This window comes from Buteo buteo, chromosome 1 (genome assembly GCF_964188355.1).
Source record: "Buteo buteo chromosome 1, bButBut1.hap1.1, whole genome shotgun sequence".
Taxonomy (NCBI): domain Eukaryota; kingdom Metazoa; phylum Chordata; class Aves; order Accipitriformes; family Accipitridae; genus Buteo; species Buteo buteo.
The window spans coordinates 10475076-10617464 of NC_134171.1; the positions used below are offsets into that span (position 1 = coordinate 10475076).

Consider the following 142389-nt stretch of genomic DNA (forward strand, 5'->3'; position numbering starts at 1 on the left):
TATATTCAGGGAACAAATGACCAAAGAAGATAGAAGTAGGGTAGTGCTGCTGTTTACATGTGTCCGAAATATCAGAGCAAGATGGCTCTGAAAGGTGCAGGATGTAAGGAAATACATGGGATTATTGTTGTGCCCCTACTTCACCGTATCTTCCTTCCCGCTATGGGAGTATAAACTGAGGCACATGATCAGCTAAAAAGGAGCTTTAGTGTCAAGTAAGTAGAATTGCTTTATATTTGTCACTGAATCTTTGTGCAATTAGGCTTACTCCCCAGGTGCATTTCACTATACTTTTGTGACTCTTAGGAGCTGTTCTAGCACCAAATTCCAGAGACCAGTTTGACAGTTGGACAGCTAGAATGGATTGAATGGAAGTCCAGAACAGCGGAGCTAAATATCCTGAAGTGAATGTAAAACAGAGCCTTTAGTGAGAATTGCACAGTGGGGAGACCACCGAGAATTGTGGATGTACACTTAATGGTTACAACTTCTGTACACATTTTTAATCCTTAAAAGCTTAGCTAATGAGTAGCAGAATCTTTGGCAGCACAAGGAGAAAAAAATCTTAAGCATGACTGTAAGGCAGGCGTAACTTTTCTCCACAGACATCATTTTTCAGGTGAAATTGTCACTGAGAAGTAGCTGTGTTTTACACTAACTGAAAACTTTAAATTGCTTTGAAATATGCAACCTATAATGTTATGTGGATTGCAACACTTCTGTGAATTATTGAAGACTGTCATAGTTGAGATAATCTGATGTAAGGGATGATTTCACAATTTACTTTTTTTTATTTTTTAACTTCCAAAAAATCATGATGAAGAAGTATTCTTGGGAATCACTGAAACAGAAGTCTCCTAAGAGCTAAAATAATCTCTAATCCGTGGCTCTCATGATCTGAAAGCTAGCATGCTGTCTTGATCAAGGAAGTGGGATAAAATACCTACTATCTCTTACAGATGGTTCCTGACTTAGTCTGATTCCCTTTTCTGGTCTGGACTTCAGCAAGCTTGTTCAAGCTTTTTTTTGGAGGGAGGCAGGGTGGGGAGTGGGGTTGAGGGTCTTTTTGTTGGTTTTGTTTGTAAGGCAGTAATGCGAAGGGAGAGGCTAAGGTTGTGGGGATTTTACCTTAGGTTTTGCCAATTTTTAATTTTTTTTTATTTTAAATCAATTTTAGACTTAATCTTTCTGAAAATAAACTTTCTGGCATAAAATGGCATAGTCTTAAGAGCCTTGCATCTCTATTAAAAGAGTTTTCTGACTTTCCTCTATGGAGCAATGCAATTTCAGCAATGTGATTATTTCAGGAGGCCAAAATGGCAAAACCAAGGTAGTACAACCCTAGGTTGTCGACCTGTACTGAATACTAAGACTGGTAAGCTTTAACTCTTGAGAATGTGTGACCTTAAAGTATGGCATCAGCTTGGCTTTACAGAAAGAAGAATTATGAAATAATTGAATAAAAGTGACAGAAATTGAAGTGAGGAATTACAGTTATCCAATCATCTAGTGACTCATTTCACTAGCTGGGGACAAGGTTACTCAAGTATGAAAATGAATGGGTGACAGCTCAAACTTCCCTCTTAAGCTCTGTGAGTAACACAAATTAGTTGACAAGGCTGTCTCTTAAACTTCCTTTTCAATTACAGTATCTGCTTAAAACTGTATGCCTAACTGTTTGTATTAAATTAGTGACTACTTTGGCATAACTGAAAATGTTAGAGGTGATAAGTGCACTGCTGTCGTTGATTAACTTTTCAGACCTGCTCAGGTTGTTTGGTAGTTGCAGAAGAATTCCTTACCATTAGACTGATTGTTGTGGAATTAAAGTAGCAAAAACAATGGCTTGCAATTGTTAATGGATTTGAGTACTGTGCTGAAGTGGTTGATACCATAATGTCTCAGCAGAAAAAGATGTTGATGACTTAGTAGTGACTCAGTGTGGGTTAGTTGCAATTGATTGCAGAACTGGAGTTCAGGAATTCTGTTATTTCCAGTATTGTGTGTGTGTTGGGTTCTTGAACTGTCATTTTTCAGTGTGCTAGTTTTCTTTATAAAGGTACATAACTTCTCTTCTGATTAGATCAATCACTTGGAATTTCCTATGAGGTTCTTAATGATTATTGTCCCAATACGCCAGACTGTTGTTTTGTATGATACAGTCCTCCATTCTGGAGGTCTGCCGTATATTCTTTGTTCCTAGGTGCATGCATTTACATTCTGAGATATGAAATAAGCTTTGATTGAGTTGGCCCAGCTTACGAAGTAAATACTGGTTGCTATTTGAGATAACTCTTTTCTAATTCAACTTTCCCCAGATTCTGTGTTATCTTTTAAATGTTGTAACTTCTGATGTCTGCTTTTAGATTACTGCTTGAAATTATTAATAGTAAGTAGTCCTTGGAGTTTTTCCAATACTAGTATCTGTTTGATGGTTTGGTTTCTTTTTTCCGTAAATAGCTACCTCTGGAGCTCTACTAAGCTGCCGGTTGTTTATCTGCAAAAAAGCACTGTATTGCACAATGGTCTTTTTTCTGCATCACAGTACCGTATATTACTAAGTCAAAAACCATGAAATTTTTCATGTACTCAGTTTTACTTTCTTAAAGAATGAAGTAGGGTTTGGTTTAGATCTCACTTATTTCCAGTTAACATGACCTTGTAGAAAGTAGTGGGTTTATCCCTTGTAGTAAGTAGAAAAAAAGTAGTTTTACCCAAGACTGTAGTAAAGAAAAATACATGAAAAAAATAATACAGTGAAAAAAGGCTGATTATTGTACTCTTAATTATTTCCCATCTGGATCATTCTGTCCTACAATACTACATAAATACTATTTCATTGTAATTGATCTAATTTAACCTCTAGGATGCAGTTTCTGTAATTGCATTTAGACTAACTGTTAGTTTTCATATGTTTTCCAAAAGTTAAATACCATGTGGGTTTTTTTCTGAAGACTGTTCTTCATACATGTTTCACTGTGTAGCCTGAAAATCTTTAAATAGATTTTAAACAGTGAGAGCCTGCAGTTCCTTTTATATTAGGAGTATTGTGTTATTCATGATAAAATTTACCTAGCATCATGTAAAAAAACTGTGGTGCCAAATTGCTCTGAACATAATATAATTTTCAATTCCATTCCTCTAGGCAGAATATGAGGTATCTTCAGATGAAAAGCGTATAGACTGTGGCCTGAAAGTTTTAGAGACGTACTTCACTAATGGGGTAAATATATTATATTGCAAAATATTGTCTCAAGTGTTTTGTAAATGTCAGATAAATAGATATCTAAGTGGTTGCATTTTTTTAGTAAATTGACTTTCAAACTTCATTAGTCCCATTTTTGTCTTTCTGGAAGGTATACTGCCTCTAAAATTGTGAAGCTCTTATCAACTTGAGTAGAAACCTTGACTAATCTCTGCTTTTAAGACTACTACTATTACAATTTATTCTCCTATGTTTTCTAATTAAAATACTGGTCTCAAGTAAAGATATATTTTTAAACAAACTCATTTATCATCTAAAGAGAACTTATTAACAAATTAACTCAGAGTTTTTTTAGTCTGAAGACATGAGAATGAGGAATTCTTTAAATTTTCAGGCTTCTTTCAGACTCCTATGTGGCCTTGGTTGGTTTGCTGTAAGTTTGCAGAATTGCTGCAGGTTTTCACAAACTGAAATGCTGTTTTGGTTTGGTTTGTTCTAGAGCATTCTGTTTCTCTGTATTTTGCATGGTCATCATTAATAGCTGATCTTTTGCATATATTAGACGTCACTGATTGACTTTTAAGAGTCTGTTCTTTGGTATCCAGTAGAAGCTTTTCTGTGGATATATAATTAGACGTTTGCTTTCTATGAATAGATGCTCCTTCTGCTTCTCTTACTTTGGTCATCCTAGAAGACTTTACTCCAAATGAAGGTCTTGCAGATGCCTAAAAAGCAGATAGACTCCAAGTTTGCCACATGTTTTCTGATAATTTGGGACTACCATAAGTCACATGCGGTTTTTGCAAAAAACGGATTTCTTTGGGCTGGTTTGAAACAGTTCCCCAGCTTTTGTATGTGTTTCTTTCCCTGTCCTTCCATCCTACTAAGCCAAATAGAGAACTTGCTTTTGTGGTGATAGACTTCTGGAGAGAAAAAGAAATTTTACTTACTGCCAAGTTTGTTTCCTCAGATACTGCAACAGTAAATAACTATAATAGCTTTCAATGCATTTGTATGTAATAGGGAACAAATAAAAATTTTGCCTGAATATGACTTTCTTGGTTTTCTCTTCAGCCAAACCATTCCTTTCCTTTTCCTGTATTAGAAGATTTTATTTTACTTTGAATACAGAACTCTTACTCATTCTATCAATTTACAAAATTGCTTTCATTGTTGCCTTTTTGTTTAATTATGTAAAGTCTGCAGCACACCTGCCAGAAATACCTCAGGAAACAGTAAATGAATGTAAAGCAAGACTCGAAAAGAACCCTTCTAAGGATCTTTTTATAGACTGTACTAGGTAAGTTAAAAATGCACAGTGCGAAGTTTGAGGATCACAAGGGAAATTTGTGTGTTTCTGAGAGAAGTGAAAGGTGAAGCTATTACACCCAGGAGTATTTGGTCTCTCAAATAAGTGTAGGTAAGAAATTTGGAACAGATTTATTAAAGGACTAGGTTTCCTTCAGATGTGATTTACATGTTTGACTTTTGCAGAGCTTTTTCTTTAATGCTAATTTTGCATAAAATCACACTATTATCTCCTGCCAAGTATTCTGTAAGTTAGAATAGTATTTCTCTTTATTATATTCTTACCTTTTGAGTGACTTCTCTTCCATGATGAATGTACTCAGAAAAATATGAAGTTATAAACTGGAGCTTGAAAGGTTTCTGAACAATGTTACACAATTTATGGTTCTTGAAAATGGCCTGAACAGAGGCCAACAGTTATATTCCATTAAGATGGCTAATTAGATGATTGATTAACACAGCGATAGTTAGCACAACCAAATACAACTTGGTTTTGCTCTGAAGTCATGAAGTGATACTTCACACAGCAGCAGCAGGAAGGCTTTTCTTGGAGGGACGGTACATGTTTACCAGTGTTGCATGTCTTTCTAAAGCCTTCATGTTTCTAATATTACTGGTTCTTCAAGACATGCTTGATCCTGTCTGAAGGATTACAACACGTTTTGTCACTGCTTGGGTCATCTCCCTGGCAACAAAAATAAGCATACTTTATAACAACCTGAGATTATAAGATTGAAAGGGATATTTGAGAACACCTAGTAAAACATGTCTCAAATGGAGGATCTGTCATGTAGGTCATCCCCTTTCCTCTGTCCAATAAATATATGAATACAGTTTGAATGACTTGTTCCCCCCCCCCCCCTTGGTGTGTTTAGTTTAAGGGGAATGATAAGGTACCTGATGTTCAGGTTTGCATATGGAATTTAATATTTCAGTTTCAAATCCTAGAATAAAATTTTACTTAGCAGTCTCCAAAGAATGTATGAAAACTTGTAGATACTTTCCTGTAAATATCTTTCACAGGTCATGTATGTGGGGTCATACATGCATTGCATAGCTCCTGAGAAGCTGATATTTAGGTGGGCTTGAAGACACTTGATGAGAATGCAGAGGTCAAGCTTTATAGTTAGTGTAAGTAAAAGCAGTTTGACATTCACTAGTGTTTTGACAGGAACAGTTTTCTGTGACAGGCACTTACTGTGAGGCATTTAGGTTAAAACCATTCTAGAGCACAGTGACAATGTTTTTCTGCCTACAGCTTCATTGATATGTTTAAGTGTATTTTAATAGATTGATAACACCTGCTTCATCAGTTTTTTCCATATAAGATTGATTTTATTTTCCTGTTGCTAGAATTGTCCATGAATACCTAAGCAGAAGACCTTTTGAAGCTTACCAAGAAAGTGTGTATTTTTCCCGGTTTTTACAGTGGAAATGGCTGGAAAAGTAAGTTTATTTATAATGCTTGCATTATGATTTTGCTTTGTGGCCATTCCGCTTCCTGTGCTAGAAATGTTGTAGAGCCCTAATGAGTGACACTGCCTGTCTAAGAAATTATGATCTGAAAGACAGGATGTAAAGGATGATGTTGATGGGACAGTGAGAGTGGCAATACTCCCAATGGAAGTCCAGTAGTCTTTAAGTGATAAATTTGTATTAGGTAAATACAAATTTATTATCATATGGATATATGTGTGGCTGTCAAGTGTGCAGTGGGATACCAGTCTTCCTTGAGAGAAAGTTTCAAACTTGGTCTGATTAGTGGTTAATAAGCAGATTAATCTAGTTTTACAACCCAGTGGGTGATTGGATAACTAATCAGTTTTTCAGGGTGGTACAGACACAGATTTAGTAATTACAAGACAGCAAGATTTGTATATATCAGAATCTAGTTTGGGCTTTTAAATCAATACTGAGTGTCCAGACTTTTTTCAGAAGGCTGAAATTGGTACAAATTTATTCTAATTCAGCACTGCTGGGTATCATGATCACATATTGAAACATTAAGGTGCTTGACCATTAATTTTATGGTAAATTCCAATTATCCAGTGTCTTTATTTGACTGAATTAGTAGCAAAAGCCAGGAAGAGAACTAGGGAAGTTACTCAAACAATTAAACCAAAGGAACCTCCATTTGTTGTCCTGAGAACAAAGCTGCATTAACAATGAATGCACTTTTAAAACAAAACCAAAAAAAACCCCACCACCATGAAACAGCTCTGCTCTGATAAACGTTTAGGATTGTTTTAGCATAGAATGGCTGACACCTTTACTGCCTCCAGTTATTCGTTCTTCTTCCACTACATCAATACCTTAACAATTCGGCTCTTGAACTGCTGTTGCATACTGCAACTCTTTCTTTTTTGGAAAACCTAAAGAGCAAAGCAAAATCAGAAATGGTTTACCTTTTAAATGCTGCATAGTGAGCATGATCTCATTCAAACGCAGCCTACATGTCAGCATACTGCAACTAAGGGAGACAACTGGAGGTGATAAATTGACTGTTGATGAGAACAGATAAAGCTCTAACCATAAACGGCATAAGGCCTAATTGATCAGCTTTTCTTCCAGCTATTGTGAATGTCTGATGACCACATGAGGGAGCCAATGATTCTAATCAGAGCACCCCTTTCAGCTTATTATAATACTGTCTTCATGAAGTCAAGGCAACTGTTGTTCAGTAAGATGTCATAGAACAGGAAGGAGAAAATTAAGACAGACCTCAGCGTGGGGAGGGGTTTACTAACTCTTGTAATTCCTGTTGCAGTAATTGTTTCTTTCTGTTAATCAGGCAACCAGTAACCAAACACACATTTAGGCATTACCGAGTACTAGGCAAAGGTGGATTTGGAGAGGTGAGTACAGAATTATCTTTCTGCAAGGCAGTCCTTGAGAGAAAAAAACAAAAAAAGGTTAATACAGAGGGGAAGCAGTTTTTCAACTCTTGACTCTAACAATCTACATTTGACACATCACCTGGCAAACTGTCATTAGTCCAAACTGTTTTCCTTTGATGTGTTAGTTTCAGTATTGTAGGTCATGCACAAAGTTGGAGAAAACTTCTACTGACTGATAACAGTTGCTTCTGTTTAGAAATTTCATTTGGCAATGAGAATGTAGTTTCTACTTAATAATTATGTAGAATATTCATGAACCTAATAGGAAAATCTATAGATTTTATTAATTCTGTTTATAATTCAGTGGGGTTTTTTTCCCCCCTACATGTTTTAACCAGAGCCCTATATTGAAGGGGAAGGAGGGTTACTAAATTGTCATTATCTTTTTCCTGCTTGATTATGGCATGGATATTTGTCCTCTGTCCTGCTTGCCTAGACTGTTACCACAGTCAGGTGTTTTGCCAACACAAGATCCAGTTTTACTGAACGATTCAACCCCAACAAAAATGTGTTTGCTCCTGTATAATTGCTTTTTTTACTTGTTACAGCTTTTGTGACCCTTCAGAGTTGTTTCATGGGTGAAATATCTGTATTGATTCTTACAAACCTTCATTTTCTGAGAGCATTCAAGAGTTCAAGAAAAGAAAATAAAATTTTATCTTCTTTTAAAAAAAAAATTATTCTAAAAAAACCCTAGCATCTTTGACACACCTTCCTTCTTTTTTAGGTGTGTGCCTGTCAAGTACGGGCAACAGGAAAAATGTATGCTTGTAAAAAGCTAGAAAAAAAGAGAATAAAGAAGAGGAAAGGAGAATCAATGGCTCTAAATGAGAAAAGAATTCTAGAAAAAGTGAATAGTAGGTTTGTAGTAAGTATCTACTTCTGATCTTATTCTCAGAAGGTTGTCTTGCTTTGCTTCATTTCAGTCTCTTTCAGGAACTTGTGTGCACAAGACTTTTTAATTGATTTAGAGAATGCATGACTGCTGAGAGAAATGATTGATATAATAAGAAGCATGTTTTGGTTTTGTGTGTGATTGTGAGTAGCTCTGTGCAGAGGACTTTTTTATCCAGTATTAAATTGATTTTAGTCTGCCTGCTTTATTTCTCACTTAAAACCACAACATTAGGTTGTGTTTCAACATGCTGATGCCACTGAATCTTTGTCCTCTGTTTAAAGGTGACTAGATTATTCTGTAGTCCTCTGACTTGAATAATCACTTAAATTCTATTTCTGCTGCAGCCTTTGACTGAGTATGTTTGTCTGTGTTTAATAAAGAGGATAATTCCATATACTTTATTCCATCCTATTTTTTCCTTCTCTCTTTCTCTTCTCTGTCTCTTCTTCCAGTGCACTGCTCTCTGTTTTCTTCTCTTACCCCCTTCTTCCTTCCCATACACCTATTTTCTTATAATTAATGCTGATTTCTAATTTCATTTTTGGAGGTCATTCATAAAGGCACTTACAAAGGGGTGACTTCATGAGAGTCTCCCATTTAATTGCCATTAGAAGTTGCATATCCTGCATTTGTGTGACTTTTAATAGTAGAGGTTTTATATCCTTAGGTATTTTCATGGTATTCATTACTCTGTTGCTTATACATTTCAAGATAAACATGAAATTTGACTAGTATATCTATTCAGGTTAATTATATTGCTTTTCTGTGTACTAAGGCTTAAAGAGGTATCTTGGATGTGAAACAATTAACATAACTTTTTAATAGAAATTCCACAGAATGAAAATCTTAGTCTTAATACTTTAACCTGATGCTATCACATAAATTATGGTCTGTTAGTAGCTCTAATTACTAAGCAGTGAAATAACTTAGAATGATCAAACTTATACCAAGTAAACTTTCCCCCAGGTAATGTTTATTTTTTCATTGAATTGTTGTCACTTAAGTGTTAATTTTAAATGCATTTTGCCTTGCTTTTAAATCCATTTACTGATAAATTTTGTATTGCAGTTCAGAGAGGATTTTAAAGTACCTATGTTAGAGGATAGTAGAAGTTATTTATAAATAAATATATATATGTATAAAATATGTATGCATGTATTTTCTGATAAGCTTTATGTATTAAAAACCCCTGTAGAGTACTGCCAGCTAAAAGAAAAATTAAGAACCTGCCGGCCAGATACTTTAATGTATTTTAAACGATTATAAAGAATGTTTTTGTATAAATATGCTAATGTTGTTTTCTCACAAGGCTCATGGTCTTGAATTGATTGAAATTGAATCCAGAAATTACCTGAATTGATCCAGAAATTACTAGTTGTGGAGATACATGAGATAAGAGTGAAACTTATATTTTTGAGTAATATTTTTTCAACATATGTAAATACTATAAATCAATAATTGATCGAAGTTGAATTTGAAAACACTTTATAGGATTGAGTATAAGCTATTTTCTTCTTGCCAGCCAAAGCTTTTTTGAGGCAATAGAGAAGATCTAGACCTTGGATCTGCAGTAATACTGGGTTGGAAGTGGGTAGATAATTTGTCATGCCTGTGTCACAAGTAAAGTCATTAATAGCTGGACATGTCAGTTTAAAACCACCAAATAGTAACCCTTGCCCTGAGTAGCTGATTTATATATTTATTTCATTTTATTATTTACTATTGGATTTATGCTTCTGAAGGAAGAGTTTGGGCTTATTACCGAATTATGACCTTTATGTATTTGTACTGCCTTTAAAAATACATTTATTGAGTCAAAAAAATCCTCCTGATTTTTACTTAGCTTACTTACCTAATGTAAGCTAAGTATATGTTTAAATCCCATTGCTTTTAACACAAGTTAGTTAATCTCTGTAGTTAATTTTGAAGATCCTGCCAGATGATCATCAGCATAGCATAGCTTTTTCTATTGAAACTGAGGTTGTAATTTAAACAACATAAGTTGAAATTTGCAGTATACTACATTGTTTTAAAATTGGGTTTTTATGAATTTACAAGTCTACTTTAAATGCTCTTTAAAAACATTTACCTAAAACCTGAAGAAAAAAAAAAGTGGTTTTCTTCCATCCCTATCAGTGCTGCATTCCACATACAGTGAGAAGAAGAAAGACTGTAAAGAGCTATACTAAGTCTTTACTGTTGGCAAGTTCTAAGCCAGGGAAATATGCAGTTATTTGGGGGGGGGTGGGGGAGGAAGGAATAGAAACTACACATTTGATCTTAAATAACTTTTTTAGTTTCTCTAATGTAGGGCAACTTTGAGTTTTGTAGAAGTTCAGGAAGGTGGTTTGACAATGCATAATTCCTGAATGAAATAAAGTATATGCGCATGTTATCTTTACAAAGAGTAATACAGATAATGTGCAGCTGAGGGCCATCATCAATAAATGTATCTTCTGGATGGAGCTCTATGGTATCTAAACAGATATGTCACTAAACTTTTGTATGGTGATGTAGGGTTTGTGTATGCATACAAATTGGAATACCTTTGTGTCTTCAAGTACTCAACAGGAGTGATTCTCTACTTGACTGTTGTGTTCTTTTTTGTTTTAAAAAAGGATTCATATGTTGCTTGTATTGGAAAAAAGAGCTGTGAATTGTATTGGGGTTTATGAATGAATAATGGTTGTCTTCTCTTCCTGCCCCATTTTTAGGTTAGTTTATCCTACACGTATGAGACGAAAGATGCCCTGTGTTTAGTATTAACCATAATGAATGGAGGAGATTTGAAGTTTCACATATATAACATGGGAAATCCTGGCTTTGATGAAGAAAGGGCTATTTTCTATGCTGCAGAACTGTGCTGTGGCCTAGAGGATTTGCAGAAGGAGAGAATTGTTTACAGGTGAGTGTCACCTACAGTCACCCGTACCTTGAATTTTCCATGTCTGTTCAGCATTGAATGTATTAATTGTTTTCTACTAAAACAAGTTTATACTTCATAGTAAAAGAAGCAAAAAATTGTTTAGTTGTCCTTTTCACAGCATGTCCTTCAGAATAACTGATCTTATTTGTGTTCGTTCTTACTATTTATTTAGTTTTAGATACTTGCTACATTCGAAAACATTATAAAGTTCATTCAAGGTTTGTTTGTAAAATGAAAGTAAATTATGATTTACAAAGCAAATTCATTAGTAATTCAAATAAATAAAATAAGTTTTAGGAACATGGGGTTTGTATTTCTGCCCACTCTAAAGCAGGAGTTCACAGAAGTCCCTTGCTGCATTGCTTGTTACGCCCAAGTGGGTAAGAAGTCAGTTATAATCCGTATGACCCTCCTTCTTCTGTTTTTATTTCAGGTTCCTCCAATAAACACTTTATTGCTTTTGAATTAATGAAACTATCAGAAGCCTCATGCATTATTGTAATTGAGATTGTATGGTCTTACTGCTCTTTTCTGTCTCTGTACGTACATGATTTAATCCCTGGCATTCATTAATATCACAGAACAAGCAAAACAAACTCAGTGGTGGACCAAAACCACTTTCTTTATATTACTGGTGTATAACACCAAGTACCACTTGTTTTCAAAGAAGATTTAAAGTATAATCCTGCATAACTTCAATACGATGAGTCTTAGTCTTTTCCCTCCCCAATACAGAAGACTAACATACACACAAAAGAAAGTGACAGAACTACAGAGTAAATCAGTCTTATGCTGGTTGTTGTATGTGGTTCCCTAAAGAATTTGGCTAATCTTGCAATGTTATGCAGTGTGTTTTGGCATGCATGTAGGAGGAAAGCAAGGATGAATGTTTTGATCAGCTACAAGTAGGCCGTTTCACATTGTCCAAGTGAAAACAAAACTGATTGTTTAAAAAAACAAAACAACAACAAAAAAACCCAAACAAAACAAAAACAACAAAAAAACCCACAGCCCTTGTGTTTAAGCCCAACTTGTTAGCTATTTGCTTGTAAGAAGACCTTCAAACACATATGTCAAATCCTAGTGTTCTCTGTCTGCAATTCCACATCTTGGAGTGGTCGTGGTTTCTTCTGTAGCAGTCTTGGTGTCTAGATCTCTGCCCTGTTTTGTGCTATTACATAATCAGTTTCCAATTATTAAGAATTTGTATGGCCTTATATTTATGAGCAAGGAAAAAAGTAGTTTCACAACCAAGTCTGAGTAAAATTGCCTGTTAATTAAAAGAATGGGAATTATTTTCAGTCTTCTATTCATAGCAAGATGAAGGACCAAGAGACAGTTACCTGTACATGTGTTAGTAACTGAATATTTGCATGCTTGGGAAAAAAAGAAGGGCTTAAATTTAATCATAATACCTGAAGGTGTTATTTAAACAATTCAGTATAGGACATGCTAAGGTAGTTCCTGCTCAGTATGTAAACAGATGAAAAAAGACTCTAATTATACCATGTCAGCTCAAGTATGCTTTAGCACTAAAACTAGAAAATGTTTGGATAATTTTACGCTCTTTGTAGAATTACTTTCAGCCATGCACTTTTTAATATTGAATGACTAACTTTTTGTAAAACAAAGTCTTGTGTCTTCTCTTTTGCTAATGGTAGTATTTTTCCTGATGGTCTTGATTTGTTTTCTCCATATGTATTTCTTTTTGTATCATGCATTTAGGAGCGTAACTGTAAATTTTACAGTTTTAAAGTCTAGAAGCCAAAACAGGTGGTCATGGAAGTCTTCAGAATGTCACCAATTATGATAGGTTACATGATCAAAATTCTCTATCAGGCATCTTAATGGAAATGCATTTAAGCAGCAATACAGTGATTGTATATGATTAGTGAAACAGAAAGCTTGGGAAAATTTGCCATAATTATTTTATTCTCACCAAAGAAGTTATGCTGGCAACCTCCAGTCTTAATGTTGGCAGTGGGGAGGGGAGAATATAATGAAGCACGTTTTAATTGATTCAATAATTTATTTTTCCGAATTATGGTAACTAGTATTTTTCATTCTCCAGGGCAAGAAAATACAGAAGGAATGTTTTTCTTATTTTGCTGTCATTTTGAAAGCATTTAATACTGGTAGGACCACTGAATTTCTGAAATTGGAGCTAGTTCTTTTTCTTGTTGCCATATTTTAACATCTATTAGTGCATTTGTTTTCCAGCTTTAAAGGAGGAGTTTTAAACTGTCTTTTTAGACAAATACCTTAAATTGTTAAAGTGGACTTTAATTCTGTAACTTACTGTTATAAAATATTTTCTTGAGAACGTGTTTTTGTGGCTATCCATCTGTATATTCACAGTAAAGTGTACTGCAAAGGCAGTGGAAGAAGGGAAATTCAGAACTTCTGAAAATAGAAATTCTCGGTGCAGAGGGGTGTCAGTAGATAGCAGTAAAATCAGTTCATCTTCGCAGTTTGTTCAGTTCTAGTTCTACAGTTTTAATGTAAGTCAGTCATGTTAAAATTTATTATAAATTTATTACATTTGGGACATGTTGCCATCAGTAGCAAAATGCCTCATAAAGTGGAAAAACTAGGCCTCACTTTCCTCTCCATTAACACCAATTTTTCTTGTGTGTTTCATGTGTATTTATACCAATTATTACTGAATTTCAAGCAGTGGCATTGGTGCTGTCTGTAGGACCCTGGAGTCAGTTGTGCCATTTTGTTAGTGGGGTTCCCACTGGCTTAAGAGAACAGGTGCAGAGCTGGAAGGAGGGCCCCGCGCTGCCCTGTGATAGCGACTGAGCCAGTGTGCTTGTTCAATGGGAGCTTGTGAAACTAGCTGTAACTTGCCATATGTTGCTGACGTTAGAAAAATAAGCAGACAGGAACAGGCAGCCGAGGAGCTATTCATCCATCTGCTACATAAAAAGTCTGATAATACTTAAGAGCAAAGTCAGGATTTGCATAAGACAGAGTGGGGAACAAGTGCCTGCTTTCCAAAAGGGACTTAGTTGCTGGAGTTTTCCTGCAGGAGTTACCAGACTTCTCAAGGATGGTAGTGTTTTTTATCAGATACGCCGCTTGAATACCTAGTTTTCCTCACAAACTCATGTAGGTGCCCATAGAATGTGCCTGGAAGGTCAAAGATCAGACTTAAAGACCTGTTGAAGCTGTAGTGGATAAACCCAAGTAGCTCCTTGCCTGCCTTGTGCCTATGCTGAGAGTAGACATCTTTACAGTGAAATCCCCTAAGGATTTTTATCCAGAAATTTTCTCTGAAGGAAGGCTGGTATAAGCTATAGAACAAATAGACTTGGAGATGGAACTCTTTAAACTTGTTTACTTGAGTTAACCTGAGCATATAAATATGTACTTTAAAGTAGATTTGTTTCTACCTAAAGTTTGAGCTGAATTTTCTTTTGCTTTTTTGATACTGATGTGGGGGGTTTTGCGTTTTGTTTTTTTTTACTTTAATCTCTTCTGATTTCTCTGGTATTGTAATCTCATATCTAACATCAAATGTTTAACATTATGGGGACTATCTAGACTTAAAATTATTAGAAGCAAAGTGTCTTGCTGACTTCCTTATACAGTTAATATCATGAAATAATGAAACTTTAACATGAATACACATACTTCAGAGCACCAATTTATCAATATTTGGGAAAAAAAGCATGCAGATTTCTTGGTGAACAAATGTCTGTGTGTATATTTCTCTCTCATTTTGAATGTAAATTCTAAAGTCGTTCTTCCTAAAATTGCTTCTTTTACGTTATTCAGTCTTTTCTGCTTGTATATGAATAACTGTTCTTGTCACAACTGTACATATACCCATATATGTATATATTGTTTTTAATAATCTGTTCCAGTAATAACTGAATCTTTGGCCAAGTACTGATTTTTGCTTGTCTACTTCTGGCTTTACAATATTTATGGTGGAATAAATCTAAGAGACTGTATTGCAATCCACATGTTTCTGATGCATATCACAATTATATATATATATATAAATAAAAATATACATGGAATCTTTTATACATATAGTCCATGCATATATATATTTTATATATATATAAAAAAATATGTATGTTCTCAGTAGAATCTGCTAGAGGATAAATCCTAGAAGTAACCTCTGAACAGCTTCTGGTTCAGCTTCAGTGACTCCCCAACTTTTCCTGGGTGGTGGGAAACCCAAATATCCCATTGAGTTTCTTCTTTTGTTCTTAAAGTAAAAATGTACAAGAAGATGCCTATAAAATGCAGAACTGCAACACTGAATTAATTGCCTTTTTACTATTTCCTGAGTCTTGCTAGCATTTAATAGCCAAAAAATGTTTCATGTGAAACTTTGATGTTTACAGAAAAGTAGTAGAGACTCTTAGAAAGTTGATTTCAAAGAATCCTAACTACATATGAAGTGTCTAGTAAGCTTTAGAAGCTGAATGTCTAAATTAAAGGAAAGGAGTTTGAATGGATGATATTAAGCCTGTAGTTAGTCTTGGGAATATTACTCTCTGTTGTCTTATTACTGTCTGTTGATTTTCTGACACCCTGGGGTGGAATATAGCAAGGAGTCAGCATCAAACTGCAGCAAGCACTGGTGTATTTTACATGCAGTTGTATTCTCAGGGGAAATGTCTTTCACTTATGAGCACAAATTTGGGTCTAATTTGGTGGTTCTTCATATCTGGATTTTAGTGTTGTGTAGAGAAAGATCCTCAACCGTGAAATATGAATTGCTGTTGTTAATATAAATGAATTAGAGAGTTGGGAAAAAATGGATCTTGAGTTCTATGGTTAAACTATATGTAATATAGGTCCTCAACATCAACTTTTTTTTGTATATAGGTGGAAACTGGAAAAATTGCTTTAGTCGGAAACCAAGAAACAGTGCTTCTGTTGCACTTGGTGATGGCTAATAATTTTGCCTTTGTATAATTCACATTTCTATTCTGTTTAATTTGTAGAGACCTGAAGCCTGAGAATATACTCCTTGATGACTGTGGTAAGTAAAAATAAATTTAATTTTGAAATCAGGAATTACAAATCTAATTGATACTGTGCCAGAAACCAAAGGGACTTCTTCATGATAAAAGGGACCTGGCTGACAAATGTTAGCTTTAATTAGTAAAGAAAAAAACTGCCCTTGCTGTTTAGAAAGTAGGGGAAAATACTGGGTCTCTGGGGGATGACAATGATGATGTTTGAGGGGTCAATTTCCCACCTTAAAATGGCTACTTTTCCCCTTTTGCTCCCCCTTCTCCCCACTACCCTTGATTTAAGATGGCTAAAACTTTTATATGGCTTTGTTCTCTGTTTGTCTTTTCTTCGACTGTGGAAACATGATTTGTTAGAAGTGGGGCCAGAATTTTACTTGGCAAACTATAATGTTTAAGCAGTAAAGGAGAAAAGAAATCTGAAGCATCTCTGTTTGTTTTAACATTTCAACTAAAACAGGTCTGATGGTCACTGATGCGTATGTGGCTGGAAGGAGTCAAGGAAGTACAAACAATATGAAGAAATGTTTGTAGTTTTTTGTTTTTCAAAAGCTAACTTAATTTTCTTTGATGACTTTGTATGAAATTTATCAGAATCTTTTGAATTCACTGTAGAACATGTGCAGCAATTACCTTCTAAGCTGTGGATGAATATTACCCGTTTGTTCTTGTAATTGCTGAGTATTTTAGTTAAGCAAAAACTGTTTTTGAAGTCATTAGCACAGTATTTTTTTTAAAAAGTCAACATGTTCTGACTGAAAATTTCTAAAAAGGTGATGCTTGGGAGAAGTCACTTTCCAAGAGCTAAAGCTAGACATCAAATGCATTCTTTAATTTTTCTCTCCAGCAATGCCTTGCAAAAGCTGAAGCCTTCTTTGAGGAAAAATATAGCCTTGCAGGACTGCACTAGAATGCATTCTCTCTGCCAGGGATATTCTGATCATGTTCCAGAGAGCAGAGGGGACTAATTAGAAAATCACTTCAGGAGCTCAGATCCTGCACTTAAAAAAGGGTTCATCAGATGTCAGGGAAAAGAAGAGCATCTGAATGTATTTAAAATAGCATTTGCTGCTCAAGAGCATTTAGTTATTTCCACCCAGTATATAGAATGTCACTTGACTTTCTCTAGTCTCTCTTCCCACCCCTTGATTATCTATCACATGTAAACAAGAAATTAATATGCTATTAACTAACGTTGACACTGTAGAGCTTTTTGAATGACAGAGGGCACAAAGGGCACTCGGGCATTGGAATGGGCTACCCACAGGTGATGCAGTGTTCCCTCTTGGAGGCTTTCTAGACAAGAATTTAAAAAACCTTGAACACTTTGGGAAAGTAGGGTACTTGGTTCGAGGAAAACCTGGTGTCTCAGTACAGGCAACAGTTTCCCCATATTTGGAATAAATGGCGTAAATTCTCATGTTTTGTTAGGAAGTCAGAAAGTGAAGTGTTTGTGGCAGGAATACAGAATGGAAAAATGCAAGTGTCTGATGCATAGATACAGAATTTTAAATGAGCAGTCATCATTTGTATTTGTCCTACAGTAGCAGCCTATGCCAAAGCTAGGAATTAGAGTACTTAACAGCAAATTTTTTTGTATGACCTTCAGGAAATCAGTTAGATCTGTGCCTCTCTTCCTTTAAGTATTTAAGGAAGAGTTGAATAATGATCAGTCACTCCCTTCTAGCTAAGTTAAATAAACTTAGTACTATGAGTATATGAATGTTTTGATGTTTTGGGGTGTTTTTTTGATGAGGTATGCTACAGAAGTTGTTTGTTTTAAAAGTGATGATACTTCATTATTTGCTGACTATGCATAATTTATTTTAACATAAATAGGACATATCAGAATTTCAGATCTTGGATTAGCTGTGCAGATTCCAGAAGGAGAAACAGTCCGAGGACGGGTTGGAACTGTTGGTTACATGGGTATGTAAAGTATCCTTTGCTAGTTACGGTTTACCAGAAAACTTGCTTCTGTGAATATATGAATGACTTGTCCAAAGAACTATATTGGGCCTGGATTAGTTAGTTACTAGACATTTTATGGGAAGAAAGTTACAAGATGTGGTGGTAGATGTTAGTAGTCAATTATAAGCCTACTGATAAACTTGAAAACTTAACTCAGGATATTCTACCTTTAGGTAGAACTTTAAGAAAGCACCTAATTTTTTTTCTGAGGTTCAAAGAGATTTAAGGTCACAGGTGAGCAGATGAATTACTATGACAACACATTTCTTTCCTTGCTTTGGAAAACCTTCATTCTTAGTTTGTAAACAGTACTGCTCTTAAGTGTTAAAGAACTTAAGTGCTTCTCTTGGATATAAACAGAATCCTCGCTGTAGAAATGAAGGTTTCTTCAAGGCACAAAGGAGTTACGCAAAGATCTCTGCACAGAGCCAAAAGAGTACCTGAGAGTTTTTCCAATATTTAATTAGTCAATTTATAGTGAATTGTCATGGGGGTTTCTTTGCTTTTGTTTCGCAGCTCCAGAAGTGCTCAAAAACGAAAAGTATACATTCAGCCCGGATTGGTGGGGTCTTGGGTGCTTGATTTATGAAATGATTGAAGGACAATCTCCATTCAGGAAGCATAAGGAAAGGGTCAAACGGGATGAGATTGACCGGAGAGTAAAGGAAGACCAGGAAACGTATTCAGACAAGTTCTCAGAGGAGGCAAAATCCATCTGCAGGATGGTGGGTGAAGAGACATAGAGGTTTGAAAATTAAATTTCTAATCTTTTTTAAGAGATCAACTACTTTATTTTAACATCTTCTGTTGAAAATTTTTCAAAGCTGGAGTTTTTAAATCCTGCTTTGGTTCAATTGAAAGTTTGTGATTGTCCATGAATTGTTCAATTACAAACTTTGAGAACTCAGAACTTTTTTTCAAGACAAAGGAAGGCTGCATAAATTGATTTTTTCATCATGTGAATGAAAAGGTCCAGCACTCCTTGGACCACATGTAATCGTAGATGGAGTAGAATAGCATGCTCAACTTTAATACTGCGTGGGGAGAAATGGCAGAGCAGTATACTAGTTTCCTTGCCTAAAAGAGTCTGTATGAGACAGCAGCTTTTTTTTTATCTTGCATGTTCTTAAATTTAATAAGAGGCACATCTATACAGAAAGGTTCAAAAGTTTTCTTTACTACTTTATGCAATACATGTGCATTACTTAAGCCCACTGGAAAAAAATGTAAGTCTGTATTTCCTGAAAGTAAAGTCTACTGCAAAGTCTGTACTGTAAAATCTATTCAGCATGGCATCAATTAAAATATTTTCATATAAATTTGGGTATAATCTTCAAATTGTCTGCTTTGAGGGATTCTTTTGTCTACTGAAAATCATCTTGCTCCCAGAATGTTGTAGTTTGGACTTCCAGTTCATTTTGATACCATGATAAATTTCATCTAATAAAAGGCCAAGTAACAAAATAAACTTATTGAAAGACTTTGTATATAGGTTTTTTTTTTATTTAAACTGTGGGATTATATCACTGGATCAGCCTTTTTTTTCCACGTCTTTGCAGTTACTTGCTAAAAATCCAGGGGAACGACTGGGTTGCACTGAAGATGGAGCTGCTATTGTAAAGCAACATCCTATTTTCAAGAATATTAACTTCAAGAGGCTGGAAGCTAACATGTTAGAACCTCCATTCTTGCCAGATGTAAGTAGGTGAGACAGATTTGATTAGTATCTAAAAAGGCAAGAACTGTCATAATTCTATGTCAGCAATCATAGCAACCAAAAGCAGCACACATGTGAACTCCACAGAATCCTTGAAAGTTAGTTAAATTGGCAGGAGAATGCCATTGTAGCTATCGATAGCTAGTTGTTTTATGGCATTTCATCTGAGATTGCAAATCAATTTACAATAGTGGTATTGCTCTAGGGACCTTTGTAGCTGATTTCTTAGCCCTAAAACTCTACTTCCATAGCTCAGATGCTGAACAAATGAAGATTAACTTTGAAGAAATTACTCTGGAGTTGAAAGGAGAGTGACAGAAGATAAGTGAATTCTGACAACCATTAAGAAATCCAGAGAAGTTGCATGCTGTTTCTGGTTTTGATATTTCTTTTCTGTTACTTGCAGGATGGATGGAATGGCTTAGGTTCCTTATGAAGACAGCCTTTTAAGTGTTTGCATTTCTGTTTTGTAGTATAGAGTAATTTGGTGATCAGCAATGTGAAATAAATATCGCAGACATTTCACTCCCTCTTTGCTCATCTAGGAAGGAGAGGAAAACAAAACAAAACAAAACAAAAACCCCATGAAAAACCAAAACCGAAAACCTTAATGAAGCAATCTTGTATTTGTACTGCAGCCACGCGCCGTATATTGTAAAGATGTCCTGGACATAGAGCAGTTCTCAACAGTAAAAGGAGTGAACCTGGATACTACAGATGATGACTTCTATTCCAAATTTGTTACAGGTTGTGTCTCAATCCCTTGGCAAAACGAGGTATTGTATATTTCATAAAAGATTATTTTCTTTAGCACAGCAATATAGAAGATTTAATAAGGGATATAATTTATAGTATTAACTTTCTCTGTGAGAAGTAAAGAAGTTTCTGCTTTAGACTTCTTTGCTGAAAGACTTCAGAAAAAAAGGTTTTCCCAAAACATAAACACCTTGCTAAAAATTGGGATCTATGGTAGATTTGCATAAATAGAATCTGGTATCTTTCTGTCATAGATACAGCATACAGAACAGTATTTAGCATCAGCATGACCACGTTTTCCTTGTTCTTCTATCACATTCAATATTGCTGTTCATAGGAGAGGGATAGAATGCTATTCAAAGTATACAAAGGCAAATAGGCGCAATGCAAGCTGTTTGTGTATCATGCTTTTATATCAATAGAGTATCCAAGTGACATAGTAATACAGAACTGCAGACTCACCTTTTCTAAGGTTTCAAAACAAATGGTTCAATATTGGTTGAGTCAGACTTTCTCTTAAAGCTTTTTCATCTGCCTAGTGAATGTGTATTCTAGTATTCTGCATAGAATACTAGAATTTTGCTACTTCTGCGTGCAGTTCTGTCTATATTTAGGAAATTCAAATCTTCTTTATTATTTCGGGAAGAGCACTCAGTAACAATTATTTAAAGTTGTAGTTCTTGTAATGAATGCCTTCCCCCTATTATAAGATGTTCATAACTTTCTGAAATTAGTATTGTCTTAAATTCTACTAGTGTAGTTTCTTTCCCAGTATGAGTTTTTTTATTTTATTTCGAGCTTGAACACAAAAGATGAGCAATTTCTGAACAACTCAAAGAAAAAAAGTACATTCCCTTTTGTTTCCTTTTTGCTTTTTTGGTGGGTTTTTTTTTTTGCATTACATTAAGAAGGAGATTTGGAAGGTGTCATTTGACATAGGAAGTCTTCACTAAGAAGCAATGAACCTTAGGCTGTTGGAGAAATAAATATTACCTATGCTATGTTGTAATTCTGAACTTCAGAATATGATCTAGTCATTAAGAAATGCACTGCAGCTTAGTAACTCTAACCCCACATATAGGGATGAAGTTGAAAGTAGTTGTGGAATTCTGGTGATGGTAATTCCTTCTGTTCAATGAATAACTATACAGACTTCATTTTACATTTGTGCTTTTATTTTCTTTTAATTCATGTTACTGAGCTTTCCCTCAAACCTTTGCTCTCAGTCTCTTAAGAATTCCTCTTCCCCTCCCATAATTTACCTTACATCATGGTTTATAACAAAAGCAGGCCACATTTCTTCTTATTCCTCTTTATGTCCTCTCTCCCTCTACAAGGTGTACTCATTTGGTTGCATGCCCATTGTGATAGAGGTGTATCAGTGGCACTCGCCAATAAATGCCAGCTACACGTGGGCATTAGCCACTCACCCCCTTCTGATCAGGCCTGTTTGTTACATTTTGGCATTTACTCTTTCTGCTGTCCTTTCTGCACCCAGTAATTGTGGTTTTAATTCTTTTGTTTTCTGTGTACACAAACACAGATTATTTCAAAATCCCTTGCTTCTCTCCAGAGATCAGTCTTCATTATATCTTTTTTTTTCCATGAGGTATTACCTTCTCTGTCTCATTGCCTTATTGCTAATTATGGTATATGTTAGTTCTGTTTTGATAGACAGTTGCCGAAAACACCAAAATTATGTTTAAATCACTGTGGTCCGACATCAGCTGCTTTTTCCCCAAGAATGCAATTTGTCCACTTTGTAAAAAGTATCCCCCCAATGCTATGCAGGTACTAGTATTCTGCATAGAATAATAATTTCTCCTACTCAATATCATGTTTATTAATTAAGTTCAGTACAGGGTATAGAGATACTACATTTGTTAGGCTGGACTGCTCTGAAATGAGCAGAATAGATGAAAGGAAAATCAATTTCTGGTTCTAAAAACTTCCTCTTATTGCTTCATGGGCAGAAGAAATGCCTTACCAAAGCAAGGGAGCATTTGAGAACTTACCTGCATGATAGTGCTCCCATTGCCATTCGTCAGTTCACTGGGTGCACAAGGACAGTTAATGTAGAATCCCTTCCTTCATGGAGCTCTCTGAGTGGTGTAGTTTGGCTGATGAATTTATAAGTTGTTAGGAGTACCCAGCCAGAGTAAATAGACAGATAATAAATGGAACTTGTTTCAGAGGCTTGTATGGATATTTCATTTATATTTCATATGTTTCAAAGATGATTGAAACGGGATGCTTTGAAGATATCAATGCCTATGAAACTGATGGTACTGTGTCACCAGACAGAGAGAGGTCTCCTAAACCAAAGAGAGGCTTCTTTCACAGACTTTTTAGTGGAGAGGTAAGGGTATTTCTTTTCTTTCATAAGAATATTACCAGTAAGACCTTAACATCTATTCAATTTTTTATATTATTTTGTGATAGGAAAAACAAGTTGTTCGCTGAATACTGAAACTAATGAAATCTGGTTTATTATGGCTTTGCTGCTGCTCTGCATTTCAGAAACTGTGGCAATCCCTATAATTCCAGGAGTTTTTCCTCCCTCAGCATTCTGTGTTCCTCTAGTGTCTGCTAGCTGTTACCTGGGGAAAACGTAGTGTGTGCTGTTAATAGCTGTGCTATAGATCTTTCTTTCCTAAAGATATTAATTTGGGTCTTGCTCCTCCTGTATTTTGCCAGTTTTTAATCAAAACTTCTGGGGAGACAATTTCAGGGATAATTAAGGCCCTCTCTGTAAAAACTTAAATAAAATTGACTAATGAACTCAGAAGTGATTGTGGTGGAGCAATGGAACTCCTAGGACTCTCTCCTTTAGAAAGTTGGGCTCCCAATGATTCTTTCTAGTGTATTAAGCAAATAAGTAAAACTATCCCCTAAATGAATGAGTGTGAAGAAGTGTCACTAAACAAATGTTAAAATATCGTATGTAGTTTAATGTCTTTACCAAAACAACAACAGAATATGTGTTTACACAGCTGACAATGCACAGCCTTTTCTTACACACATAACTTCTACTCTTGAGTAAACATTTAGAGGTATATGAATTGAGTATTTACCACCTAAAAGACATGTGGCATATTGTGCTTGTTTATAGGTTGTGAGAAGTAGGCTATTTGTAAAGGTTTCCAGTTGAAGATGTTGTACACAATTCTGCTGGCTCAGTATGCCTGCACTTAGAATGGAATTACCTTGAGAAGCATGAGTATATTCCAGTAGAGAACACTTCTGTAGAAATTACTTTTGCTTTCAAGCAGAAATGGAATTTTAAAATTGCTAGGAGCATATCATTAAGTAGCCACAACAGGGCCATGTATTAAAATTGCATGATGATTTTTTTGTCATTAGCTGGTAATTCACCTCTCTAAAATGGTACAATGCTAATGGAATGTATAATAGTACTGTCATTTTTGGTTCACCTTTTCAAATTCACTTTTCCCCCACTTACAGTAATAGAATAGAAGGAATGGTTAAGTGTACTAATAATGTCACATAGCTAAAGTTAAAGCTTCTGTCTTACTGTAGTCTCTTCCAGCTGAATCAGCAGGGTTCATACTGTCCCAATGTATGGTTCTATGTATTGAGAAAGAGTCCTAAAAATATCAACAGCGCTTGAGAGCCTTCATTTGGTTTTGAAGTAATAAGACTGCAGTTAATTGTCCTGTGAAGTTAAAAGAAGGAAAGAACTTAAGGTTAAATGAAACTTTAATGACTTGAGATTTTGGGTTGGGTTGTGGTTTCCCTTGATATTCCCAAAGCATGTAGTTAGTATGGAGTAAAAAGTGCTGGAAAAAGAGCCATCCCCCACCCCCCTAGCCTTTCTGTGCCCCATAAAACACACAAACCAACAATAGTGTCAGTTCTGCAGCTGAATTGTCTCTTTGTCTTGCAGGTCTGCTTTAAATCTGATTGCAGTGATGATGAGCAGGAGTCCTCCAGACTTTAAATCATTTTACTCTCATCAGAAAGGATGAGCAAACTTTAAATGTTTTATATCTCTGTAGCAAAGTGTATTATATATATTTTTTATCTGAGTTCAAGGATTTTTGTACATTTGTACTTCATTTGTTTTAAGATGTATATTTTCACTAAAGCTTAATTGTACAAAAAAGCAATGAGTGCCATTTGAGTGAGTGTGTTTCTGTATGTATTTGATTTCTCTTGATTATTTTTTTTTCTAGTGGGAATCTAGAAATACTAAAAGGATTTTAAAGAACAGAGATAATATCTATGGCATCAATGTAACTTGACTTTGTATGCTCCTGGTAAAACTCTTCTTGTTCATTAGGATCTTTATTAGCAGTTTTCTTAACAGTAAAATTGCTGTACTGATAAATTTCATAATTCCGGTATTATCCGGCAGCATGGCAGTGCTATTACCTAATGTATCTCTCAAGCAACTGCTAAGGAAAAAAAGGAATTCAGTGCACTGTGGCCAGCTATTATGAATTGCTCTTTACTCCCTGGCTCTGTAGAATGTCCTTCTGTATTTCTATATATAGAGAATAATTCTGAACATTTAGATTAATCCTGTAACAAACTGTATTACTGCATTCTTCTCTTTTCTACCCATCTCACACATCCTCTCCAGACAGTTTCTTGGCATGGACCATGCAAGTAGACCTATGCCAAAATTTTATAACTATATTTTGAGTACTTTGTTGTCTTTACCAAAAGGATTTCTTTTTACCTGTGGGGACACCTTTTTATTTTTTTCTGTAAATGAAATTGTTTACAACTCCATGTAGGATGTTGCAGTTTTATAATAGGTTAAAAAACAAGGCATGAGCTCTTCTTACCTCCTCTCTGCTTATTATGTTGTAATACACAATGTTGTAGGGTTGACAGCGATCACTGCCACTGAGGGAAGGACAAGGTAGTATTAAGTATCAAATTTAATTATGTAAATAATGTTTCCTTATAGCCTTTAAAAGCTTCAACATTAAAAGCTGCCTTTAAAGATTGCTTAATGCAGATGTGGAACTGGTATTGAAGTTTTAGTTACAATTACCTGACGTTCATTAGTAAAACCGTATCCAGCTGCTTGAAAGCTTGTCAAACTTTCATTCTTCTGGACTCAGAGTATGCCAGACTTTCTTTTTATTTTGTAAAGTTTCCAGTAAAACTATTAATCTGTGTATGAGAATGCATTTAGGGAACACATTTCATTAAGAGCCTCTTCTGTTCTCAAAATTTGAGTTAGGGACTTGAAATGTGATGGAACTCTCTTGGAGACATGACTTTTGTTACATATTTTCTTCTGTTTTCTGAAGATTTGTCTCCACTGAGCATGCATTTTTTTTTCCTCTCAAACCCCTAGGGCACCAACCAGACCACACATGTATTATACACACAGAGCAACTGAATATCCCTCTGCTTCAAATAGGTTTCTGCTTGTGATCTGCAGACTCACTGGAAGAAACTTAAGCTGCTTCTGAGAAACTCAAAAGATACATTTGATACTCAAGCCTAATGTCAGGTTTTAATTCACAGTATTTTGTCTCTAGTGACAAACGATTTAATGGGTTAGAATTTGAAAAAAAGTTGAAAAACTAGTGTGTTACAGAAACCCATTGGGGCTGAGCTGATGACTCTCTGAAATTGTTCCTCTTGGCTACTGTGCCACAGAAATGAGGAATGAGACTCTTTTCCTGCGTTTTCATTGCATTTTTCCTCATGTCTAAAAGAGCATAGAGGACAGCAAAATGACTGCCGTAGAAAGTAAAAAGGGAGAAATTGGCAGAGGGAGAGTTTGAATGAATTACTGGAAGACAGTCTGATGCAACATTGAAGGGATGGGAGGCTTGACAAAAAGAAAAATATCTGAAGTAAGGGTGTTGGCTGGAACCATTACGTGTGAGACAATGAGCTGGCATAGTCTGGCCTGACCCTCTTTATTATGTACCACAATAACAGAAGGACTCTAAAAAGATGGGAATGGAGAAATAAGGAAGTAACAAAAGTGTTTCATAAATACCTACCTGGTTGGAGAAGTTGTCATGTTTCTCTGATAAAGGAGTTTCATTTTTTAAGGTCTTAGGTTTGCTGTTCTGAGGCAAAGGTGACTGTAATAACACTACACATATGGGGTGACAGTCTGGATTTAATGCCTGCTTAGAGAAACTTGAAATTTGGGCAAGAATACCACGGACACAAGCGGAGTAATTTTTATGAAGAAAATACAGGGATTGGCTTTAACAAATAAAAAAAAATCTGAAATTCTATTTATCATGTATTTCAAATTTTCTTTCCATATTGGAGGGGGAGGGATCTTAACTTAAAAAAAAAAATAATAAAGAAACCAACTCCTCTAGGAATGCTGAAACTTAACACTTACTCTCCAGGGATCTGTGAAGAAAAAAAGGCTCGATGAAGAGAAAAGGGAAGTTGTTCCTAAGAAGTGGTTATTTATAAGTCTGCTTCTTTGAAAAAGGAACTCCCACCATGCAAAAAAGTGGAGGATTTGTTTGGTTTTTTTGAAGCTTTATTTAGTTTCATTTCACAAGTTTTTTCTTATGTTCTGAATAATACTATTAAATTGTTTTTGAGTAACTACATGTTTGCAGGATTAGGATCTAAATTCTGTTGCTTTTGGTGGTTTTTTTGTTTGTTTGTTTTTTCCCCAGTAGGCTCAAGATGGCATTTTTCTACTATAAATTTGTCCCTTTTGGCTAGAAATAGAACCACATCATAATGACTAGATACTACCTAATGTGAATCCCCTAATGAATTAGAAAATGCAAGAAACTGGAAGGATCAGCATGACTCTCCTTATACGGTACATGGAGATGAAGATCTTATGCTGTTTAATCTAAGGAGACTAACATTGGTTAAATGTCTTTACTGGAGTATTAGTAGCTTGGAGATGCATTTTGAAAGCGGGAAAGGGTAAAGAGAAGGGAGAACACCTGAAAGCAAAATATTGTGGTGTGATAAATTTAATATGAACTTTGCTCTTGGATTTTGTAGGACATAACTGAGACAAAGAAGGGGGAAGGCAACAGGTTGTGTTTACTGATTATGTAGCCTTTTATTTCCATGAAGTTCTTAAAAAAAAAAAAAAAAGCCAAGGTAAATTCTTGTCATTTCAGTATGACTTCATTATACCTCCATGAATTCAGATTCTAGGTCCATGTGTTAGAAGGCTTTAATAGCAGTGAGACAATCCAACAGCCCAACTGCTTTGTTCTACTGGTGCAAGATATGGAAAGATCTATTGAATTCCGTGGAGTCACTTGCATGAGATCAACCCTCCTTTTCTGTGGCTTGTGTTTCCAAGCATTTGTGTATGTAAGTCTTAATGTCTGCTTGTGCATACCTCATGAATCTATATATTTAGCTCAAAATTCAGAAACTGTGAAACAATGTACCAGTATCTTATTGGTTTACTTAATGCTTTTGAATGTTGTGACTAACAGAATAGAATCTTCATGCCTCAGGGTTGTTATCTTTCTATAAAAAAAATTGTCAGCTTTTTTTTTTTTCCAGAGTTGTAGTGTTCATAATAGAGATGGTGTTATGTTTCTGGATTATAACAACAAAACAGTCTCACTTGAAAAAATGAGCACTTAAAAATAAATACTGTATAGTAATAAACAGGAAAAAAAACTGTGGTATTTCTGTAACAAAGACAGTGCTATTGACAAATCTTAGCCTTCAATAGAAGATGTTGTATGTCTTTTTTTTCCCAAATCATTCTTAAAACAATAGATCTGAAGGTTTTTGATTATGAAAGAGAATTATCTCCATCTCAGAATAGAATTATGTCTAATTTGAGAAATCAATGATAAGAGCTTTCTAAAAACAACTAAAAATCCATTTTTAGAATGCATTTCAATTATTTTTCAAACAACACTGATGCAAGAAATTTCTCATTGCCATTTGTACAAACGCAGAATACTTGTTTACAAGTTACTAAAATAAGTCAACAGAAGTAATATTATTTTTCTTTGGTTTACAATTTAGTATTATGCTAATTTAACATTGGAATTATCACCTTCACTTTAGTATAGATTTTCAGAAAATACTTCTCTTTAGGAAGTACGTAAAAAATCAGATTAAAATTAAAAAAATAATGGAAAGCATCTTTAAGCTAAATTTATGTTTACTTTGATTTGAATTACCTGCCTGGCTCATTTTGGTGATGATGATGTCTCTTCTGCTGAATGTACAATTCTTTTTTTATTTCATAATTGTTCTTATGGTGTAACTTAAGTTTTGCACATGAGATGTAGGTAACTTTTCTGATGTCCCACATGTATCCAAACCACCAGGATTCTTTCCAAGTATAGTGAAGCTGACTGTTAAATGTGATGTGTTAGTTCCGGTATCTCCAAACCACTGAACTGTTCTTGTATGAGCTGTTTTCCTGGATGTTCTAGCATTGTTACTCCTGAAATAAAAGCAAAACACTGCCGCATATCTCAACCACATGTATTACTGTCTAATGTGATTTATTTACCATGTCTATCATGGTAGCTGGGATAGAGAAAAGAAAAATTGTAATTTGAAAAAAAAAATTGCAATTTGTTGAAGCACAAAATGTGTATTACATGCTGTGAGTTCTTTACCAATGTAAGATTGTCAGATCCAGGAAAAAGTGCCCCAGCTCTGTTGTATTTGCTCAATGGATACCTTATCTCATGGTCTGAATCTTGATTTCTACATAAATTTCTATGTGAAAAGACAGAATTATTGGAATGGGCTGTTTAACACATTTATTGTGCTAACACTATGAATGTGAGTGCAAGATTGATCAATAGTAGCTGTAGCTCTACTTGTCATTAGCTTTATCACGCATATTGAATTTTATACTATCACCAAAGGAGACTAACCAGACTTCACTCTCCTTGAGAGAATTTATACCTTGATATTAGTTGGATTTGTGGTTTTTTTTACATCAAATGCTTTTCAACAGTAGGCTGCTTGTATCTTCAACATTTTGCCCTGTTTATGCAAAAGCTTTCACTGTAATTTTATGACATGAGTTGAAGGGCTAAGCACTCAATTACTATACAAAACAGCTTCAAATTAAGTGACTTAACAATGATAAAACCATGCTATGGCATATTGCAGATTATCTGTGCATATGTTGAACTACATGGGCCAGCAGTCTCATGAAGTCTATTGGATAATTTGAGTAGTACCAACTACTTGCTGAATTGTTTGTAGAAATGCAGAATTGCTGACCTAAGTGTGACTTTCAGGACAGAGCGAAAAATATTCTTGATGTGCTTGTCCAACCTGTTCTTAAAAACATTAAATCAAGAGGTAACATGCCTAGGTAGCCTGTGTTTAAGAAACCTTTCCACGTTCATGATGTTCATGTCTGTGTTATAGACAAGGCAAAAGCATGTTTCTTCTTTTTTTTCTCCTGGAGGTTGAGATGAATTCATCGTGATTCACTAAATTACATATGACTTTTTAGGTATTTGCTGTTACTCCCTTGAGATTGTGACTTTATTTTTCTTTGTGGTAATGATGGCTTTACAAAAATGCCTGTTCTCTAACCCTGCCTGCTTATTCTTGCCCCTTGCCAGTTTCACATTACTTTATTTTTGCCAGTGCAGCTGTTTGTGGGGCTGCTATTTGAACAGGTGAGTGGCATGATATGTGCAAAACCATGCATCGGTAAATTTTAATTGGGAGAACCTACTGATAAGGTACTTGCCAAAGAAAAACCTGACACCCCTGAGTTCTCTTCCAGTTCCCCCAACTCCTGGTTTATGAGCCAGAGGGCTCGCACTGCCGATACAGTTGGAAAAGACAAGGAGAACAAAGAGGAGTGTGCTTGTAGGCAGGCATTGCCTTGTCCTTCCTGCCGGTGAGTCAGCAACCCTTAGGGGCCTGGCATGCATTTGGTCTGAAGCTTCAAAACAGGTTTGCAAAGACTGACTTGGGTGGTGGCTTGTTTAATCTTTGATAAGAGCTTATGCTCTTTTTAACGTGCTTAAATCTATTTCAAAGTGTGGAGTGGCACATGTAACTATCACATAGCTGGACTGCTGCATACACTATGCTGTCATCCTTTTTCATGTATCGTTTGCTAAATAAAAAATTCATGATTGTCCCTATGTTCCAGAGAAAACTGTCTGCAAGCTTTATCATAAAATAATCAGGAAAAATATTCTTTTTACCTTAAAAGCTCACATTTTGTTACACATTTATAATGAAATAGGGGTTTTGCTAGAAGTTGAGTTGCTTTCAGTGCTGTAGATAGGTTTACTTTCAGAGTAATGTTTCAAATGGTTCATCTTTTATTAACATGCTAACAGAGCACTGTTTTACTGAATATTTGGCAAGAATGTGATCAGTGAGGTGGTTCTGTTGTGACTTATGTTGGCCTGAATATCCAAAGACATAAGCTTTGCTGCTTTCGTCCATCCCTACTAGCAATAACTAAGTTGCATATTAAGTTATTACTGGGACTTTCTTTTCTTAAAAGTTTCGAGAGCTGTTCTCCATTTCCATTGCTGGAACCAATTTCATGTGTTTGAGATCCAAGTTAACTTGCCAGTTCTTATCAGCTGTCATTTAAAATGTGTATCGGCAACTAGGTGTATTCAAATCAGTGGCTGTAATTGGAAAGTTCACAATACTGTTGGTTGTTTTTAATTAAGTGCTGAGTAATAGAATCAACAATTTAAATACTGTATACTGTATGTTTAATATGTGCTTTAAGAGTGCAAAAGCTATTCTCTGATAACGCAAGCCCAGACGCACGAGAGGAGCGCTGAAAGGCTCACGGGTGCGTTGCCAAGGTTTAAATGTCCTGTTCCTGTAAGTGTTCCCTCTTTACACGCAGCCTCAAATGAAGGCCCAATGCCGGCAGCGCCTTTGGCAACCACCTGTGTGCTAAGGGGGCTTGCTGGAACTGGGAGTGGGCGAGCCGTGGGGGCTACCTGTGACGCGTACTGGCGCCACGGTGCTGCCGGTCGGGCCGGCGGGCTCTAGGACCCAGCGCCCCCTCCCTGCTCAGCCCCCCCCCCCCCCGGGGAGCAAGGGCCCTGGGTCTTCCGCACGCGCTGCCGTCTGCCTGATCCATATTCGGGAAGGGGTGGAGCCCTCTTTCTGATTGGACAGATTGTCGCTCCCCCTGGTGCCCCGCCCCGTACCTAGCCCGCGTGCTTGTGTGTGTACGTACGTAAGGGTGCGCGTGACCCCGGGCCGGGCGCTGCGGTCTGCGCATGCGCGCCCGGCGCGGCCGAGGCCAGGGCTGGGACCTTGCTCCGGGGTGGGCGGGGCAGCCCGGGAAAGGGGGCGGGGGCGGGGTAGCGGCGTGGGGACTGATGGGACGGATTCAAGATGGCGGCGGGGCAGCTGGGGAGTGCTCGCGGCCCCCTGCGGCGTCTCCCTCATTCATTGCGGCAGTGATGGGCGGCGCGGCGTGAGCTGGCGGCGGCGCCTCCTCGGCTGGCCTGAGCTTGCCGGGCGAGCGGGAGAGAGCGAGTCCGGGAGGAGGAGGAGGAGGAGAGTCGGGCGAGAGTCGGGCCCGCCAGGAGGAAGGCGGGCGCCGCCGGGCGCCTGTGAGAGGGCGGGGAGGAGCGGCGGGTCGGTGCCGCTGGCGCGGGCGGAGCGGCCATGGCCACCATGGAGAAGCTGATGAAGGCCTTCGAGTCGTTGCGCTCCTTCCAGCAGCAGCAGGGTCCGGCTGCCGTCCCCGAGGAGCCGCTCCAGAGACCGTGAGTGACCCGCACCCGGGGACTGGGAGGGCTCCCGAAACGCTTCGGCGACACCCTCCCCTGCCCCCTGGGGGGAGGCCGCCCCGCCGAGCCGCTGCCGCTCGGGAGCTGCTGACAGCCTGAGGGGGCAGCTGGCAGTCCCCGGAGGAGTTAGTCCCGGGGTGCTTCCCTGTCCTTGGCGGGAGGATCTTCCTGCGGACGTGTCTGGGAGTGCTGCCTGCTCGCTACTTAAGTTTAAGCTAGGAGTAACTTTCTGGGCAAGCACACTCGAAAATGCAGCGGTATGGGTAATGAACGGGAGTTACAAGAATGCTACATGGGTTTCACAGGCTGGTTCTATGAAGGAAAACCTTAGTTTCAGCTAATAAACTGCTGGAAAAAAGGCGAAACCCCCTAAGCATAACTTAAAGCACTAAGCCTCATAAAGCTGCAGTCTGAGCTCTGATGTATCTGGGGGGAGGTGGTGTGGATGTCTGTTTATGAGAAACTTCACTTAAATGCTTGTGCTGTGACTTGCTGTGCAGAGACCTGAGAGGAATTAGTTTAAATATTCCTGATACCTTTTTGCTTTCTTAAACGTTAGGGACAAATGCATTATGTCCATGAGATATTCAGGTTTCCCATGGGGAGGCGTTACTGGAGGACAAGGACAAGGAGCTGTTCAGTACCACAGTGCTGCCCCTTACATTTGCATCCTCTAAAAATAACTTCTATTGAGCAGATGAAAAGACACGAAGATTTTTACAGGGTAAATACATGAGTCACGCTGTTGCTTTTTCTCCAGCTGTTAGGGAGACAGGAGAAGCAGAAGGGTTGAGGAGCAGGTAACTTCTAAATTGGCAGTTTCGTAGTGTTTTGGCAGAGGATACTAAGCACTGGAGCTGGGCTCTTGGCCACCTGCTCCTACAGTACTTTCTGATATGGATGCCAACTAAACTGTCATGGTTGATACTGCTTGGAGAGTGTTGTCTCAAACAATCTCAATGCATTTTCATACTTTTGGGGCATAATAGATGAAAATACTCGTCTTCTTCATGAGCTAATTGGTTTTAGATGCCTTACTGGTCTGCAGGGACTAATTGCTGTGTTACGTGCATTACGTGCTAGTACTTTGTGTGACAAGGAGGATAGGTGGCCATCTATTTCCAATCTTTCCTATATGTAGTTGAAAAAAAAAATCTCTCTAAAAAGTTACTGACAAGATAGATCATGGTATTTCAAGAGGAAATTCTGAAAATTATTTGTGATGCTTGCTGAGGGATGTTATGCTTGGTTTGGGGGTGTGAATTTAGGCATACACTACTCAAAACATGATAAAATTAGGATTGTAGTTGTCCTTGTTGACTTTGCTTTGTGTTTAAAAATAGGCTATATGTTTTCAGGAAGCTGATGATATTGCATGCCCCCAGGAGCTCTACAAATTCAGTAACAGCATTAAGCCTCATAAAAGCCTGTGAAAGGATATTGTGACAGTCTTTACTGAAGTTTCCCAAACTTCTAGTGAAATACCAGCTGACATCTCAAATGTAATTCGCAATACTGTCTGTGTGTGTTTGTTTTTGTAATGGACTGGAAAGGAAAATTCCCTCTGTGTTTTCCTTGTGTTTGGGTAGAGGTGTTCATCTTCATTGTGGTTCTGTACAAATAGCACTTAAATATTTTGTAGTTCTATGTGGTAAATTCCTATTGTTCTATCTGTTTATTGTTGTGAAAGGATGTGAGCTTACTTATGGGTAATGAAAGAATAAATTAATTGGTGAATATCATAGCATAAATGCTACTGACTTGCTCTTTGTTTCATTAGATATGTTTGGCATTGTCCATTAGATCAAAGTTGTCCTGTTACATAAATTAGATGAGTGAGAAACTGTCGTTCCTCAAGTTATAATCTTATTGCTACAGGTGGTGTTAGACATTTTTTTGTTAGGCTTTGTTGCTACAGTAAAACAATCCACCTCTACCTTTTTTTTTTTTCCCCCAAATAAGCTACCTTAATTTACAACAGAACAATGTTATCTCTACATGATTAAAAATAATAATTAAAAAATCTTTCCTGTTGGAGTGGGCAAAAATGGCCTTTTAAATATTTTTTCATAGAAACTGAGCATTCCACATCTGGTTAGTGAATGAGTCCTGCTAAGGACTGTCTGTCTCCTGCTACGAAATGTTTTCAGATCATAGAGATTGGGGTAGAGAAGACTTAATTGTTTACACAACATGTATTGAAGTTTTTCTTCAGTTTATTGTAAGGCAATGACTTCTGAACTCTTGATAAAACTGATTTCCTGGCTTTACTTTTTTTTATTAGAATATTAATTTAATTCAAGCTTTTACCAAGAAGGTAAGAGCTTTTTCTGTTTTAAGAGATTTTAATCAGCAATAATAATGTGTTCTGCTTTTATTATGTGTTACATTAGTCAGACATCAGTTTCTGGCTCCCTCTCTTATCTATCTCTTGCTGGTTTTTTTGTTCTATGAAGACTTAGGTTGAGCTCTCTGTTGTCATATTGCTTCTATACACTTCTGCTGAGGCACCTTATTTTCTTCCATATCTATTTTTAGCTTTTTAGACCCTTAAATTTTGGTTGGAGTTGGGTGTTTTGTTTTGGATGACAAAGCTCCCACTAACTTAAAATTTGATTAGTATGATGTAAAAATTCAGAGTTTACTCAGTGAAACTAAAAAGCAGATGGGCTCTCACACAACATTCTATATTTTATGTTTTATTCATTTTTACCTCTGTCAGTAAGCTGAGAGAATGACTTTCTAATGTTTATTCTGGAAAAGTACTTAGCTTTGATTTGATTAATCCAAAGGTAGATTTTTCACCTTTTCTCTTGTCAACTTGTTCTAATAGTTAATTATTGTAATTGTTTTTTAATTGTGCCCTATTTTGATTTTTTTTTCTTACCTTTAATTCTAGCTGGTTTTTTACAGCAAAAGGTGTTGCAAGAGCCAAAGTGTTGTCCAGCAATATGCATTCTTCTAAGCTCATGAATTCTTCTGTTTTTTTAATGTTTGACTAAAGCTGTGGTTGTAGGTTGGTTCATCAGTGCTGTATGTAGAGGTATCATGAATTTTTTGCTTAACTGAAGACCATGTGAACTGCATGGATAATACATATTGCCCTGCTTCTCAGTGGTGGTTCCTAGGTGGTTTTTTGAAGTTACCATTTCTAGGGTGTGTTGTAGACCTGTTCTAGTTAATTTGACTATCCATCGTTGTCTGTGTTACTACACATTGTTTGAAGCGTCTGCCATATTTGGGCTTAGTTTGTATCTTGATCCATTCACATTTCTGTTTGTTGTTAATAGAATCTTTTTTGAGTTTCCCATTACTTTTCTCAAGATTAATGTCACGCTGTTTGGCTTGGCCTTTTTTCTTAATGCTGGTTCAGCTTTAGAGCTTCTGTACTCTTTTTACATATCCTTAATTCCAAGGCCTAAAAAATTATCATCATTGACCTGCATCTCTTTGTAGCCAGCTTCAGGCTCAGAGTACAGAATTACCTGGGCTTGCTGGTTTTACATTGTTTATTAATCTTTTTGGCTAGAGATTGTCTGTAGAAGTATGCAGAAGATTCAACTCCTCTGCATGTGAGATGAAGCTTTCCTGTAGATAACTGCTACTTCCAATATCTCCTGCTTTCTGTTACTCATCAAACTGAAATGACCTAACCCTTGGGGCTTGCTCCTTAAGCTCTCTTCTAAGAAATGTGTGATGCTGCTGTTCTCCCCTTAGGTATGCTTATCAGCAGTTTGCCTGAGGACTTCATAATACTTCTGAATAGAGGCTTTTTGATTTGGGGTTTGGTTTTTTTTAATAAAGTCATGCGTTCTGTCTCTAGAAACTGTTCTGTTATCCTTTTCCTTCTGTAGGCCAGAAAATATGTGTGCACATGATGTACATTAAGTGTTTGTCTTCCACCTTTTCTTTCATTTCTTAAAAGGCTGATTTTTTTAGAAGTTGAATAACCAAATGGCAGATAAAAGATTCAGTACAACAAACTTGGTTGAATGTTTGTTCATCTTTCCCTTTGGATAGTAACTGATAATTAGTCTTCATGTCTAGTTTCTGTTATTTCAGTTTAAATGGTAGCTTGTTACCTATATGCCTTCCTTCTAAGTTTTCATGTAAAATTTTCTCTAGTCAGTACTTTTTAAGTGAGATGGTGGATTCAGTGTTAGGTGAGCTTTCTGTTCAGAGAAATCTGCCGAAGAGGTTGATCTGTACTATTCTGAGTAGTATTGAACACTACTGCCTGCCTTGCTCAGGGCTATATTATGTGTGGATAATAAAGAACTTTATTCTGAAAGCAGTCTCATTCAATATCTTTAATATGTTTTGTATCTGAAATAGTGAGCTTATGGGCAAGTTCAGATGTGCCTGTTCTATTCTTGGGTTGAATGTGTACTGAAAATGGTGCTCATAAGAGATGTGGGCAATGCTAGGTAAAATTCTCATAAAAGTTGAAATTATTTATTCAGTTTCTTAGATGCCTGTTCACATCAATGGTACTTAAGTTGCAAAATCAGTTGGACATTTTTGGAAGTATTTGCTGTTATGTTAGAGGTGATCTGAAAGGGCTGTGAAAGACTCTGTGATGCTTTTTCAAGATAGAGGGAGAGACACTTTACATCTTGATCAAAGTCAGATTGGCTACTCGTACTCTGCCAGTTGCTTAAGAACACAAGCCATAGAAGAGACCCTCTTTAAGGAATGCTGAAGCTTACCTAAACAAAATACAGCCAAATTATAACAGAAAAAATGGCTTTGTTCAGAACTATTCCTTAAACTTTTAAAAAGAGAAAGTATTTCAGGAGTAAGATGAGAGGATCCTTGGGAGAAAAACTGAAATCTTAGAAGCAAACACTTCTCAACCACTGAATTCCAACCTGATGGAATTAAAAGGATAGGTGTGCTTGCAAAGAATGACTTTTTTGAAAAACTGTACTGTTATTTGAGCTAAAGCTCTTAAATATTACAGCTTAGTTCTTCAAAAATTTGTCTAACAATGTATGTTGACTTAGCTTAATTTAATGTGCTTATTGGCTACTTGCTGTTGGTCCTTAATGTTGTGTTAACTATATTAATGTATCTCAAGGCTGTTCACATAATTTTCCAACTTCTAGTTCAGAAATGTTGTTTTGCTATTTGATGGTTTTGCTGCTTTTTGCTAAGACAGAAAATTAAATGTTAAAAATAGAGATGATTAATTTTCACTTAGAAAACAAAAGGGAGGATTCTCTATGAATGTGAGTGGAGCAGGTACCTCCTTGTTGCGAAACAGACCCAGGAGAGCTACCTTTGGGTGTGCAGTTTCCTGCACTTCTGCTTTCCTGGAAGTGATTCTGCGTCAGTAAAGAGTAGGAGACACTGTGAGATTTTACTTAATTGTATGCAGTCATAGTTGTGAGTATCTCTCTTTTTTTCAGTTTCTTTGGGGGAGGAACAGGGAAGAAGCTTCTGTTCTAGACTCAGCCATAAATGGTTATAGGAGCTTATATTACATTGAAGTGAATGTTAAACAAATTTTGCGAAGTAGAAGCTTTTCATATTGCACTCTGCCTTGCTTGTAGGTATGCATTCTTTGTTTCTGTGAATTTTATTCTCTTTGTTTTATGCTTATGTGCTGCCAGTTGACTAAGCTTGGCCTTTCTTGGACTATACCAAGTGTTACTATAGGGACATTATTCTTGAGGGGCATAGACTGTGCCTAGAACTTTGCTATTTTTATAATTATGTAACCATTTGGAGGAATGTGGTATATCATAGGATTGCCTCAGTGTCCTTTCCAGTTCAGATACAAAATGATCGATTTAATAGAACTCTTAGATTTCAAGAACTTGCCAGACAAAAAAAGGCTGAGGCCATATTATGTGTGAGGAAGGTCTTTTTAAAAGTGGTATTTTTAGGTCTGCAAGACTTGTTCTCATGGCTTATTTTCCCCAAACATTTTCTTTCTGTCAGTTTCTGTATTTCAGCTTTGTCTAGGTCTGCTCCAATTTTTCCTTCCTTTCCCTTTAGTCCTCTTAATTCTGCAGGTTTTTTCCCAAAATACTTTCTCAGTGAAGGTTATGGAATTAATATGATATTCCTTCTAAGTTTGTAACCTTCCCTTTGCTCATGTGCCTGCATGCTCTCAGCAGCAGTTAGTGTATGAAGTCCTGGTACTACAGGTAGTTGGTATACAGCTGTTTATACAATGACCAGAAGAATGCATCTTTTTCTTGTATAATCATTAGATGCTACTCTAGCAAGAGTGTTTAAATGGTCATTGCTCACTTTTGAAGTTTTCTCGGACTCATTATCATTGTGTTCTTCTTTTAGAAAGAAAGAACTTTCAACTACCAAGAAAGATCGAGTGAATCATTGCCTAACAATATGTGAAAACATAGTTGCTCAGTCTTTAAGGTAAGACAATGTCTTTAATTTATTGCATTAATGTGAATAGCTACTTTGGAGTGTTAGTTATTTGGAGGCTTCCTGTTATTTGCTGATTTCAAATGCTCAACTTCTGTTTAAAACTGAAGTGGCACAATTTTTATTTTTTTTTTTTTAACAACGCCAGATCTAAGAAGTAATTTTGTTTAAGCACTGGTAGAGTAGGCATTATCTTTCTAACTCAGACAGAGAAACTGAGGCACTGAGGTCAAATACCTTGCCAGATTATGTAGGAAGGAGCAGGGAAATGATCTCCCAACTCCTAATAAAGTGCTTTAATCCGCTGCATGTCTTCTCCTATTGTGTAACTGGGTATAATATATGTGTAGTTAGATTAGGAAACCCCCTCAAAAATAGCATTGGTGTTTGCTTTTTGTAGTGCGCATTGTAATTTTCTAATTTTTTTTTATTTAGAAATTCTCCAGAATTTCAGAAGCTGCTGGGGATTGCTATGGAACTCTTTCTCCTCTGCAGTGAGGATGCAGAATCTGATGTCCGGATGGTTGCAGATGAATGCCTTAATAAAGTTATTAAAGTAAGAACTTTCATGTACTGTGCTACCAGATTTTACCTCCTCTTGATGCAGTATCCTGTATGAATTCACACTGATGTTCTTTTAGTTGCTTTTCTTATTGTTGATAATATCTCATAACGTAAGAGGTTAAGTAAGCTTCTTTACTGTATGTGCTCTTAGGAGAGCTTTTTATGCCTTCTTTTTATGTCTTCTGTCATTCATCGTTCTAATCTATTCTTTTCTTCAGTCATTCATTAACTTTGTTCTCTTCAAACAAGAACATGGGCTTTTCTAAAATCATCTTGTGTGGGAGGAATACTCGCTCCATTATTGTTCTGTAAACATAAAGATACTTAATATGAGGAAAGGTAAAGATATTATTAAAAAGCTGACTGAAAGACATAGTGACTTTTCATTCCAAACTAGTAGTATGCCGTAATTCAGGTAGTGTGATTTGCTGAGACTTGGAGGAAGAGCTTTTAGGCAATAATTAGGATAAAGATGGTGTTCTGGAGATTATTACCCTACTGTGATCCAGAAAGAAGGGCTTGTTGGAGAACAGCAGGCGGGCATTCATATGAGGTCAGGCAAGGTCTAAATCTTGATTCAAAGTATATTAAAATGAACTTTTTGAGTAATTGCTGTGAGCTGCTGCTTTCAGCACAGGTTTACCTTCACCTGCCTGTTCTTGTTTCTTTCCTGTTCTCTGAAATACTTGGCCTTTGAGTCAATGTAATGTACCTACATATCTAGTTGATGCACAGTTTAATTGCTTTAGAAATATGCAAATAATTTTCTTTACTGTGAAGGGGTGTGTAGAAGCAAGCAAACAAAACAACCCTATTTCTGTAGGGATTTCTCTCAGGTAAGTTCTATTTGGTATCCAAATGAGTTAAGTTTTGGGGGTTCTGCTTATGGCTGAAAGTTGTATGGAGAAAGCTTACTGATTATGTAGTGTATTCCATAATGATAAGGAATGAGGAAGTGCGTCTTTTTGCATTGTTTTTGTTTTGCCCTGTAGCACTTTGCTCTGTTCATTCCAATTTAAATGTTTTTCTGTTTGCAGGAGTTTAGGACTCTATGAAATGCATATACCATTGTGTAACTTAATTTGCTTTAAATGATACTCTGAAACAGTTCTAAAGAATGAAAACTTCTTCTTTCCACCAAACTCTTCTGTAGGCTTGGTATAAAATTGACCTCTTTAATTCACCAATCTATTTAATATTATTGCCTTCTGGCATGTGTCAAGATAACTTGAAAAACTTTAATTTTTTTCAAATCTTTGTATGGTAGTTTGTTTTGTTTTAAAGATTAAAGTGGTTTTAAATGATGGAGTCTTCTATCAGTCATTAAGCTTGCCAGCGGTCACAGCTGTGAAATAGTTGTAATATTCCAACCACATGGAAGTATCAGACTGTTATTGAAGCTGGTCATAGTTTATATTTTGTTTCTATGTTTTATGCTGTGTGGAAGCAACTTAGTCTTTAGGTAGATGCTCTCATGTATAAATGCAGAGACAAAAAGATGTGCAGTTTTATTTTTGGTTGTGCAAGTAGCAGTGATGCTCGTGGTGAGTGTAACGGAGGCGTCAGGCCCCTAAGCTTGCATATTAGTCAACGTTCAGCTTTTCTAGTACCTCAGGCATTTTAGAGACTAACTCTGTTGCTAGAAAGATGCTTTATGTTTTCTGTCTATCAATATAAGAATATAGATGTAAGCATTACTTGTGTAACTGTGTGTCTATCTGGAGTTTATACTCATTAGTATAATTAAAACGCTAATGCCTCTGTGTAGAAAAGGCTGTAAGTTGAAACAGCAAATAAGTTTATGTAAACACTGTAGGTCATCTTTAAGTATCACTACACTTACCTGTCAGAACCTCACAGACAGCATAAATGGCTCAAAGTTTAAATAGCTTTGGTGATAACCTTTATTTAAAAGAAAAAAATACCAAGTTGGGAGTTAACAGGTTTCTGTGGGTAAGGTATTACTGAAGCTGTCTTGTTTCTGAAGCTGATGTACGATGTTGTAGTATTCTCTGTGCTAATGATAGTGGTGGGACTGTTCACGCAGACTGGAGTACAGTTGGTCGCAGTAATTGGGATTTATTATTTGTAGTAATTTAGAGTTGACTATGCCTATGACTTTTTCTGATTAGGTTGACTTTTTAGATTCTAGCCTGCTAAAAATACAGGTATACACTAGTAAAAAGAGTTGCTCCAGTTGAGTGTGTTTTAAGGACAACTTACCCATGAAGCCACATAGCGGCTGGTGCCTTTTTGTGTTGCTTGATAACCTTATATACAGGGACAATGAACTTCCCATAAAAACAAAATTTTGTGAAGTGAGATTTATCCCTAGCTACCTTCATCTAGGCACCTGCAGTTAATAGTTGGGGTGCTTATGACAATATAAAGATACAAGCCAGACAAGGTTTTTCAGGAGAAGGTAATACTATTTTATTATAATGACTGGTATAATTGGGGAGAATGAAGTTTTGGGGCATACAATTTTAGGCTAGGGGAATCGTGCTCTGGAGGAGCCACAGACACTTCACTGACCATCCTTAAGCAGTTGTGGCCTCTATATCAGCATGTGCCATGTAAGATTTTTGTAGTCATCATGAGTAATCCTGTGAAGATGTGAGCTTAGTGGTTGGTGGTCAAGTAGGCAGACAGAAAATCAGAAATTATTGAATTATTGGTCAAGGAATAAAGAATGAAATACTAAATGTTTTAGCACTGTATAAATCCACAATGCAGACACTTGCACACTGTATGAAGCTCTCATTTCATCTGAGGAAGTGCTGGTGGAAATGTTCATAAATAGTAGTATGCACTAGGAAAAAAAAAGGAAGAGAAAGGGTAATCATATGTGTACAAAATATTCTGTAGGAAGAGATTATATACAGTGGAACTATTTTAATATTTTTTTCTTCTGCTATTTTAAAGATGGAGGGAGATGATTGGTTGAGGTGAATAGAAAATTACTGCTTCTCGGTGCTTACTTACATGTACCCTAGTTCTTAGCCAGACTGCAGGTTCAGACTACAATATATGCTCTGTCACAGTATGCTTGATTAGATCCTGGGATGTGATACTTCTGGTGTCCAGAACACCTTGTGGTAATAAATGGATGCAGAAAATAGACTGATTCATGAAAGAAGGAGTTTTCAAGGGCTGTTAAAGGTGTGGGAAAAATACAACCTCAGTTTGAGAAATAGTAGGAGGCTGCTTGATGGTGGGGAATACCTCTCACTGCTTCGGAATACTATTTTTGTGTTCTAATATTCTATTCATGAGTATCTATTCCTGGCAATTGCCAGGAAGCATGTTAGGTTGGCTCTGCTTGTAATCTGATCCCATCTGGCCTTTTTTAGGTAGAATGGGTAAAGCAGTCAATATTAACTGCAAATAACTGTTAGAGTTTATGGAATTTGTCTGTGTTTCTGTTTTGTGTTTGTGTGAAAGATAAAGGTGTCTCTCTTCACTATTTAGCACTTTCCTGGTTATATATCAAATATATAGGGGCAGTTAGATAGTTCTGTGCCTTTTTTGAAGTGGTTTTATTGCATGTGTAACATTGTCCGTGTCAAGTGCCTCCCCTCTGATACCGTATGTTCTCAATGCATTTTATTGCAGGCTTTGATGGATTCCAATCTTCCTAGGTTACAATTAGAACTGTATAAAGAGATTAAAAAGGTGAGTTTTTCTTTCATGTCCTTTTGAAATATGGTATTTAGTAAGTGTTTTAGTATATTGGAATGTGGCATTAGTGTAAATAAATAGTGTATGTCTTTCAAGATCAAGGTCAAAGCTTCACTTTGGAAGTATTTGTGACTGTTTAATGTATTATTCTACCCAGTTCCTCACTATTGGTCCCACTGTTTAGATTTAACCACTCCTGAAAGGTTATCTGGCAGAAAATGTGTGAGCATTTGGTGTGAACAGCAGTCTAAGTTACCCTTAGCGACTCTGCACCCAAACGAATAAGGCATATTCATGATGTTTGCTACAGTGACTGAGCTGGAAAGAATAACTTCAAGCAAAAGGGTGGTGAAAAGTAGGTGGAGGACAGTGACATTCTTAATTTGACATAAGTATTGGAGGAATCATTTGATCAAGACCTGAAGTGACCCAATACAAGTTTTAACTACTTTGTGGCTGTCTGATGTGATGCTTCTGTAAGAAGCATAAGTAAAAATACTGAAGCGTCTCTTTTTGTACCAAAAGTCACAATTTAGTTATGTCCACGGGAAGAATTTTAGTAATAGCCTTTTTGAAGTACATGATTATGAAAGAAAAATGCTGTTTTCAGGACAGTATCACTGAAATTATGTCTCTTGCATCTATAAACATATAGCAAGGCTTGTATAGAGAGAAAATATAGGTGTTATTTGTCAGACAGTAATGCTATTGCTATTTGTTCTATTTCTTTGGGAATGATAGAACTCTAGAAAATAAATAACAAAAGCAATGTGGATAGCTTTTCTTCTGTCAGATGTGGACTACTTGTAGGCCCTGTATGAACATCTTACTGTATTGTTGTATCTTAATGTCATGCAAAATTTTTGGGGGTATGGAAATGGACATCTAGCTAATTAACAAAAAACAGCCAACATAAACAAAAACTACTCTGAAGTTTCTGCACATTATGACCAGGTGCAGGAGGAAATATTTTGTTGTTCAGGTGGCATGTTCTTCTTGAATAGTTGCTCTGAGATTCATGGCAGAGGCAAGAGAGAGAGGTAGCAGGCATAACAGAAACACCAAGCACACTGAATTTTGTTTGTGCATCAGTTGGATCATTTTAGGAGCCATGCCAGAATATGTTGGTTGGCTCTGAACCAGAAAAATGCACATTTTGTAATTCAGATGCAAGTTTTTTTTTTACTTGTCATGCTAACAAGACCATGAGCCTTTGATATACTAGCTAAAGAAAATAAGAAAGAAATGACAGTTTCTAAAATCTCAACTCTGTCTTCAGAGGGACTTGATTTAAAAAGCATTTGGTTAGGTTCAAACTACATTAGGTACACAATTTCTGCTAGACATTTATTGACTTTCATAGTTTTCTGTATTTCCAACAATACTGAGGAGCTTTGCTATATCCTTAGACACTAGGTCTAAATGCATTCTGGGTCAAGTCAGGTGCACAATTGAAGGTGTCAACACAGACAAATAGATACTAAACTTCAGGATGCAAGCCAGTATGAAGTGGTACTGATCAATATGTGGATTTTTTCTTTGGTATGCTCAGGAGCTGAACATTATTTATTTGCATATCTCCACTGCTGTCAATTTTATGCTGCATTTATATCTCTGCAAGTGTTCCAGTGATTTTTTAGACTCTCATATCATCAGTGTTTCTTTGTTGGTTGGTGCCTTTCTCTGTGGTATTTTAAGCTGATTTCAGCAGAGTGGAGATCTCAGACATTTCCTTCTCTTTCTTGGTGTTCCTTATTATTCATTTTGGGTCACTTGGAAAATTCTTAATACCAGACAGAAAAACGAAGGCATTCATGGAGCTGACATGACTTCCTTTTGACTGAAGGAAATTTATGGCTTCCAGACACCTTACATTTTTATCTGTTTAAGTAAAATGGTATAAAACTGTATACTGTTGTATATTATAGGTATTTTTTAGGAAATTATTTTGCTTGATGAAATGTAACAATTGCATACTCTGTCTAGAATGGTGCTTCCAGAAGTCTACGTGCTGCACTCTGGAGGTTTGCTGAACTTGCCCATCTTGTTCGGCCTCAAAAGTGCAGGTAAACACATCCTAGTAATGAACTTTCCAAAGAACATTTAACAAAATACAGATGTTAACAAAATGTTACTGTTCTCAAGTTTTAAATATATAATTGGGAAGGTGGAAGAATTCCTGTCACATTATTATCTCTGAAGTAGCTTTATTTGATTAGCTGGTTTTCTTTTAGCAGAGTTTTAGTTCTGTGCTGTACAGGACTCTGGGGGAAGGGGGGAAAAACTTGTGAAGACAATGACTTTTATTTTTTTTTTAAGTGTATTATTCTCTTTAGTTGTATCTTAATGTCTGCAAATTGTATTCAGAAGGCTGTTGTGGTTTTTTTTCTACATTCTGTGTAGGTAACAGGTACATTTTTTTATGATTTAGTAATACCACAGAATTTGAGTATGAATTAAAAATGTTTAGATGGGTATGGTTGTTCTGATCTCAAATTAGTTTTTCTCCTTTGCCATACTTAGGCCATACTTAGTGAACCTTTTGCCCTGTCTAACACGAATAAGTAAGAGACCCGAAGAATCGGTACAAGAGACACTAGCTGCGGCAATACCAAAAATTATGGCAGCGTTTGGCAATTTTGCAAACGACAATGAGATTAAGGTATCTTTCTTTAACTATTAGTGCTCCCTATTATATCTCTAAGCACAGTAAGCTATCAGCATTATCAATCAGATGTTACAGAAAGCAGTGTTAACAGCTGCATGTCTGAAGGCAAAAGTTGCCCTTGCTTGATGTACGTTAAGTAATGCTTTGAATGAATGAAAAATAAATTTACTGACTACTTAATTTGTCTCCTTTTCTTTCTTGTAAAAAGTTAAGTAAGATATCTTTGTTTTTAGGTTTTATTGAAGGCTTTCATAGCTAATCTTAAATCCAGTTCCCCTACTATCCGTCGAACAGCAGCAGGATCAGCAGTAAGCATCTGTCAACATTCGCGAAGAATGCAGTATTTTTATGCCTGGTTATTGAATGTACTTCTAGGTAAGATTCAGGAAGAAAAATTAAATTTGCTTTAGGTATAAGTGACATGAATTTTTTTCTTTCCATGTAAGACACGTTTCGTATGTGAGAGGTTTTCAGGCAAAGCAAGGATACTTAGACTACCACTTACACTGCTAATGCCTTCTTTATTTTGTCTTAAGTTAGGTGAAGATATGACTAAAGCTATCTGTATCTCTGTGGTGCAGTGCTAATGCAGTAATGTTGAAAAGAATCAGCCAAAGCTAAGGAAGCAAGTAGCCTGTTGGAAAATGAGGAGGTCTAGCGATTCTGGAAAAACTTGCTCAGGAGTCTGTGAAGCCTTGCATTGTTCAGCAGCTTGGTTGTTAGTGCAGCAGGTCTGAGGTGGAGGATATGATTGTTACTCTTGTGGGTCATGAACACACGCATACCCTGTAGCTTGTTTTTAGAAGTGCCACTATGTAGATTCTTTGTTGCAAACCTAACTTAGACCAGAAATGGAATTTTTTTTTATTCATAAGCACACAACTTTGCATGAAGAATTGCTTCTGTATTTCTTCAGCTGGGAAGTTTTAATGGTCTTCAGGATGTTTTGCAACTCACGATGAGATGCTTGTCTGGATTGTAGTGGAAACTTTTGCCTCAGTTTTGTTACTGATGAAGGGTTCTTTACTGTGTAGACTATATTGCAAAAGGAGACGCAAGAAAGACACAACAGATACATAAAGCATTATTGTGTTAGCCTTGCTTCTTTAAAGAATGGGTGAAAAATTCAAATGCCACGTAGTGACTTTCCTGACTCTGTGTGACTTGAAAATGGTGTACTGTGCACACATTGTTCTTTCCTGCCTCAAAGGTGATGTTTCATAACGTGCTGGCAATGGTACTGAATTCAGACAGGAGCGCTAAATAGAAATACCATTAATTAATTCTGATTTCCCTTTCCCCCCGCCACCCCAGATAGAAGGTTGTGGTTTTTTACATAACTTATATTTGTTCTTAATATATTTTGTGTTTGAGTCTGTGATTAGCAGGTAAGTGTATGGAACAAGGTTCCCAATACTTGAGGGAGGAGGCAGAAGTGTAGATGTTATTCATTAGGATAGTAGTGTGTGTGTCTGAGGGAATTATGTTTGGCGTTAATTAAACTGCCAGGTGGAGAGAGGAGGCAGGTGAGGAGTGCAAGAGAATCTAGATCCCTTGGTGAAAACATCAGGTATTATGAAAAATTTTTTTCTGTGTTTTTATTGAGTGAAAAGTAGTAGGCAACAGGGAAGGTGAGACAGGGTCCTCTGACCATTCTCCCACATTGCTTAAATCATTGTTAGGAATATTATATAATGTGTATTTTCAAATGTTTCTACATTTAGAACGCATTCTTAAGTTGCTGCTAGGTTGTTTGTTTTAAAGAAGCTATTATATGGACTATGTGAAATAACATTTGTTTTGAAACTAACCACTGTCAATAAGTGAATTGGCTGCTTTTCTACCCCCAGGCTTGTTGGTTCCTGTAGAAGATGATCATCCTACTCTTTTAATTCTGGGTGTTTTACTTACACTAAGGTATCTCATACCTTTATTGCAACAACAAGTAAAGGATACCAGCCTGAAAGGGAGTTTTGGTGTAACAAGAAAAGAAACAGAGATTTCGCCTTCACCAGAACAACTTATACAGGTAAAATATGAATAATAACCCTACCCTGAAAAGTACAGTAGGAAAGGAAGGAAATAGAAAGGAATTTTATTCCTTTCTAGGAAGAAAATAGGAAGGAAAAGAAATAAATCTTCTATATAGTATGATACAGCACTAGTTTGATGTTGAACATCTGAATTCTTTTCTCGAATTCCTGTTCATCTTGGTAAATGAAAGGTGGTCCAGTGACTGGAATTATTGATAAATAATGACCAGAAATCCCAGAAAAATGCATCAGCAGTACTTGTTAGTTGTTCCCAGAGGAGCTAAAGAACTTCATAATCTTTATGGTGTTCTCTGATGTGATTCCTCCTTCTATAACAATAAACAGAAACAACAGACTTCTACCAAAAAGGCAGTTGATTGGCTACAATTAATTGGCATTTTCCCCTTGAAAGAGTGTGGTGAATATTAGATATAGCAAATGTCAGTCATTTTTAATGTACCACTGAAATTTAATGTGGTATTTGAGAAGAAATGTAGTATGTTGTGTCTTCATAGAGACTTACTCCAGTACTTTGTTGGGTTTTAGGTTTATGAATTGACTCTGCATTACACCCAGCATCAGGACCATAATGTTGTGACTGGAGCTTTAGAATTATTACAACAGCTCTTTAGAACGCCACCACCTGAACTTCTCCATGCTCTGACTGCTTCAGGTGGCATTGCACAGGTCAGTGTATCCAAAGATGAATCAGCCAGCAGGAACCGCAGTGGGAGCATAGTGGAACTTATAGGTAAGCTATATTTTTGGCACTTCAAGTAAAAGGAGATGACCATACATCACCAGCTGTATTTCTCAGTGTTAGCCAAAAGTATGAAGGATAAAATGAAATGTATGAAGTTATGCATGGCTTCCCCCCCCCCCCCCCCCCCCCCCCCCAGGTACAGTAAAAGGTTTTTTCCCCTCCTTCATTTAAGTGAGTATACAGGCTTTGAGTAATGACAAACTCCAGTGTATTTTTTTACAGTTAGTGTTGATGGGTTTTTTTGGTTACACAGAACAAGTTAACTGTGGTGACAGATTTATTTTTTTTCTCTACAAAATTAATGTTCTTCTCACCAAGCATCTGACAACTGTGATTCATAAAAAGCTGATCTAATCAGAATTTATATTAACTGAGAGCTCCTTGCTGAATACCAAAACCAGCACGAAATTAAAGCATGACTTAAGCTTATCCATAACTGTTAAAATCAGCTATCAGTGTTCTTGTCTGTGAAGTGCATGTTCTTAAAATTGTCTCTTAACTGCTACTTACCTGTTTCAAAAGAATCAATCTCTGACTGGATTTCTATAAGGACTTCTGTATTGAACTAACGGATCATTCTAATATTGCTGGTATTAGAAGGTAATTCATTAGCCGGAAGCAATCATAACAGTGAAATTTAGAGCATATTTTTTTAAAAGCAAACTTTGCACGAGTGGCATAGAAAAATAAAAAGTCATTTGATGGCAAATGATCTAAAAAACTTGGACTTCAAAAGCAACAAGTTTGCTATTTCTTCCTGGCTTTGGGTTTTGTTTTTTGTTGTGTTTTTTTTTTTTTTCCTTCCCATTTGTGGCTATTAGAATTCCTTCATGATTTCAGCAGCTCTGTCTTTGCCCTGATGTGTTACTTTCTGTGATTTGCAGCTGGAGGGGGGTCTTCATGCAGCCCTGTTCTTGCAAGAAAGCATAAAGGTGATTATTTTCAAAAACAAATCCTTAATTGCATTCCTTTCTGATTTTTTTTTTGGTTGGTTGGTTGTTTTTTTTTTTTCCTCCCCCCCCTCCCCTCTTCATTGTCTTGCTGAACTTTGGTCTTCATTCACAATTGCCTTTGTGTTATCAGCTGAGCTTAATCACTGGAAATCTTAAAAGAATTCTGACGTGATTTCTGATATTGCAATCAAGATATTCTAAAATTACTCAAAGCAGTATAATTCTTATTTTTGCTGTAGTTCGCTGGCAAAATTATGGTGATGAACATTGATGCAATTTTCACTTTTAAAGAGCACATCTAAAAATAATCTCTCTGAACAGGGCATTCTTCCTTTTGATGGTAATACTTAACCTTTAATGTAACTCTCACAATAGTTAACCTTCCTGCTTTTTAGGCCTGTCTTTTTTTTCTTTCACTAGTGCACGTGTACATTTGCATGCTTTGATATGATGCTTTTTTATTTCTTTTTCTGTTCTTGATGATTAATTCTATACATTTTGTGTCTTACTGTGTATATTTTAATTTCTTTCTTCAATAGGTAATTAATTTAGCAGGATTTTAAATAATACAATTTGCTCTGAAATAGTCTTTTCCTAGTTTGTGCATGAAAGTACCTCATATCTAGTTATATGTTTACACTTTGCTTAAAACCAGTCTAGAATCACTCTAGATACAGCTGTGTAACAGTTTCATCGCCTGTTTTAGGTGAGCAAAATGTTGCTACTGCAGTGGAACTATGTGTGAGTGTAGTGCAGTCAGTGCAAGCATAGTAAGTGGAGAGGAGTGCAATACTGAAAAGAAAAACTTCAAGGAACAATAGTTTAAGACCAAATAAGATTACACAAACTTTAAGGACCATTATAGCAACTAGCTTACACTTTTTCCAGATATGTCCTCCCATATCTCATAATGCTTAAAGAATATACCTATATGCTTTAAGAATATACCTAAATGTCAAATAGTGGTTATAGCTGAATGAAATAGTGCTTACGGATGCCATGATAATTTCTAGTTTAGAAACAATAGAGTGAAAGAAAGGGTGTTCTGAAAGTAGATATTGCTGCATCATCCAAAGGTGAGACAGAATGCAACAAATCAGAATAAAAATGCGTAACACACTTAAATGAAAAATGGTAAATCATCATTTGGATACTTTGAATTGTTAGTAGTCTTCAGTGTAACTTTGAAGTATTAATAATAGTGTAAATTCAATTAAAGTACTTGTTAAAACACTAACCTTTCCTTCACTCAGTGGGAAAACATGATGAGTCATCAGCTTTTATCCTTTTTCAAGATCATGGTGTGAAGATTTTGTGGTCTAAAACAATGGCATAAAGGAATTTGAAGAAATCTGTTCACAGTTTTGTGCTTTGTACAGGTTTAATTTCAAATTGTGAATTGTTCATTTCCTGCTCCTCTCCATTGTGGAAAGGAGGGAAAAATCAAGCCTATTCCCAGTTCCTACTTGAAGTTGTTCTGCAGTCTACTGTCTACTACCATATAGAGTAGTAGGCTTCTGCTGTTGGCTGTGGCTGAAACCTCTCTAGTTGTAATACTCCTTTGTGTGTAGGGGTATAAAGTGAGGCTGATCTACAGAAATCTTTGACCCTAATATAAGAACTCAGATATTCCATGTCTTTTCAGTCTTCCTGCTTCAGACCAACTTTAGTTTTGAGTAACTGGAGCTGGCCTATGTTGGCTTGTTTATGTTTCAGCTTTAGAAAATTATTTGCAAAAAAGGCTGAAAACTCATTTTGAAATGAAAGCCTATGTTCTGCATCTTAACTGATTTTTTTTTTTTTCCAAAGTGTGGAAAAGTATCCTGCAGCTTGTTTTATATACTCATTTAAACATATAAAGCCTAATATGCTTAATAAGTGTTTTTCAGTGTCCTTCCTCTTTCACTTACTTTTAAAGGTGATCACCTGTGGAAAGCAGAAGAATATCCTGGTTTGTTTCAGTGAAATGGATGTAAATGTGAGAAAGAATAGAGAAGAATATACTATCTTTCATGTTTTTTTGTTGGAAACACTTAGGATTTTACTCGTTCTTTTGTAGGATTTTGTAGTTCTCAATTACTGTTATTTTACATAGAACATACATGGAAATGTCATGGTTACTTTTCTGCATTGCTTGCAGGTTTGAATAGCAGAAAACAAACTTTTCAGAGGAAGACAATTCTACAGTGTTACTGCTATGTATGAAAGCAGTTGTGATAGAGAAATTAATACAGAAGGCTGTTAATGCTTTTTTACATGCTGGTAACTTAAATGGGATGCAAACAAATTCACCTAGAGTTATCAAAACATTGGTATTTTGCATGGTGAATCTTAGACTACCAGTGAAGCTTATTCTGAATGGCAAAACAGGCTTATCTCAAAGCAGTTATCATGAATCCCTCTGTCTCAGCAAGTGACTTGCGAGATCCAGAAGGATGGGCTCAGTAGCTCCCTCTGCACTCTGTGTCCTGTCCCATTTACAGACTTTTCAGTGCAGTTGTGTCCTTGGCTGGCTCCTAGGCAGTGTGCATCTGCAGGTATTTTTCTCTTTCCACTGCCTCTATAGATATTACTATACAGATATTCTCTGTGATGATTGTGTTAGGTTATAAGTGGTTCTCATTTTTCCTATGGCAAAAGCTTTTCGGAAGATTTTTGTCTTAGCAGTCCCTGGATCTCAATGGCTGTTGTTCATGGTTCATCACCCTGTCCCACTTATGTTGTCTTGTGCTTTTGGTCTGTGCTTTCTTTGCCCTAGGCATTTTCCATTCTGTTACCATTGGACTTCCAAGCCCCAAACTGCAAGTAGCCTTTGATAATTTTTATAGCCTTAAGGAGGAAGAGGTTATTTATTCTGTTACTTGTGGTGCTTTAATGTCCTTCTGAGTCAGTGGCAGGCATCCAGATGCCAGGTATCCAGGCCTTGGTAATAGGACATACTTGATGAAATTAGTGGGATCTTAAACATAGTCCACAAAAATAAACTAGTATGAGTAAGGTCATAGGTAGTTTCCTGAATGGTCATGCTGTTAAATAAAATTGCTTAATTGTGTGTTTCCTTGTCACTGCTGCCTGTTTCTCTCCTGATCAAATAGTGAGGGACTGTATATTCACTTTCTTCATTCCTTTCTCTTTAACATCTGTTGCCTGTCATAGCTTTGAAAAATTATTTGGATAAACTTTTTAAAAATAGATTTCACATCTAACTGACTTCAACTATTCAGCATTTAAAGTTGGCTATAATTTTGGAAAACTGTAAAGGTTTTTCTTGTATCACTTCTCAGGTAAAATACTTCTTGGTGAAGAAGAAAGTTTGGAGGATGATCCTGAAACCCGATCAGATGTCAGCACCGCATCATTTTCAGGTAGTGGTCTCCTTTTAGCAGTGCAATCAACCTGTGTTTACTATACATTACAAATCCATTCTTTTATCGCACTATGTAAACTATAAAAGTGATGTGTTACAGTGACTAGGAAGTGGATGGGCACTCAAAAGACATGCTAACAAAACTGAAACCATAAATACTCCTGGGTATAAAACTTATACCTAACTAATGAAGTTGACTGCATTTTTTTTTTTTTTTTTAATTAATGGATAGGCTGTCATATTGAGCTACTGGTATAGATGAAATGGCATCTTACAGATGCTTATTGCCCTACCTGTAGTTTAACTGTTCAGTTATACGCTTTCCTTAGCCTAGTTTAATGTATGGCTTAGTATGTGGTGTCCATATCAAGAGTGAAACACAAGTTTAAACATTTGATTGACTCACAAATGTCTGTTTTGCAGCTTCCATGAAGGGTGAGATAACCAGTGAACTAGCTTCTTCATCAGGTGTATCGACAGCTGGGTCAGGGAGTTCAGCTGCTGATCCTACTGGACATGATATCATTACTGAGCAGCCACGTTCTCAACATACATTGCAGTCAGACTCTGTAGACCTGACAAGCTGTGATTTGACAAGTACAGCTGCTGAAGGGGAAGAAGATGATGTGCTTAGCCGAAGCTCCAGCCAGATCAGTGCTGTCCAGTCAGATCCCACTATGGACTTGAATGATGGTACACAGGCTTCCTCACCAATTAGTGATAGCTCTCAGACTACTACAGAAGGTCCAGACTCTGCTGTAACCCCTTCGGACAGTTCTGAAATTGTAAGTGTGCAACGGGCAGAGGGGGGATCCCCTTCTACTGAGGGGCCCGACATATCTCAGAGCTCTTCCATGGAGGGCCCAGACTTGGATTCATCTACTTACTCGTCTTCTACTTTTCCATCCTCAGCTAGTAACAATGGAAAGGTCAGCAGCTCACACCTCTATTGGAGAGCTTGACCTCCTTTTAACACTTTCACTTCAACAGTAATTAAAAACTACAAAGCTGTAATCAATGTGTTCACTGGGTAGGTCATATAAAGGCATTAACAGATTGTCACTCACTGGAAGAATGTCAGTATCAAAGGCTTGACATAAATATATTCTCTTAGTAGCATATCCTTCATTTTGTATAGATACATTTATAATTGTTTTGGTGCAGGAGGACTAATGGAAGTGTTAAAGGGTGAACAGTCTACTGGAATGATAGAGGAATACTTTTGGAACCTGATGCTTCACATTGTCTTCTGCCTGTGCTTTTTCACTTGGCAATACAACCTTTTTTTTTTCCTTTTTATTCCATCTGAAGGATTTCTACTATACTGAGCAAATGCTGCATGACTTACTAATGTAGCAGTTACACATCTAATAAACACCTGAAATGTGCATACAATACAGTTATTTTAAGAAATTTGTCTCTCTTAAGCAGTGTATTGTGAGGTTGTAATAAAACCAGCAAAAATACAATTACTGGGAGCAAGAGCAGAAAATGGAGAAATGGGACAACTTAGAATTTAAGTTCTTTTTTTTCAAACATTATCAAACTTTTGACTTAAGTTTGCTGATAGTAGCTTTGGAAAACTAATAGTCTCTTACCACTACAAAAAATAGTAAATTTACAATTATGATAAGCAAATACTGCTGCAAGTGTTGAGGATTCAGGAACCAAACGAGTGATGGTAATTGCTCTGTCTCTGAATTCAATGTAAGCAGTGCAGAGGCCAAAGTGAGCAGGCATTTATTGACAAGTTGTGTTTATTGACAAGATGTATTTCTTGCAAATTTTTGTCAGACTGTTGCATATGTCAGTTTGCATACTGTTTACAAGCAGTAGTTACAAGTAAAATTTTTTTGGAATTGACAGACTAAGTGGTTGTCCCACTTACCCACACACGGGCTTTTTGGTGAGCAGTTTCCAGATGCTTACAAAGTCAGGGAGTAACTGAAGAAGTATCTTGTCTTCTGATAAACTTACAATGAAATGATTTTACTTTTACTGTCTTTTATTATCATTATTAATTTTTTTGTCTTTTATGGTTATTTTTCCATATACCTACTGCCTATATATTGCATTGGTATCAAGGGTCAAACTCTTCTAGAAGTGTACATTTCAATAGTCTCTGGTTTAGAATGAAGGAATTACAAATAAGCTTAAACATATTTGTCCTTTTTTGTCCTACACAGTGTGTTCTCAGCTTGACTTTACATATCCAGGACAAGTGAGGTTATGGGAGAGTTTGACAGTAAGGGACAAGTTCAGTTTGTGACAGTTAAGGTGTTGCTTGTGATTTGTAACTGCTGAGATTTGTGTTTGGCGTAAGGGAGCAAGGAGAGCTGCAGGAGACGCAAAGCACCAAGTGTTCAACTTTCTTACTGTTAATACCCAAGTTTGTGGGTCAGGTGGGAGAGTGTCAGATATAACTATGGTCTCTGATAGACTAAATGCTGGAGGTGGAGGGGAACTGCTTTGGAGCCTGCACGCAGCTGTACACTAATATTTATCAGCTTATATTTGCTTTCAAATTATTTCTAGAATACTAACACTGCATGTTTGAGATTTAATACTGTGCATTAAGCTAAGTTATTTTAAGTCCTGTCCTTGCACTGTGTAGGTTTTGGAGGGTGCTGAAGGACAGTATTCTGGAATGCAAATTGGGCAGCTGCAGGATGAGGAAGATGAGGCTGCAAATATTTTCCAAGATGATTCATCAGAGTCTTTCAGAAATTCTTCTGTTGGTATGTTGATATATGGGGGGGGATGGGACACAGAACTGGTGACACCTTTAAGGTGGGTGTTACCAGTGCATCTGCTGTCTAACTTCCAAGGGACCGAAGACTCACATAATGGATATGAAAAACAAATAATTAGATTGAAATGTAAAATAAGGAATATATTTCAACATTTCTAATGAATCACTTGTTTTGATCACTGCTAATTTATTTTTCATGTTTGTATAATTAAGTTCAATTAAAGTGCTTTTTATTTGCATCAGAAATGATATTTCATGAATTGCCTTTTTTAAAGCTCTTCAGCAGCCTCACCTGTTGAAAACCATGAGCCATAGTAGGCAGCCTTCTGACAGCAGCGTAGATAGATTTACATCAAAAGAAGATGCAGCAGATCCTGGTGATCATGAAAATAAGGTGAGAAGTAGTCACAGTGTCTGGTTTAAAGTTTAAACCAACTAAGTTTTAAAAAAAAAAAAATTTACACTTATGATCATGTAAATTAGTGGTAAATGTGGGTAGCCTGTGTATGTGGTGTACTTCATTATAGGTCAAAATAAGGTTGAATAGTAAAGTTGAGTTGTAGCCTGCATTTCATTTAATGTAAGGTGAGTACACAAGTGTTGATATCTTGAATGCAATCACCAGCAACTGTAACAGAATACAAACTGCTGAGAACACAAACCCCTTTTGTCTGTGCAGGGTACACTGATACTTTTATTACCCAAAATATCTTTGTGGCGATGGCTAGCTGTGTAGGTAACTTAGGATCTCCTCAGAAGTGATTATGTCTTACTCTTTGAGCCTCTCTTTCTGCAGAGAGGTTCATGCCATTCTAACCACAGGTTACTGATTTCCTGTTACGTTTTTTTTACTTTAGCTTTGGACCTTGTTCTGAGCTGGGGTAAAAGGAGTTTCGTTTGTGGCAGGCAGAGTTAGATCAGCTTGGGCTGCTGGGGAACTCTGAATGTGAAACTACAGAAGGTTGTCAGCCTTCTTTGGAAAGAACTTAGAAATTAATTGTTTCTTATACAAAGTTTTCAAAGATCATTGTTTGGTGACAAAAAGTGGTTTATCAAACTCCTTCAGATGCAGACAGGAAGGCTAGGCAATTCAGAAGATCTACAAAATGATTGTTGTTTCTGTGATAAAATTAAACCAATTCTGATACTGGATACAAACGTCGCAAAAGCATTACTTTTTAAGGCCTTTTTTTTGGAATATATGTATTAAACACATTTTGTATTACAACCTTTTTACATTTGGGGATGTGCAGTATTTCTAAATCTTGTTGTGCTTAATGTTTTGTTTAAATTGTATATTAATTTTTATCTATATAAAAATTGTGATTTGCCTTCAATAGCCCTCCAGGGTAAAGGGAGACATAGGTCACTATACTGATGGAAATTCTGCTCCTTTAGTGCACTGCGTTAGACTTCTGTCAGCCTCTTTTCTACTTACTGGGGAGAAAGGTGGTAAGTTTCTGTTTAAGTTTCATTGGTTCATTGTGTCTCAAGGTAGAAAGTTGGAAATGTGATCAGTTTACTCTGGTTTTTAATTTCACTTTATTGGAGATTTGGGGGGGAGGTTTCTGTGACAGTCCTATTTTAAATGATCACACTAGAGTACAGGAAAACCTGAAAACACTTAATTTATGCCATTTTCCAATGAATCCTGTTTTGAGCAATTGAGCATCTAAAGAAGTGTTATGGTAACTTAACCCATAAATCAAACACTTAATTACATTTACAATTTGTAAATTCTTATGGGACTTAACCTATGGGGCCATGATGGTTTGTAGATTGTATGAAGCTGTGAAGACAATCTAATACCAGCATTTGTTTTTATCAGTGTTGGGTGCCCAGTTTGTCCACGATGCATGTATCAATACCTCAGTAAGGAAACAATTTTCTGAGTTGCAGTTCATTCTGTGGAAACTCCTAAAAACAAGTTCAGAAGAATGTAGTTCTTTCAAGTACTTGTCTTTAGTATTTTTACAATTCATTTTGTTTATAATGCCTAAATTGTTTTAATTAAAAGAAGATTAAAAGTATCTTTTTTAGCTTTATTGCTCAGTTGTGTTTGAATTCCGTGTTAATTTTTTTTGAATGTACTTCAGGTAGAGGAAGTGCTGTTGTACCCATTTGTGTTTGGGAAATATAACTTGGTATTTAAAATGATTCAGCTGTAGTAAACCAGAGAATTGACCTAAGGTTTTCAAAGACCTAGCTGAAATCTCAAGTTGAACTTTTTTCTTCACTTTTAACATCATCTAGCATCTGCATAAGTTAGTGTGGCCATTTTTCATGTGTTTTTTCATGTGTGACGGTCAAAGAGAAGCTTTTTGACAGGAAGTGATTGTTAGAGGAGGCTGTTGGGGCTCAGAAGAGGAGTTACTTACCTTTTCAGCATAGTAATAAAATGTCAGTAGGGATTTTCCAGAAAGCCTTTATGGCATACACTGCTGCTTCCATTTTTTTCACTGGGAAGTCCTTCAGAGGCATGTGTCATCATATGTGAGTGAAGTGAGCATTTAAGATGTTTGGGTTTTTTTCCCTTTTCTAAACTGTTATTTGTTCACGTAGTCTGCTAATGTAGTGTTCTTGGAAAGACAGTGTAATAGCTGTATTCTCAGCAATGAAGGGAGTTGGAAGTGTGTGGGGTTATTAGTTATTTTTTTCTTTTTTGAAAAAAAAGCTGTATATAACTGCTGTCTCTGATAAACTGGAACTACTTGTTCTGCCTTCATATTTTTTGTTCTGGCTAAGCTATTTATATTATATAGAGTTATTAATTAACTTAAAAACAATTCAGGAAGCTTTTGAATACCCCTTCCCCCCCCCTTTTTTTTTTTCTTCTCTCCAGCTTTAGTTCCTGATAGAGATGTGAGAGTCAGCGTAAAAGCCCTGGCAGTAAGTTGTGTTGGAGCAGCCGTTGCACTTCACCCTGAGTCTTTCTTCAGCAAACTGTATAAAACACCCCTTGAAGCAATGGGAGAAGAGTATGGTATGTTGCAGTTCACATACGTAAGAAGGTTCCTTATAGAAGCCTTCTGGTAGCTAAAGGGGGCCTACAAGAAAGCTGGAGAGGGACTTTTTACAAGGGCGTATAGTGATAGGACAAGGGGTAATGGTTTAAAACTGAAAGAGGGTAGATTTAAATTAGATGCAAGGAAGAATCTCTTTACTGTGAGGGTGCTGAGGCACTGGAACAGGTTGCCCAGAGAGGTTGTGGATGTCCCCCTCCCTGGCAGTGTTCAAGGCCAGGTTGGATGGGGCTTTGAGCAGCCTGGTGTAGTGGAAGGTGTCCCTGCCCACAGCAGGGAGGTTGGAACTAATGATCTTTAAAGGTCTCTTCCAACCCAAACCATTCTATGTTATTCCATTCAGTAGTGTGTTTGGGTTTTCAAATAAGTGAGGCAGCATCTATACTGAAAACTCTAAATCCGGTTTAATATTTGCAAACAAACATTGCACCAATTGGAATGAATGTGCTGTCTGTACTAGTAGTGCATGTGGTGAGATTTTTGTTTATTTTATAAATGGTTTCTTCTAACTTATTTCAGGCCATCTTATAGATGATTTCTAAGCCATTAGCTTCATTTTTATGAATGCTACAATATGATCATCAGGGACCTTGAGTATTCAACTGGTTTGATACTGATAGTGGCACCGGTGGAGTGTTGACCAAAACTCTTCTTAGATTTCCCCAGAGCATTTTGTGTACAATTGAAATAAATCACTAGTGTTTTTATATCTGATTATTGGTCTGGAAGGTGTGAATGATCTGTAGATTGTATGCAGGGGATCTCTGAAAGATAGAACTAAGGCAGGCGTATTGTGAACAGGCTGACATTGATTGTACAATAATTGGTACCTCCACTGAAACATTTTTAGGGATCAGTTAAGTCTAAGACTAGTATTTTTAAAATAAAGTAGTTGTAACTTATTTTCTTAGAGGAGCAGTATGTATCAGATATTCTGAACTACATTGACCATGGAGATCCCCAGATTAGAGGAGCTACTGCCATTCTGTGTGGAACAATTGTCAACTCCATTCTAACTAAATCCCGCTTTGATGTGGAAAAATGGCTAATAAATGTCAGAAGCTCAACAGGTAACAATTTATTTTAAGGGTGTCTCTTTTTTTCCTCATGTAACCAAACTTTTATTTCGTTTCATTTCTCTGATTTTTTTTTTTTTTTTTTTTTTAGGAAATCTTTTTTCCTTGGTAGACTGCATACCTCTGTTACAGAAAATGCTGAAAGATGAGTCCTCTGTTACATGTAAACTGGCTTGTACAGCTGTGAGGGTAAGCAGAAGTGGTAGTGTAGTTACAGGAGTGTTATTTGTTGACTGGGATCCTGCTATGCTCAGGTGTATAAACATGGAGCAAAAATTACTTCTTCCCCAAGAACTTTCTTGTAGAAAACTTTGCTTCAAGCACGGAAATGGAGGAACAAACAGCTGGAAAAGAATTATGTTCATTAGATTGCATAGCGGTATAATCTAATAATGATATTTCTAGTCATAAATGTACTGGTATGAGCTGTAATTTTACATTAACCAACAATAGGATGAATGCATTAGATAAAAAGGCTATCTAGCCTAAACAGGGAAGTGTGAACCTGTAACACCTGGTTATAACCTATATTTGGAAAGCAAAAATTAAATGTGAGAAATGCCAAGTAAAATAGTGATTATTTTCTGAAATAATAATTTTTAAACGTGAGGGAAGTCTCAGGAAAGTAATTGTTTCAAATTGTGTGAAAGATTCATCAGGCAATTGTTAAAATAGAGATGGTATCTGAATTTGTGAGTGGAACTTAGAGCTTGTGAATTTTATTTCTGTAATAAAAACTGTGGAAGGTGTTCTGTAAAAAAGCAGGGGGTGAAGGAGTGATCTTTTTCTTGAGGAATTTTTCAAAAAAGTGGAAGAACAAGGACAAATTGGAGGCTGAGGGAAATTAATTCATTGGGGAGAGGCACAGGGTGGCTAACTGTATTGCAGCTTATGGGTCAGTGAGGCAAAGCTTAGCTTTTAGTAAAATGCACATAGTTAATGTAGGGAAAGTATGATTTCATGTGCTGAGGAGGGGTCTGTGATGCAGCTGAGGGAAGGAAATCCAGTTAGTTAAATGATGCTATCTTTAACCTTCTCTTCCATGATCTTATTGTTTGTATATAGTGGTTTCATGTATGATTACACTTAGGATTATGGCTTTTTAGAAGAATTTACTAGAATTGTTCACTTCAGGCAACTTGTATTAGTCAGTTTTGACTTTTTCTTTCTCTCAGTATGTAATGTAGCCTGACTTCATACCTTTTAGCAGAAATGTTCTAAAGCACTTTGGGTTGTTAATCCCCGAACAAGAAAGTACATTTTCATGTAGCTAAGAAGGACATAGAAATGTAGAGTTCTATAACTTTTTCCGAAGATCACACATGCATATAGTTGAACAGTCATTAAAATGAAGAGGTATGACTTTTTGAAAAACTTTGGAAATCAGAACTAGGTGTCTAATAATACCCTGTGGAAATTAGGAGAGACTGTTTTTGAACAGATAAGAATATAGTGCTTGTGGTGTTTAATCCCTGTGAGTTTTAGACCTTACTCTTTGGAGGATTGTCCTCTCTTCTGAGCCTTGTGTTCCTTTCCAGACTTTAAATTCAGCAGCAGGTTTTAGCAGTTCACATGGAGCTAGTGTCCTAGCCTTGCAAAGTACTTAGCTCTAGTACTTTGTCCTAGCTCTTAAGCAGTACGTTTTTTTTTTAGTATGCTAAACAAAACAGATTTTTATGATCACTTACTTACTTTGATTCAGAGAACCTCTTCTGTAATGTAACTGAAAGTTGTGTTTTCTTCTCAGCATTGCATCATGAGCTTATGTAGTAGCAGTTACAGTGAACTAGGTTTACAACTAATTGTTGACCTCCTTACGCTGAAGAATAGCTCATACTGGCTAGTAAGAACGGAACTTCTGGAAACTCTTGCCGAGGTAGATTTTCGGTAAGTGTTTATATTTTTCCATGGGTGTTGTAGCTGCAGTGCAAAGATGCTGTGTATAGGAAACTGGAACCAAAATGGAGCAGTTTCTTCTGAAACACTAGCGAGTTTTATGAAACTAAATCAGACCAATCATTCCTATAAGGAATGTTCATCAAGTTACCATTCACTTCACTACCAAGCCCAATCCTAGTAACACTGTGTAGGACTTTCGAATTCAGTGGCCTGTTTTATCAAGTCTTCTGTAAATCTGTGATCGCTGAGAGACAATATAATCTCGAAACGAACTTGGTTTTCATGTCCAGTTTTGTGTGTTTTTAAAGAAAAAGTGCCTGACTTGTTCTCCATTATAGTCAGCTCTCTTCAGTTGCTCAGTTCGTTACACTGAAATGAGTATGACTTTAATTCCTTTTCTTGCATTCCCTCATTTTCTATAGGTTCTTCCAAGCTGAAAGACAAAAGGTGTTTATATGAAATTTCTTTAAGTTATCCTTAGCCATACAGAATTGGCCTCTTTCTGAATAGTGATATTTGGAATGTGTTACCATCTTTTCAAAACAGTCTGATTTTTCCATGTATGGGGACAAAAATACAATCACAATGTGTAAATGTTTTTTAACTAAAGAAAGGTAATTCTACTACTACCACTACTAGCCAGATAGAAGTTTAATAAATAGCTTACCTTTTCTAACGGTAGCAAAAAGTGTGTTTACTTCTTACATTTTTCCCTGCCGTAGTGTTTTTAAAAAATAAATTAAAAAAACTCTCAGAGCACTGAAGGGAGAAATAACATTTAATGTTAACTAATGTACTCTAAATTCTATTTTACTGTAGGCTAGTCAGCTTCTTGGAAGGAAAAACTGAGAGCTTGCACAGAGGTATTCATCATTATACCGGTGTAAGTAAATTATTCAATCAGTATATTGCGTTTCTGGATTAAGGTACCAGTGCAATTTCAGCGCTTTGTGTTTAAATTCTATCAATGCTGGTACTTGTTTTAAGTATGTTTTATGTAAGTAGGCTCATGTTCTGACACTTCTTACAATTGGAAAGATACTTCACTACCGAGATTCAAATATCTTGGTGTTCTCTGGTGTCTGTGTGGCTGTTGTAAATTTTTTTTAAACTTCAAAATTTTTTTCTGCATTTATGTATGTAAATAGTGTATTTGGTGTATTTGGCAATGTTAAGATAAAGATTGTCTTACAGACTTGTATGACAGATGAAATCTCACTTGTTTACTATCTTTTAACAATCTGGTCAAATGATGAAAATGTTCAATTAACTTTACTGTACTAACTTATTTTCTAGCTACTAAAACTTCAGGAGAGAGTGCTTAATAATGTTGTAATATGTCTGCTTGGAGATGAAGATCCGAGAGTGAGACATGTAGCTGCAGCTTCATTAGTGAGGTATATATGGGTTTTGGTTTTTTGGTTTTTTTAAAGGAGTTTAGAAACATATTTGCATGTTACTGTGTAGCTATAACTAAAATAATCTCTTAGTAGGGTTTTTATATTTTTGTTTAAATGAGGGATGGGACACAAATGCAGCTTTATGGTACCTGGAACATGCATCATTCTGAATCATCAGGCAATTGTGCTTTGCTTTTTATTAGCATTACAATTACATTTAACTGTACTACATTCAGAGGGTCACTTTCAGTTTCAAGTACTTTAAGGAAGTTTTCTGCATGCTGAAGTGGATTGTTCAGGATCCTGACAGTAGCTGATGGACTTAAAATGTTGCAGTTCTACCCAGTTGTCCTAACTCCCAAACATTGTACTTTCCATGTGGTTAAAAGTAGTGTATCTTAAAACTTTCGTGCTCACTTATTATAGTAAAGTAGCTAATCTTGCTTAAAAAGCACCTGTTTGTAACTGTAGTGGGTCACAGTAATTGCTGTCCAGATAAACGCACCAAACAGTAATGATTAGCTGATTATTAGAATTCAAGGACTTAAGTTTTATGTTTAAAGAAGTTGGGAGCATCTAATACTTAATTCCTGGAATATTTTATTGTCAGAGGAGTCTCTTTCCTAGTTATTAATTGCTGTCCATTCCTAATAACAAATAAAGGACAATGAAACCTTAATAAATGCTTTCAAGTGGCAGAATTATATTGCAGAAACGGCTCAGCACAGAAATCCGTAACTGTTGCATCATAGTTAGTAGTAGTTGCTTTTATTCAGGGACTTGATTTTTAAATGGAGTTACTTTAACTGAGTGGTAGCAAGTTGGAGTTTTTCCTGTATCTTCATGTTGACTTGGTGACAGCACACATGTTAAGGTTGGAAAAGACTTAACTGCCCAAGAAAGCTGCTGCAAGCTTGCAGAAGCCCCTTGAAACATTCGGTATGGGCATTTATTGGAAGTACTGACAGTGAAAATTACAAAAAAGGTATACTGTAGCTTTTCACTGTTGTCTAGGTTGAAAATGTTGTTCTTCAAGAACACTGGATCTTATTGTATGTTTAAGTTTTGCTGCATAGAAATTGGATGGTGGAAAATTGTCCTTTTCAGGTAGAAATTAGTTTTCAGTTGACACAGATATCCATGGGGATAATATCTGGGGAGATAAGGGAATACAAAGAGAAATACTGTAGCAAAGTGGTGATTGTAGCTTGTAAAGGTAGGTATTTCTAAAAAAATCCCCACAAACCTTTTTTAAACTTATAACTTTTTAAACTTTTAAACCTTATGTCTAGAGCAGTTCCTTTGTCCTGATTTGAGCTCCTTGGTTATAATGAAGAGCAGCTGTACAAAGATGAATTCAGCTTAACAGTATGAGTTTTAATAACAGCTTTTATTTACGATTTGATATGTGTAATTAGTGTATGCAGCTTTCTGAATTGTATATCAAATGTATTTTAAATCTACTTTAAATTGTATATTAAATAATTTCTGAATAATACTTTTCTTTTCTGACAATTATCCTTCAGGCTTGTTCCAAAGCTATTTTATAACTGTGATCAAGGACAGGCTGATCCAGTTGTGGCAGTAGCAAGAGACCAAAGCAGTGTCTACCTGAAACTACTAATGCATGAAACACAGCCTCCGTCTCACTTTGCGGTGAGCACTATCACCAGGTATGTTATGTGTCTTGTCTTGGTTTAAAAGGAATGTGAACCCAAATTTCAATTTGTAATGCCTGGAATCGTAGCTAAATCCTGCAAATCCATGGGCTCATGAATTCTTTTTCCAGTCTGTAGGAGCATCTGTGGTAGTTTCAGGCTCTGCAGACTCTTGTTTAAAGAATAAACTGGTGTGTGAATTGCCAGTGATGTGCTCACACGTTGATCATAGGGAGTCGTTGTTCTGTGATAAACTATCTTTTCTTCGTCCTGAGGTCATCCTATTTGTCCATTAAACTGCACAATTAGGTGCAGCTTTACAAGCTAATCGTATGTATACGTTATTGGTTTTTGAGGTATGTTGATCAGGTTTTGTAACTCTTCACATCCTGTTATAATGATCGTGGTTGCAGAAGTCTGTACTGCCTGTATAATTTAAAAATCAATTCTAATTTTGATAGTGTGATCTTGTTGCTGTACTTTTGCTGCCAATTATACTTTCCTAAACTCTTTTGTCTTACAGACAGTATGAGTTATATATATTTATGGGGGCTCTTTTTTTTTATCAATTTGTCATACAAGTTTTTAATTATGTACCTTTTCCATACATGATCTTCATCGTGTCACTCAAGATTTATATACTGTAGCATGGAAACAATAGAACTTTGTGGACACTGTGTTATTTCAGATAACAAAATAGTTATGTTTCTACAGCAATAATCTTTTTACAGCAATAATCCAAAGTTTGTGAACATGCAAAAATGTTAGATGGATTTGAGCAAAAGCAAAGACTAATGTTAAATTCGTGGTGATTTCTAGAGCACTTAGGTATTCAGAGTTGGTCTACTGTTTGCTAACAAAGGGAAGTGATTTATAAACTAAGTTGCTGTTGCTAGTACAGAAGAAAAAATATTAAAATATAATAAGGTGGTATTTAGAGTGTTCTCAGATTTTGTATTTTATAAGCAGTCTATAGAATATGTAGTAGTAATTTAAGCCATAATCATTTTTGATTGAGTTTGTTTCTTTTTTTAAGGACATGTTTTAGTGGTATAAATATTCTTATTTCAGAATATATAGAGGTTACAATATGCTGCAAAGTCCAACAGATGTCACTATGGAAAACAATCTGTCAAGGGTTATTGCAGCAATTTCCCATGCATTGACAATATCCACTACAAGAGCACTTACGGTGAGTTTTCTTAGTTGCTATAGGGGCTGACTTTTCTCTTTTTTGCTCGCTTGGTTTATTTTTAATTATTTCTTGGCTATATTTGTATCTACAGCTTTGGTACTGTGGTAATAGCAATAGTAATACATTTAATTCTCACTCTTAAGTTACTTTGTTGTTGTTGCTAACTCTTCCAGTGATGAAACTGATTCAATTCTTGGTGTTAACTTTTCAGTTTGGCTGCTGTGAAGCTTTGTGTCTTCTTTCCACAACATTTCCCGTCTGCACCTGGAGTGTGGGATGGCACTGTGGGTATGTTTCCTCATCTGTTATTCAAGCTTCTGAAAGTCATGTTTGCAAAACAGAAGTACACTTATTTAGGTATCGGAAGTCCTGGTTTAGAGGTATGCTGTTAAGCTTATCTTAGCAGTTATTTGAGAACTTTATACAGAAGAGTGTAACATGAGGTTGTCGTGATACTGTGTCAGCACATTGTCATCTCTGGAACCACAGCGTATATCACAGGGATTGGCTGAAACTGCTGTAATAGATGCTGACCATGTGTATCTTTAGATAAATAAGTAATAGGAGGAAATTTTCCATACTTTTGAAAGAATGTTTATCTTTGGGATATTGTTTTGTAGCATCTCTTTAACATCAGAACATCATCATTTTCACCTTGATCTCATGTTTATGTCAAGGAACTGTGAGTAAAGGAAGCTGGTTCATGATTTCTTTTATAACTATAAAAGTGTCAGATGTATTTAAATTGTTCTCATTTGGCACACTGAATGGGAACAGCAAATGAGATACTTATACTTAAGTGTTATTTAGGTAATATATGACAGCCCTAAAGTACTTACATTCTGAAGAAGCTCTTCAGAATGTAACTGTACAGTTGGTAACTCTAAAGCTTTGATCTTGCCTGTGATTATCAATGTGCTGTGCCACATGAGCTGTAAAACTAGCTACTGAAGATGTACATGTGTGGAGCTGTTTGGTTTTTAAAGAAATTTTAAATAATTTGTGTTGATTTTCTTCATTATTGTGATTGTGTCTCTACTCTTATTTTACTGTTCTGATATCCTGAAACTCTACTGCAAAATTTTATCTTATTTTAAAACCGAACCAAAACCCCAACAACAAAAAACCCACAAACCTCCCACAGCTGCTTTTCTTGTCAGCTTGCCCTTTCTTCCCTTGCTGGCCGTAAGTGTGGCATCCTCTGTATATGAATTCTAAAAGATGTCTTTTGTTAAAACTGGACCTGTAGCTCAAATGAAGTAGGCTAGGATGTTAGCAGTACTTAACTGGAAAACAAAATCAATGCAGAATTGCAACAATCTGTCTTCTGTTCTACCTGGCTTAAAAAATGCCATTTTTAAGATGTATCTAATGTTCATCAGTGATGCAGTGACATAGCTTTTGCCCTTTCCTCTAATTCCTTCTTTACAAATTTTTGCTCCATGTTCATACTAATTTGGATTGTAATTTTATTTTTGTGGAATGATATGAACATTTATCATTCTGGGTAATGAGAATATAATAACATGGATAACATGAGAATTTTGCCAGAATTCTTTTCTGTCTTAAGTGTTGTTGTTTTTATGATTAAAACCCTTTTGGAACTGCTGCATTCCAACTCTGTACAGCTCTAACTGTATGTAAATGGACCAACACTTCCATATGAAAATACTTATTTCAAAAAAAAAAAAAAAGGCACTGTAATTACCTGTGTAGCTTTGTCAAAAGAATAGCTATATTTGGTGTAAATTTTATTTTCTGAAATTGCTCTGATTGTATTGGACCAGGATGACTACATTACAAGATTTTAACTTTTTTTATTTAAAAAATATCCTGAAAGAACCCCTTTATTTAGAGCTTCCATGAAGTCTTTTCCTGAAAGAAATGTAGTAGTATTGTGCAGGTCTTACAGCTTTGAAATGATGTGTGTAATTCCCGTAGTATTCTGACAAACATTTTCTGGTGATCTCTGCCTGCTCTTTTTGAAACTTGAGTTGTGTGGGAAAGTCTGATTTTAAAATTATTGTGAAGGAAAATATGGAATGCAGCAGCAATTACAATCTTGGGTAGAGTCCACCCATAAATATAGGTGATCTGATGGATTCCAATTGTTTAATTAAATTCTCGTCACTTTAAAACAATATCTTGTTATATTGCAATACTACAGCTTATGTCTCCCATCCTTACCTTGCATATGCATAAGACTTTTAACTGGAGATATTTCAGGACCATACTGGTTAACAACTAAATACAGAATTCTTCTGTTTATCAGTAGATGTCACTAGCAGCTTTCATATTTGCTATTTTAAAAAAAAGTATTGGCTCTTCAAGATGACAAAGTATTGTCAGGTCTCTGCTGCAAACTGTTTTTTTGAAGTCTTACTTGAGTGTTAAATGTGTATTTTGGTAGTACTGTTTGGTTTGGGTTTTTTTTAGATTAGCAGTCTACTTGACTGTTAGTTTTCTTAAGACTTTAAACTTACCAAAAGGGGGGAAAAAAAGTCATGACATTCCAAAATTAAACTTCCAGTGTTTCCCAGCCAAGTCCTTCAGATGAAGCTCAGAAGGGCTGCACCATTGGAATGGCTGGCATGGTCCTGTCTCTCCTTTCATCAGCATGGTTCCCGCTGGACCTCTCTGCACATCAGGATGCTTTGATTTTGACTGGAAACTTGCTTGCAGGTAAGGCAGAATAAGGAAAGTAGGATTGTCCTGATACTTTACCATTGGCATCACAAGGCCCATATCTCGCCCTATTCTTATCGCACGCAATAAAGTTCTTGCAAGACTGAGCAGAAGAAATGAAGGAACTTCTTGCACCCAGGAGGTTTGAAAAGATACTGCCTCCAAGTTGCAAATTCCGTCTAGTTGCCAAAGGGAATGTGTAGTATGCTTAGTACAGGCTGGGTACAAATGATTAAAATTTTTTGGTGGTTGTTTAAAACTATGCACCTACTGCTGGTTTTGAAACTGTAGCTTTTCTTTTTCTATTTGAATTTCTGTTGATACAGAGATGATAACCATATGTACCTCTAAAATTTTCTCATACTTAATTCCAAGTTTTTATCTTCTTTTTCTTTAAATAATGTGATTCTTATTGCAGCAAGTGCTCCCAAGTGCTTGAAGAATCCCTGGAGTGCTGAGGAAGATTCAAACCAAGGCGCTGCAAAGCAGGAGGAACCCTGGCCAGCTCTGGCAGATCGAACTCTTGTTACTTTAGTAGAACAGCTCTTTTCTCATCTGCTGAAGGTCATTAATATTTGTGCACATGTAATGGATGATGTTGCTCCTGGGCCAGCAGTAAAGGCATGTATTAAAAATAAATAAATAAAATTGTGTGACTTAAATACTGTTGTGATACAGACCTCTGCATTTTGGAGTTGATATAGGCAACTACCTAACACCTTGATAATATGACTCCACTATATGTAAGAAAGCAAGTGATGTGAAAAGAACATGCATATCGTTCTTCCATGTAACAGGTTCTTCTTTAGTTCTGCAGTATTTGTAATATTACCTTAAATTTTGAACCTTTTATTTCTGGTGACTTTGCTTGAAACATTAATTCAGTAAGGAGTGTATATAGTAAGTGGAGTATTGGATTGCATACTCTGGCAAACATCTGTTGACTTTTGGGTTGGTTGGCTGGCTGTAATGCATTGACCTCCTTTTGGGGCTAAAAATAACTCTTTTGTCTTTTGAATATCCTGCAAAATATTTTGACTTCTGAAACAGCTCATATGAGGTATTTTGGGGTTTGTGTTTTTGTTTTATGTTGGGTTTTTTGAGGCATCTATATGTTGAGACTGATATAGTGACTGTAAGGCAATGTTATTAGGATTAGTAATTTCTTCATATTTTAAAAATACAAGAATATTTTTTTGACACTTCTTTGTCTTGAATCAGAAGAAGCTTTAGTCATTGAGGTCTAATTCCATATCATTAGCTTATGCTGATGTTGAGAAGGAAACTAGGGAATATATTAAACTTCCTTTTCACCCAGGAAATTCATGTCTTCAACCTGAGAGTTGAGACATCTTAATTTAACTGACAGTCAAATAAAGGGGGTTTAAATGAAAGATGAATATGCTTGTATTTGTATTAGAAGAAGAAAAGCTACTTGTGCGTACAAAATTAATGAAGTTGCTTTTAATTCTAGGCAGCATTACCTTCTCTCACAAACCCACCTTCTCTTAGTCCAATTCGGAGGAAGGGGAAAGAGAGGGAATCTGTTGAACAGGCATCTGTGCCCATGAGCCCTAAAAAGGGTGGTGAAGCAAGTCCAGGTAGGCACACTTACTGGTATTAATCCTTCCACCTAAGTATGGTTACAGCATAGAGAGAAGAAATAAAACCGAGTAACTTGTTTTCTGAAGTTTTAGTTCAAAAGGCTGGCAGACCTACTCTCAGAAGTTCTTTTCAGTATTGCATTGCAAGAAAGGCAGCCATGGGTTGGGGCTTGTTTACTGTTTTTTATGAAAATTAACTGTACTCTTCAGAAGCAAGGTACTTCTGAATCCTTTTCCTAGATGTTTTTCTGAATCTACTCAGCTGTTGACTAAAATTACTTCTTAATTTTTGCATGTATTTTACTTAAAAGAAGTTTGAAAGATGCTTTGCAGCTTTTGGCAGGAGTAGCTTACATTGCTCTTGGAAACAAGATTCTGAATCTTGAAGACTTTTTGTTATTAGTAATGAATGAAAGAAATGGGTGTCAATTCTGTTTTGTAAATTGTACTTGTGCTTCAATAATAAGCCCTCTGGCTTAATTTCTCAACTCAGAGGGCTAGTTTCTTGGAATGCTGGTTTATTTTGTAGTTGTACAGCATGTGTGTTTGCAGTTTAAAATATGCATGTAGATCGAAAAATTCATGCTGTTTGATAATTCAGATATGGTAAATTATGTTGAGTATACATGTCATGAGCACCCTAGAAAAAGTATGTTGTGCTAATCTATAATGTACTTTTAAGCTTCTAGGCAAACTGATACTACTGGGCCTGTTCCAACAAGTAAATCGTCTTCAGTAGGAAGCTTTTATCATCTTCCATCATATCTGAAGTTATACGATGTCTTGAAAGCAACCCATGCTAATTACAAGGTACTCCATGATATTGTTTGATTGAATTATAATGTGGTTAGGCAATCACTTTGTTTCTTTTGAACATGGCTCTCCTTGTATCGAGACTCACTTGTTTGCCTATATAAACAGTTTATCCATGCAACCCCTTCCGCCCCCCCCCCCAAGCACAACCACCACTAATAAAAACAAAAACCCCTTATAGGCATTGTCACCCTGTTGCTTGTTTCTCTGCTGTCACTAACGCTGGTATTGAATGACATTTCACTGTCTTGGCAATGCTGAATGGATCCCAATGTCTGTTTTCTCTGCAGTTTATTGAAGTATAGGTAAGCTTTTTCCTCATTAGTTCAGGTAATAGAAGATGCATTCCCTAGGGGGTTGGTGATCTGATTTTTACACTTCAGGGCATATATTCTTATTATACCTACTGTGTTTCTGAGAAATACATTATCCATTACTTGTCAACATCCTAGGCCTTCCCAGATGGTGTAACTTCTTCAAGCTAAAAGATCCTTCTTTTTCTCAGTCGAAATGAAGTCCTGCCTTTACAGAAACTCATAAGGGAGTGTAAGCTGTCAGTGGTGTTGATTGAACTATGCTGAAATTTTAGGCAAAAGATTATTTTGTGTCAATACCCCCATCTTTCTGTACTTTTTATCACCTTGTCAAGTAATTGTTAAGAAAAAGTGTGGTTTTACTTTTTGGGACTAGGTTACTTTGGATCTCCAGAACAGTAATGAAAAGTTTGGATGTTTCTTACGGTCTGCCTTAGATGTTCTGTCTCAAATCTTGGAACTTGCTACTCTTCAAGACATTGGAAAGGTATAAGATCTGTTGGTTTTTTGTTTTTTGGTTTTTTTTGTAGTTAAGTTGTCCAGTATCTGTGGTCCTTACTGGGAAAAAGCACATATCATTGATTTTAAAATTGGCACTGTTGAGAGAATAGTCCTAGAAGCGTTGTGCTGCCACAACGCTTGTTGGGTAAAGTGCTAAAGCAGATTTTCCCTGGTAAATTGCTGCTGTTGAAAACTGGAGTCATTTTTTTACTGTTTAAATTTCATATGGAGATTTTTCTTTCCAGCAAAATGGTTTGCCTTCAGTCATTCTTACTGTATTAATATGTTTAAATATATTCATGTTAAATATACAAAATGACAGAAGGCATACTGCTCTCCTTCCTCTTTGTGTCTTGGTATTTTTCCTCCTTAACTGTTGTGTTAGGCATTGTGGTATTTTAAGACTAGGAAGCAGATCTTGCATTTTTATTTCGTTACATACTTGCACAATTTCCCTTAAAGTAGTATAGTTTTACTTAGTAAAAAAAATGCTGCTGTTGTCCAGTTGTTTTTCTGCTTTTCTAGTGTGTAGAAGAAATTTTGGGATACCTAAAATCATGTTTCAACAGAGAACCAACAATGGCAACAGTTTGTGTACAGCAGGTAAGGAGGTAATTTTTTGTGTGTTACGGGAGGGCTAATCCTGATGTCCTGTGGTTATCAATTGGATGATAAGACTGACCATTCTTTTAAGGGAAGCGATGTGAGGAAACTGTAGCCCAGGTGGAGCAAATAGCATGTTTTCATTAATTTTCATGACTTGTTCTGAAACTTGATACCATCTGAGTAATATAGTTTCTTCCTGAACTGCTTCCAACTCAAAGAACTATTTTAGCAAATGCTCAGAAAACATTTGTTTCCTACCTTCCCAAATATGTTCTGTAGCTAGTTAACTACGTCAAAAACCTGGAAAGCAAAGAACTGCCTTACTGGTGGATTTCTTGGAAGCTTCCAGTTAAACATTTGGGTTCAAGTCATCAAAGCTTAATTTTGGTGGGAGGTGAGCCTTAGTAGACTATTTTGAATTGTCACATGGAAATAGCTTCAGTTGCAAAAACAATCATATCTTTTTGGGTGAGGTGTGGATTGTTTCTTTTTTCCAGCTTTTTTCTGTCATTTTGTATTTGACTACATGGTCCACAGTTTGCACTTTGACCTTTCCCCTTAAGTTTTTTGGGAGGATGAGTAATCAAGGTTTTTTTCCTGAAATATTAACTTTTTTTTTTCCTTCCAATTTTCTTCTCTAGTTATTGAAAACATTGTTTGGGACAAATCTGGCTTCTCAGTATGATGGCTTGTCTTCAAACCCCAACAAAGCTCAAGGCAAAGCTCAACGCTTAGGTTCTTCCAATTTGAGACCTGGTCTATATCATTATTGCTTCATGGCACCATATACACATTTTACACAGGCCCTTGCTGATGCTAGTCTAAGGAACATGGTTCAGGCTGAGCAGGAACACGATGCTTCAGGGTAACTTTCTTCCCTTACAATCTAAAGCTAACTTGAACTAGACTCTCTTTTTATTGTTTTTCATAAATGCAAGTATCACAGAGGAGCTAAGTAGTTTGAAATTACAGTACTGTGTATTATTTATGTCTTGTAGACTTAAGCAGCGTAATTTGTCTTGGTAGTGAGATCCTGAATGCAACACTGTGTTGATTATCACTAATGTGTTTTCCAAATCAAAGCTAAATCATTAAAATGGATATCACTTAAATTTGTTTTTTTTAAGCATTATAGTTTTAAATGCTTGTATTCAAAACTATTTCATTAATTTGCTAATTATAGCAAATAGTAGACTTAAAGGAAAGGCAGAAGGATGACTAAGCAAACATTAGAAATTCTTTCTCTACTAGATGTTTGTTGGCCACAAATCTGTGATCTGATCAAAGTGTACTGTAGGTTGTCTCTGTTGCTTTTTTTGTTTTGCTAAGATTCTTGAAGCAGTCAAGTAGATAAAGAAAAGTTGGCATTGGTAAAACAATATGCATCTAAGGAGTGTGTGTTTGTCCCTTCGTTTTTTTTAATGTGTATGGTTTTTGTGGTTTTATTGTGACAGATGGTTTGATGTGTTGCAAAAAGTTTCTACGCAGCTGAAAACTAGCATTACCAGTGCAGCAAAACATCGTGCTGATAAGGTACTTTTATCTATGTACTCCTGAAAGAGCTGTACCTTAGATTTAAAACTTTTTTATTCCTTTTAAAAAGTAATTTAGTTTTGAATCAGACACCCGTTCAGATGTTTGATTACTTTAAAATCTCTCTATTACAGAATGCTATTCACAGTCACATTCGTTTATTTGAACCCCTTGTCATAAAAGCATTGAAACAATATACTACAACAACATCAGTACAGCTGCAGAGACAAGTTCTAGACTTGCTTGCTCAACTGGTTCAGCTACGAGTTAACTACTGTCTTCTGGATTCGGATCAGGTTGGTGCTTCACGATTTTTGCAAATTTGTAATATAGAGATCTCACTAGCAGGCTTAATATTTACAGCAAAAATATTTGCAACAATCCATTCAGTTTACTACAGGTGAAAACAAAGACTTAAAGGAGGGTGAGACTCAATTTCCCCCCCAAACACAGAGAGCTTCAGATTTCTGGTTTTCTATCGCATATAAATTACTTCCTAAGCTCTGCAACAACTATTAAAGAACTTCATTTAAAAATAGAAATACTTTCTTTCTATATTGAGAGTATGGACTCATGTATGACTGATAGCATAGTGCTTGACATTGATTATTTGATTTTAATAGTGGGGGTAAGCTAGTGGCAAATACAGTAGTCTGTGTGGTTGTCCATATAAGCAGTAAATTTGTAACATAAAATAAAATTTAAGTGTTTTATTTACAAGTGTTTTACTTCCAACAGTATTTCCACTTTTATAAACTAGTATGAGTTGCAAGACATAACTTTCCTGTAAGTTCGTACACAGATAAATCTTTTCAATGCATGAATACTTTGGATTTTATCTTGGTTTAGAGCTAAATTTTTGGGTCATTCTTAACTTGACTGTAATGCCTCAAACAGTGTGTGTGACATGAGTGAGAGAGAAAGTTATACTTAAAAATATAGAGACTATAGGTAAAATGTTGCATAAATTAATGCAAAACATAAGCTCTAACATCGACAAGATTCTCAAGATCTTCTGTAACTATAAGGCAACACTTCATAACGTATTAAAATGAACTATAGCTGATTTTCAGTGCCTGTCTTTCCTTTCTCTCCTTTCAAAACACACTTTTATAACTCTGTCAAAATTATTTTGAATGGGAATTAATGTGTCTATATCTGTTGTACACTTTATTCTCTCTTTAGGTGTTTATTGGATTTGTGCTAAAGCAGTTTGAATACATTGAAGTAGGACAGTTCAGGTATGAAATTAGCAAAGATCCTTTGAATAGTGCGGGTTTACAGCTGTCTTATTCTGAAGCATGTAGTGATTATTTTTGCTGGTTATTTCTGCCTTACAAGAAAGGGAGAGTTACCTTCTGGGCGATGTGCTTGTTGATTCTCTGGCTCCAGTGGTAGCCCTTTCAGATGATCTAGGTTTCATGTGGCTGACGAAGTTGGGAAGTAGCATGGAAAAAAAAAAATAATCTTAAGCTATGTTGATTTTTTTCTCCATTTGGTATTGTAAAACCATTCCTTTGGGATCTCCCCCACAAAGCTATGCTTTCGGGAAACAGCACTTCATTGGTAGGATTCAGTTGCTGAAGGGAGAGCTACTTCTTCCTATTGTGGATTCAGTGTGAATCCATATGTATTCTGATCACTAGGTACATTTTGTATAGTACCTAATAGATCATAAGGAACGCAGTGGAATTTTTATTGTCAGCTGTTTCTCTTTTTTCTCACACTTGAGTTTGTACAAAGAGATAAGTGGGATTTTTACTCCAATATGTCATGTGCATTAGATAGTATGTTATAATATTAGTAACTGTGTAATGGTCAAAGGTTGAAAGAAATCCCTTGGAAGAAAACCCATAGTAAAGAACATGGCACAAGAGTTATAGAAATCCTGTCTGAAAGCAGAACAATGCATTCTTAAAAAAAAAATAAATCTTACTGTAAAAAGATTCATTTTTACTGAACAGTTGTGCAATTCAAACTTGACACTTTTAACTTTTTGTTTTCAGGGAGTCTGAAGCAATTATTCCTAATATCTTTTTTTTCCTGGTGTTGCTGTCTTATGAGCGGTATCATTCCAAACAGATAATTGGAATTCCTAAGATCATTCATCTGTGTGATGGTATCATGGCCAGTGGGAGGAAAGCTGTTACACATGGTAATTAAAATAAAAAAAGAAGGCACCAACACAACACTAATATTAGTAATAGTTCAGCAATAAAAACAGTATTGAATGCTAAGCTATAGAAAGCTGTAATCATATGGATTGTTCCAGAAGACACTAGCTTTTAAATTTTTAATACATGAAATAAGTCTCACTTAATTCCTTCAGGAAGGTTACTGTACCCTACTAACACTGCTACCCCATATTTTGCATCGTACATAATAGCAACAAAGCTTTTATTTGAAACTTTATTAGGTAATAAGTTCACAACATAGCAGTACTTTAAAGGCTTTCATTTTAATTTTTAGTCCCCTTCCCTTTCTCTCCACTTTCAGCCTTTAAGTAGAAGCATATCTCTCATACTTTCAGGTGATTCTGCTGAGAAATACTTTATAAAAGTATCTATTTTAGCTCTATGAGCAGAGGCAAATGTGTCCATAATATAAATTTTCTACTAGAAGTAAAAAGATAGATATCATTATGCATTGTAAGTTTGGGGTTTGTTTTTGTTTGGTTTTTGGTTTTTTTTAGGGATGGGTAAAACATTTAATAAACTAAAGCATGGTTTACTTTTAGTAGCTGAACTGTTAGAACAAGAAAACAGTGTTCAAGAGTGGCTTGTCTTATGCTAAAACAAATAAACAAATCTCATTTTAGCAATACCAGCTCTGCAACCCATCGTTCATGATCTCTTTGTGTTAAGAGGAACAAATAAAGCTGATGCTGGAAAAGAGTTGGAAACACAAAAGGAGGTGGTAGTGTCAATGCTGCTGAGACTTATTCAATACCATCAGGTAAGAGAGGAGGACAAAGCATTCCTGTTTACGGCCTATAGAAGGGTAACATTGCTCTGACTGCTAAAAATGCTTCAGGCAATATTAATGATTTTCTATATAAAACTTGAATAGCTGGACTCTGTGCGTGACCTTTCCTTAGAGAGTGCGCAAAGATTTTTGGGGGTAGGGGAAAGGTTCTGCACTACAAATCAGTTTTTCAAGTCAAACATGTCTGTGGAATTTTGTAGTCAAGTCTAGGTAACAAAGCACTGAAAAGCTCTAGATAGGATCACAGTCTTGGTTGCGTTGCACATGGAATAAACAGAAGGTTAGTAGATGAGTTGTAATTAGGATTCGAGAAATGGAAAAGAATGAGGGTAAAAGTAGAAGAGAGGACAAGATTAAAAGTAGGAAGCATGCTGCATAGAGATGATTTAGGTGTTGCTGTACAATAACAATATCTTCAAAAATATTTTAAAATGTGAATTAATTGAATGAGGTAATGAAACTGGTAGTTAGACAGTTGTTAGCACTTACTACTTTGCCCCAGACCTCATGGGTCTGGAAGACATGTTTCTGCCTTGTAGGAGCGTAAGAATGACTTTCTTCAATACACTTTGTTTAAAAGAAAAACATAAAAGTAATTTTAAGAGAAGTGACATAATTGACATGGGACCTTATTGCTTATTCAGCTGCTTAACAAACTTAATGTGCTTTTCCTTTCATTGTGTTAAAATGCAGTTCTAGTGTATGCTGAAGTAAGCAATGTATTTTGTGAGCATAGTTGGAAAAAAGTCAGTACATCTTGTCAAAATAATTTGTTAGAACTGCATGTTCAGATTGGGGTAATTTTGTGTATCCACATTTTCTTTTGAATTTGTGCTTTTATAATCATAAAATGACTAATATAACTATATGAAATGACAGTCTGTAGACACATGATGTGAAATAGTGAATAACTTTGTTACGTAAGGTACTGCAATTGCTAGCAGATCCCCTTCTGACACACTTAACCTATTAAAGGCCACCCATACGCTACTCTTCCCACACCATCCCATTTGTCGTTCTTATTCTGTCCTGTTCTCCTGGTGCAATATGTATAAACTAACCCCTGGGCAGTTCTGTTGTTCCCTGGCTGTGGCTGCGATGTTCCACAGTGGTGTCCCTGTACCTTGAGAGGCTCCAAGAGCTGCAACCTTTAACTTTTTTTTCTGTTACGATTGTAGCTACCATCCATGGAGCTCCAGAGTTCGAGTCATTCATCCCAGAATTGCTCCTATCTCCTCTCCTGTGAGAAAGGCTTTTGGGGAAAGAAGTCATCTAGTGATCACGTTTTCTTTTTTTCTTTTTTTAATTGGCTGCATTTTTGACTTTGAACTACTTGGAGCACTTGTAAAAGAAATTCATCTAACTGGTTTTCTTCTGTCCCGCTTCCCAGTCCATATATTAACATTCCTGCTTGCTGTGTCTTTGGCCTGTCTGTCCTTGAAAGTGTGGTCTCCATAACCCTCAAACCGATAACACGTTCAGCTACTAGAAGTGATCCTTGCTGGTGCTGGTGGTGTGTTCCATTATATGCTCTCATATAAACTTTTTATATAAAGTGGCATATCTCAGGTGAATGAGCTCCATAAAAATGTCTGTTTTGTTTCCTTGACCAAATCTAAACTTTATTTGAGCTAGAGTAAAGAAAGAGTATACATGTGGGAAATTACTCTTTTCTTTCCTCCCCTCTTTGTTGTGTATGCGATGTGGCATTTAGATTTACTATCCTTTTTTCCAGCTGTTTGAGTAGTCTTTTGACAAATGCCACTTAAAAAGGACCAAGAAAGCATTTTTTTTTCTAGTTTACTAAAGTAACCGGAAAATTCTTTAAAAATAAAAAGAAAGTCGTAACTAAGAACAACCTTTTAACCTGGAAATGGGGTTTTAAAAACGTGTGATTTCTCATGTGGATTTTTCTTTTTTTTTTTTTTTTCCTTCTTTTTGGCAGTGGATGAAACAGTAAATTTTTTTTTCCACTATGGTATTACTTAAATGATTCCTGTTAGTGTGGGTGTTTACTTGCATTCTTTTGGACTTTTCCTCAGGTACTAGAAATGTTCATCTTAGTATTGCAACAGTGTCATAAAGAAAATGAAGACAAATGGAAAAGATTGTCTCGGCAAATAGCTGACATTATTCTCCCAATGCTTGCAAAACAACAGGTGGTTATATGATTTTTTTTTTTAATATATAAATGTCTAAAATAATCGTTAAAATGTATGTATCAATAATGGCTTTAGGTATTTGATGATTTTATTTTTTTTATACATGAAGACAGATTTTCTTGAAAGTGTGGTTGCCATATCTAAAAAAACAATTACTGCAAGGTAAACTAAGTCTTTGAAGTGATGAAGGTCATATTTAAATGCATGAAGTATGTGCAGTATCTTCGAGACTGTTCCCAGAGGAAGCTCATTCTACTTCTCTTATGTACATGATTATATCAGAGCACTTATTAAATGGTGTGAAGATTCTCCCATGTTTATAGAATGTCAAAATTATTTTTTTTGTAACTGCAGTGGGTCTAATTGCAATTTTTTTCTTAGGAGAGCGAAGACATAGTCTGAAACTGCATTAATAAATCACAGAACCATGGAATAGTTGAGGTTGAAACGGACCACTAGATACTGTCTTCCCCTCAAAGCAGGGCGTACTGGAGCAGGCTGCTTAGGACCATGTCCAGTCAAGTTTTGACAGTCTCTAAGGATGGAGCCTCCATAACCTCTCTGGGCAACCTCTTCCAGTGTCTGAGCATCCTCACAGGCAGAAAACAAATAAATAAAACCCATATACAAATGGAATTTCCTGAATTTCAACTTGTGCCTATTGCCTTTCATCCTGGTACTAGATACCATTGAAGAGATTCTGGCTCTTCTTCTGTAGTTCTGTTGTCTCTTCCAACCACTTCCCCAGTCAGATACTTGTACACATTGATAAAGATCCCCATGAGCTTCTCCAGGTGGGACAATCTCAGCTGCCCCTTGTATGACAGATGCTCCAAGCCTGTGACCATCTCTGTGGCTTTCTGCTGGACTCCCTGCAGTGTGAGCATGTCTCTTTCACTGGACTGCACACTGGGGATGGAGAGTAGGCCCTTTGTATCTGGGAAGAAAAGACGACTCCTTTCAGGAGAAAGTTGGGGGTGTTTTGTTTTTGTTTTGTTTTTCAGTGCTGCTCCCTAAGAAATAGAGGACTTGACTTTGATACAGCTTTCCTGGAATTAGAAATACTTACTTCAAGGATAATAAGTAAAACTAGTGAATTTGTGCCCTTAATGTTCTTTACTCCATGATGGCAGATCCCCACTCCCATGAGGAGATCTCATGGTTGGGGAGAGTTGGCAGTTATTGTGGATCAGACAACAGTTTTTGAGCAAAGCTAAAATGCTGGCAAATTGAAATTGTCTTTGTTTTGTATGAATAGGTGCACGTGCTCAACTATCAAATTATTTAGGCAAGATAGTCATCCAGATTTCAAGTCTAGTCCTTTGCTTTTTGCAGCTGATTGTTTTATAATTTATCTAAAAAACTGATTAAGTCAGTTGTCCTACCTCTGTTGCAGCAGTGTAATACCATTGTACCTCCTCACTTTTCTGATGATTAGGATTTTTTTTTCTCCTAGTTACCAGCTTAAGTTTATTCACGACCAGCTTTGTTCTCTATAAATATGCCTGGTAGGATGTGCAGGGAGGAGAAAAGTTTTTATATTTTATGACAAGTCAGTCTTTTGGTCTCATTCTGAATATGGCATATTTTTCCTAATAAAATGTGGTACATATATAGAATTTCTTTTGATAGATTTTTGTCTGTGTTCTCAAAACTCCTGTGTAGGAAGGCCTGCAATGAAGCTTTAATTTACCTTTCATAGCTTTTGGTTGCTCTAAATTTTGTACTGTAAAGGACAGCTTTATTACACACAGGTTGTCACAGAAATGTTTAAAACATGAAATGGTAATTTTTGTGTTGCAGTTACCTTTAGTGGATAGTTACAAATCAGTTTTGTGTCTTTCTCTTACAGATGCATATAGACTCTCATGATGCTTTGGGAGTATTGAACACTTTGTTTGAAATTTTGGCTCCTTCATCCCTTCGCCCTGTGGACATGCTTTTAAGGAGTATGTTTGTTACTCCTAAAACAATGGTAAGCAGTTCTTCCCAGAGAAGAGACAATCTGGTGTCTTTCATGCAAAACAAAAGAGCATGTGTTTCTTTTTCTTAATTTGCAATGTGGTGATGAAGTACCTGCAGAAGATTTTAGGAAGGAGTTGGTTAGAACTAATATTGTTTACCAACTGGGAGCACTCTATATAGGAATGTTCTGCTTTTGGATTACTTGCCTTCATTTTGTATTTTGAGGATCAGGAATGTAGAGAAACATACTGTTACGGTAAATTCTAGAATGCAGTTTAATAGGCAAATCACACTTTTGTTATGCAAGTATTAGTACCGTTTTTATAGTTGAGAGATTGTTTAACTTCAAAGGTATTCGACACAGCATAGGAATGTATTTCAAAAACCTAACATTTTCATTAACTGTTGTATAAAAACCAGGCTCTTTTGAGAATGGAGCAAGCAGGAAATAAATTTTATGTTCCCATCTTCCAAAATGCTATTCTTGTGGTAACTGTCAAGCTTATATTCACTCTGTTTAACAATCTTCTGTATTTTTGTGTTTGTTTTAGGCATCAGTGAGCACTGTCCAGCTATGGATTTCTGGAATTTTAGCTATCCTTAGAGTTCTGATTTCACAGTCAACAGAAGACATCGTTCTATCCCGTATACAAGAGCTTTCTTTCTCACCATATTTGATTTCATGTCAAGCAATTAGCAGACTGAGACGTGGAGAAAATAACTTACCTGCACCAGAGGATCGCACTGAGGTTAAACAGGCTAAATATCTGCCTGAAGAGACATTTTCTAGGTATGTTGTCTCTGGAATAACTTGGGAGAAAGATTTAAGGTTTCTGAGAAATCACACGTATATTGTGCAATATATACACATGTATAGAACTGTTTTCTGATAGGAATAAAGTCTGTTAATTACTTGATATGGGAGGAGTGTGTGCAGAGAAAGGAATAATGAGATGAACAGTAGAGGGAGGAGATGAGCAGTTTGTATTAGGGACTTTGGACTGTTTTGATACCTTTTGATACCTACCAAGTGACGGACCTAATGGAGCTGTTAAAATGGGTGAATCCTGGACTTACTATAATCAGGTCCAAAAACTTAATTGGTTAACCCTTTCCTTCTTCCCTATGTGGGGACTGAAAGATGAGTCATCCTGTTAGTAGAAGGCCAGGTTCTCTACTAGAATCTTGGCAGCAGATGGTTTCAAATCTATTAAGTTAGTCCTGCTCTTTATTTCCTATTTTTAAAGAGCTGGGGTTATCCAGTTAGCTTCCCATGCTGATGTCCTCAGAGAGCAACAAACTTCAGGCAAAAGAAGTGTGGAGAGATGGCAGTGGTATTACGTTGACATAATGTTTGTCATTAAGGCATTATGTTTTAGTGTGGTGGAAGCATTTGAAATAGCTATTTGTTTAAGGAAATAAGAACTTTTTAATCAAGTGTGGAACTTCAGATAGAAATTAAGTGCTGTTTCTTATCATTCAGCTCACTGTGAGGGTGATGGGTAAAGGGAAAAGGGGCTTCTGGAGTCCCTTAATGTGACCTTATGTCCAACACAAGTGACTTGAGGAACGATTATGGCCAGGAGCAAGGATGGCTTTCCTCAAATGCTCTTTTTTGGTGTTTCTTTTGATTTATTTCCCTCCCACTCCCGCCCCCTGGCTGGAGGTTTGATATGGAACCTCTGTGATAGAGTGTGGATAGATGAGGCTGTAAGCAGCTGAATGACTGTGACTTGCTGACTTTACCCCTCGTCAGCTGTGCTGCGATAACTGTCATGGTGTAGTTTTTAGCTTATTGCAAATCACTATAAAGACACCATAGCATTGTGAATGTTTGCTGTGTAAGTGAGGCAGGCAGGTGTATGGATGCTGTCATGACTTTAGCTGATAAGTAGATAACCCAGATCCAATATGTAATTATTGATGCGCTTGTGATCATCTCTCTATACCTATAGCATCATATTTGTTTTAGGTCAACCTGTTCTGTAGCATTTAATTTAGCATCCTATTTAGAATGAATGGACAAGGACTTCATGTTTTATTTTTCAAACTTACTGAGTTTTGTGGGCAAACCTCATCTTATTCTGAAAGATGTTGCACTGATAGTTTTTCCTGCTGATTGTATACGTGGTTTTTCAAGGTTCTTATTACAACTGGTTGGCATTCTACTGGAAGATATCGTTACCAAACAACTGAAAGTGGACATGAATGAGCAGCAACATACTTTCTACTGCCAGGAGCTGGGCACGCTGCTTATGTGCTTAATACATATCTTCAAATCAGGTAATACTTTAAACGCTGCCTGCGGTGGCAGGGCTTTTTTTTTTTTCAATTCTGAGACAATTGTTGAATGTGTTTAACTACTGAGAAGGAAAACGTAGGTGCTGAAGACATTCTATCCTATTCAATATAAAGAACCTCCCAAACTTTGTGCTTGTGCATGCAGGGCGCATTTTTCACTTTTTTTCTATGTGGAACAAAATATCACGAGTGACTCTTTATCTCTCCTTTTAACTGTCTAAAATCTTCCAGTCCAAAAATGCAAAGCATTCCAAATTTGTGGTTCTATTTCTCTTGTTTTTACTCAATTTGGAGGTTGGTAGGTATGTCCAGGCTTAAAATACCAAGTTACAGACCACTAGTTCAGACTCAGGACAAGGTAGGTTCCTGTTCTTTGTCAGAATTAGTAAAAACGTAAAAAAAACAAACCAAAACAAAAAAAACAACCAAACAAAAACCCCAAAAAACAAAACCAGAAAAATAGGAAACAGTACTGTTCCAGCTAGCTGGTCTTGAGCTCCTTTCTTCAGGTTTGGGAATTCTGCCTTGGGTGTCTTCTGCTAGATATCCAATCTCTGGCCCTTCGGTGTAATTCCTTAGCCTAATTCTGTAACTTATTTTCATAATAGTGGCACTATCTTCCCTTTATTTTATTCTTTTATTCTTTCTTTGCTGTGACTGTCGGTTTTGCCTTCTAATTTTCAGCCTGCAGCTGAAATCCGACCTTGGATTACAGTAGTTGGCTGCAATTTAAAAGGTCTTGACACAAGTCCCTGGTTCTTCATAGAGTTCCGTACAGACACAGGACAAGGAACTCTGCATTCCATGGCCTCATCTGTAAAATGGGAGTTATAACACACTATTTAGCAGATGTGACTAACCAAAAAAGTGCATGCAGAATACTGTTGTTAGACATTTAACATGATTCTGTGCTCCACTGTATCCCAACAACCTCTAATCTTTTTTCTTTTTAAGCTCTTCCAGTTATGAAGCCCTTTCTTGAGGGAAAAATACTTAGTTCTGTTCCTGTCATTGCTACCAGCTGCTTCTTGCAAACATAAGTATTGTAGGTGTAGATATAAATAAATAAATAGAGTGCTGATGGAAGTGTTCTGGGTCTTCAATTGGTTCTCTATCAAAGCTCAAAGCTTCTGCATTGCCTTGATTTAACTTCCAGTAGCTTTAATCCTCCTAGTCTTCGGTGATAGTAACAGATAGAAAAGTGAATGGGAAGCCAATTGAATTATGTTGTGAGAGTTTGTGCAGCCACAGTGGATGATGTTTTGTCTTTTGACTTGTCAGAAGAGAACTTTGGTTTAAGAAAAGAAGTCCTGCAAACCTAGGTTCTTGCTGTAAAGACCCCAGGATTGTGCATGAAGAGGCACAAAATGTGGTGATAGTTACCAGAGCCTTCCTTGGTCTTTGTTTTAAGCCTGCTCTAAGATGTATTAAGTGATAGTTCTCTTTCCCATGTGTCTGTTACAATAATAACTGTTTATACTGTTAATTTCTGTTATGGAGAAACATTTGAAACAAATATTATAACAAGGAATTTATGCCAAGGTGATTTGGAGTAAGTGATAAAATGGTGTCAAGCCAAGACCAATGAAATCAGAAAATCAAGCTGGCAATTGAAGTCTGGGAAGTGGGTTCTTCCACAGTGGGAGCTGGGGATATGGAAAGGGAAGGCTCAGGCTAGTTCTGCTGCAACAACTGGCTTCTAAGCTGCACTGTGCGTCTTGCCAAGAACTGTGTAGAAATGTTCATACAAAACTAAAATGCTAATGCAGAGCACTGGGGTATGTGTATTGCATGATCTCTAGAAATGAATTTAATGTAAGACTACAGATAATTCTAAGTACTAGTTGTAATGTGGTTACCTTATACTGTGTAACACAGTAGAAGGAAAGTTGTTCAGACAGCTGGGCTGTATTTTCATGTTGTAGCATTTTCTTTCAGGTTTAGGCTTAGGGTTAACTAATTGCTTGGTTCTGTAATACTTTGTTCAGTTAAAACCTCTATAATTTTTTTCTCTTTAAGTTATAGTCTCCTAACTACAGGTGCAGCTTATAGCGACTTGTGTTTGGGAACATAGACCAAGGTCTTCTGTCATTTTTAACCACTATTCTACTTGGATGTTTTGTCTTCGCACCCGTTATAGTGTTTTCAAAATGTGAGCATTGCTGACTCCTATGTATTCAACTATAGGAAGCTGCCAGATTAGAAATGAACATTTTCAGTGTGCTACTTTGAAGTTAGTAGAAATAAAAGGCATAGATAAAGTGGAAAGATTAGCATGCAGTGGCTTTCATGACTGTAGAAAGTCACTAGATGGTGCAATTACTGCAAATGCAGGAAGCTGGAATGGTAATAGCACTGGTTTGCTGGTAAGCGGAACCCAAGTTTTGAGACTGTTATTTTTCCCGTTCTTTGCTATTTACATTGTGTATTTATCAGTCCTGGGGGCAGCTTAAACTGGTCCACGTGGCTGTGGAATTTACAGCTTCATTCTTCAGTATATCTGGTGAGGCAAGCAAGCAACATTCCAGATCTCCTTCATTAATTATTCTGATCAGCTTTTGGTTTATAACTGGTTCTGAAGAAATTTTTTTCCCTGATCTTATCTCCTCATAGAAACTCAAAGTCCTGTACCTTTAGACAGCTTTAAGTTTGTTCATTTTCCTTGTTTTCCTACCCTTTGTTCTGGCATGTGAATACAGAATCAGCAAGTCAGAAAGCAAAATTCAGCTTTTGTGCCAAGTGTTCAGTATGCAGGGTAATGACTTTTCTCCACTTAAAAACATTTACTTTCTGCACATTAGAAATTGGTTGGAAGGGTATCAGTTTAGTTTCAACTAACTGTATTTGAGAACCCAACTTCTGAGGCAGGCTACTTGTAAGCAATCTATCTTAACACATAGAATAGTAGTTACAGCATGGTTCTTAATTAGAACTTCTGTATTTTGCTTTATAAACAAAACAAAAAAAAATCCCACCCCAAAATCCTCGTCTGTAATTAACAGTTTTAAATTTGGTAAAGGTTTTTGTGTATCAGATAAACTTTTTTTATGGATGACAGAGAAAAAGTTGAGAAGATAGGTTTCATTACAATTCTAGTCTATCTAAATCATTATTTATTGAGTTTGGGAGCTGATCGTTATTGGTTTACACACACTGCCCTTGGGCAAACTCTATTACTTGCCTTACATTTGTAAAACCACTTAGAATGTACCTTTCTTCCAGGAATGGTAGTGTCTTATGAAACAAGTTTTGTATTCTCAGGGTACCCTGAATAATTTTAAAACTTCAGAATTCAGACTAGAGCATAGTTACTCTAACATGCTTTTACTTTCAGGGATGTTTAGAAGAATCACAGCTGCAGCCACCAGACTTTTTACAGGAGATGGATCTGATGGTAGTTTCTATACCCTTGAAAGTTTGAGTGACCTTGTTCAGTCCATGATTCCCACGCATCCTTCATTAGTACTTCTCTGGTGTCAAATTCTGCTTCTTGTCAATTATACCAACTACAACTGGTGGTCAGAAGTGCATCAAACCCCAAAGTAAGATTTGTTTTTGATCCCTAGTAGTAGTAGTGTGTCTCAATTATATTTGCTAAAATAATATTTTAAAAATCTGGCTTTTTTTCTGCTAAGCCTGTCAGCCTGTTGAATAGTACTATTTGGATTCTGAAATAGATAGTTCTTCATTTACTTTACGTGTATACATATTGTCTGTTCTGATGTCAGTATGCCTTTCAAACTAAGGAAATGTGTCATGCACTCAGTTGTTCCTCAAAAGAACTGCCAGGTAATCTGTCTATTTTTAAGGCAAGAAAACTTCATCCGTGTACTACTTCTAATTAAAATTATGGAAGTAGCTACAGCAAAATATTCAGTAATTCATATTTCATGTGGAGACTTCATATTTCACCTTCCAGCAAATAACTCAGCCAATGTTGTTTATGAAAATACAATCTGATCAGTATAACTGTAACTATAGTTATATCTGTTCTCTGTTCTCAGTGGGTCTATTACTAAATCCTGTCAAAACATAGTATCAGCACCATGCTGATTCATTAGTATCAAGCACCATAGTAACCTCACTTAACTTTAGCTGTCTGAAATTTGAGGATTTGGTCTAAAATGAGTGTTCTCTTGGTCTGAAGTTAGTTCATACCACCTGTCAGGCATTGGAATGATTTGCCCTCTGGGGATAAGGAAGATACCCCATGTGTGGGTGGGTATCCCTCTGTGTTAACTGTAGAGGGAGAATAACAACTGACTTGAGAGACGTTTCTGATGCTTGTGCAGTGAATGTTAGGGAAGACTAATCTTGTTCTACAACATGAGTGGATCAATACTTGCTCAAAGTGAGATTCTTGCCTCAGTTCAACCTCATGATGTGAAAAAATATTATTCTAATTTGAAGAAACATGAAAGTACCAGGCTTATGAGCAAAGTAGGACAACTAAAATAGCTAAGGTGACACCTGCTGTTTGTTGCAGTTATCTTTTTTGATTTACCAATATCACCTGTATTTTTTCTGGGTTGGGCATCACTTTCAATCTGACATTAGACTAAGTGCTCAAGAACACTAGTTTGGCTTGAGAAGAAAATAAGAGTATTAGGTTCTGTTATCCTACCAGAGATGCAATAGCCCATGTTTTCCTTTTAAATAATGTGTTCAGTTCTTCAGAAGTTCTTCAGACTGTCCAAGGAAGTAATGAGCACGGAGCAAAAAAGTGATACTATAATTGTTAGAAAGTAAAGAGCTGATGGAAAGCAGAGTGTCTACTTCAAAGCAGTCTAATGTTTGAATTAAATTTCTAGGAAAATAAATATTATGTAAGGATGTTGGTAGGATATTCCAAGCAATTTGATTGTTAATGTTTCAGTACCCATAGCAATAAAATAGTACCAAAATGTAATGTTTCTTGCAGGAGACATAGTCTTTCTACTACTAAATTGCTTAGCCCTCAGATATCTGGAGACAGTGATAAATCGGATTCAGAATCTAAACGTGGCATGTGCAATCGAGAGATAGTGAGAAGAGGAGCACTCATTCTTTTCTGTGACTACGTTGTAAGTTTTGAATTACAAATTTTATAACTATAGATTTGAGTTATTTTATTATGGTGACAGTCTTTTATTACTGATGTGCATTAAGTGAATCTGGTTCACAAGTGAAAAATGGAGACTTATAAAACTAGTCATTTTATTTTCAGGTGGTGCTTCTGTAAGCTTAGGTATGATCTCATTTGGCATTTTTTTCTGTTCTGAACTGAGAATTCCCTTAGCTTGGAAAGGATACCTGGTGGGTAATAGAATTATCTGCTGGGTATCATATCCCTTACTTGTGAGGTGCTAGGAGCACATGAAGTAGTGTTAGACTTCCCAACATCAGTAGCAGTGCACAGTGTCTAGGAGACAACAAATTTATGTCTCTATAATATTAAACTTCTGTTTTGCTTCTCTAATGAGAGTAGTTCCTGTGGCTTTGGCCTCTTGCTGCCTCAATATTAGCATTTTAGTTCATTGGGAACTTTTGAAGTGAATCTTCCCGTAATATCTAGTATTGCAGTTTGGTTTGCATTGCAGAGCAGTTTTGGGACAAGCAAACTGCATTCCTTTCAGATTCAACTAAACCAAAAGCTATGTTTAAGAAGCTCTTTTAAGTACTAATGGATTTTCAGTCACCAGAGTCAGATTAGAGGTAGTCCAAGGGTAAAATCCTCCAAAACTCTCTTTACTGGGGAGTGTCAGCCTATCAGCATCACCTGGTTAGCTCTACAGACCTTTTCATGTTGCGTTGCACTGTTTGGTGATATACACATAGCCTTTGTAGGCTTAAAATTAATTATTGACAGATCTCTTTGGATTTGCTTTCCAGAAATTATTCATCTTGTGTTGAAGGCCAGTAGTAGTAAGAAATCTTTAAAAAGAAGCCTAATGAAAATCACATTTTACAAGAAGACTGTGTACGTGCATGTTTATTTCAAACAGCATTTCATTAAAAGCAGCATCTTTGAGTTAACCATCTCAATTTACTTGTTTTTAACCTGGATTTTTAGTGTTTTAAAGAAAATAATTTACAAATTCATTATAAATTTCTTAATTTGCAACAAGATCAAAAGCATTTGGAAAATGTGTCATGTAAAAATAATGACGGTGATATTAAAATATAGACGCTTTATGCCATTATTTTAAAATAGCTACCAGAATTATATATGAAAAACTTCACATTGTGTCAGATGAAGTTTTTGGTAATTAAATGCTCAACATGGGTATTACTGGAATCAGATTTTCATTTTTTCCCCTTCAGTGTCAAAACCTACATGATTCAGAACACTTGACCTGGCTTATTGTGAATCATGTTCAAGACTTGATTAATCTGTCCCATGAGCCTCCAGTACAAGACTTTATTAGTGCTGTTCACAGGAATTCAGCAGCCAGTGGTCTCTTTATCCAGGCCATTCAATCACGGTGTGAAAATCTTGCAGCTGTAAGTTTTAACTTTTTTACTTTTTTAAAGAATAAAGTCACTTATATTTCAACGTAAGTTTAACTGATAAGTATGCAAATTCTGACATTTCTGGGTCATTTATCAACTTATTTTATTTTTAAAGTAACTTCTTTAAACATACAAACAGCAGACCTTATAGTGTATTAGCAACTTCAGCATCCAATGTGTTCTAATCCATCAAATCTATGAATTCAAGTAGCTGGGCAAGCTGCTTTCCTTCCTTCCTGGGTATTACCCGCGCATAATAAATATCTGAAGGGTAAATTAAAGCTGTAACTTTCACCTTTGATTTCAGTGCCTTGGTAGTATAAATAACAGAACTACTAACTATGGAGGCAGGAATAGGAACCAGTCCATCTTCATAGGCTCTAACAACATGAAAATTATTTTCAAGCTTGTGCCGTCCCCATTGATCTACCCCACAAGTGATGGAAATACTGCTTCAGAAATTCAGTGTATGATTTCTGTTGATTATTTTAGTTTTCAAATGAAGAGGAGTGGATGATGTTTTATAGGGATGTAAGGTTGTATGCATCCCTCTTAATCTTGGGAACTCACTAGGTAGGAAATGTCATTTGCTGGGCTTCCTCTAGAGCTAATGCTGGGAGATGCTACTGCACCCTGAGTAGCCTGGTAACGTTTCCTATCTCTTCCCATTGTCTCTATGCAAATCTAGTGCAACTGCATTAGTGCTTCAGGCATGTCAGTAAAACGCTTTAAAGTTAGGTGAGATGAATCTGGGCTTTAGTGTCTGAGAATTGGTAGAATGAACTAAACTAAATGTGTTTGAATGGAAGATGTCAATTTGTGAAATGGTTGGCGATAATCAGAAAAGTTAGTAAAATTAAAATAACTGGTATTTACAGTCTGTTCTAAAACCAGGTTGGTTCCATGAGTCAAACTAGTTTGTGTTCCTTCCTTTAGATTATTGGTGCTGAATTGGTTCTCATATTTAAAAGAATAAAAAATTTAAAAAAAATTCTTTGCACCCCCTTTTAATCCTGTTCCTGTGATTAAACATGTGCTCAAAAAAAATCCCTAATGCTTATCTGGATTTTTGTATTGTCTCTTGTCTTGACTATGCTCATGTTCCTATCTTTGTCCAGCAAGAGTTCAAGCTTCTCATTGTTTTCAAAGCTTTCTACAATTCCACTTAAGCCTCTCTAGCTTTTTTCCCTAAGTTTTGCTCCCTACTTTTTGCTTACTTTTAAGAGTAAGCTTTTACAGTTAAACATCAAACAACTTAGTGTTCATATTAATTAAATAACCCAGTAACTCAAACCTATTCATATGTAGATTATTATATCGAGCAGCTAGTTGTCTGCTATATTTTTTTCTAAATGCCTTTCCTTTTAGCTTTAAGATCTTTGTATTCCAATTGATTGCTTTTTTTTTTCTCTGTTGTTCTGGTTTGGTTTGTTTTAACATCTAGCCCACAACTCTGAAGAAGACTTTACAGTGCTTAGAGGGAATACATCTCAGCCAGTCTGGGGCTGTCTTAACATTATATGTTGATAAGCTTCTGTGTACTCCATTCCGTGTGCTTGCTCGCATGGTTGACACACTGGCTTGCCGTCGGGTAGAAATGCTTTTGGCTGCAACTTTACAGGTAAAGATAAATGTATTCATTTGTAAATAAGATTGGGTATGCTAGCAATGTAATCAAGTGTAATGATTACAAAAAAACCATCAAAATATGTTTAAGTGATTTCATTGCAAAAGAAATTTTTTTCATTTAATATATAGATACGTGAATATTTACATTTCACTTTATCTGCCTATAATTTTCCTAATCTGTTCAAAGTACCTATAGGTATTTTACTTATTTCTGTCGTATAAAATTCTTGTGACTCTTTTCTGTAGAACAGCATGACTCAGTTACCAGTTGAAGAACTGGATAGAATTCAGGAATACCTTCAAAACAGTGGACTAGCAACAAGGTAAATAATACCAATACATGTTAAAAAGCTAAACTAAGTAATGTTCTAGTACTAATTGTGTTAACTGTTTTTTCCTATGTTTGGGGTTTTTCTTAAGATAGTGGGTCCTTTTTGGAAGTAAAACAGGAGTAAAGCCTCTCTTAGGAGATGCAGGCATATTCTGGCACAAGGACAGTCATGTTGGCCACGTTGAATTTGCAATATACTTAAGGATTAAAGCAAGCTAAAGGCTTGAAGGCATCAAATTCTCTCTCCTGCATCCCACTCAGTATTTAACTTTTGAGAGACAGCAACTGCAAATTAATTCCTTGACAAAAACTACATTACTGAAAAGAACTTTATTTTCCTCTAACTTTTGGAGAATTTTGTGAGTCCAAGCTGGGTGGGCTGGTTGTTGTTTTTTTTTTGGTTTGGTGGGTTTTTTTCCAAGCAACTGTGTTAAAACTTTTAACTGTTTAGACTCCCAGCTGTTTAAACTGCTGTTACAAAAAGGAGCAAATTACTCAATTTTTGAAAAAGCTTTATTTAATGTTAGTAAGACCCTAATTTACTCCTCTTGATGTCATTGCTGTTTGAGGTTAATATCTGTTGACTGAAATAAGAAAGAAGTAGGTGGAAAGAATCTAAAGCCCAAAACTGCAGTAGATTGATAGCAATATGTCTTCATAGGTAACGTTACATTTGAATTTTAAAAAAAATCCAAAATCTCCAAATGACTTTATACAATGTCTTGATAGCAGTAATGAAAAAAATAAAAAAAACACACACCCCGCCCCCTCCCCCCCCAAAAAACCCAACCAAAAAACCAACAAAAAACAAACCCCAACGTAACAGAAAAATACCCTGACACTGACATAAATCTACAAACTGGAATTCTTAATATATTAAAAAAAAAAAAAAAGTTCAGTTGTAGTCGACTCTTGTTTGGTAGCTATTAGAATGTATTTGTCTGCAATCAGATAATCTGTACGCTAACTTTGATTCTTCTTACTCATTTAAACGATTTACTGCTTAAAGAAAACTGAACAGCTTGCATTTTATGTACAAATGTACATGTACAAATTTTAAATCTAAACCAATTTTAAATCTTTATTGTTGATGATGCTGAGTTCATTTGTTTTTTCTTACTGCTAGCTGGTGAAATTTGCAGGTTTGCATCATATGAGTGCATATATCCAACAAAGAACTTAAGACCCTACTGCTTTTCTCTCCCAGGATTAGAATTGGCTCACTGGATGTCTTTCTATCTTTAAATGATTTACAAAACTGAGGAAGTTAACTCTCTGCTAATGTGTTCTTCGATTTTCAGACACCAAAGACTTTACTCGCTCTTGGATAGGTTTCGTCTTATGGTAGCACCGGACACAGCTAGTCCTTCACCTCTGGTTACCTCACACCCACTAGATGGAGAAGACCAACCAGCTTTAGAGAATGTAATTCTAGACAAAGTAAGGTTATGTTTAGAAAGAGTCACTAAAAGTGCCTTGGCTGTAAACAAGTTATTGTTCATTACAAAATATTTAAATACAGCTTATTTTTACTATGCAGTTAATGTTCTCAGAATTGTCAATGAATCTCAAATATAGATCAGTGAATGATTTCATATGCATTGGCTGACTGTTGAACTTACGATAACAAATTAGCACATGCATAGATCTTTGTTATATTGACGGTGCTGTGAAAAACTATCAAGTTTTGTTTCTTTGCATAACTTTAGTGGAAAGATTTGTATAAGGTTCAGTAAAGACAAATACTTTTACTTGTTTTCTTAATGTGTTTACTGCAGTGATCAGTTTTATTCATTTGCTGAAAACTGTTGGTTGTCTCTTGGAAATTAAGAATTACTTCTCAGTTTCTACTTCTCAGCTTTAAATTACTTTCAGAGAACAATCATGATTACATAACTGTTTCTGTCTTTCATGTACTTAGATGCGTTTATTTCAGAGTGGGTGGGAGGCTAAGAGCAAGCCTTTTGGGGCCTGTGTCTTTCTTTGGAGTTTGTCCCATGGCACAGATAATTTCACCTTTTCATTCCTTTGTGTTCTACAGTGATACACAGTAATAGGAAACGTATGTAACTGAGATGGCAAAAATTATTTGATTAGCTGACAGTTTGGAGGAGAAGTAGTCGAGGAACCCATTGACTTAGGAGAGAGATTGAGAGCTACTTAGACAGCAGGAGGAAACACTCTTTGTGCCCAGAAACCATTCACCCATAGCTTTGTGTCTTCAAATTAACCAAAAAAATCTCCTTCCTCTGTAACTGTAAATCCTGCACAAAGGAAGTAGTTTTGTATGCTTCATCCACAACTCCCACATAGTTTATAGAATCATAGACTATCTCAAGTTGGAAAGTACCCATAAGGATCATAGTGTGTAACTCCCTCCTCATTGCAGGACTACCTAAAATTAAACCATATGTCTAAGAGTGTCATCCAGATGCTCCTTGAACTCTGACAGGCTTAGTTGCATTCTAATTAATATCAGCAAATTCAGGATGTCCAGTTACGAGAGAGAAAACACAGGAAAGGGGTTACTGAACCTCTTCATATTCCTTAGTTAAATTAGTTATATTATTAACTAAAAATTATTAGCTCATCGCTAATAATTTAAGGAGTACATCTGCAGTGTTGTGTAATAGTCTTCATTTATTTCAGTGTGTGTTAAAAGATAGATGTTATCTTTATCTGATGATTTATTTGAATCTGAAGACTCTTCTTCCTTGGTTATGTATTGGTTTTTGTGCTATTACTGTTATGTTTGTATGACTACTGAGTATTCCAGGCTTTTTTTTCCTAGATATTCTCTTCTGCTTTAGGATCCTAATACATACACCTGTGCTATATTTTAAGCTTCTTTTTTCCTTGTTTCCTGTGAAGACTCTATGGAAATAAACAACTTGCCAGTGGACATCCATTGGTGTAGTTTAAGATGGTTCATTCCCCAGTTGTCTGTTTTGCCTTGCTTTTTTATTTTGAGTGTTTTTGACATTAATGTGGCCTAGTGATCTCTTAAACGGACCACAATTCAATGCCAATCTGCAATTCTCCCCCTGCCCCCATGAACTGTATTATTTTCTGAAAACAAATATGTAACAAATTTCTTTTTTTTTTTTTAATTATTAAAGGACTGGTATGTGTCACTAGTGAGGTCACAGTGTTGCATCAAGTCCGACTCAGCACTGCTAGAAGGCGCAGAGCTGGTAAATAGGATTCCTCAGCCTGACCTGAACTCCTTCATGACCAGCAAGGTAACTTCTTTGTTAGATGAAACACAATCAGCTGAAGAGGATGTAATTATTTCTAATATTCTTATTGGTAGTATTAATAGATTAGATTCTTAAATGTAAACACTTCAAATTGATATCATACTGGTAGTTTACTTCTTGAATTTCACTTCATTTTGGAAATTAAATAGTAGGTGTTTCATTTCTGTGTCTAGCAATGCTGCTAATAGTAGCTTTCTAGTAGTGCAGGTTGGGTGTATAGAGTGGAAGTGAAGGTTAGTTTATGTATTGCAATCACAAAAATCCAGTTTTACCATTTTACATGAACTTCTCATTTTGCCATACAGTCTCTTACAAGGCCAGATGTTTCTGTAACCTTTTAAATATCTGTGCTAGGTGACTTGCAATATGTGACTAACGGGCCACAAACAGTAAATCTGGTACAAGGACAACTTGTATCTATTACTTTTTCTCAGAACGTATTTTGATCAAATTCTCTACGTTACATTTGCTGCTGGTATGCAGAAATAATAGTGGGAAACTTTTTTAAAAGATTGTTTGACTTGTTTTGTTTGAAAACTTATTGCTTGAAGATTCCTTGTATATAGGTCATTGTTAAGCTTTATTCATATATTTTTCTGAAAATTTGGAATAAGCTTGCTGATTTTTCTTTCCATTACAATAGTGTCTGAAACTTAAATGTGTCGTGGTTCAACAGATCATGGAACGGATACGGGTTTAATTATGGTATCGTTACACCACAATAGAGTAGAGGTCATAATAACAAGTTAGTTAATTAATAAACTTAATTTACCACCATATTAGTATTCCAGAATAGTACCGTCAGATACTGAGCTTCTCTTTAAAAGCAATTTCTTTACTTATTATTCACTATTTGATTTCAGGAATTCAACCTAAGCTTGTTAGCACCTTGTTTAAGCCTTGGCATGAATGAAATGTCAAGAGACCAGAAGAGTAGCTTCTTTGAAACAGCTCGGAGGGTAACTCTGGATCATGTGTCTACCACTGTACAAAACCTTCCTGCCATCCACCAGATTTTTCAACCACTGTTGCCAGCTGAGCCATCAGCCTACTGGAAAAAACTAAGCGATATCTTTGGTAATAGAAATAATCGTCTTTTTAAGTTTATTCTCTCCTCTGCAAAGTTACTTTACAGATGTCTTGTGAATACATGAACTTACTGTTTTAAAAAATAAAGATACCTGGCGTAAAAGTGCTTATGAAATAATTCTGAAAAATGTTTATTGAGGGGGGAAAAAATTCGAACTGCTAGATTTCATCCAGTCTTATTTTATAGGAGATGAGATGATGTATCAGTCTATGATGACTCTTTGTCGTGCACTGGCTCAGTATTTGTTGTTACTCTCAAAACTACCAGTTGGTCTCCGTGTTCCTCCTGACAAAGAGGATGATATCCTGAAATTCGTAGTTATGTCAGTAGAGGTAAGAAACTACAGCATAATTAAAGATGTGATGAAATGTTGGGAGAGGGAACAACTTTGACTTAAACTGATCACCATTGAGTAACTTTTGATCTGGGCAATTTTCTTGTCTTAACTGTAGAAATTTCTTCAGTGGTTATTTTATTTGACCTGTGCTAGTAAATCAGATGGGCTTATGGGACAAGGGCAGCTTTTTACAAGAAGAGGTTGGCTGAATGATGGAATCATCTTGGCATTTTGGAGAATGGCCCTGCATCGATCTTTGGGACACTAAATAAACAGTATATAATGTTCATAATTTTCTTGTACTTAAAATAAGTTCTGTTCTCTCAGGGGAAAAAAAAATCAATACAACTTGCTAATAAAACTTTACATGTTGCTGAATAAAAAAAAACAAACCCAAAGAACCAAAACAAAAACCATCTTTGGCTGGTTATAAGTTCTTCTGTTGCAAGAGTTTGCTATTAATGGGAAACTTTTATTTTTGCACAGGCACTATCGTGGCATTTAATGCATGACCAGATTCCATTAAGTGTAGATCTTCAAGCTGCTCTGGATTGTTGCTGTCTGACATTACAGCAGCCTGGTCTCTGGAATTTGCTGGCTTCTGCAGCTAATGTGACACATGCTTGCTCCTTAATTAATTGCATTAGATTTATCATAGAAGCAGGTGAGTCCAATTTGAACATCTATGAGAAAATTTTCTTAATAGATTGTCAGTCATCACTGATCAAATGCTAGGTGTCTGGAATATTTCCTCTGAGTCCTTTTTAATTATTTCTTTGATGATAAATTTATTTTTACTACTTTAATTTCTCATTTAAGATTTTGTGTTTACTTTTGAACTTGGCAGATGCCTTGGAGATGTTAAATATTTGACCACTATGTGGTTTTGTGGAGAAAAATGGAATATGAGATGTGTAATGGCTGTATCTTTTAAATATTTTTGTGTAATTCAGTTGCTGTTGAACCTGGTAATCAACTTCTTAGTCCTGAAAGAAAGAAGAATACTTCAAAAGGCTTGAGTGAGGTTGAAGTTGATTCAAACACACAGAGTAAGTAAACGATGAATTCCACTTATGCCTTATACTTTCACTGAAGAAATACTTGTAGGTACCCTTTCCATTAGTATTTTTTTACCAATGAGAGTTCCTCTGAGACCTTATTTGTATTTGAACGTTTATTAAATATAGGTTGACATTTTTGACAGGTATAGTTTTTTTTTTTCTTGGTAAGTTAAACATTAATGCAGATTTTTCTTTTGGGGTATTCTGTTAGCTGTGCAGCATGCTGCAGACTGAGCTTTTTAGTGTTGTGGGATTTTTAAATTTCATGTGGGAGAGGTAGAATTGTTTATATTTCTTCTGAAGAATGGCAGATTCATTATCTGCCCTTCTACAGTATAGGACCACTACGTTGAAGTGAAAGTCAAGTGTAGTCCTTGAGCGTGGACAGCATTGTCTTCCATAGTCAGCTGTGCTCATACGTAAGATACCACTTCCATCTACAGAAATTACCTTCTTGTCAGATTTAGCATAGAGCCAGCTATGAGACTGTTTTCTCATGAAACAGATTAATTGGGTCACTTTAAATTCTCACAAATGCTCTATTCAATGTGGCCCATTCTTGCTGGGGTTAGCAAGTGAGCTGCTCTGCTGACAGGTACTGGTAATCTCTAGCACCGAGACTGGCAAACAATGCAAGCCATTGCAGGGAGGGTGGTAGTAGTAATCTTCAACTAGCTGATATGTTGTAGAATTTTTCTTTGTATATATCCTTATTGTGGTTTTGTCCTTTTTAGTCAACATACTCTTTCATTAAGCATTTTTTGTTTTTCTGTGTCTTTTTAAATCATGTGTCTTTTGAATAGATTTCATAAAACTGAATTTCTTTTTCTCCCAACAAAGAAACTAAACACATTACTGCAGCTTGTGAAATGGTAGCTGAGATGGTGGAATGCTTACAGACTGTTTTGGCACTGGGGCACAAAAGAAACAGCAGTATCCCAGCATTTCTTACTCCTGTCCTCAAGAACATCATCATCAGTTTAGCAAGGCTGCCTCTAGTGAACAGTTACACAAGAGTACCTCCCTTGGTATGTTTTTATGCTTTGTTTTCAGGACTTTAAAAGCTATTGAACAACTTTTTGAAAACCAATATGGTGCTGCATCTTAAGTTGTATGTCAGTACATATGTCAGTAGGACTGCAACCTTTAGCTAATTTGGTCAGTCAGTTTGTCTTTTTAAATACTGAGTAGCAAAACATTGTAAAGATACAAAATAAGAGTTCACTTTGGAATCAGAGATTTGATTAGAAAGGAGTGTAGTTGCTCCTTACATTCGTATGTGAAGGAATGTCCAGGTTGTAGTTTAAGAAAGGAAAAGCAAGCAGTGACTTGAGTGCTTTGTTAGGGCTAATATCTCCTCCTCCTCCGTGGGATTGCTTAACCTGGAAAGAGTGCAGAATCTACACTGCTACCTTCTCTATGACACCTGAATTGATAAATTCAGTTTTTGTCATGCTAAGCACCACAACAATACAATGGTGCTGACATGTCTGCAGTAGTGTCTGAACTAACTCGGGTATTTGTGTGTGGTACCATACTAGGGTATGCCATGCAGATGCTTTTGGATTAGGTATTATCATTCTTTCCTAACACATCCTGGATCTTTTGGACAAGGTATTTCAACCTTTTCTTTTTGGCCAATGTAACATGGATTTAAGAACACCTCATTATTACCTCCATGTATTGTTAGTAGTATGAAGTGGCTTTGTTTTGCAAACTTCAAAACCATTATTGGAAACATTTCCAGATGCTTATTAGGTAGAGCAAAAGGGGGTTTCCTGATATGTGCAAGGCCATTTCTGTGGCCTTTCTCTGTTTTCTCAGCACTCTGGTTTTGAGGGGATGTCAAAAGATAACAATTTTTTAGATTGAGACTTTTTTGCCCACTCTCGGTTATATCTTCGTGCTTTTTCAGGCATCAATAGTATGTGAACTATTTTCCCTGAATTACTTTTCAGCATCATTTCTGCACAATCTAGGAGTCACCTGTCACTTAAATACTAAATGGAAAAAAATGACAGGAACTTACTTGCTGTCATATCCAAACTTGGACAGTGGGACTAAATAATTAATTCATAATGAGAAATATGCAAAAAAAAACCAACCCAAATTAGAAATACAGTGTAAAATGTGTATTAGCTGTGTTAAATATTTATCTTTCTCTAAGTTTTTTTGTATGTGGGAGAATCACTTTATTTACTGATGTCTCATTGCTTTTGAATGGTACATATATGTTTATAGCTGTCATATTAATATTATTTCTGTTTTGGATAAATAGACTTCCTTTACATTTCTCCAGGTCTGGAAATTAGGGTGGTCACCAAAGCCTGCAGGTGACTTTGGCACAATTTTTCCTGAAATCCCAGTAGAATTTCTTCAAGAAAAAGAAATCTTTAAGGAGTTCATCTATCGCATTAATACACTTGGTATGTACAAAATTAAAAACTAATACAGTTGGCTCTTATTAGGCATTTACCTGTGTTGTGAAGTTACTGAATAACTGAATCTGGTATTACTTGTTTACTTTTGTTGCTTATGTGGAAGAGAGATAGTATTTCAGAGTGGGTTAGTAACTGTGCTGCAATAATTCTTACATTTTGCTCAATGCAGAGGATAAGTTATAAACTATAGAACTAAAGCCAAAAACTATTCCAACTCAGGGAGGTGATTTCAGTGTGCTCTCATAGAATGGCCCCTTGTTTTCTGGAGCATACATTTGACAGTATGTTTGAGAATATTTTGCTCCCCCCCCCCCTTTTTTTTTATTCATGCATAGTATATAAATGGAGTTTAGTGCCAGACTCACAATATTTTAAATGAGATGCTGTCACTTTAAAGCTTCTGGATATGTTAAGGTTTACTGAACAAGAGCACTGGGGCTTAAGAGTTCAAGTCTTTGTTAACAGATGAGACTGTCAAGGGTAATGCATCAAATGTTCCATATGCTTATGGAAGTTTTTTGGTTTTTTTCCCCCCTGTCTGATCTATGGGTTAATATTTGACTGACTCGTGGTGTAGCACCGATTTCTGTTTGATCACTCTAATGCCTAGAGATGACATTCTCATTTTTTATTCTTTAGATATCATTTGTATAAACTGCAAGGTGTTATTCAGGAATCCTCTGCAGTCTTTTATAGGTAAAAATCTGTTTGGAAAAACTTTTTGAGAAGTGCTTCAATTTTAATGGCCTATTTCTAGGAAATTCAGTCATTTTGTTTTTAGGGCATGAAGTTTTCTTGGATCGTTATGGGATTCTCCACAACTTACTTTCCTGTGACAGTTGGCCAGTTTTCTGGATGATTTTCTGTGTTGTGAAAACCTGATAGATCTCAATACTTTGAAAGTTGGACAATCAAAGTATTTAAATGTATACGAGAAACTGAACAGGACCATTTGAATAATAATGTGCAGAACTCTTCTAAATGGCTCATCACTTCCTAAAATAGAACAGTTTAAATTTAAGCTGTAGTGATTACAACAAATGCCAAATCAAATAAGAAATGGTCTGAAACTAAATCAATGGAAACAATGTACCATTTTTTAATGCCTTTTCATGTTTAACTTTGTGTTAAGACGTAAATGGCTATCTCTGAGTGTTTCCATAGGATGGATCAGCCGTACTCAGTTTGAAGAGACTTGGGCTACTTTGCTTGGTGTGCTTGTAACTCAGCCTATTGTAATGGACCAGGAGGAGAACCAACAAGAAGTAATGTCATTCACTGATTTTTTTATTTTTTTTTTTTAATTTTACTTAAACTAAGAAAAATGTTTCTATTAATAATCCTGTAAAGCACAAATAGTGGATCCTGGGTAGCAAAGGGGTTTGTTTTCCTTGCTTCCTAGGTGTCAGACTCCAAAATGGAGTAAGGCATCATCATACCTCTTCCATGGGTTAGCATTTTCTGTTAGACAGACTTGGACACTTGTTTTGCGGCCTCTAGAATTTTTGACTTAACTCTTTTCTATATAATGGTCATGTTGGATCATACTTAAGGTGACCTAGCTATTGGTAGTTCCTTATCTGTCATGTAGAGAGTGTTTATTTGTAGAACAGGAGTAATACTGCTCCTTTACTTACCAAGGAAGACTAATATGTTCAAAATTGTAAACGTTTTAAGCACTATTATAAATATCAGTACGTTAATATTTTCTGAAATAAAAATACAAGATTCTTTTTTAAAAAAAATAATTGAAAACTTGTTACCATCTTACGTTTTCTAAAAAAGTTCAGCGTCTCTTCTGGTCTGATGCTTCCAAGAAGGAATCAGAATGTATACTATGAAAGCAAAAAATGAAAAGCATCCTGCCACTTCAGAATCTACAAGTGTTTGTGCTGTTGTTCTAATTTTAGTCTCTAAAAAAACCTGATTTAGTCAAAGTACTGATGATAAACAGTTCTGAGCAAAAAAATTAAAAGTACTGCAAAGATTCTTGCTACCATCAGTACAGGGAGAGTGAGTTACAACCCACAGCACCAGAAGTTTATTTTAAGAGGTTTGGTTTTTTTTTAAAGGGGAAAGAAACAGACTACTACAGTGGTGATGATTTACAGTGGCAAAGTACTTGATGCAATGTGTGTAGTTCCAAATACTTCTATTGGGGAAAAATGGCAGTGCCTCAAGTATGAATAATGGATTGAATCTAACCCAATATTTTAAGAAAGTTGTGTTACAGTTTTCTCACACTTTTACAGTGGTGCTAAATACTGAATATGTAGCATCTTGGTTTAGAAGAAACATTGGAGGCATCTGGATAATGATCCCCAGAAAAATGCTGCTGAAAATTCATTATGAGGTTGAGTTTTGTTCCTAAACAGGGAGTTACTAAAAACAATTAACATGGATCCTTCTCTGAAGAGTTTCCAACTGAGATTTGGTCTTGTTTGGTGCTTTGTTTTAACAGGTAACTAATAGGTAGATGCAGAAAAAAGAAACTAAGCACTTTGAAAGTTCCAAAATAGACATATTGAGGTTGTAATGCTGTTGAGATAAGAGAGGATGCATGCAGAATGGCTGATGAGACAGAAGGATGTGTTGCTGCTACAGCCACAGTGCTCTGTGTGTATTGTTTATGTCAGCTAGATTTCTGGATGGGAAGAAGTCTAGATGTCAGTCTTACTAATGATAACTTAGTGGAAGGTGACAAACTGATTGATTATTAGGATATTTTTCTTTTTTACAATTCAAATTACAGTAAGTTCATTTTACAGGAAGATACAGAGAGGACACAAATTAATGTTCTTGCAGTACAAGCCATAACTTCCTTGGTGCTGAGTGCAATGACAATACCTGTTGCAGGCAATCCAGCAGTTAGCTGTCTGGAACAGCAGCCCCGCAACAAAGCTTTAAAAGCTCTGGACACAAGGTATTTTTTTACTTGTTTTAAAATGCCTAGAAGTTATACTTGTCATTAAAAAATAGTTACAATTGCTTAACCTAGCTGTAGCAAAAATATGTATAGACTGTATTTTCTAAGCAAGAGTGTATACAGATGGATCTGTTTACATAGAAGTTAGGTGGACTTAGCATCATGAACCTGCTGAGTTAAAAGACAGTACCTGAAAAAGACAAAGTCGTATTAAAATCTAGTAAACAGTGTGCAGAATGTATTTGTCAACACTTCTCAGTTTTAGCATCCCTGATAATGAAAATTAGCATGGACACATAACATTGTAGAGTAAGCTAGTAAGACTTGCACAAAAAAGTTAAAGGGAAAATATGCTTAAGTTGATTTCTGTTGCTTTCAGGTTTGGGAGGAAGCTAAGTGTTATCAGGGGAATTGTTGAACAGGAAATCCAAGCAATGGTATCTAAGAGAGATAATATTGCTACTCATCACTTATACCAAGCCTGGGACCCTGTTCCATCACTTTCTCCTGCTACTACAGGTAAGTGCCTATGTGTGGGGGGGAAGGGGAGAGTGAATTTCTTTTAAATGTAAAAAAGTAGAAAAGATATTCTTACAAATTCATTTAAAATCCAGTTTGCAGGAAATGAAGCCATTTTCACATCTACTTTGTCATGCATGTTTTAAAAATTTGTTTTCTGTTTTGTTATAGGTGCTCTTATCAGCCATGAAAAACTCTTACTGCAGATCAATACTGAACGAGAAATAGGAGATATGGATTATAAACTGGGACAGGTTTGTTAAAACCTTAACTTTGAACTTGACTTTTGTTACGTTTCTTCTAGTTTGTGAAAATTTAATTGAGACATTGCTTAACATCAAATGTAAACTGAAAGATCTGAGTGATGCAGGGTAGATCATAACTGGGTGACTCCTCTCAGCCAGCTGACCCCATGTCTCATGGAATTTTTGGTTTTGTGAGGTCTATCCATGAGCCAGCTATTGAGTTGTGCTTTTCAGCCTTGTGTGTTAAAGAGCTCTTGTAGTGTTAGCTTCCAGTTTAACTATTGGATTTTAATTTGCTATTGCATGCTCATGGTAGTCCTTTGGAAATGAAAAATCACTGGACATAAAATAAGCAATGTTGGTTTAATTTTAAATAAACCAGCGCAGGGACATAAATTTCACTGGAAAATTAGCACTACATACAGTGAATAAAAAAATAGTCCTTATCCAGTTATTTATCTCCTTAAAAAAATTAGTCTTTATGTAAAGTTACATATAAGTTTTAAATGTAGTACTTGTTTCACTATTTGAATGGTATGTAGTAGTGAAAAAAACTTAAATACTAAACTCAGATGACATTATTTTTCTTGAGGAATCTTTTGTGTAGGGAAGACTAAATGATCATTTTTCTGTCTCTAGGCATCTGTATGTTCTCTTGAGATCCTAAATGGCTTGAATATTCAGTATTTGCAGGCCTACAGACCCTATGTGTTATTTCCAAAAACTGTTAACTCTGTAACAATACTAGGCATTAGACAATTTATTAGAAAAATAATTAAAGTGTGTATATTTTTGCTTAACATGAAAAAGAATTCCATGTAAGGATGAATTTTTGTCTAAGAAAGAAGTCTTGAAACACAGGAAGTGCCGATTTTGTTTTGGCATCTTCAGACAGATCATTTATGAAATGCCATCAGCAGGTCTGATTGTTCTGAAACTTTAATTTTATAAGTAAAACTCAAAAAAGAACTAATACGTTTTCTTCTTTGTAGATAATTGTTTATCTAGCCTGAGTCAGAAGACTTGAAATCTTAGTCTTGTCTGGTTTCAGAAGAAAGGTTATATTGCAATCAGACATACTGAGTTATGGTTTGAGTAGGAATGTGTTTTCTATTGAACTGCAGTTGTTAAGAGTTCTGTCTGAATTATTTGCTTGGTTGATATGAATTGTAAATATTTATACTTTGCTTTAGATTTTAGATCTGGTATGTTGACTTTGGGATGATGCATGCACATTGTTAGTGCATGTTTACAGGTTAGCCAGATGCTGCTTTCAGCATCACCTGTTTTGCTGTACTAAGGGCATGGTGCTACTGGTTTTGCTGTGCCATACAGTTTAAAGTGAGTTAAACTAAGGTCTTAAAAAAGGTTTAAAAAAATTGATAATTTTAAGTCATGTGCAGTTCATGTAAATGTTACTTCACGCTGTGTATTGGGATTCTAAGATTTTTCTAATCTGACTATGAGAGTGTTAAAAGTTGTGCTTCTTTTCTATTATTTTGTGTTGCAAGGTCTCTATACACTCCATATGGTTAGGAAATAATATCACTCCATTGAGAGAAGAAGAGTGGGGTGAGGATGAAGAAGATGAGAACGACGTACTTGCTCCTTCCTCACCACCAACCTCTCCTATTAATACCAGGTGTCTTTTTTTTTCTTGTATCTCCTTTGACTTTATTAATAAGCTCCTACCTTTTCATGTTGTTTAATAAGCTGGGTTTATAAACTGGACACTAGTAAATAGCTGTATTATTTCAAATTGGGTATTTGAGCAGGGCTTAAGAATAGCCATTTTAACACTTAAATATTGTGCCTTGCAGGAAGCACCGGGCTGGTGTGGATATACATTCTTGTTCTCAGTTCTTGCTTGAACTGTATAGTCAGTGGATATTGCCATCAAACCCTAGCAAGAGAACGCCAGTCATTTTGATTAGCGAAGTGGTGCGATCAGTAAGTCTAAACTATTATTCAGTCATAATTGAGCACATGTTACCAAATATTCAGAGCTAAGCGGCATTTGTAAAGTGTCTTTTCATATATGGGAAACACTGATTTTTTTTCTTGGCAGTGCTATTATGTGGGCAGTACAGAAATATAACTTGAGCATCTATAACATCATACTAATTTAAACTATATAAGCAGCTGGATTGTGTATTCTGCTACTATATTACAAACACTTTATTGTTACTTAATGATAGTATTTTACTTGACTACTTGGTAAAAGTAGGTTTCAGGATTTTGCTTATGCTGTCTCTTTTTAAGAATATGAAGATGGAACAACTATGTATTAGAGGATTAAATTGGCTATTGAAGTGTAGAAGCAAAACTAAAGAACACAGTTGTGCAATGTGTCTTGATAGCCTATCAGAAAAGACTTAAAATGAAACCATCCTTGCAAGAGACTATGTATTGTGTGTTTGGGGTGTTTTAGTACATTGTAAATGGCAATGTTCGTTCATTTTCTAGAATTACTTACTATAGTGGATTTGGGTTTGTAAACCTTATCGAAAAAAAGACCATTTGGAGGTAATTGTTATCTGAGATGTACGGTGGAATTAATTCTGGATGACAATAGTTATTCCAGATACTTGAGTTAATGTTTACACATTTAATAGATCGATCCAGGAATCTCTTTCTGACAATTATAACAGAAGGGAGAGTCAATTTTTGGCTGTCTGCTAATGGGCTTTTTTATATGAAATTTTAATTTGTGTACAGCTTCTGGCAGTGTCAGACTTATTTACAGAAAGAAATCAGTTTGAGATGATGTATACAACGTTGACAGAATTGCGAAAGGTGCATCCTTCAGAAGATGAGATTCTTGTACAGTATTTGATACCAGCCACTTGTAAAGCTGCAGCTGTTCTGGGAATGGTAAGAAATTCTTATGGAAGTTTATTGCAAATTCATGAGTGTCTAGGTTAACTCATCCTTAGCTTCTGCTGCAAAACCTGATGTACTTGGTAAGAGTAGCTTGTCTAAGAAAATCCTTTAGCTGATATGCATGGCTATAAAAAGTAATAGGATATGCATTCTGGACTTTCAGAGGTTGCAAATACTACCTCCAGTTGCGCCGTATTCAAACAGAAAGGTTTGGTTTAGGGTTGTTCTGAGTCTTGAGCTTAATTCAATGTGCTTTTTGGTTTATCTTACTCAGCTGAGTGTTACCTTTGCCCTGGACTCATTTGTTACATTTCAGGCCAGAAATGAGGACTGTGGAATAGCTATTGCTAGATTTGTGTTACAGGTGAATGGCTGTAATCTCATGAGAGACTGGGACAGTGATTGTGATGAATACATAGCTTGATAGTCGGGTATCTCTTTTCTTTCCCTCACTCTTCCCTCCACTGCATCATTCTGCATGTAGGGAAAGAACATTATTAATTCAAGTTATTAAGTGAAATGTGTTGCTGTCTTTAAATATGTAGATCAGAGAGTAGTAGTATTTTCCAATAGACATTTCAGAGTGGGATTGTTTAGGAAAAAAAATTACGGATTCTTTTGGAAGAAGTTAGCATTTCTAGAAGCTCTCTATGAGAGCAATATAAAACTATATGGGTAATAGTGATAAGAAAAGTTTTGAAAGACTTTTGGGGTAGGGCTTCCAGTAGCCATTGTAGCAGCAACTGTGCAAGGGAAGGCTGTGAAAGTGATGCCAAACATGCAGAAGCAGTTTTAGAGATCAGCTTGTTCTGACTAGGCTGTAATTTCCCACTCAGTGAACTAATAACACTTTCTCACAAGCAAACTGCTGAATATAACAGGTTAGTGGGAGGGAAAAAAAAGTTGGTTGCATCAAGAGTTGCTTGTTGTCCTGTGCTCAGTTATGTAGAAAAATACGCTTAAAAAGAGCAACTAGAGAGCACACACTGTAAAACTGGCTCGTATGCTAGATACTTCATGAATACAGAGACAAGGTAAAACAAATAATTTCTAATAAATGCTTCAAATAGATTGTAAGAAGAAGACTTTTCAAGTCTAACACTTTAGAATAGATTTTGCGTATTCCAAGAAGTTGTTTTATTTTGGTAACAGGGAGTGAAATATCTGATACCAGCTTGATGTTCGAAGGCTAAACATAGAACCATAGAATCATTTAGGTCGGAAAAGACCCTTAAGATCATTGAGTCCAACCATAAACCTAGCACTGCCAAGCCCACCACTAAACCATGTCCCTAAGCACCACATCTGTATGTCTTTTAAATACCTCCAGGGATGGTGACTCAACTACTTCCCTGGGCAGCCTGTTCCAATGCCTGGCAACCCTTTCAGTAAAGAATTTTTTCCTAATATCCAAACTAAATCTCCCTTGCTGCAACTTGAGGCCATTTCCTCTCGTTCTATCACTAGTTACTTGACAGAAGAGACCAGCACCCACCTCACTACAACCCCCTTTCAGGTAGTTGTAGAAAGCGATAAGGTCTCCCCTCAGCCTCCTTTTCTCCAGACTAAACAACCCCAGTTCCCTCAGCCGCTCCTCATCAGACTTGTGCTCCAGGCCCCTCACCAGCTTCATTGCCCTTCTCTGGACACGCTCCAGCACCTCCATGTCTTTCCTGTAGTGAGGGGCCCAAAACTGAACACAGGACTCGAGGTGCGGCCTCACCAGTGCCGAGTACAGGGGAACCATCACCTCCCTGCTCCTGCTGGCCACTCTATTTCTGACAGAGGCCAGGATGCCGTTGGCCTTCTTGGCCACCTGACCACACTGCCAGCTCATATCCAGCCGGCTGTCAACCAACACCCCCAGGTCCTTTTCTGCCGGGCAGCTTTCCAGCCACTCTTCCCCAAGCCTGTAGCGCTCCATGGGGTTGTTGTGACCCAAGTGCAGGACCTGGCACTTGGCCTTGTTGAACCTCATACAGTTGGCCTTGGCCCATCGATCCAGCCTGTCCCTATCCCTCTGTAGAGACTTCCTGCCCTCAAGCAGATCAGTGCTGCTTCCCAACTTGGTGTCATCTGCAAACTTGCTGAGGGTGCACTCGATCCCCTCGTCCAGATCGTTGGAGTGGTGGAGAGAAAGATATGCGTAGGTCTGAGTGCCAGTGGTCTTGGAGAACAAACAAATGGAACGCTGTACTACGAGTTGAGTGGATGGCAGAGTATTCTTTTGGATGCAGACTACAGGCATCTACCAGTCAGTTTCAGACAGAAGCATCCTTTGTGGTTAGCTGGAAGGCCAGAAAATTCCAACCATACGTGTCATATATGTATAGGATTCTTAATAGCATGTATTATTTACTGAACTAATGCTTATCTTGGTTTTTTTTGGCTTTAAATCTTTAGATAACTTTTTACAGGTGAAACAAAGTAGCGTCAGTTTACTAGTTAATCTGTAAGTCATGTTTTATCTGATTATATTAATCTTGTGACATTTGATTCAAAGTAGTTTTAATCCAGGCTCTGATTCATGCCATATTTTCTGCTCTTTAATTTGTTCCAAGTATTTCCAAATGGCAGGAGTCACTGGTAGTGAACCAGTGTTGATTTCTAATGAATACTCTTGTTGGATGTATCAGGATAAAGCTGTGGCTGAACCAGTAAGTCGACTGCTGGAATCAACCCTAAGAAGCACCCATATGCCAAGTCGGATTGGAGCTCTGCATGGAATTCTTTATATCCTTGAGTGTGACTTGCTTGATGAGACAGCAAAGCAACTCATTCCAATTATCAGCGAGTATCTGCTTTCCAATTTGAGAGGAGTAGCACAGTAAGACTCTTCCCTCCCTTCTTCCCCCCCTTCCCCTGCCCCACCAAACTGTTGCATGCTTATGTGTGAACAAAAGGGCTCTTTATGGTTTGCGGTTGTCAGTACATTTTAGAGAAGGCTGTTGTATCAAGCAGGTTTTGGCATTTTTATTGAAAATATCAGCCAATTTTAGATTTGATTTACAGAAGTGAAAGCATGTTTGAGGGTGAGAAAACTTTGATAGCTCAGACTTTTGTCTCTGGTAAATTGTGTTCCCTAAACCTTATTTTTCTGTCATAAGGCATACTCTTTGAAGAAGACTTGCAGGATCAGTAATGAAGCTTATTTCTCCTAAACAAGTCAGGCAATGATAGTTTGTAATTATACTGCTGAAAAATTTCTTGCGTTGCACTGGATTTCCATGATAACCAGTGCTCTTATGGCATCTTGGTGATACTCTGTGTGATCTTAAAGATCGTATAAATTTCATGTGAAAAAATACTTAGTGTTTCTAAGGATTGTTTATATTGTCTCTATTTGTGACCCAGACAACTTTGATGCAAGTGACCACTAGTGTTTTTGCTTATTTACAGTTGTGTGAATATCCATAACCAACAGCACATCTTGGTAATGTGTGCAGCTGCTTTCTATTTGATCGAGAATTACCCACTTGATGTAGGGCCTGAATTCTCTGCAGGAATTATACAGGTATGTCGTGATGCCTCCAGTGAAAGGTGGTCATGTAACCTGGGATCACCACATAACTATTTAACACTTAACTTGATTATTCTGGTGTAGGTATGCTTTTGGGTTTAGTTTCATCAGGTTTTCTTAATACCTGATGCAGTTCCATACTAGCTGCAGTGGTATGGTGCTAGAAGATGACCTAAATACACCTCAGAACCTGGTAGTTGGCTTTTTTATTTATTTCAGATGTGTGGAGTCATGGTGTCTGGAACTGATGAATCAACACCATCCATTATTTATCATTGTGTCCTGAGAGGCTTAGAGCGACTCCTCCTTTCAGAGCAACTTTCTAGGCTGGATAGTGAATCGCTAGTGAAACTGAGTGTTGACAGAGTGAATGTGCAGAGCCCCCACAGAGCAATGGCGGCACTCGGATTAATGCTGACTTGCATGTACACAGGTATTTACTTTTTTTATACCTTTGTACTGAGAGATTAGCTTACTAACAGGGCTAATTTTCTTCATTTATTTTTGTTGCCAATGATGAACAGGTTTTATTTTAGCAATCACAGTAAACTTGTAACAAATTATTTTCGTTTAGGAAAGGAAAAAATCAGCCCCAGTCGTACCACAGATGCAAATCCTGCTGCTCCTGACAGTGAATCTGTGATCGTAGCGATGGAACGAGTATCAGTCCTTTTTGATAGGTAAGAGGATAAAATGTGTAATGGGACACTGTGAGGGAAATTATTCTGTTTGACACTGTGTGGTCACTGCTCTATTTGATAGTTCTAATATTAAATTAATGATGTTTCTCTGCTTACCATTGCTTAATATTGATACTTCTACTATACACAGTAACACTGATGGAATTGCTGAAGGCAGCAGAAATATACAGGAATGTAAATGGAAAACAGACATGTCCTAACTGATACTGTGTGTTGCACCAACCATAATACTTTATAAATGTATTTCCATCTCCCTTCAGGTCAAACTCTTAAGTGCTTTTCAGGATGTCTTCTGCATAATCGAGGATATAAATCCAGTTTACGGGAAATAATCTTTCAAACCACCCTAAGTGTTTAAAACTTTTTCCCCTTCCCCCACCCAAGTGTTGCTCTTTCCAAGGCTTTTAAGTAATTGCAGTGGAAGGGTACACTAAAACTTCTGTATTCACATGGAATTCATTTAATGAAAACATTTCAAAATCCCTGTTTTGATCTTACAGTCTCAAGCTGTCTTAAGTGAGCATAGCATGTTAGATTTTGCACACTAGTTTGTGGGATAATGGTTTACATTTTTTAAAGTGTTCAGTGGTTTTTCCATAAAACTGGATGAGAGTTTTACTTCTGCACTCAGTAAGAACAGAACTAGAGCAGTGCTTGAGTGCATTTGAAAATATCACTCCTAGGGGTTAGCAAAACAAATGTGAATACTACAAGCAGAAAATAACTTTTGCACGGAGTAATCACACGATGGTAACTTGATCTTGACCCATCAACAGATGCAGCCTTTAGTAGAAAGATTTTGCAATTGGTGTTATTTCTTTAAGTCAGTCTATCTTTTCCCCTCTTTACAGTGCAGCGCAACTTGCTTTTCCTGTTTGATATATTCGTCATCCTGGTCTTGAATAAAAAATGCAAAGACGTTATGAATGGACATGAGTGTTCTACTTATAAATGGCCTTTGATAACTAGGAGTAGTGATCTCCCTGTCCTTTTTGTTCTTGTTTAGTTTTTTTGGCATGCTATTGTTAAATCTTGTCTCTGATGCAATTCCAGAGTTTCAAAAAAATGTTGACTATTTTAAATAAAAAAAGGGGGGGGTGGAAGAGGACACAACACCTGTAACAACTTCTGATAGCTTTGATAGTCCTCTTTGGGTAGACTGTTAGAGTCAGATTACATGAAGACTTAGATTCCTCAGTATTGAAGACTTCTTTGCCTATCTAGATGTGAAAGTAAAACATTCTTTCTATTGCCAGTTACACTGGAAAAGAACAAGATATTTACTGGAATTCAATGATAAAATATCTTCTTTTTTTATTATTTTCAGGATCAGGAAGGGATTTCCTTTTGAAGCTAGAGTAGTGGCTCGGATCCTCCCACAGTTCCTTGATGATTTTTTCCCCCCACAAGACGTAATGAATAAAGTTATTGGAGAATTTTTATCCAATCAACAGCCTTACCCACAATTCATGGCAACAGTAGTTTATAAGGTAGTGTTTATTTTTTTTTTTCTGAAATGTTTCAGAAGATTTCTAAGTAACTGACAGCTCAATCGGAGGGGCAAATATCAATTTTGTTAGATCTAATAAACCAGTTGCAGTGATTGAGCTGTACTGTTGTGACCTTTGTCTTCCAGGCAACCTAGAGGGCTAGAATCACCATGTTGCCCAGAAGGCAAAGCTCACAAGACTATAGTTCAATCACTGATAATGGGAAAATAAACAGAAAACTAATAGTTGTGATCCTGGTGCTCAGACTCTCTAGATCTCAAGGAGCCAGCCCAGGTCATCTGTCCTTGTGAAACTCTACAGTCAAGCCCCTGTGGACTCAGTTGGGCTTCTGGGTATTTTGCTGTTCAGCACCTACTTATTGGACTCATGCATGACTTGAGAGTGCATATGCACACCGCGTTTGATCTATAAAAATATAGATGCCAGACAAGTCTTGCATTTCTGTACGCTTACTTCAGTTTGGCACAGATGTCATGAGTCCACTTGGATTCTGGCTGACACTTTTGCAGAATCTCTTTGTCTAGGCATTGCGTTCATTAATTTTTTAGACTCAGAGTTGTCTCCAGGAATCCAGTTTGTGAACCTCAGAGTTTTGTAGCTGGAGAGAACTTTTACAAGAGAGACTAAACTCTTTCCCATGTCTATGTACTATGTCTTTATTTCTGTGTAAAATATTTTTGCAGGTATTCCAGACACTACATAGCACTGGACAGTCCTCAATGGTCCGTGACTGGGTGATGCTCTCTCTCTCTAATTTCACACAAAGAACACCTGTGGCAATGGCAATGTGGAGTCTTTCCTGTTTTTTTGTCAGTGCTTCCACCAGTCAATGGATTTCAGCAATGTATCCTAAAGACTGAATGTGTGCCATTTCTGGGTAAATATAGTGATTCTGTAAAGCACATTGATAGTCTTGAAGGATAAGAGTACAAGTTTAACACACAAGAAAAGGCGGATTCACTGCAGTTAATAGTGGTGTATACCACTTGTGCTATTGGTGCCTCAGGTTTGAGGGGAAAAAAGAGAATTTCTAAACAGATCATGAGAACGAAGTTATCTAAAACTACTGTTTTAAGATCAGTGCCTGGTGACTATGCAAGATGATTGGGAAAGTACTTGCTTTGAAGGACTTTTTAAAAGCTTCACCAGATAGCTTTGCAGTGACCTTTAAAAGCTTTGTTCTATATTCCTTCTGCAAGATAAAATATATTAAAAAAAACCCCAACCAACAAACCACACAACAAACTATAATTAAAGAAATTATCCTTTACAAACTATTTTCCAAGTGTCCCCCTGGAGGTGCACTGCAGCAATAGTGAGCTTTAGCGATGGAATGACATCAGCCAAATAAATTGGAACAGCCAAAAGACATAGGTGGTATCAGTGCTGGGTTTATTGAAAAACAAACAAACACACACCTCAAACAATCAGAAAAATAACTGTTGCCTTTCATGACCAGGCAAAAAAGTGGCCATATGTCAAGCTTGAAACTTCCTAATGACTCTTAATCTCAGCAATGCTCTTTGGCTATCAGCAGTTGCGACTGTGGTGCTGATTGCACTGTCCAGTGGATAAAGAAAACTACCACTAGATTAAAATTAATTTCTGGGATAAGAAACTGCATGAAGTTAATGAAGAAATAGAATTTCTGTAGTAGCAGTTTAATTGCTGTGTGACAGTATTTTGCACCTTACCATTATTGGTGAGCTCAAAAATACATCATTTTATTGGAGAATAGCGTTTAAACTGTGTTACCAAAAGATGAGCAACTTCTGTCATATTATGACCTTAACTTATATTTCAGTCTTCCACATATTATCAGCAGAATGGGAAAATCAGAGCAAGTGGATGTTAACATCTTCTGTTTGGTGGCCATAGACTTCTACCGACATCAAATAGACGAAGAATTAGATCGGAGGGCCTTTCAGTCGGTGTTCGAGGTGGTAGCATCTCCAGGAACGCCATATCATCGCTTACTAACTTGTTTGCAAAATGTCCACAAGGTCACAGCATGTTGAACATCCTGATGTGTAATGGAACTGCATGACTAGTGTTGGAATCTGATATGAATTATGGGGAATGCAAGATCAAGAAAGTATCTGGGGTTGCATTTGTGATAAATATGGACCTGTCAGTTTTACTTCCAGAATGCATGGACAAGTGCTCTGCAGCACTGGAAATCACCCGAAAAGTCTAGTGTAGTTCTTGTTGTTGTTGACACCAGATATGTGTGAGTGGAAAGAAATATGTCAGTGTTTTTCAAGTGGGTTTTGGGAGTAACCTGAGACACGTTTAGTAACTGTAAAATACGAGCAAGTGCTACATGCAGGGTAACTGGTATTACTCTTCTTCCTAATGTTCAGCTGAAGCCACTGTGGTGCAGCTGGTAAGAAACTGACAGAAAGACTGTTACTGCAAGCTGCAGTCATTAGAAAACTTCATAGTTTTATGTACCTGTATATACTGTTGTGTAGTACAGAATAGAAATTGTTTCCTTACGTCTCTCCCAAACAAGGATAAGAGAAAATGGCTTTCATGATTTACACTTCCAGCATGTAATTCCTCTCTCTGGACTTTCTGATATCGCGTGGTGTATGTGTTGGTGATATCGGAGATATAGTGCACATACGTAACCACACATTTTTCTTTTTTCTTCTCAGGATTTAAAATTCGAGTACAGTATATCAGTAAAAGAAATTTTAACTTAAATATTTCTATATCATGTACAGTATGTAAAATTGTAAGATGTGTGGTGCATGAGCTGTGCTGTAATTTGAGATGAACAGAAGCCACGCTACTGAATGTCTTGACATCTGTATTGTCCTCTTTTTTTTTTCCTTGTGCTTGAATTCATGTTCCTTTTGGAAATCCATCTTAATGTACATCTTGTTTTGCATCTCACTTTTTCTTAAAGTGCTTTAAAACTGGAATACGTTGATTAATTTGTCTTGAGAGACTGTACTAAGGAGGCATTCTTGTGATCCACTTTACTGTAGCTTCTTTAGAATTCCTTTATTTTGAGACTTAATGGTAAAAGAGAGGACTAGTTACTCTGGATCAGCCTTTTGTATACTAAGAAACTGTTCTTATTTGCTGCACAGCATTTTAAGAGACAAAATGGTGCAAGCTCCCTAGTAGTCAATAACCATTTGACCTTTCCTAACTGAGACCATGGAGTCATCTGGATTCAAACCACTCTCATGTAAACAAATTTATGCTAGCAGTTAAGAATCTGAAGGCTGCTGTGGTCTACTTTGGGACTGGCTAAGGTGTTAGATTACACAACCTCTTTTATTACCTGTTGTATACATAATGCTTTAGACACAAACACAGTACAAGTATCTGTGAATTTCAGGACACTACACAGGGCCAGATTTAGCTTTTACTCACCACCCAGGGAACCCCATTGATTCCTAAGCATTACATGGGGAAATCTAGCACAGCATTTGTCTTCAGTTGTGTTTGTTATAATTCTTCAATTACAGAGAAATGATACCTTGGTTCTCAGTCATGTCCTATATTTAACTTCTCTTCATTTTCTTATCACACCTTTTGGTGACACTTGGAAAAATGAGATAGTGTTGTCAGGAGGAGCATGTACTGTATGTATTTCTGTATATAATGTATATGTTGAAATTATACACATGTGACAACATTTAATGTATACAGATGTGTATATTTGTATTTATTAAACCCATGTATTTAAACTAATTCCAATCTAGACCAAAAATTGTTGCTTCTGCCCACAAATTGATTACAAAGGAATTGTCCGCTGGTGTCACTTCCTTTTAGAAACTGATAGAGGAAACTGACAGTATGGGCAGTAGAAACAACTGTAGATGTTGCTGTATTTAGCTCTCTACAGATCTTCCTATCTAGAGCAATTATCTCTGCCCTTAGTTGGGTTACTCTTCTTTCTTGGGCCACAGCACTGTGGTGATTTTTAAAAGAAACTGAACAGGAGTTCAGAAAAAGATTTAATAAAATAGATACTGTTTGAAAGTTTTTGAGTTATATTGGAAATTATCTTAATTCTGATAGGAGACTAATTCAGGGCAGTGAGATATAATGCCCTGTGTCTTCAATAAGGGTAGTATAGATCACTCTTCCCTTTTGTAACCACCAATAATCGTTTTGTACTGTAAACCCACACACCAGTCAGTTTTTGTATGATGTATAGTTTAAGTGAAGATATTTTTGTAAGCTATTTTCCAAAATTTAAAATAGATTTTAATATATTTTTTAAGCATCAGGTTAGTCATATTCTCACCATATAACAGTACACATTGTGTCACAAACTGTTAAATTCTTCATCATTTTAAGCTCCTCATGATTAACACAGAATAGCTGGTTACTTTACCTTGGGGTAACGGGAGCTAGACCCTTTATGAAACTTTCCAAACCAGTTTGGGACTTGCCATAGAAATCTTTCCAACCAGTAAAGGAATACACTGAATTAAGCAGTCAGCATGGCTGGATGAAAAACATCAGGTGTGGCAGACCCCCTTTCCTCAAATGCCCGTTGCTGGCCTTCAAGCAAATATTTGCATTACCCATTTCAAGTCAAGCTTCAGAGCTGATGCAGTCAGTTCTAACCTCACACAGATTCACCGGTAGTAATAACTCCATCTGTTCTAACTTCTCTTGGAGATTTGTCGTAGTATACCTCCTGAAACGTGTCCTAAGTGTCTAAAGAAGGGCACCTCCTCTTAGGAAATCCTCAGTGACCTGAAGGGAATGTAACTTAAGGGTCTTCCTAGTGTGGAAACACACACCGGTAGTGCTTCAAATCTTATGTTTCACCTGCAGCACACTCTCCTGACTACTTCCTAGACATGCTTAGCTTTTACTCCCACTCTCACTTATTTTGGAGTGAAATCATATTTAAAATCACTCCTGCCTGCTTCTAGTGACAAGAGCCAAGAGCTATGCGGTGGGGACAGTGACAGCAGAACAATGGCCACTAAGAAATACCGATGTTGGATTTAAAGCAAAAAAATAAATCACTTGTTCCTTGAGGTTGACTTCAGGCAAAATTTTATTTCACAGAATGTTTTTAACTTGCTGTAGACAGAAAGCTAATTCTGAAGAGCAGGCTGTTCAGTTTTTCGTTGAGAACAGGGTAGAAATGTGTTTGGGCTTAATACTTACGTTTGGTGTCCTGGCTAACCGAAGCAGTTTCTTTCATGTGCTTTGCAGTGGAACTGGCTTCTTTACAACCTTACAAGATTAGAGGTATGGCATGATTGGGAGCACATTTAAGACAGGTTAATGTTTAAAACTTCATTTACAATTCAGTTGTCAAAGAACCCACTTTACTAGATCTATAATATGGCCCTCCTTTAAGAACACTGTATGCTAGCCAATTTTTTATAAATAGTGTTTGGGCCAGCTACCCATTGGCCCATTAAATAAAGTTCGATTGCGTTTCATTTCAGCGTGCCCCCTCCCTTGCACCGAGTGCAAGAGTGAGGAGTTGGAAACTACAACCCATCGTAAACCAGTTCATATTTGCAGGATTCAAAGTATTTTCAGTACTATTTATGCTCTTTTCCAGTTGAAATTGAATGTGAGTTTATTTAAATCTTCTCTAAAGCATATACTCAGATGTTATTTCTTGCCTAAAGCATCTAGTAAATGATTGTGTATTACTTTTGCTTTGGTAGGAATGCCTTCTCAGCACCAAGACATTGCTTGTTTCTTAACCACCAGCAGCATTCCTAAAGCACTGAGTAATGAATGAACAGATTTAGATCAAACGAAGTGGGGAACAAATGGAACCTTTTGGGTTAAAAGTAATTTGTTGATATTTAGTAGATTTGCCTTAAGAGCATTCTGTCTTGTCATTCTCCTTTTTAAATGGCTGTTAACTTTATATAGCAGATAAGGAGGTTGTGTCAAAAACACTGCAAGGACAGTTCTCCAAGAGCAGCAGACCTGGTTTGTCTTAAGATTTTGTGGAGCTGTCACAGCTAAGCATTTACGCTTCCTAAATAAAAGAAATTTTAGGGTATAATGAGCAATAAATATAGCAATAAGCAGTTTAATTAAATTTGGTCATCCAGGACCTTACCTGGTGGTTGAAAGGGATGGGGTGGGAGAAAAAGGGGAACTGATTGACGTACATTCATTTCATAAAGCAGGATTTTTCCATGCACAATCCCAACTAAACTTTCTACTAAAGGTAGAAATCAAGTAAGTGACAATTGTAGATGCTTTGCTCTTTTACTTTTAAAACAGTTTTGGTTATAAGGATAAAATTGATGAAAGTTGTAAGAGAGCAAAGTACTTTGGAAGTTTTTAACTAATTTAATTATTTTAAAGTGAAAGCAAGCTGCTGTAAGAACTAGAGTAAGCAATGTAGCAAAATTTTGGGAAAGTCCAATATGCTAATTTTACCTAATTTTGAGATTTCAGGTGAACTCTTTGTGCATGCTACCTTAAAGTATCCATTGAAAACCTTGAGAATCCCACAGTCATACCCAGGAGAGCTTCTATTGTATGTCAAGTTTTAGCTGTATTCAAGTTAACTGGGTATAAATGCTGCAGAGCGTTTGTGAAGCATGCGCTGCTTTTTGTCACGTGCATTTTGTGTGATTTTTATCATTCCCATCAGTCTGTGTATGCATACCATCAAGTTGGATCAACCTGACGAAGGATAAGGTAACGCACCCTGTGGTGTTGTCTTGTATAGTTTGAGGGCAATGATGAGCAAAAGCTCGGAGCTCTAACCCAAAAAGCAATTGTACTCAAAGGAAAAGGAAAGCATATAATTTTAGATGTATGTTTAAGTTTAAAAAAAAAAAAAATGCTGAAAATACTGCACATTGAAACTAAAAGAGACAATAAAATATAACTATTACTGTAAGTGATTTTTCTCTGGTTATTTAGAAAAAGATCTTGATGCATTCTTACTATATTCTTTTCCCCAGTATCTCTTCTTTTCAGCAACTATCAAATATGGAGTATTTTAAAAATATGCAAGAATACTTGAACTCTCTGCAAATGTAGGTGCACTTCACAGTCACAGTGCTGTTTGCACTTAACAAGTATCACAGTTGAGCTTTTAATTGTATCTAATAGTCATGCTTGCTGAAACTTCTCTGGGATTCTAGATGAGATGAGAAAATGCAAAATTTAAGTGTACAGCTGTATTTGTGAATGAGAGTGTATTTATCTGCAGCAGTCCTGGGGCGGATAATGTTACACAGGAGAAGAAATGGTTTAACTTGCCTAAGCTTGGTTTCCCAGCTGTTTGGTTTGCATCTTAAAAGAAGTTTCTGGGTGGTCTTGCTGCTGAGCACTGGAGGATCTCTTGCAGTACTCAACTGCTCAGAGACATCTTGTTTTGATTAACTTTGCAGCACTCGGCTGTTTGCTTGAAATGCTGGAATAAGCTCTAAAGTAGTAGCTTAATGTAGAAAGCACGTGCTGGTTTCATTCTTGGTCAAAATAATTTTTTTACATCTTGTTTTTCCTTGTTGGTGTTAGTAGCGAATGATCCGCCACTCTTGTCACCTTTTAGTTTAGCCACGGAGGCAAGGAACAGAACTGTAATGTGGTAAGTTTCTTTGTCTTCAGAGTTGAAGTCTTGTTTGAATAATAAAGTCTTCATCTTTTTGTCACTCAGAGAAGAATACCCATTTCATTTTTTGAAAGATTATCCCTAAAGCTGAATTGCCAGGCACAGGGAGATGAAGCATTGCACTTAGAAGATGAGAACTTTTTAACTTACTATAACTTTCCTACTTTCCCCACTGCCTCTCCTGTCCCATATAGGTATTGGTTTGTTTCTTCTTTTTAGTCAGTGCAGCTGTGAAAGTATTGCAGCGATCGTTTTGGAATTGGTTTGGCTCCACCCCAGTTACAAGACAAAAAGCTTTGATTGCTTGTAGAATTATAGTGTAATTACACCATAAGCTTTGCATAACTGTTTGAAGAGATGAAAAGATTTGTAACTTGTAGGTTTGTTTAAAAAGTTGGAAGTAGGAACATGAAAAAGTTTATACAGTATATAGAATGATACCTTCTGAGCCAAACCTCCTGCTCTTCTATTGCAGCCATAATTCTGCTTTAATTTTGTTTCTGTTCTTTCCCATGGCATATACATCCAAGTATGGCAGAGTAATCCTCACCCCAGGTGCTGTTTTCATATCCTTCAAACTGCAGATGTCACGGGTAGATTTTGATCGAGTGCAACCTGATTGTGTTACCTCATTATTTACGTTTTGGAGTTCTTTCAGCCAGGCTGCAGTGTTTGGGCTCCAAGCAAAATGCATCCCTGAGGGCTGGGTTTGACCATGCCTCAGATGCCTGGAGAGTTGTGAGCCAGATTAAGTCAGACCATTTAAATAGTAAGTTTTTGCTAATCTAGCTCATCTTGAATTACGTGCACTGTAAACCTTCAAGTCAGTGTTCCCCAAACTTGAAATAACGTCCCCAAATGTAAATCTTAAATACACGTTTTCTACCCATTTCTCCCCTTGAGGAAGAGGCACCAAGTGTGTTTTAACCTATTTTGCTCTTAAATGGCTCTAGGATTGAATTATCTGTCTTGTCATCCAATGGAAATGCACGTGTGAAGCTTGCTGACTTTTTCTTTTCTTGATATGTTGTCTTAATGTTGACATTTCGAATACCATCTTTGGCATTTGATTTAACACCTATGAAATAACACAATTCATCTTTTAACTTTTGTTTCAGGCAAGTTTGGGCAGATACTCTTTTAATTATACTTTGTTCATACTCACTTTTCTTCCTAACTGCTTCAAACTAACACTGTTTTAAATGAACACTGGGTAGTGGAGAGCTGGGAGGTATTTTTAAGTGCTTTTGAGGCATCTGCTCCTCACATCTCTAGGCAATGTGGCTTAAGCTCATTCCTTCTCCCACCTTCTTTCCTCTGCCCTGACCCCTAGAATAAATATTTCACCTGGCTAATGCTTTAAAATAAAAGTTGTACGTCATCAATAGATTGGTACGTGACTAAGTAACAGAAGATAAGACTGAGTGATCTAAAGTACCTGGAGTTTATGAATGAATTGTGGGTCCTGAAGAAGTAAATCTTAAGAAGGGGACTGAATAAATCTGCGACTTTTTAATACTTAGTGTAATGATTGAAGAAGGTTTTTTTGATGTTTATCTTCATCAATATCAAAATCAAATGCTTTCACAAATGACATTTCTATCTGTACTTTTGCTTCTTTACTGCTTTTGTGGTAGTACCTATGCTCACTTAAGCAACATATTTATATACTGCAGAGTTACTTAAATGTGAGCTTGTGGATAATACCTGTTTTCATTGCAATGTGAACTGATAATATTAAAAAATGTGAGAAACATGGTCTGGCAGCTGGGAAATCTGCAGCAGCACTAACAGTAAAAGTGAAAGGAACCTGCTGCTTCAGGTTCCTTTGTAACCTGGGACCAAGTTACATTATCAGTGGTAAAACAGAAGCTTATATGATGCTGTAGGTTAACTTCCCAATTCTCCCACTGGCCTACTGTGGGGTTTGAGAGTATCCCAGCATGGGAAAAATACAGCAGACTTGGTCTGATTCAAGTTGAATTGTCTCAGATGACTGGATTAAGCAAATCTATGTTTCTTAGATCCATAAAAATCCAAACTGCCTATTATACCTTTGAAATAAATGATGAATCTAGTGGTGATGACGGAATGTTGTTAAGAAGTCATGTTACCGTGTTGCACTTGAAACGAATGCTAGACCATATGTATTGGTGGAAGCATGAGAAACTCAATTTGTTGCAGTGAGATTTATAGTGTTTAAAGTTCTTTTGCATTTTGCTGATGGGTTAAATATCATCAAAGTGGTTATTAATTATTAACTTCTTAGGGAGGTCTGGCTCTCCTTTGTATACACTGCTTTTGTTCTCAGTTTGACTGCATTAACTCTAGATGAAACATAAATGCCAATCCCAAATTAATGATGATTAGACTGCATCGTTCTCTATAGCTTGATTACATGAAAAAAATCTCAGAACAGGAGAGCAAATCTCAGAACAGGAGAGCAAATTTTATTATTATTTCACCTGTACTCAGTCATGCTTTACTGGCTATAAAATCTCCTGTAGACAGAATAACTTTGGAAGCTGAATGCCATAAACAAGAATTTACCCCTAAATGACATATTTTGAAGAGAGTTTCAAAGCCTGTCACGAAAGGTGGGCATTCATTCAAAAGAAAATGATCAAGAGTTGACGTTTTAGCAGGACCCAAAAAGAGGTAGTGATGAGGGTTGTTTGACATGTGGGGTTTTTTTCTTGTGCTTTTCTGCTCTAAAGTTCCAGGACATGATGCGGGAAGCAATGATAGGATTCTGTGCTGCAGCCCAGTGTGTGCTATATATGAGTAAAGGACCTTTTTGTTTGGTGATGGCCAGTTATGGACAGGGAAAAGTATCGATGTTTATTAAAAAAAAAGAAATCAAAACATAATCCCAACCGCAAGCACTTGGACTGTTCATTGCTGTCTGTTGCATATCATTACTTCTTCTTTGTGCAGCCTTTGTGTGGATATTTATGCTCAAGGCAGTTTGTGGACCTTGAAGATGCTATCTTCTCCCTTAAGACCAAACAGCTATTGTGCAGCCAAGGACATAGAGGGGCAGCTACGACACTTTCAAGGACGGTGTAGGACAGAGCCAGGCTGACAGCTTCTGAGAAAGGGGCCGAGAGCCTTAGAGCTGGAGAGAGGGCAGGAAAGGGCTTCACATAACGTGACTCTGAGGTACAAAGAAATGATAGGAAGCATTATCTTCTTATTCCTTATCTTCAGTGGCTATGTCCATTTTACCACATTATGCCTGAAAATGTTTCCTGCCTGTTTTTAAAGGTTCAAGAGCATTTTTGCAGTTTGCTTCCAGCATTTGCATTTCGTTTTCGCTGGCTCCATGGGTGTTTACAGAGCAGCAAGGAAAGGAAATGTATTTTTAGTGAGCTGTGATGAAGTGAGCAAGATGAAGGAGGGTTGCAGAACTTGAAACTGCTTCTTAGTAGTAGTGGATTTTACCCTTATAATTAGACTTTAACTTGAGTGTTCCTTTATATTTGATTATAAAAAGAGTAAATACTTTATTTGTTCTTTGAACTGGCATTTTCCCCATAGATTACTACTCCAGAGTCAGCCAGAACTATCTTTCTTCTTTATATACTGGTGCCTTTCATCTAGCTGAGGAAAGCAAGTGTGGTTGTTTTTCTCTCCTGACAATCAAAAAAGTAAAAAATTTTCTGCATTTTCTAGTTACAGTTGCACCTCCTCATATTGCTACATTTTTCCCTAGTGACAACCTGATGTTTTGAGTTTTCCCAGGTATTATTCTTGGATTATTTTGTTTCTTGGTCACATTCCAGAAAGTTACTTCTCTGAAAAGGTGTTATTTTTAAGTCACACAATTGTGATGTACCAGAGTTCAACATATGCAACATTAAGATTTATCAGACACTGGTTGTTTCTGGTTTTATAAACTGACCTCTTGATATAATGATTTAAAAAAAAAAAAAAGACAAAACAAAACTTGACTGGGCATCGGTTGTAAAAACTTGCTATTGCACAGCTTATTCCTAAATATTTAAATGTAGGATAATGCTTAGCAGTCCTGTCAGGGAAATCATTAGGCAAAGGATTTTGATAGGATGAAGATGGCTCCTGCCCAGAATGCTTTTTGAGAAAGGGATAGTTTCTTATTTCTGTGGTATGATTTGGTCTTGTCCAATCCTTGAGCTTTTATATCTCAGCCCTATGTACATACAATCATACTGGGGCTGAATACAGCCCTGAGAATTGCTTTATCCGTGCAGCGCTGTCTCTTTGCTCTTCCCTCTCAGCGTGCGGGTCAATGAGAGCAGGTTGCTGGCTGTCCCCCAGGTCTTTTTCTGCAGAACTGCTTGCCAGCCAGTCAGCCCCAGCATATACTGATGCATGGGATTATTCCTCCACAGGTGTACAACTTCCATATGTTGAACGTGAGGAGGTACCTGTTGACCCATTTCTCCAGCCGGTTGGGGTCCCGCTGGATGGCAGGACACCCGACGGGTGCATCAGCCACACTTCCCAGTTTTTATCCTCTGCAGACTTGCTGAGGTGCGCTCTGCCCCATCGTCCAGGTCATTAATGAAGATGTTGAGCAATGCTGGGCACAGTATTAACCCTGGATTACTCCCTGAGCGACTGTGATCCACTTCGTGCCACTGATCACAGCCCTTGGAGCCCAACAGTTTAGCCAGTTTCCAATGCACCTCATCACTGTCCACTTATCTAGCTTATTCTTGGTTGGTTTGTCTGTGAGGTTGTTACAGGGGACAGTGTCTCAAGCCTTGCTAAAGTCAAGATAAACAAGTTGCACTTCCCTCCCTTCATCCACTGACCTAGTCATTTCATCAAAGAAAGCTCTCAGCTTGGTCAGGTATGATTACCTTTTCCTAAATCCATACTGATTACTGCCAGTCACCTTCTTGTCCTTAATAAGTTTGGAAATGGTTTCCAGAATTATTTGCTCCATCACCTTCCCAGGGATTGAGGTAAAGCTAAGCCTGTAGTTCCCCAGATCCTCCTCCTTGAAGATAGAATTGATGCTTGCTTCCAGTCCTCAGGAATCTCCCCTGGTCACCACAGCGTCTCAGTGACCCCAGGCAGTTCCCTCAGCACCCATGAATTCATCCCATCCCATCCTGCGGACTTGCGTATGTCCATTTTGTTTCAATGTTCCCCAGTTTAATCTTCTTCCACTGAGGGTGAGCCTTGGTTGCTCCAGACCTTCCCATGGGTGCGACCAGGATTCCTGGAAGCAAGTTTTACCAGTGACGGCCAAGGTGGGGAAGACATAGAATGCCTCAGCCATTTCCATGTCCTTTATGGCCAGGTCCCTCATCCCATTCACCAGTGAGCTCACATTTTCCCTTGTCTGCCTTTTGCTGCGGATACACTTCTAGAAGCCCTTCTTGTGTCCTTCATGTCCCTCAGCAGGTTCAACTCCAGGTGGAGGTTGGCTTTCCTAAGCCCATCCCTGCATGCTCGGGCAGGATGGCTGCAACCGGCATCTAAACCAATGTGAATCTGAAGGAAGTATGATATGGGACGAAGTTAGGGGGAACCACGCTGAAAGCAAGCAAAAGGAGATGTTTTTTCACTTAGCAAGTAGTTAAGCTGAAGAACTTGCCACAGCTGCGGATGCTTGGATGCTAAAGGCTTAGATGGCTTCAAAAGGAGACTAGACAAGATCAGAGAGTGCAGTATTGAGGATTATTAAATACAGAGGAAGCACATCTTGCCTTGGGAAGTCCCTGAGCTGTGAACGCTTGAAGGCTGAGAGAATGCTTTGGAAAATTCTCCTATATGCTTGTTCTGCTCTTGTACACATCTTCAGGTGACCACTCTCAGCCTTTGTTAGAGACAGGACACTGGTCTTGGACTTTTTTTTTTTTTCTGGCACAGTAACATCTGGCTCCTTTGTGCATGTTCTAGGAAGCCCCTTCCAATTCTTTGTTCCTTTTTGTTTCAAAATTGAAATAACATAATTTCCCTAGAGTTTTGCTTTTTGGCTTGTGTATTTCCACCTCTGCAGTGAGTGTATCTTGGCCAGTGATAGAGCCAGTCATACAGGGGTGGCGTCAAGAAACCCCAGGCCCCTTTGTGCTAAATGTTGTCCATATACATCACTCAAATATGTGAAGCTGAACTTAAATTTGGCCAGTTCAGCTTTGTCAGCTAGAAGAGGAGATGGTGGGAAAATAGCACACCTAATCAACATATAGATGTGCCTACTAGAACACTTCTCTGTAGATGTAAAACTCTTTTTATTTTGCTGATCTAGCTTATTTCTTTGAGGAACATAAATGCTAAACTCCTGTGAGAGGCTTGTTCTAGGAGCAATGTTTGCTGGCGTATCTAGATCTGCGAGCTCTTTTTATTATGGACAAAGAACAACACAAGGCTACAGCATTAGTGCGAGCGAACTCAAAGAATTATTTTTTCAGGAGAATGTTCTGGTGTAAGACTTTTTCTGGAATTTGCATAAAGGAAAGTATATGAAACTTTTATGGCTACACCTAAGTTGAAGCTATCAAGGATCCAGAAGGCAACGTAAGTGTTCACTGACCTAGTGCTCCTGGACAAGGTGATGAAACATCATCTTCCTCTGTTACAATCATCTTTTCCTCTGGTCTTCCATCATGTGAGAACTTTGGATCTGTAAAAAGATTACGGAGACCAACTGCAATGCAGACAAGGGTATGCCAAAATTAAAAAAAAAAAAAAAAAAAGGCTATTATCAGCCTTCAAATATGTTTTTATGTCAACTCTGAATAAAGTAATGTTTGAATAATTTTGCAGAGTCACCCCTTCTCCACCAAATCTGGCGCTGTATTGGGCACGAGCTTTGCTTCTCACTTTCCTTTCAAAAGCACGCTTTTATTATGCTTTTAGTACCCAAGAAGGATGCTGAAACCAGGCTTCTTTTGATAGTAACTCGCGATGGAACCCAGCACAGCCCAGACCCGGCGCCCTCGGTAAAGCTGCGAGCTGTACATCCCGCTGCTACCCACGGCACCCACGGTCCACGGGGACCTCCGTGGGAGGAGAGGTCTCCTCCGCGCCGCAGCTGTCCGGGGTGGGGAGGGAGAGGCTGTCGGGGGGCTGTTGGTGGCAGATAAACACCTGAATTCCCAGCCAGGTCCTGAAGTGATCTCTTCCCTGAGGTAAAGGCTTTTGCAGCTTTTTCACTTAACTTTGAGCACTCCTGCCTTTCTTCTCGCACGGTTTAGCTTTGACTTTTTTCTCCTTCTCTGTCGCTAGAGAGTAATTGTGCCTTTTATAAGGACCTTGCTTTAACCTTGAACAGCAGTTCCTGTGGCACCTGATGTGCATTATGAACTCTCTATACTGATGAAAGAGCGAGGTACAGTCCTAATGTCTTCCTTGATGTTTTCTTTTTTAATCTGTTTCAAGGAGCCCTTTCAGATGGGACATGAAAGCTTTCCCAATTATTATAAAACTCCTTGTGAAATGTTTTTATTTGAAATATAGACTTATATTTAGAATAGTAGGGAAAAACCCACAGTCTTAGCAGGCTGAAGAAGCAATATCCAAGCTGTTACCAGTTGCTGTTATCTGTCCTTTTCTCTGGGTCTAAACGTGAAATGGGTATTTCATTATTAAATGCATACAGAGCCTTTCATTCTGGGGGATACCCATGCACGTACTTCACTGGGGTTTTTTGCGATATGTGGTATCTTGCAGGCAAAAGGTAGATGTTTTTATGACAATACTCTGACAGGGAGTGCCGCAACAGGATTATATCCTGGAGAGGGAGAACTCTCCTTTCAGGACATGGTTGAGAAGAGTCAAAGGAATAAAACCGAGGATTTGTTCTGCAGCAGGTACCTTCTTGTGCTTGCACCTGGTGGCAGACATGAGCTGGTTGTGGCAAGTGGATGCAACCAGAAATTAAGAATTGCTTTGTGAATGGAGGACATGGTGAGGGCTCCTAGGCTTTCTGCTGCAGCTGGACTTGTAGGAAAAGAAATGGGTGCAGAAACTGAGCCTCACAGGAGGAAAGCTACAAAACTGCCAGACATGCAGAAAAAGGAAAAGCAGAAAAAGAGTAGATGTATTATTAAGGGTAATGAGCAAAGCACATTCTATAGCAGGATTAGGATGGGAACAGGAATAGACTTGCCAAGCTAAAGTAAAATCCTATTTCTGAAAAATGAAGGGAAAAAAAATCCTCTAATGAGGCTTGATAGGAAAAGTATTGACAATTGTTACCAAGAATGAGGAAAACCAACAGTTATATGGCCAAGCTGTGCAAGATGGCTGATGTTCACAAATCTTCAAAGATGAACTCAGCAGTGATTAACGGGAATAAAAATGGGAGTGAAAATGCTGGTGGGTACTTGAACTTGTTGTTAGCTCACTAGCGTCTGTGATCCTTGCTGACGGAGTTTGTGCAAGCATAACGTGGGCAGAGGTGAGCCCGGTGATCACTGCAAGTGCTGCCCTTCTCGTCGGATCAAGCCCAGGGTAAGAAGTCGCGGTGTGGAGCAGGATGTGTTAGCTCTGCCCCAGCGTTGTACTAATGCAGCTGTTTGCTGTTTTGGTGGGGTATGGGCACAGTAAACTTTCTTCTGCCTAGAATGTAACACGTAGATGCTCCTGTCCATCTCCCACAGCCTGTAGGACATATGTAAAACTTCTGGAAAGGAAGTATGCAAGCAAAGAACATTTATGAGCTAGCTCAGAGAGATGATGAGAAGCACTTTGAAAAGTGCACCTATGTTTGTGCAAAGGCAAGATGCAAAGAGGAAGAGATAAAATGCAATGAGAAGAGTCAGCAGACGAGAGAGAGATGGAAAGTGCTGCGTTGAGACACAAGTGGTGACTCAGAGAATGGATTTTACAGGTATGACTAGTGCAAAGCAGCAAAAATGATTTGTGAAGTGCAGAGCAGCACTGCGCGCTCTGGGAAAGCGGCACTGCTCCTGCAAACAGCAGCTGGCAGAGATGCAGGGATGAGCATGTGGGGCTACAGGGAATTCCTTAACCTGATGGGAGAGAAGAGAAATTTACAGCAAGCCAAGCCAAATGAAAACCGAATGACAGCGTGATTGTAGTATGGCAAGGACAAAGTAAATGGCATACAGGGTGTTTTGGAAATCAAGCATGCTGGGATTACAAATCACACAGAAAACACTGGACTGCCTAACTCCAGTGAAAGTACAAACCTCCCCCTATTAAACTGTGGACAAACTGTTTTAATAACACATATCCAAACAAAACAAATCTAAGTAATTCATAGAATAGGGAAAATAGCCTCATGGATTTACTAGTTCCTTTAGACTGAAAGTTCCTTTAGTCATCTCCCACGGGATGCGATAGCTGTACCTGGTTACAAAAAAAGAATAAATGCAGAGGGAAGGGAGCAGCACAAGAAAACCTGAGATACAGCAACTGCCTTCAGAGGGCACACAGGTGAAGGCAGCAGCAGAGAATGTGGTTTTATGCAAGTTCTCCAGGGAACCGCACAGCTTTCCTGTGAAAAGCCTTCTTGACCTGAGGCCAAAGGCTTCAACAAAGAGGAGACTTCTGGTCCTGATACTACCTTTTTTTTTTTTTTCCTCTTTTCTTCCCTGAAGAAAAAGAGGACTGGTGACAGATCTAAGATTAAAGGTGCAGTGTTGCAATTTTGGGGCATTATGTCACTTGTGAGAGATCAGACTATGAATTAGAAAGGAAAAAAAAGTAAATTCAGAGGCATTACTAGGAACCCTGTTATTAGAAAACCCAGAAATAATCCTTGATAAACCCATGAATATTTGCCAAGCAAAGGAAATTCCCCAGTGCATAAGAAAACTTAAGAGACAGCAGGCAGTGCTCCAAGCATGATAAAAAATTAAAACCATTGCAAGACGGAGACCTGGGGTAGTCTGTCCTGCAGAGCTAAAACACTGATCCCCGGGGAGCTGCAATGCAAGCTAAGCAGCAGCCTAGATCTGGGGGGAGAAGGAAGAGGTAAAATCTGCAACAGATTGTGTCATTTTGCTGCAGGTGTGCAGTATGGGCCAGGAGAGGAGAGCCGGAGGGGAGGACTCCTTTGCACGGGGAGCTGCTGCCACTGCAGCAGGAGATCATCAGCCTGAAAGGAAAATTGGGGTCTTGTGGAGTTGGATGCTGTGTGCAAGCCAGTGTAAAGCTAGCAACACTGCAAGAGACTCACAGTCAGGAGAAGGTAAATACATGCAATTCAGGGTTAGAGTTGTACATTTATCCCCGCAGAGGGAAGATGGGACCAAGCACACCTAACAAATGGGGAAAATTACAGTTTGTAGTATATGCTTGCTAGGATGTTAAAAGACTGTATGTTGCCCTCCTGAACTGATGGGAGCGAAACCACCGCTGCATTTGGGGATGTCTGAGGAGGAAGGAGATTGCTCAGCAAGGCCAAAAAAAGTATTCAGAGAACCCAGTTTTGCTATAGTTTCCCCAGAGGCTGAAAGACATGGTCAGAAGGCTCCCTGCTCTGGGAAGTGAAGTGCTCAGAGCTGAGGGAGTATGTCCTGAGCACGGCAGGGCAAATACAGCACTTCGATCTCTGGTTCCAGCTAGAAGACTTTCTGATAATATCTATATTAAAAAAGCCTCAGTACGTTGGATTGTCACTATAGGCATCCCTATACATATACTATCATTGGCTCATGCCAATGCATAGTTTTAGTCCAACATCTTTGATTTTATTTTTTTTTTTTCCCAAAATAAATACAATACAGTGAGGTGTCAGCACAGCATGTGAAAGGTGCTCACCACACTGCCTCACCAGAATGCCTGTCTGAGAAACTGGCATGCTGAGCTGTGTTGGGAATTGCTTGTCTAGCTTATCTTGTGCCGTGGCCAACTGCAGAGCTCTGCTGTCCGAGTATGTCTATTTGGCAGGAGGTATTAGCCCTGATAAAGGGCTTGAGAAACTGAAGAAGCATTTGAGGAAAGTGCAGAAACCAAAGGCCGAAGGTAATGTGGTGAAAACCAAGTTTAGCAAGCGTTTTCAGGTACCTTTTGTTTCACAGAACTGGGTGACCCTTGTTTTCCCTTCAGACTCTGATTGCGTATGATAAGCCAACATGCAGCAGTAAATAGAAAGGCTGGAGTGGCACTTGAGGTGGATGAATGAAGCCCCTAGCAGCATGGGCCGGTGCCTTCTGATCCTGGCTTTAGGGCTGACTGTGCCCGGCCTGATAAGGCTTTGGGGTCAGGGTACCTTTGCCCAGTTGCAGCACTGAAAGGACAGGCACTGCTGTGGTCCTCTGCTATCAGTTTACTACCACTGGTGCAAAGCAAACTAAGCACCAATATATGTGGCCTGCTAACTGTGAGAAAGGCTCTGTCTTAGCTAAACGGACCTTTTAAGTACAGGTACGTACTTTCCGTTGTCAACTCTGTCACTGGAATTACTGTCCAGCCCTCCTTGGAGATACCATATCCTGCAGACGATGCTGTGTCTGATACCAGCATCCCACAGGCTTCCACTCTAGGCGCTGGGACAGTCCCAGAGGGTACGGCCAAATCCGAGCTCTGCCCACCTGGGCCTATGCCTGTACCTGCTTGCTGTCAGCAATACAAACCCTGGAAAAACTAGAGCCTTGCCTCTGTTTGCTTCCAGTTGGGACTGCAGCTCTGGGAAGGTTGCTTCCATGAAAGTCTTTGATACGGGGAAAATCTACCAGAAGTACTAAGCAATGCCGGAGGTGGAGGGAATAAGTCCCGAGAGGGAGAGGAAGGCAACTGCTCTTCATTTCTGTGCTGTGCTGGTGAGATTGCACCTTGGACCTGCACCGGCTTGAGAGCAGTTTGCTAGGACTGTCTAACAGGTATCGCTATCTATACCCTTAGTTCCCCACCAGTAAATCTTCCCTGCAGCTTTAATACAAGTTACTTGCTTTTAAATCTTTTCTGTTTCTTTTATTTAGCCTGGTTTGAGTTGCCAAGTGGCTTATTACACTTTGCACTGAGCGCAGAGCGGCTGTGCGGGCTGCCGAGCAAGGGGACCCCCAGCCGGTGCTTCCAGCCAGCTTGGGGATTGCAGGTACCAGCTGCAGGTGAGTTCGGATTTGTGAAATGGCTTTTTCAAACCCACGATCATGTCCCCATCACCAGTGCACTGCCGTCTGCTGAGCCAAGGCATATGGCTTGTCGCTGGGACGATTCTCCAGTGAGCTCCAGTGTGGTCAAGCCCAGAGCTACATCACTTTGGTGTGTGGGGAATTTTGCCTCTAGCTTCAGTCAGCATTTACGAGTCCTGTTAAACCTGAATAACCACAATCCAGGGCTCTTGCTTCAAAAACATCAGGTGGAAATGATGGTTCCCAAAGCTTTGGTGGAGTAAATTTTTCTCTTCAGAATACTGCTTATGCCCTGGGAATTTTTTTCACTTTAAGAAACACAGATTTATGGACTATAGTTGCAAGTGTTAGTGTCTACTCTTAATTCCTTGTACTTTCACACGCTTTCCACGGCAGATACTGAAAAGCTTGTGTGACGGGTGTATTTACACATACTCACACCCAGGACTGTTGCAGTGAGGTTTCAGTATGCAAAGTTCCCCGTCCCCTGATGTGCTATCAGCCAGTGACTGACTGCTCGGTCACACCTGCATTAAAAGTCACATTTGTTTTGCTAAAGTTAAACTTTGAAATCTGTTTAATTACACTGGTGTAAAACTGTTTGTGGGTGCTCTTAATTGAAATCCGTGTGGATTGGTTTTTCTTTTGGAAAGCTGAATCTGTTTAAGAGTATCCACATGGGCTCGCAACTGGTTTCAATAAAGAGAATTAAACCCAGGTTTTGCTTAAATCGCTGCAAGTTTTAATGCAAACAGGGCCTCGGTGAAACTGAAAATCCCCTTGATTCTTCTGGAGCGTTTCTCTCCCCTGTGACACCCGAACGTTTTTCATGCGTTCCAACGCGCTGCGAACTAGTCTGCAGGTTCTCCAGTATCCGATCTTTTCCTGAAACAAGCAACCTACTTTGAGTTTAGCAGCCTCTCCCCTGCCCCTGACTGGCTCTTGCGCTTCCAATCAGGCACGGAGGAAACATTTAAACACGCAGCCCCTCTGCTTTGCCTCCCTGGCTCTGCTCAGAGCAGGAATCAGCCATGCAACTCAGCCCAGGTAAGGCCACACTTCACGACCCCCGTTGCGGCGACGTTACATTTAACAGATTTTCCCCTCCAAGCGCCTCAGTTGACTCCTTGCCTCCTCGCCGCACGAAGAGGGGGAGAGAGTAAAACCCTCCCGTGCCCTGGGACGGCAGAGGCATGGGGAGAGCAACTTGCCCACGGCTGCTGCTTTGCCCTGGTACAGCTGACCCCAGCAGCTTTCCCCGGCTGAGAGCGGAGGGCTGGGATGGGAGAGGCTGGCGGGTGGGATAGGAAGGCTGTCAGGGGCTGTGGAACCGGCCCAGGTCCTCGTCCCGCTTCTGCCCGAGACCCGTGTGGATGCTCGGGGCGTGCAGCAGCCCCTCCGGCTCATCCTCCCCTGCAACTGGACGCTGTTTTCAGCGGGCAGCGTAAGTGGCGGCGTATAATGCGGCATCAGGTTTGCCACCGACGAACGGAACCGTCGCAGAAAATCCAGGAGGGCGTGCGCCTCCTAAATACCTCCTCTCTACCTTTTTCACATGCTGTTAAATTACCCTGATGCCGGAGTGTAATTTTCTGGCTGTTCCCCGTGCCCATGAATTACTCAACATGGCATGCTGGATCCTTAGCTGCAGGACAGTTTTTCCAGTTGTTTGTTTTGAAAGCTCTTAAGAGCAATATACTATCAGCTGAGGTTTCTAATTAACTCTGAATAGCTAGTCTGCTGCCACTCAAGTATAATTCTCATTAGCATCTCAGCTAACAAGCTTCAGTGTTTGCCCTCCTAATTAGCTTCTAGTTAGAAGTCTTTCCCTCTCCTAAGATGTGCTGTTGTTAATTGCAGTTCCAATTGCTTTTACAGCAAACTCCTGAGAGACTGCTAAAACTGCTGGTTTATATAGCCTGATAGAGATCAATATCTGGGATACTTACAGCTGTGGGTTCCTTATCCTCCTGTAAGTGCCTGTCTATACGGCATCTTTATGCGAAGAGAAGGGGAGGCAGAGCTGCAGCTTTTAAAATGAATGAGGAAATATTTTGCCTTTTAAACAGGTGGTACGATCTCAAAATGAGTCTGCTTAAAGCAAAGTACAACTTTCACAGCTAAGGCTGCACAAACTGCTTTCCAGGTTTTTTTGGTTTTTTGGTTTTTTTTTTTTCATGCAGCTGTCCATATAACCGCTGATTTTCTATGCCCACGGGTTTCTAAGGGTTTGTCAGTGCCCCACAGAGTGCCCTATTGATGCTGAGTTTAAAAAGCAAGTGTATTTGTCTGTTGCCCGGACAGAGCATGTGTCAGGTTAGCTATTCCTTCTCGGCTGCTCGCTCAGGATGGTATTCCTGTGGAATGCTGTTAGCATGGTTTAATGTATGCCTGCGAGTTGGATTAACCCCTTAGTCCCTACAGCTTGGGAGTACTTATAGCACGTTTAGTATTAGTGGGCTGAAACAGCTGTGACTGCGTGGAACAGGGGAATTGATTCAGCAGAGCAGGGTGGGTGGTTGTGCGAGTTTCCACTAGAGCAGAATGAAGTTCGCAGATGGAGAAAGGTAAGTCTTACGAGTTTCACAAAATACCTTAAGTTGTCAAGTAGCTCACTCTGTGGAAGTAAATCCATTCAGTGCAGACTTTCACATCACACATTTACTTCTCAAAGAGAGGGGAAATATTGCTCAGCTTGTGAAGCTTTACTAGTGGACTTTTTCACTCCAGCCATGCCCAGAGCCCTCCAGTTACCTTTTTCTAAATTGAAACCCACTTTTTGCTGAGGGTTCTCAAATTGGTTTAATTAATCAGATCCTCTGTATCCTACTGCTCTGGGTAGGATAAGAAGAAGGCAGCGCTGAAACCAAATACTGAATTTTATCGTAGGATGCCTGGATCCCTCTACCTTGATAACTGCTTCTTGCTTCTCTTTTTCTAAATTGAGGGTTAAGGTCTTGATGTTGCCAATACAAACAAATTTAGAAGAAAAAGATGAATCCTTTTTATTTGTCTTAGGAAAACTACCATAATCCTGCCATGCTTTATCATGCTATGACTGAAGGCTCTGGTTGTAGAGGACCCATGCACCTGAGCAGAGTCCCCTTACAGCAACATATAGGTGTAAGGAGGTGCCTGGTCAGATCCAATTGTAGTATCAGGCTTTTAGAAAGGGAGAAATTCTGGTAATGAGTACGCTTTGGTTCATAACCCATTGAATAATGGAATTTAAATATGGCCTGCTTGCACTAATAGCAATAGATTTAATTAGTCATAGATCTTTCAAATCTGATTGCTTTAGAAAAATGTGTAAGTACTTAGATGGATCTAAGGTAACTGGGCAAGTTGAAAGGGTGGGAGTATGTTTACACAATGTTACATATATGTCTGATTTTGTTCATATCAGTTTTAATCTTTTGGTCATAAATTATTCATTAGCCTTTTTTAGCTTTAAAAATATCAGAATTTAGAACACAGCGCTTGATGAGAAGCTGATTTTCTTGATTTGGCTGCCTATATCCAATTAATGTGTTGGAAAATAGGAGTAATGATGGTGAGCAAATCTCAGTGTTTGAATCTATTTCGGTTACATATCAAAGAGGCATATTTAAATGAACTGTTTAACCTCTTGTATCTGCAAAACTGGATTCCAAATCACAAATATGCCACTTACTGTGCTGTACTTCAGTTACAGGTGGCAGCGTTAAGTGAAGCACACTCATATGATAAAACCTTTTTAGAAGCTTTAAAGTAAAACTTGAGTTCAGGTTTGGGGAAAGAAAATTTTCAAGTGAGGGATCTGTAATGTAAGTATTAAATACAGATTAAGGCAGGAAATTAATCAAAGGTAGAAGAAAGAAGAATTCAGAACAAAGGGTTCTATTGGTAAAGCAGAGAAAGACACAGCACTTAAGTGAAAATTTGTAGATATACAATCCTTGTCCAGCTACTGAGGGGCTTTGCCCTCAGAAAAAACACAACCCCAAAACAACCCTTTCAGATCAAAATTGTGGAGATGCTACCAACATCTTAGTGTGAGCTATCAGACGTGAATTTGCATGCCCTGCAATGCAAGGGAGACGTTGACTATTTTATCCCTTTGCAATAATAATATATGTCCTCCTTCTTATAATGTCCAATTTGTGAGGATTTTAGTGCTTTTAGTGTCTGGTGGGAAAAGAAGACCGGAGCTTGGGCTGTAACAAATATACCGCCCTTGCAAATTGTAGAACAGATAAAGCAAGTATGGCGGGCTCCTCATGATCTCTGTCCTCTTTAACATAGTTTGCCCTAAGTATTTTTGTCAGCAAACCAGTTTATATAGTGCTGGCTTATTGTCAAATTTGTCACATAAAGTATTTTTCTTGATGTGATGGTAAGCTAAATTGGTGTCATGATCTTTTTGTTAAGGCAAGCAATAAATTGTATTCTGGGATAGAAGAATGGTGATGAAGTACTATCTATGCTGACAGTGTAGAAAGAATAATGTTGAAATAACTCATAAACACACTGATTGAGTAGGTTCCTCTATAGATCAGGTAGAGCCTTCACTCTGTCTGGCTCAGTAAACGTTCATGAGGCTTTTTGAGTCTGAAAATGGAGAGGATCTTATAACCCTAATTCTTTCTTCTAATAAAACTATGATCCAGGCCATTTCTTCCAGCGGAACAGCCTTTCTGCATAAATCGTTAGAGAGGGCATCCCCTTAATTATTTATACTACACATACCAGGTGTGCTGATTATGAAATTTCCCTTGAGGCTCCAGAAGGAAATGAAATCCTAATAAATGCATAAGATAGTGGAACAATGCTAGAATGTCCTGGATGAAAATCAGTCATCTGTGTCAGTGATCCTCCTTACAGTGGTTTTTAGAAAACATTACAGAAGATAATCTTCTTAGACTTGTCATCCAAACTATCCTGGAGGTGCGAAGAAACTGCCCTTCCAGGGAACTCCAGTGCTTTTGTGGGAGATAAAGAAAGAATAAGGCTAGAGGAATACATTTCTTATCTCAGAGAGATGTGGAGGTACCAGTGTTGATATTGGTGTTGACTGTGTTTGTAATTAGTATTATTACACAGTGATGACTGAAACATGGTCCTGAAACAGTCTGGAAAATTCTCCGTATCAAAATGCTGGCTGGGAAAATCAGAGGACTCTGTTTTGGAAATACGGGGTCTTCTTCTCTTGGCAAATGGAGCAATTTCATTCAGAGGAGAGACTTGTATTTGTTTGAGATGCTTGTTATCAAGAGAGTATTTGGTGAACTACAAGGGAGGAAAGGGTCTTTCTCTGCAGACGTAAATGGAGAAATACCAATGGCACTAAACAAAAGACCAGAAAAGAAGGAGAAAGACCTTCATGTCAGAGACAACAGGGAAAGCAATGTATGGATGTGAAACAACTTAATGTAATACGAGAAAGACAGCACTGGTTTTAACCCAGAGCAATGCGCAGTGACCAGGACAAACTCAGTTTTCTTGTCCCTGTGCAAACAAAAAAACCTCTAAGATGTGGAATACATAAATGTAAGAATGATTCTTACAATTTTGTGGTTCAAAGAAACAGCTAAAAGAGTAAGACGCTTGCAGAGAACATGCAGCTGGTGAGAAGACATTATAATATGAGCTCAAGGAAGTGTGTATCGCTCTTCTATCAAAAGGCTCGAGCAGAACTCTGAAAAGCTGGTATTGTTCAATGGAAGAGCAGAGAGATGTTAGAAGTAAAAAGACATCTTTCAGAAAGCGGAGGTCATGTTTGAACAGAGAAAATAGAAAAGAGCATACATTCAAGTTAAATAAGGCAAGTTAAACAAGGCAGGTAAAATCAATTTTGAGGAACAACTTGCTAAACTCACAGAAACAATGAGAAAACCCCTTCAAACACACGAAGAGTAGGAAGCCTGTCTGTCAGCAGGCTTGACAGGTGATTGCAGGGTAATAAGAACACTCAGAGTACATAGGGCCGTTACAGCAAGGCTAAATAAATCTTTGCTTTGCTGTTCATTATAAAGGATCTTGGGGAGCTTTCTCTTCTGGAGCATTTTGGTATCTGAAAACGTCTAAAGGAGGGTTTTAAATTGAAGTGTCAGCAGAACAGGTTTAGAACAATTGGATAAAATGCATAATACTATTGATAAAAATAGGCGGTAGCCATGGTAGCCACCCAAGAGTCCCAAATGTGGAGTTGTCGAATTAATGGTTTTGTTTGATATGAATTAAATAATCGATGTGGCACATGAAGGTGGCAAATGTGATCAATGTTTAAAGGGCTATGTACACTGGAAATCTAGCCTTCCTTGGGCAAATTTATGGAAACTAAAATGAAGACTTGAATTTGTAGAGTAAATATTATATATTGGGTAAATGTCAAAATGGATTTTGTAGAAGGAAGCTGTCACAAATCTGTGTACTTTGAAGCCCAGCAGCCCTTGGGTTGAGGTGATTAGTTGATAAGGTATAGCTGGACTTCCAAGGTCCCTTACCAATAGCCATCAAACCCCCTATATTTTCAAGAAATAAAAGGGAAAGCACTCCTGTAGTTTTGAACTGGTTATGGTTCTAATTAGTTAAAGGTAATAAACCAGAGGGTTGGAACTGAATCATCCATTTTTCCTGCAGGAAAGTCACCAGGCTACAAGAATCTCTGTTGGTATCTCTACTGTTAAATTATTTACTAATGCTTTAAAAAAAAAAAAAAAAAAAAGAGAGAGATGACAAACTTTACCTCTAAGAAATTTTCAAGGTAGTTAAAATTAAAACTGCTGCGAATATTCTTCTCCATTTTCTCACCCAAACTAGACAACTACAAAGTAATGCATAAGGGGAAAAGAACCATACCTACGCATCCAGAGAGATGTAACCATTCAGGAAAAATATCCTCGTGTTATTGTGAATAGCTCTTGGAAAATACCAGCTCGATCCTTAGTAGTGATCAAGAAGATAAATAGGATGTTAAAGATTTCAAAAAACTTAAAATAATAATAATAAAAAATTAGACCTATGTGTAAATCCACAAAGTGCCCAAGTGTTGCACAGTGTGATAACTGTGTCTCGAATACAGTGGAAGTAGAAATAGTACCTAGAAAAGCTGCAAAAATGATCATAGATACAGAAAGTTTTCTGTCCCAAGAAAACTTAAACATAGGCTTCAAAAGGACTCCTGGGGTCACCATGTCCAGTCCTCTACTACCTCTGGCATGATGGCATACAGCTTTTTCATGTATTTCTCAAATACTGCCAGAGAATTGTCTGGTCTCTGATTTGAATGCATTAAGCTTGTTCAGCTCTGCTTACATGCCAGTAGATAGCTGTCCTGCTCTTGTTCATGCCACCTATTGTGTCTTTCTCCCCCATTCAGCAGTGTCATTCATCCTGAAAACTGAGCTAGATCCTAAAACTAATTTTTTTTTTAAATTTTTTGGATTGCATCTGAATTATCTATCAAATCCACCTGAAAAGCAGCTCCACTTTCCCTTCCCTGTTTCTTTTGTGTTTGTGAAAATCCTTTTTCGTATTTGTTTTGACATTAGGGAAGGGAAACTTTTGAGTTTTGGCATCTGTGGGATATATGGGGAAAGGTAAGCATGTAAAGTCTCTGATGTCTCTGCTGTTTCCCATAGTCCTCATTAGAGGACTCGGGTTGTTTTTTTTTTTTCTTGTACTGTTCAGAGATGGTTATGTGATAATCATTGGGAAAGAAGAGTTCGTAGTTAAGTTCTGTCACAGAATAACTATGCTGACAAAATCCCTTATATAGCTATAGTTAAATGGGCTCTTTCCTTTTGTTATATTAGTTTTCCTTACAGAATACCTTATTTTATTTGAGAAACAATTCCATACCAGTGAACCCCCTTTTTTCCATAGTAAAAATCAAGTCTGTGCAACAATGACTCGATCAAAACAAGACCACTACCTTTTTGTAGCTAGATAACATTTTAATTGAGGATGTCTATTTTAAGTGGGCCAAATTTTTTTCTATAATCTATAAAGGTAAAAAAAAAAAATGTTTCTTCCTTTTCAGTGCTTGATGCATGTTATTTCCTTGCTCGTGAGCTTCTTGAAATGCATCACAAAGCAGTGGTAGATGTCTTCAGTGATTCACCTAACCATTTTGCATCTATACTACCACAATAAACACATCCTAGAGACTGTTCTTTGGGAGTCACGGGAACTGTTGGGAAGGCTCTGCTCAGTCTCTGACTGTGAGACTGGAAACATGCCAGAGGATCAGAGCTGAGATACTGCCCTGGCCCATGGAGAAGACATTAGGAATTCTGGTGTTTCTTCTTGTTTGAAGCACACAGGTTTATCTTGGTTAGCGCCTGGCCCAGAAAAGGCATCTATTTGGATCAAATCCAATAAAATTTGGAATTTGATGCATTTGTTTCAGAGGCCAGACTCACCTCCTGATGAACCACCCCATTTTTTGTCTGGGGACGTAACTTAAGTCTGACTAGAAGCTGTCTTTTTTCAGCATTAATTGGGAGTTTCTTCTTCTTAGGGCTATTGAGCTCCGCAACCAACACCCAATATCTAGCATGTGCGGAGCATCTTTGATGACTGATCTAGACAGAATTGTGAAGTAGAGGGGATATTTCTTCAGATTTGGGCTGTATTTTGCCAGCACAGAAGTGACTGTCTCATCGATGAAGCTCTCATTGCTGAAGTGAATGGCTGTCTCACCGAGAATATATCCCCAGGAGCTGGGGCTCAAGGGTTTGAAGATAATGTAGGTTTTCTTAGAATAAAATAAATAAGGTTTTTCTTAGACTAAAAAAGAACTCCAAGGAATTCCTAACACAAGTCTCCCAAACACTTTCTGATGCTTTAGATACTGGATATCAAACTCCCCCAGCAGGTGTCTTCAGAGCTGTGGGGGTCCAGTGAGGAGGTTGTACTCCTTGGCAGAGATTTTTAAATTATCACCTTGTTGAGGTGAGTGGGAAATTCTGTCTAAAAATCATCAGTGTGGAACGATGCAGAATTTTAGCTCTCATTTTCATATTTTGTGGGAGGAGGTTTAGGGGCTCTTGCTGTTCACTTTTAGTGCTGTTGGATAAACTAAAGACTATGTCGCTGAGATGAATCTGAAATCTGAATCAAACTCATGTCAGAATTTCTGAATGGGCCTGAAGCAAATTCTGGAGGTCTTGCACGTATCTACCTGCGAAATTATCTTGCTAAATGTCTAAAATTAATTGCAAATATTTCCATTTACACAGCCGACTCATCTATCCCTACTTAGAGGGATACATCCTTTAAATACCTCCTGTTTTGTCAAAAAGTGCCACTTTTCTACTGCATAGCTCCTATTTTTATGGTTCATACATTTCAGTGAGCTTAAAAGGTACTTATTTTCTCAAAAGACTTATTTGCAACTTCCAAATAGTGGTACCTGTCCTTCTACTTCTTTCAAATGCATATTTAAAGAATTGGAAGAAACAACAAATCTGAAGAAAATCAGGCTTGCAGTATTTAAAAACACATGTATAGACTTGCTCTTTAATTACATACTCTTTTCTAACAATTAAACGTAGAGCTAGCTGTTACTTTATTGTGTTGGTTTGTGATAAAAACACATTGACTAAGAGCTACTTCTAAAATTCCTTTAAGAAACGCCTTTAGTTAAATTTTTGCAGCTAAACTCTTTTAGTTTGAGGATGAAGAAGGTGCAGGAAGCTAACTAGGCACACAACAGTTAGTAAAACTATTGAAAATCTCTATGGTTTATTGGACTACAGAGAGTTTACGATCTGCTTAACAGTCAAGGAGCCCAGACTGTTTTTAACCTCAGCTTAAACAAACACTTAAAAATCCAAGGTAAAAGCACTTTGGTGGTGATTAAAGAGATTTTAGTTTGACATTTTAACCCTAAAGTAATGGGTTAGGACTTCAAATGGTGGGAACTGATGTCTCTCTGGTGATTCAAGAGGGCTTGTTTGCAGGATCTTGTTCCCTCCCCGATACTTGTCCTGATACCTGCTTAGGCTCCTGGGTACCCTTTTCCCACCGGCGTCCCCGTGCCAGGTCTCACGCCGCATCCCGCGAGCGGCTCCCACACTCTGCGAGCTCCAAACCCGTCCGGGTGAGTCAAACCTGCCCCAGTTGCCGAGGCCTCAGCTCACAGCCTTGCACTCGTTGCTTAAGATACAAATGATTGTTGCTGTGGTTTTTGTATAATAACTTCGTGGTTATAGTACTCGTCTCAGAAGTGGTCGAACTTGGGTTTGGGTCGTCCTCCTCCCAAGGGATATTCAAATCCACCTGTCCCTTCCCAGGCTGTAGGCAACCTCTCAGCCCTTCCTATTGAAGTTGTGCCATGGTGTGGAGAAGGATTTTGCGGAGCCGGAGAGGAGAAGCAAGTGGGAGCCTGACTGTGGCCTACCGGTTGGGACGTCCCCCGAAGGGAGGTGGGGAAGCAGGTATCTGGCGGCATTCCCAAGGCTGCTTACTACGTGATTTGCATTAAAACATGGCTGGATAAAAATCCAAACCAGCCCTGGAGGCAGAGTCCGAG

The 142389-nt window shown here is 37.4% G+C and overlaps 2 protein-coding genes across 5 annotated transcripts in view; both read left to right on the forward strand.

Annotated features, from left to right (window-relative positions):
• The window catches only part of GRK4 (G protein-coupled receptor kinase 4), a 42646-nt gene extending 14712 nt beyond the window's left edge, over nt 1-27934 (forward strand). The window contains exons 4-16 of one of the 2 annotated variants that reach the window (XM_075022367.1): nt 3146-3223; nt 4405-4505; nt 5867-5959; nt 7305-7368; nt 8138-8278; nt 11023-11213; nt 16205-16242; nt 18074-18163; nt 18722-18930; nt 19765-19902; nt 20561-20698; nt 22915-23037; nt 24586-27934. In XM_075022367.1, coding sequence (XP_074878468.1) covers nt 3146-3223; nt 4405-4505; nt 5867-5959; nt 7305-7368; nt 8138-8278; nt 11023-11213; nt 16205-16242; nt 18074-18163; nt 18722-18930; nt 19765-19902; nt 20561-20698; nt 22915-23037; nt 24586-24639 — 1458 coding nt within the window. In that variant the 3' untranslated portion in view covers nt 24640-27934. Of the gene's footprint in view, nt 1-3145; nt 3224-4404; nt 4506-5866; nt 5960-7304; nt 7369-8137; nt 8279-11022; nt 11214-16204; nt 16243-18073; nt 18164-18721; nt 18931-19764; nt 19911-20560; nt 20699-22914; nt 23038-24585 lie in introns of those variants that run through there. The other variant, XR_012649627.1, reaches the window with a different exon arrangement.
• Nucleotides 27935-31997: 4063 nt separating this feature from the next.
• On the forward strand, nt 31998-119104 carry HTT (huntingtin). 3 transcript variants are annotated; one of them, XM_075022194.1, is made up of 67 exons: nt 31998-32374; nt 38705-38788; nt 39233-39353; nt 42977-43036; nt 45029-45108; nt 45566-45704; nt 45944-46085; nt 47561-47739; nt 48290-48494; nt 49391-49438; nt 52744-52824; nt 53250-53611; nt 55441-55564; nt 55854-55972; nt 56919-57030; nt 58421-58561; nt 59513-59671; nt 59769-59866; nt 61425-61564; nt 62396-62459; nt 62873-62973; nt 64503-64649; nt 65706-65826; nt 66041-66117; nt 68360-68511; nt 68933-69139; nt 69993-70115; nt 70801-70928; nt 71622-71732; nt 72272-72349; nt 72994-73217; nt 73807-73885; nt 74020-74181; nt 75071-75126; nt 75892-76040; nt 76704-76840; nt 78913-79029; nt 80885-81007; nt 81549-81787; nt 83138-83280; nt 86633-86840; nt 88220-88361; nt 89602-89781; nt 91235-91411; nt 91666-91742; nt 93052-93190; nt 94870-94992; nt 95874-96087; nt 96287-96432; nt 96924-97101; nt 97391-97486; nt 98339-98526; nt 99798-99924; nt 101104-101204; nt 102708-102862; nt 103245-103384; nt 103556-103638; nt 105141-105271; nt 105450-105579; nt 106348-106503; nt 109149-109339; nt 109912-110026; nt 110252-110465; nt 110607-110712; nt 112061-112223; nt 112928-113088; nt 114049-119104. In XM_075022194.1, exons 1-67 carry the CDS (start codon nt 32274-32276, stop codon nt 114260-114262), a joined length of 9288 nt encoding a protein of 3095 aa, XP_074878295.1. In that variant the 5' UTR covers nt 31998-32273; the 3' UTR covers nt 114263-119104. The 3 variants fall into 3 exon arrangements, with proteins under 3 accessions (XP_074878295.1, XP_074878323.1, XP_074878350.1); XM_075022222.1 differs by having other exon boundaries at nt 56919-57027; XM_075022249.1 differs by lacking the exon at nt 49391-49438.
• Nucleotides 119105-142389: the final 23285 nt, after the last annotated feature.

Excerpts from the sequence above, each read along its gene's own strand:
- HTT (XM_075022194.1), top strand. The coding sequence starts at position 32,274 with ATGGCCACCATGGAGAAGCTGATGAAGGCCTTCGAGTCGTTGCGCTCC. Across the intron at positions 57,031-58,420 it reads ACTTACTGGGGAGAAAGGTG|CTTTAGTTCCTGATAGAGAT; the intron begins GTAAGTTTCTGT and ends TCTTCTCTCCAG. Across the intron at positions 91,743-93,051 it reads AACAGTGGACTAGCAACAAG|ACACCAAAGACTTTACTCGC; the intron begins GTAAATAATACC and ends TTCGATTTTCAG.